This window comes from Sphaerodactylus townsendi, linkage group LG05 (assembly GCF_021028975.2).
Source record: "Sphaerodactylus townsendi isolate TG3544 linkage group LG05, MPM_Stown_v2.3, whole genome shotgun sequence".
NCBI lineage: Eukaryota > Metazoa > Chordata > Lepidosauria > Squamata > Sphaerodactylidae > Sphaerodactylus > Sphaerodactylus townsendi.
Genome location: NC_059429.1, coordinates 82,252,859 through 82,397,037, shown reverse-complemented (window position 1 = coordinate 82,397,037; position 144,179 = coordinate 82,252,859). Strand labels below are relative to the sequence as shown.

General features: G+C 43.6%; 2 protein-coding genes across 6 annotated transcripts; one reads left to right on the top strand and one right to left on the bottom strand.

Annotated features, from left to right (window-relative positions):
- The first annotated feature begins 28,749 nt into the window (after positions 1-28,749).
- On the top strand, positions 28,750-58,446 carry SPDEF (SAM pointed domain containing ETS transcription factor). Of its 2 annotated transcripts, XM_048495997.1 has the most exons (7): positions 28,750-29,123; positions 41,424-41,620; positions 50,308-50,799; positions 53,017-53,214; positions 54,504-54,551; positions 54,812-54,952; positions 55,565-58,446. In XM_048495997.1, exons 2-7 carry the CDS (start codon positions 41,602-41,604, stop codon positions 55,741-55,743), a joined length of 1,077 nt encoding a protein of 358 aa, XP_048351954.1. In that variant the 5' UTR covers positions 28,750-29,123; positions 41,424-41,601; the 3' UTR covers positions 55,744-58,446. The 2 variants fall into 2 exon arrangements, with proteins under 2 accessions (XP_048351954.1, XP_048351955.1); XM_048495998.1 differs by lacking the exon at positions 41,424-41,620.
- A 4,650-nt stretch (positions 58,447-63,096) lies between these two features.
- On the bottom strand, positions 63,097-141,130 carry PACSIN1 (protein kinase C and casein kinase substrate in neurons 1). 4 transcript variants are annotated; one of them, XM_048499002.1, is made up of 11 exons: positions 117,810-118,021; positions 96,975-97,064; positions 83,056-83,186; positions 80,788-80,944; positions 79,240-79,475; positions 78,428-78,583; positions 74,453-74,628; positions 71,791-71,911; positions 71,534-71,658; positions 71,154-71,347; positions 63,097-68,562 (listed from the first exon to the last, which is right to left on the bottom strand). In XM_048499002.1, the coding sequence occupies exons 3-11, from the start codon at positions 83,116-83,118 to the stop codon at positions 68,453-68,455; spliced, it is 1,338 nt and encodes a 445-aa protein (XP_048354959.1). In that variant the 5' UTR covers positions 83,119-83,186; positions 96,975-97,064; positions 117,810-118,021; the 3' UTR covers positions 63,097-68,452. The 4 variants fall into 4 exon arrangements, with proteins under 4 accessions (XP_048354959.1, XP_048354960.1, XP_048354961.1 ...); XM_048499003.1 differs by lacking the exons at positions 96,975-97,064; positions 117,810-118,021 and adding an exon at positions 140,957-141,130; XM_048499004.1 differs by lacking the exon at positions 96,975-97,064 and having other exon boundaries at positions 117,958-118,049.
- Positions 141,131-144,179: the final 3,049 nt, after the last annotated feature.

The window sequence follows — 144,179 nt, the reverse complement described above, 5'->3', positions numbered from 1 at the left end:
TATGATGGCTCCTTGACTTCTGCCTCCTCCGGGCAGTCAAAGACATCCCCAGAGGTGTTGAACAGCATTTCAGTCTACCTGCCCCATGCACCTGCCCGAGAGACAGCCGGGGGCCTCTGCCCAAGAGCCCTGGGTGGGCTCCAGCAGAGGTGGGGGTAGGGAAAGTTCCAGGGGCTCCTCTGTTGGGTTCTTTCCTCCTTTCTTTCTCTCTTGTTTTCTTTCTCCCCCCTCTTTCATGCTCTCCCCTTCTTCCTTCCTTCCTTCCTTCCTTCCTTCCATTCCTCCCTCCCCTCACATACATTTGCTGTGCAATCCTAGGCACATATGCTCAGCAGGGAAATTTCACAGTAGTAATAAAACATTTTGAAAGCATTTTAAGTCATATGACACTTAAAACACTTTAAAGTGTTATAACAATTGTTAAACATTTTGAAAGCATTTTGAAAATGTTGTCAATTTTTTTTATTTCCGCTGTGTGGCATGGACCATTGCTGTGTTCAGATTTGTGAGTTGGGACATGTTCTATAATGTAATGGTGACTCTGAGATGACCTGGTGCAAAAAATCGTTCTTTGGTCATAGTGGGGGAGGGCGACCTTTGGTCATGGTGGGGGAGGGCAGCCGCCCTCAGATTTTGGGCCCCCCTCAGATTTTGCCCCAGGCTCCATTTTCCCTAGCCACGCCTCCGCCTAAGAGTTCTGTGTACAGGTGGAAGATAACAATGATGGATCATTATGTGAGACAACAGGGTTGTACCCAAGTAACTGCCACAGAAGCCTTCTCAAAGGCATATCCTCCAGATGATACTTGGATGTCACTTTTAACAGTGAAAGGCTTGTTAGCTGGTGGAGCACTTAGGTTTCCTCATTTTTGTTAACTCTCAACTGTTAGCTCTGAGATTCCTGTGGGGAAAATTTAGCATGCTAATAGTATGTCATAGGCTGTTTCAGAATGATAACTGCCTTCCTTCCTAAAGTTTTGAATTGTTTCCTGATTTGCATATAAGGAACCAGACAGCAAATAACTGAACATACTTGTCATTATGGCCATATTCAGGCACTGGCAGAATAGAGGGGGGGAGCGACCCAGGCACCATAGGGTAGAAGTGAGGTTGATTCCCCACGGTCAATTTATCGCGTGATACTCATGTGAAAAAACATAGTTTAAGCAAGGACTCCCCACTGCTTAAGTGCCGAACATGGATTCATCCCGGTTCTGCCATGCATTTCCCCCTTATCTCACGTTTTTTCGGAACCTGCATTGAAGTGCACCTTTTTTTCTATCATGTTTGGTGGGGAGAAACAGGGGACAGACACAGCTTATTGTTCCCGCTCTTCGAACCTTTCAGCCAATCAGAGTGCAGTGGGCTGTGCGCTGGGTGTGGCTATGAAGAAATGTAAATACGAAGCTACAGTATAATGATTTTGATAAATTGTTTATGCGTGGCTACATTCGAACATTAAAACGAGGATAAGAATAACATAAATTTTCACATGGGCCGGAATAGTGCTCCCGCTCCAACACAATAGCCAATCAGAAGAAACCTGCTCAAACACAGAGGTGGGGAAATTCTGCCTACGCATCTATGTAGTGACGTAGCTGCATGCAAAAAAAAGTGTAAAAAAAGTTCCCGCCCCACCCCAACACAACAGCCAATCAGGACAAGGAAGACCCACCAAGCAGATTGCGTGTTCATGGGGAGTGTTACATTGTTTGAAACCGCGGTAGACATTGAGGTCTTCACTAGACATACGCTGCAGTGGGGAGGGAGAAACCGTGATGAAAAAGGTGCTGTTTCTTTTAGAACTGGGATGTATCCAGCTTAATTTTTTCAGTGGGGATTTGAGCTGAGTCATGTATAGAGATTGGTTGGAAGTGAGCTGTCTCCACCTTCCAGGCTTGCCCAATTCAATACAGAGTAAAGGCCATTGTATGAACTAGCACAACATTTGATGGGTTAACAGTGTCCACTGACAGGCCCAACCCCTCCTTCCTTTCCTTCTCACTTGCCCTGCAATTTACCACAGATAATGAAAACCTAGCCTAATTATTCAATTAGGCTTACCTACAGCCCACCTTACCCACCCCCCACACATACAGAGGCTCCCCTAACTTTGCAAACAAACTCTCCTTTCCCAAATCCGCCCCACCATACATACAGATGGATTCCCCTAACTTTGCAAACCGGCTCTTCTAGATCAGCTGTGGCTTGACAGAGCTTGTACTGTGTTCCTAGGTCGGAAGTTCTTCAAAGTTCACCACAGGGGCCTAGTCCTGGTAGGGAGAAGCAAACTGTGGGAGAGGGAGGGGATTATGGCTTCCTCCTGTACTTTCCCTTCCTTTCAAGGCTTGCTGCTGCCAAAGCAGAACCAGGCTTGGGAAGGGCAGCTGGGCAGGGGAGAGGAAAGGATTCCAACTACTGTACAAGCCCCGACCCCAATCTGAGAGTGTACGGCAATTGACTGGAAGTGGAAAGTGCCTGCAGCAGCATTCCCTACAGAGGCAGTGTTTGCAAGGGCTGCTGGAAAGTGTAGTCCTTGCCCCTCTGGGAGGAGAATCTAGAATCTGGGCCCTCCAAGATGGCCAAGGACTATACTTCCCAGCAGCTCTCGCTTTTTCTGATTCGTCATCAGGAACGCGCTGCTCAATTATATAGTAAGATGGGATTGTCCAAAGTAGGGACGTCATCTTCACATTACAAGCCAACAGCAGGTTTTCAATAAGATGCTGGCTTCAGGATGCAGCAAATTACTACAATTAATGTATGCTACTACTGGATGTGTTATCAGCTTGGCACCTGGGTTATTCACCCTGGGCAGAGACTTCTATGGCAGCTGCTGGAGCTCCTCGCATTGCTTCTCAGCCTCCTTTTTTGGCAGAGGAAACAACTCATGAATACACTGCAACTGTGGAAGAGCATATGTTAGCTCAGGGCGCACAATGAATGAAATGGGTGGAAAATATATTTGTTGAGGAGGGTACTTCTCTGTACACACAGGAACCATAGCAACACAGCAGGGTAGCCCTAGCATGAGGCTGCTCTCCGTCACAACTGCTTTATTTGCCTCTGGCATACACCTAAAGCCCTATAAACAACTTTAATGACAGCATATGGGAGATAGACGAGCAGGTCATAATAAATAGGAGGGACCTCTAATTTAGCTCTTGCAATTTCCACTGGCTAGCTGAAGAAAACATTTATTGGCATGCCTCTAGTTTCCTCTCTGGCAAAATGCCAAATGGATCAGTCATCATCAGCCATGCAGCCAGGTGTAACTGGGTGGAATTTCAAGCCTGTGTAATGAAGTGACTCAGACACCATAATGACTTGACTTTAAATTTAACAAATGTTTTAAGTGAATTTTTAAATTCCTTTTCTTTGCTATGCTTAGAGAAGCACATAGCTTTGAATAAGGCTCTCAATCCAGGGAGGACTTTGGTATTTTCCACACAGCCAAAGTAAGATGTCCTGGGGGCATCTAAAAAACCATCTCATCATTTTTTGTCAAACAGGACAAAAAATAAAGCATCAAAGGAAAAAGTGGCTTTTTTCTCCTGCCAAGTCTGCAAGCTCTTTTTTTCACTTTCTCCCTCTGACCATTTTCTGAGGCTTAAATAATCTATGCCTCCTGCCATTGCTGAAGATGTCCTGGGACATTTGCTCTTCAGGCATCACGGCTGGGCTTCTTTTCAGGGATGGATCAACTCAGTGTTTCCTGCTGATTCCGACAAATATAATTTTTGAGGAAGTGTCTTGGAAGCCACAAACATACAACATGAGAACCACAGCTGATTCTCATATCGTGTGTTCATGGCTCCGAAGACATCCCCCCCAAAATTAAAAGCAGGGACCAACTTTAAGTTGATTTTGGGGGAAAGATTGCTAGTTTAGCATTTCCAAAATATCCAGGTTGAGCTGAAATAAAATGTTCTGAGGACATTTTGGGGGGAAAGCTGTGCTGTCCTCCCCCAAAACTTTTTAAAAACTTGGAGCTGCATCCTCTGTTTGCTTAGAACAGTCCTGGTCAGAACTGATGGAAATATTGTGAAAAATTAGGGGGCATTTCTCTCTCTACTTCTCTAATTAACTATTGTAGAGTGTAACCCCAATAATGATGTAACTGCTACTGAAAAGCTGCATGTTGGGTCATAATAGCCCAGTTTTAATTCAACTGGACGGCAATAGTGGTGGTTACTCTGCTAAAATCATAAGTTCAACAGAAACTGCAAATGGCAACCTTGAACACCTAAAAGAATGCTCACGTGAATTTTTCACTCAAAAGAAAAGTCTTCGTTGTAACTCCTGTTACCCCATATGTGACATTTTGTATGGATGGACATGGTTGGTCACTGTAATGAGGGCCACTTAATTTCTATACTCACAGTAATGCGTGGGTTAAGTCTTTCGTCTTATCATAGGACAGGCAATGATGATGGCGGTTGAAGACGGTATAAGGTTCAGTGCTAAATAGTTTTCAGCAGAGGTGGGATCCAACCAGTTCTCACCACTTCTCTAGAAGTGGTTACTAATTTTTTCTGAGTGCCGAGAAGGGGTTACTAAAGCAACCTCCCTGCCCAATAGGGACTGGAGGTGTGTGTGTGTGGCGGCGCCACTGTTTGAATCCCACCACCATCGGAACCTGTTATTAAAATTTTTGGATCCCACCACTGGTTTTCGGTGAACAGGTGTTGAATAGCAGCTGTCCTCTGATGCATGGCAGTTTTTGATCAATGGCAATGGAACTGTGTTTGCTGTCTAAGTTTAGATGCAAAGTAGGAGTGCTGATTGATTGATAAAGAATTAAGTAAAATGTATCCTGACAATTGCTAGTGTGTGTTTCTTAGAATCTTAGGGATTAGCAGGAATTATGAAGTTAAAGAGGTCTTGAATGTAACCTCCATATGAAAAGGCTGGAAAGCCATTTGCTTGGGGATATTTGTGCCCTTTGGGCAATGTTTGCTGGTTTCTCAAAAATAGCTGGTTGGCCACAATAGAAAATAGAATGCTGGACTAGATGGGTACTATGGTCATAGTTTGCCTAAGAGTGCCAACCCCTCCCCCAACAATCCCAACCTCGGAATGGGTCACCATTCCAAGTAATAAATAAAAACAAAATAAATTTGGACTTGTGGGTCATCACACCAAATAGGTTGGAAACTTTTGTTCTAGACAGCAGTTCGCACTGAATTCTAGGAAAGCTTATATAGTTGAGGAACAAGAAAAATACCACACAAAAAGTGAATTTCCGGCTGACAGTGCCAGCTCAGAGTCATAATCAGATCTTGTGTCTGTATCATAGAAATAGCATTGTAAACCCAGGTGACTTTGCATAGGTTAATGCTTAGTGACTTGCCAAATAGCTTAAGAAATTCAAGGAATGGGCATGTGGCATTTACAAATTGCAACAGTGTGGAAATGATACCAATGAGACTCTAATCTTTGGCAGCCATGGAGCGCTGAATTTGTATAACTCTGTTTATAAAGCCTTGTCCTGCTCTAGTACCTTTTCCTTGTCATGGTGAAATACGTTCCTCTCCTATATAGTGCTCGCAAGACCCATCATTAAACACATAACCAATCAAGCCCTTCTCCTAGGCAGCAACCTGTTGTTCCACAAAGCAAGGGGTGGGAGATAGACCTTTTGTTTTGCTTTTGTATTTGGTTCATTTTAAAAAACTTGATTTGCATTCTTCATTGCTGCAGATGGTGAGACCTTTCTTCGCTCAATAATCACACAACAACGACAGGCTGGAAAAGGAATGGGCCGCAGCCCAGTTTATTGAATATATAATAACATAATCAAACCAGAACTATGTACATAAGAGCTGGGCGGCAAACGGGTCGCACATCACATCCCAATATCCATCGGGACTGAGATAGCACTCAGATAGCACTTAAAACACTTTAAAGTGTTATAACAATTGTTAAACATTTTGAAAGCATTTTGAAAATGTTGTCAATTTTTTTTTATTTCCGCTGTGTGGCATGGACCATTGCTGTGTTCAGATTTGTGAGTTGTGAGAGATAGCACTCTGGCTTCACCCTTCCCGCCCATGCTGAGGGAGTATGGCACCGACTAAGCTTTCAGAGGTCGCCTCTGAAACAGCCCGGCCTCCCTCCACGTGCTTTGCTGTTAAGGTGGTCGGCACCGGCTAAGCCCATGGCCGTCACTTCGTCGGCCCGGACTCCAACCCCTTAACTCCTGGTTGTCGGGCAGCGGCCCGGCCTGCCGGCCTGCCAGCCTGCCCGCCCCACCCCCGGCCCTTCACCAGGGCACAAGCCTGGGAGACCCAGCCGGAAGGCTCGTTTTCCCCCAGATGTGCGAAACCCATTGCAAACCCGCCACGAGCTGCCCCCCTTGCAGCTCCCCGCCCAAGCTCCTCAAGCCTGAGCCTGTCTGGACCCGGGGACTCCAAACAGTTAAGGGTGTAAAACCGGACCGATTGAATCCATTAAGTCCATGCTCCTACCGGGACAGGCGGATGCCATCCGGCTCAAAAAGTTCTTTGTTGTCCCGGGTGATTTCAGCGTGGTCCGCCTCCGCTCCCCCGAGGGAGAGCACCACCTTGGCGGCCGCCTTATTTACTTTCCTGCAAGCCCTGTCCACGGCGGTGGGGTCCACCGCTCCCCTCCAGTGGACCCGCTGAAGCAGCTCGGACCAAACCAAAGTGATGCCGGGCCGATGCCTGGCGAGGCTCCGAAGTGTGGTGGCCACTGCATGACAGAGCTCCAAGCCCGACCTGGCCGGGAGATCCTCCTCCCCCAGGTGGATGACCAGGAGATCCGGTGTGGTCAACTGGAAAATGTACTCGATGAGCTTGGGCTCCAGCTCATGCCAAAGCATGTGCCCTTGCCCCAGCCATGTAATTCTTACGTGAGCCCCAAGTCCGAGATGCTGGCCCCAGTCGGATGAGCAGGCGTAATCCCCGACTCAGTTGATTCGCAGGCTATTGCCAGCCCTACACGCACCCACACCTGTCAATAACAGTTTGGCATAAGGCCCCTGGAGGCAATCTCGTGAAGGGAATCTCAACAAGTCCAGATGCAGGGGCGGATGTAAGCCCGAAAGGGCTCCCCCGACCCGCCACCCCCCTCCCCAAGGTGCGCGGATGTCCCTCCCTGGGCCCTGGCCCTCCCTGCGCCCGCCAGACGTGAGCTGGCGCCCAATTCGGAAGGGGAGTGCAACCCGAAATCGGGCGGCTGGCAGTCCCATTGCCCAAGCCAAGCATGCCCCCCTGGAACACCGCTTGCCATCCTGGAATCTGGTGAGGGGGGGGAACCGGATCCTCATGTATCAGGAGCATGCCACCCACGCCAGTGCTCTGTGCCCAGAGCCACAAAGAGGATGAGGGAGGCGAGGGGCGGAAAAGGTGGCGTCGCCTGCAGGACCCGGGCATGGTGACTCCAGGCACCGCGGCCTTCTTGGTCGGTTTTGGGAATCGGGCAATGCCAATGCGCATAAACCATGTCCCCCTGACCAGGGACTAAGTGCTCCCTTTGTACAGCCAGCGGTGCTGGACGCCGGCGGTCCCTAGTGGGGGGGAGCAATCTAGCTCCCCCGGCCCGAAAGCCCCATGGTCGCCAGGGTGAAAAGCGGCTGGCGAAAAGCAACCGCTCATAGCGTCGAAGCTGCGACACCTGCCGCGAGCTCCCCGGTGAGCCGCCCTTAACACCTCCCTCCCCTGGTGACTGGGCGCCGGAGGTCCCTCTGACTGAGGGCCCACCGCTGGCCAGCCCACCACCAGTCCGTCCGAACAACAAACGCCTTGGTACCACATCACTGGGAAGCCCGAAACCCTGCAGTAAAAGGCGATGCTCGCCAAATGCACCCCCATGGAGCGTGGGTACATCCCCCGCTACCAATGGAGTTGTACCAAATACTCAAGTAGAAGGCCTGTGTCCACCCCCCCACGGACAGGGCAGCCCCTTAGACGCCCTTTGGGTGTAGTTCCGGAAGTGCCGCGCACTTTGGCTCTGTCTTATTGCCTACGCTGTGGCCGGTGCCAACGAAGTTCAAAACACCTGTGATGACGGGCTCGCCGTTGCCCAAGGGTCTCCCACAGGGACGCCCGGCACTGTCGCCGGGAACAGCTCCGCCCCGGGGGCCAGGCGCCGGAATTCGATCCACCTGCTGGCGGAAGATAAAAGCATCATCAGCGATTCTCATTTTGCAAACCTGGAACGAAAAGCAGCTTTAAAGGAAATGTTATAGGTGAGGCAGGTAAGAACAAGATTATGCGAGACCAAACGCGATGACCACGTGCAGATTTGCTAGACTGCCTGTTTCACCACACGCTGGACCACCGCCCTGGGTTGTCGCGTGATTCCAGAAAAGCACCTTTGTTGAGCCAGAGATGGAGTGCCAAATGCACCGCCACCAAAATGGGGAAAAGTTCTAGGAAAGGTGAGGTCCCTGGTGATGCCCCTAAGCGTGGTGCCATGCTCTGCTGGAGGCCAGAGGCCCTGGGTGCCCACTGGATCCTGGAAAATACACACTAATCTCAAAACCGTGAGCTCCCGGAGGCACTCAGAGTGCACCTGCAACTCCAGGCCGGGCTCCAGAGAGTGCTCTGCCACAAGGGAGATGCCGTTGAAGCCTTGAAGGAAGGACAGCCAGACCTGCAGGTCATCTCTCTTAGGGAAGCCCGGGAGACCCTGGATGTGGTGGTCAGGGGACTTGCAGCCAGACAACGATCTCTACCTCAGCCGGGAGCAGAAGGCCCTGCCCGGTGCAACCAACCCTTGCAGGCGGCAAATTGAGGTGGCTCCAGTAAGGACTGCACTCCAGGCGCGACTCTGCATTTGGCTTGCAGGGGAGAAGCGGACTGAAGCGCAGGTTGGTTAAAGGCGCAAAGAAGTTTATCACTCAGGGAGTGAAGACATGCCTAGTACCGTGTCCAGGGGTGGGATGCCCAAGTAGCTGGGAGGGGCCGGGGAGGGGCTCCTCCGGTCTTGTTGGGGGCCAGGGGACCCCCAGCCTCGACAGCCATGGTCTGGAAAGCCTGCAGGGGTGACCTCCTCGCACTCCCTGGTGCCCTGCCTGCCGGCATGCAACAAGAAGTCATCTTAAGTAGTATGGGTCACCAGCCCGGAGGGGCACCCGCTGCCTGGAAGGCCCATTCGAGGAAAGTGCTGAAAGCCTCAAAAGTGGCACAGGCAAAGGAGCAACCCATGGGCATGGCCTTGTCCACATACCACATGCCCTGGAAGTGGATGCCCCGCAGCTCGAAATCCAGCGGGGAGATGGGCAGGAGCCGGAAGGCCGACTGGATGTCACATTTTGCCAAGGAGGCACCCGTGCCGGCCTGTCTGATGAGGCAGACAGCCTCGTCCAGGGTGGTGTACCGGACTGTGAAAAGCTCAGGGTCGATGTAATCGTTCACCGAGTCGCCCCGGGGGTAGGAGATGTGTTGAATTAAACGAAACTCCCCCGGGGCCTTCTTAACAAGCCATGTTCCCCCTCCAGCCAAGGAAACTTGAAAATGTCCACATAGTACCCGTCAAGTGCCCGCTCCCGGAGTTTCCTGGGGAGATGGGACCCGGGAGGGTTGCCGCTGTCGTCAGGGGCCGGGCCAGGGGACGGCGCCTCAATCCCCCCCCCCAAGCGTCTCCGCTTCGCGAGCCAAGGGGGGAGGGCGGGCACCCTCTCCCCTTGGCACCAAAACTCCCCGCTAAGCTCTGCAGAGTCGTGCAGTCCTCGGTAGACTCACCCACGGCGATGAAGAGCTGGGAGACCGCCTGGAGGAACGAGGAACGCCTGATGACCGCTTCTTCCTCCGGCCCTCTCGCTTGGAGGGGAGCTGGCCCGACGGACGCTGGCCCACCGACGTGGGCACGCTACTGGGACTGGTGGGGGAGGGAAAGCTGGAGGTCCTCCTGCTGTTCCACCTCTGTGGTGCCCAAGCCTGCTTGCCAGCGCCAGCTGCCGCCCGGGCGCTGTGGGGATTCAGATTCCCCTGGCGCTCGCAGGGGTCCCCGAATCCCGCCCGGCCGCTCCGGGCGCCCGAGGAAAAGCTTGGGAAAATGTGCAGCAAGCGCATGTCTGCCAGGGTTCCGGACCAGGGCCGAGGAATCCGAGGGCCCAGCTTCCACAGGCAGAGCCCGGGCCGGGGACCGGATCCGGGCGCCATCGGCGGAAGTCCAAGGGAGAGCCTCCCCAGCCGGGGAGGGGACTGCACTCCCCAGTCCCACCCGGCCTGCCCCCCTGCCGGTCGAGGGACAGGCCCAACGCCGCGGCGGTGGAGCTGCCCCCTGCTGCCGCAAGCCGGGATGCGACTCCACCCACGTGGGCTCCCCGTCCTAAGTCCCCTGGGCCGGGATCTGGGCCTGGACCCTGTTGAAGAGGGCTCGGGCTCTGCCCGAAGGTGCCGGCCCCCCCGCGGGGAGCTCCTTGCTCTTGGCCCGCTTTGGCCCCATTCCGAACTTCGAGACCGGCTGTCGACCAAAGGAAAGCAAAGAAAAGGAGAGGAAACAAGGAAGGTGAGTAAGAATGGAAGCGAGAGAGAAAGAGAGTGAGCAAAGGCCGCAACCAGTCTCCTTCCAGGCCTTACACGAGACACTAACCAAAACTGCCACGCCTTGCGGGGTCTCGCCGCCGGGAAGGGCGCGGACTGAGAGAGGCGTCCTTATATACCCTGGCTCCTCCCGCCTTTACGGCTGGGAGCCAATCATTGCACCCGGTTCTGCAGCATGCCGCCAAAACCTTGCATGCCCATATTTTGCTCCGTTGCTCACCCCGGCAGCAATGGCTGCCCCCGGTTATTCGGGTGCATCTAATTTATTGCAATGAAAAATATTAACTACATTTTGTTTTTATTTTATTTCCCTTGTACACAATGGAAAACATAGAGTCCATTGACTCTATGCCTAATGCATCAACCAAATATCTATAGAGGTGGTTTTTTTTAATGTAAGGACCACCACATTTCCTCTTGGCTTTTAGATTTTTATGGGACTTGTACATTTCATTTGATCCTGGGGAGTAGCAGATCTAATGCAAAACACCACAGAGCTTGTGTGAACTAAAAGGCTACTTACAGGGAGAAAGCAGCACATCACAGGTTTACCCACACAATCCAGGATACAGTATAATGCAAGGTCTATTCTGAAAGGTAGCTACAGAGGAAAAATTGCCATCACATCTCAGTTGATTTATGGTAACCCCATGGGGTTTTCAAGGCAAGAGGCATTCAGATGTGATTTGCCTCTTGTCTGCCTTTGCTTCATGACTCTGGATTTCCTTTGCAGTCTCCCACCCAAATACTGACCAGATCTAACAAGATAGGGCTAGTCTGGGCAAGCCAGATCAGGGCATGGAGCAAAAAAAAATCAAGGCAACTCACATGAGCAGGTGAAACCACAGGACATAAACAAACCAACCACTGGCCCATCAGGTGACATGAACAGTAAATTTCTTTGCTCCACTAAACATGCCTGTCAGTTCAAACATCTCCTGAATTAAGCCATTAAGTCATCTTGAGGTGAGTTTAATTGGCTGTCCACTGTCTCTCAACTTCCATTTCCTGGTTGTGGAACAAGTATGCAGCAGGGAACGAGTATGCAGTAGGGAGAGAACATGAAGAACGTCTTGGAAGAGCACAGAAAATAATGGTTGACCAGCTGTTTTTGTAGATGGATGGAGGGAGAGAAGAAGAAGAAGAAGAGTTTGGATTTATATCCCCACTTTCTCTCCTGAAGGAGACTCAAAGGGGCTTACAATCTCCTTGCCCTTCCCCCCTCACAACAAACACCCTGTGAGGTGGGTGGGGCTGAGAGAGCTCCGAAAAGCTGTGACTAGCCCAAGGTCACCCAGCTGGCATGTGTGGGAGTGCCCAGGCTAATCTGAATTTCCCAGATAAGCCTCCACAACTCAAACGGCAGAGCTGGGAATCAAACCCGGTTCCTCCAGATCAGAGTGCACCTGCTCTTAGCCACTGCTCTTAGCCACTGCTGCTCCCCAGGGATGAGGAGAGAAAATAGAGATAAAGTTGAACTGAGGAACATTTAAGATTGTGGGTGTGGAAGACGGATAGGTTAACAGAGCATTGGAGAATCTGGACACGCACTGATTGTTATTTCTGCAGGGGAATCTTCCTATACACCAATCTGATCAGATTTTGATATCACCATTTTCAAAGTGGTAAACAAAAGCCAGACTTTCTCTTCTAGATGTCTTTCTCTTCTTGAATAAAAAAGCACTATAATTATGAAGTTTTTTTTAAAAAAACCTACCATGTTTCCATTATTAATTGATAGTTGTGGATCATGACTTGTTTTCTGGCCAGACTGTGGAATTTTTTCAAACTTCTTGTAACAGAGCCAGCTTAACTCTGAGACACTGAGGCAGCATCCTCAGGCTGTCCTGATTGTTCAGGGAAAGAAAGGGGGGACAGGAGAGAAGAAGAGGGGAAGAGAGAGAAGGAGGGGAAGAGAGAGCTTTGGCGGCAGAAGTGAGGGCTGGGTGGAATGTGGGCGCCCCTGCAAAAGCAATATTAAATCTTGTGCTTAAAGAAAAAGCTGCCTTCAACAGACAAGCAGCAAAAATGAAACCTGTTAAAATTTGATGCCGTTTGTATTTTTAATCTTGCCCTCTCTGTTTCAGATGTTGTGATGGTGGCTATAAAAAAGATAAACTCAAATAAACCTCAAGTTTAATACAAATGGAGCAGAAGATTTTAAAACAAGTCCAGGACAAAGCCCGCAGCAGTTATAGCTCTGTTGCTAATAAAACTGAACCTCAAAGTTGACCTCTTTGATTTTTCTTGAAAAAAAGGGGGAGAGAAGAGTCACAAAAGTCTTCCCCACACTTTGTCTGAGGACAGCAAAGTTTTCATAGGTAATGCTCAAGTTGCATTTTATGTGCCAAGCTTTCATTTGGTTCCTTTCCCCAGGATTATATACTTGATCTGTCAGTTTACCAGAAAGTGGCCTGAAATTTTTAAAACTAACCTTTCCAAAATACGTAAATGGAATGCTGATTATATATTCTAAAATAAATAAATTTCCTGTAAGAACCCATAGTAATGATGAATACTAACAGACTTTTAGCCTGTGATGTGAATTGCTCCACAGCAATTCAACACCAGGAAATTACATCTGATAGTGGAGACAAGTCATTATGATGATGTGTCTGTGGTTTATTTGAGGATATCAGTGACCCTCAATGGCTTTATTATATCAATAAATTACATGACAGCCCATCTACTAATCTTGTGGTTGAATCTGACATTAGTTGGAGCTGCAGGTAGATTCCTTTAAACCAATTCATTTCCTTTCTTACTTGTTGCTGTCTTGATTGCAAAGGCTTGACATGTGCCCCTGAATCTTACCCCATCAGTTTGCAGAAAGAACAAGAGGGAAAAGTCATGCTTTGTTTATTTTTCCTTTTATTGCTAATTTTTTTCCTGGTACTGTGCCCTGTTTTTTTAATTCCACTGTTTTGCCTGCGTAACCAGATCTGATTTAAACTGCAGTTGTGGCGAACATGATTATGAAATGTTGGACTTTCTCATCAGATTGCTTATGTGATGGTGACATCACTTCCGTAAGTGATATCAATGTGCTGATGGTGTCAAGGCCTAGACCTCAATTTGTTCCTGGTAAGTTGCCTGGCAACCCCTGCTAGTTGCCTGGCAACCCTGGAGAAAATGGATGCTTTGGAGACTGTATGGCGTGGGACCTACTGAGGCCCCTTCCTTCCCCAGGTTCCTTTCCCAAATTTCCAAGAGCTTCCCAATCCAGATCTGGCAGTCATATACCTCATCTCTCACTGATATCTGGGAGAGGAGGACCTGGCAATCCCAGGAGGAGGCCTCCAGCCTACTTGCAAGGAAATCTTGTAGGGAAATCTGCTTAGATTCAATGTCACTGTTTTTGTCAAGAGTTCACAAGAAACCTTGTGGGGGAAGTTCATACCATATATTTAAAAAAAACACCAAAAACACTTTACAGCCTGAGAAGTGAAGCATAAATCCAAGACCAAAAAGATCTATGGACTGCCCATGCTGGTTTCCACAAGCCATATCCTGTGGGAAATAGGCTTTATTAATACATCATTAGTCTCCACAATTCATAATCTTAGGGTTGTAAATTTCCAGGTCGGACCTAGAGATCTCCTGGAATTACAACTGTTCTCCAGACCACAGACATCAATTTCCCTGAAGAAAATGGCTACTTTAGTATATGGAATCAATCAGCCCCATCCCAAGGGGAGAGAATTTGCTGGTGGGAGTGGTGTGGGGTCACTCTGGTGGATTTGCTTCCCTCCCGGGATCTTGCCCTGGTGCAGTGGCAAATCTGCTGGTAGATGGCTGCTGCGCCCCCCCCCCCCAGTAGTGGAATGCCACTGCACCAGCGCCCCTGTGCCTGCGCTGCTCCCGCTGCTCCCGCTGGTGTAGTGGGGGCAATCTGGGGCTTTGGCCAAGGAAGCAGCTGACATTAGTCAGCTTCCTCCTGGCACTGCTGCCAGTAGCCAGGGCTTATGCCACCGAAAAGGTGGTCTATGTCCATTAAGCCCAATGGGGGCTTCCTGGGAGCAGGCATTTTTACGTTTTCAGCCTCCCCATGCCACTGAGAAGCCTTCTTAGGGGCTGCAGGCTGGCATGACTGCAGCACCGTGGACCCACTGTGCACCCACCTGTTGAATGGGGCTGAATGTCATATAGCCCACTGAGCCAGCATGATATGGTGGTTAAGAATGGTGGATTCTAATCTGTAAAACCAGGTTTGACTCCCTGCTCCTCCACATGAGCAGCAGACTCTAACCTGAAGAAACAGATTAAGTTCCCCACTCCTCCACACGCATCCTACCAGGTGACCTTGGGCTAGTTCTCTCAGAACTCTCTGTGTGTCACCTACCTCACAAACTGTCTGTTGTGTGTGTGTGTGGGGGGGGGAAGTGAGACTCCTGATGGTAGAGAAAATTGGGCTATAAATACCAACTCTTTTCTTTTGCCCTCCCCCAAACTCCACCCTTGAATCTCTAGGATGTTCCTAATCCAGGGCTGGCAACACTATACTGCAGTATATGGTTTACTATACGGTGTTATCAAGACAGATTGCTATATAGTATCCTTAGCTGGGCTGCATTTTCGAAGACAACAGGAACAAATGAAGTGAGTAAAATATTTCTAGAGTAAAATGTAACCAAATACCTTTAAATGGCTGTAATTTAAAATGTGAAAATCAACTCCCATATACATGGAACAATATCTGAAATAACAGCTATCAAAGCAATATTGTCTTGAAAATGATTTTTGGGACTAGTGTAATGCAGCTTGTTTGGGCCAGAGTGGCCTTGAGCAAGTCACTTTCTACTGGCTTAACCATCGGGGGTGTTTCATGGATGACCATTGTTGTTTCAGGTGATTTGTTCACTGAAACGTGCTGCAGGAAATATTCTGCTGGAATCTAGGCAGATATGTGGTGATGGAAATGAGTTTCAAGCACCAGGTCCAGATGCCGGGGCCCCTCCCCTTCCCTCCCTTGCATGGCACCCCTCCCTCCACTCCCCTCCCCTCCCTCTGCTAGGGTGGGTGGGCCAGGTCCAGATGCCAGGCCCCCTCCCCTCCCCTGTACTCCCTTGCATGCCACCCACCCACCCACCCACCCACTCCCTTCCTTCCTCCCTCACTCCCCTTCCTCCCTCACTCCCCTTCCCTTGCATGCCATCTCTCCCCTCCCCTCCCTCCCTCCCTCCCTCTCCCTCTGCTAAGGTGGGTGGGCCATGTCCAGATGCCAGGCCCCCTCTCTCTCCATCCTCCTTGCATGCCACCCCTTCCTCCCCATTCCTCCCCTCCCTTGCATGCCACCCTTCCCTCCCTACCTTGCATTGCTCCCTCTCCCTTCCTCCCTTCCTCCCCTCCCTCACTCCCCTTCCCTTGCATGCCACCCCTCCACATATAGATGCTCTCCATATGCAGCAAATGTGGTGTAACACCAGAGAATCTGGCTTAATTGTCAATTGCACCCATTCAGTGCTAGAAATCTCTTTAAAACAGGGGCTGAACACTGGGAAGGGTATTCGCTGACCGAGATCTGCAACAGGTCTAGATCAAAATAAAATGACCAGCAGAAATGTATTTTTAGTTAATCAAAGCCAAATTAACTGCATTATTTCCAAACAAACTTACAGGGAAACCTTTCAGTCTTGGAGTCATATATCCCAGAACCGTAGTTTGCATGAATAAAATGTTCCATACCTCACAGTACAGCTACAGGAGGCTGGCAGACTCTCAAAGCAGCATTTATATCGATGCGCAATAAACCCTTTTGCTGCAATTCCCCTTCAGGCAGAAAGAGAAAGTAAACAAATCCTTTGGGATTAACTAAATTGCAGTGGAACTGAATATTTTTAAAAACCTGGAAATGCATTGTGCATTTGTATTGTAACAAGCATTTGCTCTGTGTACTTTTCACACACACAGATTCTTCTACCTCTTTGCCTAGGTCAGAGGCATATGCAAAGACAGGTATTTTCATGGTACAGTTGATTGCTTGAGTTACTTTTGTTGGATTCATCTCATGGCCACAATTGTCTAGGCTACCTTGTTCCATTGGAGTGTTTAGGATGAGTAGTTGAATCTAATGAACAAGAGCTGTGGTGGAGGAAGCACCTTCTTGGTCACAGTGGCTCCCAAATGTGGTTGTTTTAATTTCATTTCCTGTTCAAATTCCACAGAAGTTGGCAGTGCCAAAGGGTGTGATCAGTTAAACACATTCAGTTCCTATTAATGTAAATTAGATCAATTCATTTGACTAATTGTTGCTGAAAACTGCCAAAAGACCATTTTACATGTGTTTCCTGGTTTCTGATCTGCTGATATTTCACTGTGAAAATGATGTTAGTATTGTTTTAATATATTTAATATATTTAACGTTTTTGATTTTTTGTTAACCTCGTATTATATATATATTTAAAAATGTAACCAAATACATTTTATACTTTGCATCATATGCCCTTCTGGATCCAGGAAAATCAAACAAATAACTAAAACAACAAAGGTGTATAGGTACATAGATTAATGTTGTGATCTGCATATTTATTGAGAAATGGCCTTTCACTTGAATGGCAGAAGGGAATCTTTGAAGAAGCTTGGAACTTTTACAGGAAAATCTGATTGTGTATTGACAGCTCTCAGATATTTTAAAAAATAAAAAAATATTTTTAGAAAGAGAACAATTGCTTACAATGAGTTAAGCAACTGGAAGGTACACGGAATGTTAAGGAAAATGTTGATAACCGTGAGAGACCTTTAGCAATGAAGAAAACTGCTGTAAGAGATAGAAGGTTTTTGTATTCATTTGTAGTTTAAAAAACTGGCTATGTATTTGTCAGGATGGTTTGTAAATTTGATATTATGGCAGGATGCTGGATTAAATGACTCAAACAAATAACTGTGCATGAAACTGGCCTACAAAGATTAACAGCCTCTCCTATTGCCCCAGTTGGTAGCTCCTACAGAGGTTGATTCCCCACGGTTGATTAATATCACGGATTATGGATGAACTCCCCACTGCCTTAGCAACTAACAAGGCTTCTTGCAGGTTCTGTTGCTCATTCTCCCCCTTGTTCTGTGCCTTTTGGTACCTGGTTGCAAGTAGAACTTTTAAAAAATTACATCACCGAACCTGTTTGGTGGGGAGGATCGGGGGACTAATCAGGTTTCCGAATTCCCGCCGTTGAGCGTGATGCAAATGACTTCCAGCCAATAGGCAAGCGGTGGGCTGGATTGATGCACATGCTGCCTCCTCTAGGTTTCAATTTCACTTTTTGAGTCTGTGCGCGTGTGTGCGAGGGAACGTGAGCCGGTGAACCATTTGAACGGGAGGACAGTGACCTGATTGAACCATAGTTGCCTTCTGATCAACCTTCACAGCACCTAGGCAGAGATAAGCAGTCTGTCCCTAGCCTTACAGAAATTTATTAAAAATCTAGCCGCTAACAGAAACATGTGGTGTCGATCTCGCGAGAACACGAGATCACAAGAAAACATTAACCAATCAGAAAGCAGGACATGCTCACATCATGACGTTATAACGTTTTCATAGGAAAAAATTGTCCTGCCCCAAAATGGCACTCCAGCCAATCAGGAGAGACCAGCCATTGCGATCGTGCGGTAGTGGGGAGTGTCACATTTCCTGAATGCAAGATAGGCCTAGATGTCTTCAATTGGAAACAGCTGTGGTGGGGAGGTTGAAACCTCGATGAAAAGGTGTAGTTTATTTCCAAATTTGGTTTGATCCAGATAGAATTTCCCTGTGGGAATTTGACCAGAGATAGAATCACAGGTATCAACCTGCCAGTGTCCCGTTACCATAACCTTGTTTCCAGATTAGTTTACATTAGTTACTTCAGGAAACATTCCAGCATCAGTTTACGCAGGCAGCCAGGAAGTTTATTTTATCTCCATCTTACCCTATCACAAGTTTCCACATTTGAAGATACACCTACATTTCTATTTGTGAACTATGATAAAGTTAGTTTTTGTTAGATAGTTTGCCAGTGGAAGCACTGAGAATTACACTCAAAACAGTGGTGCTACTTACCTGCTGAGTCCCATTAAGAATATCAGGATTATATGGGATTGCAGAGATAGTGCAGAGAACCTTAACATCAATGGGGGAGTGGTATTGAGATTCATATATAGCTGGATTTTGATGTGCTTCTTTGACAAACCTTGCACATACCTCTGCATACAATCAGTGCAGTCCTAAAGAGAGTTACATTTGGGATTAGATTGCATTGTTTATTGACTGGTCAGATACTGGCAATTGACCACCTATTATTTGGCCATGGTATTCACTGAAACCACTGCCTTGTGGTTTTATTGTTATGGCTGCTCAGCCCCTACCCCTTTGCAGACAGAAGGAGACACAGCAGCATAGCAAAGCTTCTCCAGCTGGTCATAACTGCAGGCACCTCTAGACAAGAACAGGATTACCAGCAGCCATCAGTGGCATTTAAAAAGTTAATGTCATTGTTTCACAATTACAAGTTAATGTATTTGTTTTTATAATTAGTTATGTCTCAAACCCATCAATGAATTCAATTTTTCTGTTGCTCTAATAAAAGTTAATGCTTAAAAATACTTGCTGTTATTTGACAACTTTTAATGAGTTGACTGATTAACTCATGTTTGGCCAGGCAAATGTCCTGTCCAAATTCTGCCACATCACTAGTTTGCTACACAGGCTACAGCCAAATGTTTGCACAGACAACTTGCTTGCTTAACTGGTCCTTTCTTCTCTTCAGTAGGAAAAAAAGTGTGTGTAAAAATAGGTTGCAGGACTAAAGATTAAAGTCTGATTATGAACTCCTTTTAAAAGAAAGGCATCTTCTTCCCAAACTGTAGGACTGAACCTGATTTGAAATATTCACATCCCATCATTTCAATTAAAATCCTTTCCAAGGCATTTAAGGGAGAGGTATAAAGAATGATTCAAGGAGCATTAGCATTCCAGCATTGTATTTCTGCCTTAAGCTAACTGTGCAAAAAAGCATACACAAATATACCCACCAAGGCAGAGGATATATTATGAATATGCAGACTGGCAAAAGATGTAGCCCTGAAAAATGCATAATCAAAATGTACTGGATATAACGTTTACATTAAATCAAACTAAGAAGCTGCCTTGAAAGTGCATTTCCTCTTACAGTGTACAGCAACTGGATATTTTCAGCTTGGCTGTTCAGTTTGAGAATTACTTTATGAATGGATTACAGGAACAAGAAGTCAACAAACAGGTTCTAGTGAGTACGTAAAAATGTTTTTGGAAACTATTAAAGAGCCTCATTTCTGGATGTTCATCCTCCTATATTTGAAGTAGAACTTTCATGAAGAATCCAATTTGAAATGGGCTAGTGGACCAGATCCATGGTGCAGAGTGGTAAACTGCAGTACTGCAGTCAAATCTTCTCACACCCTGAGCTTGATCCCAGTGGAAGGCAGTTTTAGGTAGCTGGCTCAAGGTTAACTCAGCCTTCCATTGTTCCCTGGTCAAAAGCTTGCTGGGAGTAAAGTGTAGATGACTAGAGAAGGCAATGACAAACCACCCCACAAACATAATCTGCCTAGTAAACATCAATATGTGACTGGTAGTGTTGGGTTTTCCGGGCTGTGTGGCCGTGGTCTGCTGGATCTTGTTCCTAACGTTTCGCCTGCATCTGTGACTGGCATCTTCAGAGGTGTATCACAGCGGGAAGTCTGTTACACACTGTGAATAGGTGCTTAATGTCTCTGAACAGGCATCACCGGACTTGAAATCATTGTATTTGAAATAATTGGATTGTCTTTTTATAATTCCATGATTCTTCAGTGATTTTTCATTTTGCCATGTGTTTAAACATGGTATTTAGATTCCTTGTAACTATATTCAACTTTCAGTTCTTCTCCATAAATGTCTATTATATATTATTTGTGCTCACATTGGTTGCAGAGGGTGCATTTCAGTGAGATATTTTTCTAACTCTGTGTGGGCTCTCCTCTTTTTTTTTTTTTTGGCTTCCTTGTTAGACTTTCTGTGAAGTTCACATCTTCCCTGCCAAAATTGATGGATGCATAGCTCTTATCTTCCCTTTTAAAAGGAGTTCCCATAGCTAATCCTTGATTACAGCCCTTATATTTCCTCTCCCCCTGCCCCTCAAATCAGCAGCAGCAGATTAAGGGAAAAGGATGTACACTCTGCCACCCTCCCATCTGTCCTGCATGGCACATTTTCTTTTCTGCCTAGGTAGTTCATTACTATATATCCTTACATCAAAGAAAATGAAAGACAACTACAAAGATGCAAACACATATAAAGGGATGCAGTGTGACACAGTCCTGTAACACCTGAGTTCCTAGTATGTGTAGTCCACAATCTGTACTGCTTGTTAATGAATCCTCTTGAATTCAGGTGAAACTTCAACTTGGGATTCCTTTGCCTTATAGGCCTGTCATAAATAAAACACATAACGAAGAATACAACCAGAGGTGGGATCCAACCAGTTCTCACCACTTCTCTAGAAGTGGTTACTAATTTTTTCTGAGTGCCGAGAAGGGGTTACTAAAGCAACCTCCCTGCCCAATAGGGACTGGAGGTGCGTGTGTGCGGCGGCACCACTGTTTCAATCCCACCACCATCGGAACCTGTTATTAAAATTTTTGGATCCCACCACTGAATACAACCACAATATAACTCCTTCAAATATTAAACTCAGAAAATTCCTTTTTACTTTGTGCTGAACCATATCAGTACAACCTATAAAATATCCTGAGATACAGTCAGCTGTCACAGAAGTTCTCCAGTTTTGCCTTGGCTGCCGTCTTCCACCAGTGGGTGCAGACTTTTTTGTTTCCTTTGGCATTCTTTCAATGATCCCTCTTTTCTAACCAATGCTTTATGTTTAATATGTATGTTAACTGTTTTTAAATTCTTTTAAAAGTTGTTTTAATATACATTTGGGAGGGGGGTTGATTTGAATGGCTGTATAATATACTTTTATCACACATCAGAATTCAGAATTCACTACGACTGAAAAATCTCATCTGATAGAACTGGAAGAACTGTGAACATTTGCTGAGGGTAGCAATTTGTACTAGCATCAGTATAAACAACTAGTCATGTATAATGATTCCTATTACATAAGTGAGAAGGCAACCCAGTTTTTTGGGTAATGAGTAAGGCTATTTATGCATGTACTGATTACCTCGTGGCTGTTTGTTTCACAGTGGGGTTTTCCTGTTTTTTTTTTTGTTTACACAAGCATTCTCCCCCTATGAAGTGGCCCTATCTGAACTGAGTCGCCATTTTGCCTGCTCCCTGTTTCCTGTCAATCTCACTGGATTTATCACTGGAATGATAGACCTTCAGTATGATTTTTTTTAAAAAAGAAAACTCTTCTAATCCTTCTGAAATGGTGGCTCCAAGAGTGGAAGGAACTGCTGTGGTGTGGATGGGAGAAGGCAGGGAGGAGCAAGAAAACTCAAAGAAAGCTAAATGCATGCTGATCTCCTTCATTTTCCCAGCAAAGGGAGAGGAAAAGTCGCACTTTCAGAGCTTTCTGAAACTGTAAGGATTCTCTTATTTGAAGGTGAAGTGACTGCCAAAGAGGGGGAAATGTGTGTATAACTGAGAATCAAACCCAAAGGGAATGTACACTCAATGCAAAGGAGACTATTTATTTATTTATTTATTTATACTTTGGGCTTCTATACTGCCCCGTCCCCGAAGGGCTCTGGGCGGTATACAGCATACAATAAATACAATCATAAAACCATCATAAATTGGCTAAAACTTATAAAAGCAGCGAAGACTAACTAAACATTAACACTTAGAGTAAAAGCATGAATATAAGCGTAGGTGGCGCCTGATAACCTGATATTAAATCCTTCCCCCAAGGGAGGAACGGCAGGTCTCATCAGATGTTATAGGCCCAAGTGTAGGAGCCAAAAAGTGGGGTACATAAACTGCCTAAGTCTGTGGCCCAATTTAACCCTCATATGTATTCCTTGTTCTTCTTTTCAAGGGGTGAAGTAGAACAAGAATTTTAACACAGATGGGCAGACTGGTTGTGTGTGAAGGTATGCTATTCCTCAGACAATAAGATGGTGGAAAAAGCAGCTTTATTTGTCATTTGTAAGCTCTTCATGGGTGACTGGGAGTTATCTCTATGGAGACAATAGGAAATATCTATGCCATTTAGCACACATGTTTTAGACCTGCTATTTTTGGTAGAACAGCTTGTTCCTTTTGAAAATAACAAAAATTTGTCTTCAGCTCTCAGAAGCCACATCTCTCACACACCTTTTGCCAGGCATATGAAACATGACTTGGGTTTATAAAGCACTTCTCAAAATGCAAAAAGAAAAAAGCCACCCGCAGTGACAAAAGAGGTAATTTAGGAAAAATTGTTCCTTTCTGATAAGATAACATTGATATATTTCAAAAGGGAAGCATAACCCCTTAAGTCATTGATAGCACGGGAATGTACATGAAGTGCTTGTGCCAATGCTTGTGAAATGTTAATGTGTAGGCTTCCTTTAATTTTACTAGTAAAACAGTGTTTTGATTGTGTGCTTATCTCTGTTGCGGGTTTCCATTGGAAAGAGACTAGTGAAGAAAATGGGGACCTTTCCCCTCTGGATCAACCAGATGAAGAGGGAGGCTTTTTTTTCTTGTAAGAGCCTTGGGCTGCTAAGTGGCACTTTAACATTCTAAAACAAACACAGCTTGCAATTTCCTCTTTGATAACCAATTCAGTATTACTTTGGCTTTCCAGGACTATATAATTCAGTACTACATAATTCAGTACTACGTTTGCTTTTCAATGGAATCCAGAGGCTTGCTCCATTTGGAAACTAGAGATGCTCTGTTGCTTTCCCATGAAATAAGAAGATAGATTTTGATTGGTCTTATTGACAATCTCTTATTAGAAGGGGTTCATTTTTACTTTGCTTTGGTAGGCCCATTTCACCATTGTAGAATACTACAGTAGAATACTACAGTTCTGAACAAACATAGACAAGAGGCAATAAGCACATAATGATTGCATACTGAATGAGACCAGCTATTTATGTAATTCATGTATTATATCTTTCAGCAGTTGCCAACCAAATTGATTGAGTTGCATTCATAAACAAGTGAAAATATTCATCTCCTATTGTTTGTTTTATAACTTGTAGCCAGAATCTCCAAATATGGAAGATGTGGTTCTGGAAATCATGGTTAATGGCCATTGACTTTCATTCAATTATATATCTAACTTCTTGTTGTTATTTTGTTTACTATCATGCCTGCCAGTTCTTTAGCTGGTTGTTGGCTTTTCATTACAATTCAAGCTTCCCCCAGAGGCCTAGGAAGTTATAATGTATCGGCGTAGTAGTATTTGTGTGGATCCCAGTAGGGCTGCATTCTGAATCTGACAGATGTTAATTTTGTCGATTTGAAGATGTTTCAAGTGCTGCCTCAGTGTTTTTGGAATCACCCAGCATGCCGATTACCACTGGGATGACCTCAGCTAGTTTGTGCCATAGAAACTGAAGCTCGATTTTCAAATCGTGGTATTTAGTGACCTCGTCAAAGGCTAAGTATCTATTTCCTGAAAAGGTATCTTCTTGGACTGAATGCTGCAGTCTATCCCTGTATATCTTCATGTATTTTTAAATTTTATTTTTACCTTCAAATTTTTTGAAAATTGATCATTTCCTTCCCCACTTTCTCCATTTATGGTCTTATAAACCACTCTTATTTTCCCCCCTACAGACACTTTTTTAACAAATGAAAAGTCCCAGTTGTTTAACTTTTCCTTTCTATAGAAGACTATAATTTTAATTGTCATCATTCTCAGGAAAACATATGAGCAGCTTATTGTAGAACCTTTATGTTTCCCTTCCCCCTTGTGCAGATTGCTTTTAATCCATTCTCACTTCTTGGTCCATACAGATGTCAAGATTCTCAGATGTGAAAGCAGTAAAGAATTTGGTCAAAAACTTTTTAAAAATCCACGTACAATCTAGTGATTGAATTTCAGTCTTTTTCAGGTGTTATAGTTTTGGTGCTCCAACCTTGTATAATGAGAGATAGTCAGTTGATGTCCTTTTAAAGACATCAAGAGTCGTTATGAAGGAGATGTGGCAGCAGGCAATCAAGGGAGCACAGGAAGAGGGAGAACAGCTAGTGCAAAAAGCAGACTGATGGGTTGGTGACCAGAAGAGGAAGCAGGGATGAAACTCACATGGATGTACGATTTAGGTGCAGTTCTTCTACTGGACTAAGGGATTGGGAACCATTGACTTCACTGAGGGACTGTAACAAATGGGCTGTTGGGAGTAGACACTGAAGGTGGGGGCAAACATGTATATATAGTTACTGTGTGATGATGCACTGAAGTGGCCTGGGAGAATCAGAATAGGATTATCTCTTCTGGATACTGCAAGGAGATCTTCTGCTCTAAAGTCATGGGGAACTTCACAGGTGGCAACCAATTCTTTTTGGATTCTCTATTCATCATTATACTAACCCCCTACTGAACAGCAGGTAGTAAGTTAAGGAGCGTGGTGAACTTAAGACCTAGAAAAAGATTTCTTTGTTGGATACCTTCTGTGAGTTCTGGAGGTGAGGCATTTTAATTTGGAGATTATCCAGTAAAAGATGGGCATGATACCCTTGCCCGCAATAGATGTCACAGAAAGTAGCACTTACACTAACTGGAAAGCACATGCATAAAGGCATGTTAGGTTTTCTATAAATTATATTCAGTATGCTGCCTATCCAGAATTGTGTAATACACGAGAATGCACAAATGTTGCAGAATGGTGTCTGTAAACCTGGTTTATCCAGGTCTTGCACAATGGCAGGAGTCCTCTGTGCAGTGGTTGGAATAGCCTAAAAAATGTCTAGAATTTGGAATAACACATCATAGTATTGGCAACTGAGGTGAGAGGTGGGTGATATGCAATAGCCTGGGACAAGAACAACACTCACCCAGATCTACAGGCATGAAACAATGGATGTCTGCTCAGTTTATTGTCACCAAATTGTTACTAAAAATCTTCTCTAATGCATCTCTTCTTGGATGGCCTTGGCAGCTCTTCCACCATCTGTAGATGCAGGCTTCTGGCTACATGCTTTGGCCTAATTCTTGCATCCCCTCTGAGTATGCAGTGGAACTCATTATAAAATGGGCAGGCCACCAGTGCATTACCAGATCAATTGTTATATGCAGCAACCTGCTTGTATTCCTGTTTATGACTTTTGTTTTAGTGCAGCCCTCTACCATAGAACACTTGTGCCCCCTGGCCGCCATTTGCTCAGAGTACATCTTGTACATCAATATTCTGGTGAGAAGTCCCAAGCACCTCCTGCATATTCAACTCATCCCACAACAACAGCAGATCCATTGTCTCATTGTTCCAGGAACTGCCATGTCCTTGCATTGTCCTGCCATATTGTCTTGAGTGCAACGTCTGCTAGAACCTACAGTGAAAAGATAAACCAAGAAGTAGCATTTCTCTGAAGATTGTAAAGCATTCTTCCTCTGCACTGCCCCCCCCCCCACAAAGTTTCTGCTCTCTACCAGAGTGGTTTTGATTGGATATTGAAATGTACACCCCACAATTGCCTTAATAGTCAATATAAGGCATTTTTTTCATCAATGGCAGGTTGTTCTAGGCTCATGTGCAAGAGCCTCTATTTTCCTCCAAAGCAGAATGTAAAGTAATGGAAACAAAATGGTTCCCTAAACAAAATGGTTCCCTCATTGTACTTCGGTGATGGGCAGGTAATAAGTATAGAGATAAATTTTTAAAAATACAGTGGTGGAACATTGAACTACACAAACACGTAGCTACATAGTGCATTAATGTAATGCTAAATCGATGAACAATAAAGGGTGGGGAGATGTTCAGGAAATTGTCCTTGAACACAACTCTTACAGTTTTCAGAGCAGACGTTGCATGGCCTAGAACTGTACAGAAGTTGTTATGACACTGCACAGCAATTGAATGATTGGCAAGGGATGGGGATTACTTGTTACATAACATCTTGTTACTGAAATCACTATACATGTGGTTGTCCCTTGGCACGCAAAGTTGTCCCTTTGTTAGTATGGAGCAAACACGTGCATTTGGATGTATTAAATATGCATTCCCCATCTTAACCCTGTCTACCAAGGTCCAAATTCAAACAATGTTTGAAAGAATGGAATAAATTTTCTTAATAAAAGAGATGTTTATTTAAATAGCAGAAAAGAAAAATAAATTTAAAAGTTCAAGCAGTTTGAAAGGTCAAATGGTGATGTACAGAAAAGAAAAACAACCAGAACTTTCCCTTAATAAGCTTCCTGCCTGCTGGGGGAAAACTAAAAGGGGAAAACCAAAACATACAAGCATAGTCTAGGAGAAGAGAGGGAAGAAGGGATTCCTTGGCAGAGATGAGGCAGCTCCAGGAGCTGAAATTGACCTGGTGGGAAGAAGGCATGACTGTAGAGTGATAGAAGGAGCAGAAAACCAAATCTGAAGTTACCTTTACTTGAGGGGTCCAAACTGGCTACAAAAACTGGGGCTTCACTTTTCTGCCAAGAGTGAATTGGGGAAGGAGTATTGGCACTAGAATGTGAGATTGAAGAAAATTCCACCAGCCTCTTCTGATGGCCCCACAGCCTCTGAGCCGCCAGAAGGTCCACCGCAGCAGCCGATCCTCCCTGTTGGGACCTTCTATGAGGTCTTGCCTTGTTGGGCGAGCAGCTTTCTTCGTCCTCCTCCTCCCCTCCAATCACTGATTTGGTCGGGAAAGGGTGGGTTAAAAATCTAACAAATAAAAAACAAAATCCTACTGGTTTTTTAAAAAAATGTCTTCAGAGACAACATCAATGGGAAGGGAGTGACAGATTAGAAAGGCTGCTCCCTGTTTTGGATACCACATGCTGGCTCCAAATAAGGGGGAAAATGGTGGCGTGCCCATACAGTGTGTGGAAGGAGAGGGAGGAGGGGGAGGGATCTGAGAGGTACAAGGGAGGTTGTGGATTGATAGTGGGTACTGGTGGGCAGCAATAAATAAATAAATGGAGCACTATGCAAAACAGAAAACCCAAGACTTATCACTAAGAGGATTGTCATAAACTCTTGTCAGTTGATTTTATTTCCGCTGATGATTCAGACATTTATTGTGTTCATTCTGCCTCAAGGTCTGTGATGCAAGGTCTGTAAATAATGCCCTAAAATGTTGACAGGTAGTATAAAAGGCATGGAGACTGGCTAGGAAGGAAAAAAATGTGGTTGCATGAGAAGTGGAGTGAGAGAGAGGGTGTGTGTGTGCTGAGTAGACAAGAGGTTGTAACTGAGAGCAGATGTATACTGGTGACTCAGGGCACAACTAAACATGATGTGGTCCCTGGATTCACCCCAGGGTGGCACACAGCTTTAATAAGCAATCAGACAACATATGCTTAATTTCAGTTTTACAGAAAATACTGTGTGGTTATCCCAAATTCCTTATGATGAGAAAGTACAATTTTGACACATTGCATTGGTTTCCCTTTCCCTGAGAGGTGCTATCAATGTTCAAATAGTCAACAGAAAATCTTAGTCACAACACATCTGAGTTATTGCCTGGATGTCTAGAGATTCACCCATCTAGATTTGCTCCTATTAAAATATGATGTGTAACAGAGCTAGTGGAATGGGATAGTGAAGTGCATGAGAATTATGAAACATGGATTTCCCATGTAATACTGAGTGGTCTGCATCAGTAGGACACAGAATTCCCTGTTCCCCAAGAAATAACTCATGATTCTCTCTTACTGGATTTCCAAACCTCTGCCTCAAGAGCTTTTGGGAGATTTTAGCAGCTACCACAACCAGGAAATCAAAGCCCCTCAAGATGATAGGAAAGGGAGTGGTTGGATTTGCCTCCAGTCATACTGCCTTAATGGGAGAGCTGAGACCTGCTTTATGGTGTGTGTATATACATGGAGTTGGTTCAAAAGCTAGACATCCTCACAAATTCTTTCTTGGTGGACAATGCTGGTGATACAGCTGGAATGATCAAAAGGTACACTGTGGTGTGGAGAACGGGCAAACTGCTGGGGCATGAGGGTTTGTTCGCTTGGTTTGTATTTTGGATTATCATTGAAAGGGTTAACTGCAGGCTGGGATATTCAAACACCTCCAACTGAGGTAAGCACACAGCGTGTTTGTTCAGGTAAATAAGGAAGGAATTAGATATAATGGGTCTTTAACGGAACACAGTGCATTCCTAGCTGCAAGGCTGTCCTGTTCATAACTAATGTTAGGATTCTGTTCACTTAATGCATTTCCTCACATATTCATTATCCTGAATCTAGGTGCTCTGAGCACTGTGGTGGCTTTTATGCATCCCACAGTCCATGGAACAAATTTTGGTGGCACCCCCTGCCCAAAGGTTTAGTGTATTTTTGATCACCTGGCCCTTTGCACACTGTTTTAGAGGCAGGGATATACCCCAGACCCAGCTGTCTTTTTCCATCAGCCACTTGGGTGCTCACGTCCTCATTTATCTGAGCTCTTTATGGCCAGTGGAAGCACTTAAGACTGGCAGGGACATTTCCTAACCACTTCACTGGATTGATGCTGCTGCCAACTGACACGTCTCTGCACACCTAAAGGGTAAGTGTAAATGATTTTAACTGGTACAGTTAATAATTCAGACTCTTCCACTAGTGTGCATTTCTGTTCTAGGAAGGCCAGGGCTTTTTTTGTGGTGATATTCACTAGTACTCAGTACTGGCAGATTCAGGGGGGAGGGGTCTCCCAGCCCTTTAGAGAAGAATGGGTGAAAATCAGTGCAATCTTATATATGAGTGCTGGCACCTCTTTTTAAAAAAGCAATGAGGAGGGCAATAACTTTTCATCTTTCCCACCTGTCATTTTCTTTCTGGGTCTATGAACAGCCTATTCACAGTCAGTGGGTGCCAGCTGGCTGCATACTTACAATTTTCCACCTGTGCAATCAGGGAAAAAAACCCTTCCTGGAGTGTCCAGGAGGCTTTTCAGCAACTTTTCCATATGGGTGATTCTCTCATGATTGTTACTTTGCTGGTGTGGCATGACGGTATCTTTGAAAATAATCCCTCTTAGCATTAGCACAAATGTACAAGTCAGCTTAAAGTGATGTATCTCCATTGGGAAGTATTGTTTTTAAGAAGATACCACGTGATATGGAAACCTTAGATCTGCTGTGGCTGTTTCAGAGATGTTTCAGACATCACTTGATCTTAAGTGACAAGCACACATGTGTGAACTCACTAAATGCTTCCTACATTCAGAGAATGAAAAAAAATAAAAGTGTGAAACACTATTGTGCAAGGAGAATGGGGTACCATAGGGGGACCATAGGGGGAAAGTAATATCCTACTGCTTGGAACTCTGTCATATGGACTCTGTAAGCTGCACTGACCGAGATTTCAACAGTCCATGTTATAGTAGAGGACTGGGGATCAGCACATTGGAGTCCTGAATCAAAGCAGCATAGACCTTATTTATGACCAACATATAACTGGGAGTGTGGGGACCAGTAAATATCTCTATATGACCATTCTGTATTTTCATTATTTTTTCCAGCAGACTAGTAGCCTGTTGCACTGAGCTTTATGCCCTCACTCCTAAGTGAAAGGCAAATTGGCACTAGGTCTGATAGTGTGTGTGTGTGTGTGTGTGTGTGTGTGTGTGTGTGTGTGTGTGTGTGTGTGTGTGTGTGTGTGTGTATGGTTATGCTTGGTTAGTGAAACACAAATGACACCTCACCTGCCAAATCCCTTCAGGACCATTTCTCATGGGCAGGATTCTCAGCAGGGAAAGCAACGTCCTGGGAGAGGGAAGAAGATTAATAAATAGGGGCTTCCCATCATTTTTAGGGGAACATCAAGCTCTACTGCTTGGCAGCCCTTGCCTGAGGCTGTACTTAACCACTGCTGAGACAACTCACTGTTCCCATCATAGTGGGGATTGATAGAGGGCAGGCTGACCATGAGCCATGTGGACCTGCATGCAAAGGGTTATGAACATCAAAGCTAGATTACCATAGGGGCATCATCACCCATGCATTTCAGCAAATATCCAGGTAAATGCATTGGTTTCTTCTTAATATTTAGAGGTAATCTTGCTGAAGCAGCATATATTAGGGCATTTCCTCAGAGATAGTAGCGGGAGTTGGTGATCAAGAAAAGACTGAAGAAGGAAGAGGGACAGAGAAGGATGTGAGTGTGTGCAAGGATGTTCCTACAACCTTCTAAATGTAACATCTCCCTAGATATATTCTCCACAGAGCATTATGTTCGCTTCTTTTCAGGTAACATTCCTTATATTTGAAACATGTTATACTGGGAATAATATATATGAGACATGCTTCTTTAATGAGGGGAACACAAAAAATGAGTCATTAAACAATTTTATGTGCTCCCCCAAAATCGTTTAGAGCCACTGAGAGCCAAATATGAAGTTTTTATCACAATGCTAGGGGGGATCTTCTTCTTGTGCAGGTCTGTATCATAGTCTGTGAGAGTCATAATGACTTTCTGATTTACTGTGCAATGCTGAGCAAGCTGGATAATATATGATGTATAACTGTAGTGGAATGGTATGGTGGGTTACTACACCTGCACTAGAAGCAATTACAGGGTGAGTAGCTGTTTGTTACTGGCAGCCTGTGAATAGCGATTGTATAATGAAAAAAAATCATCTCCGTTTATAGTGCTGGGACACTGAACAGAAGAAGCAACATTCATGCCCAGTGGTAGCCACATGCCAGAATGATTTTCCACTTAATGCTTTGCAGAGCTGGAAAAACATAAAGTTTAGATTTTGTAAAAAAAACAACAGCAAGAGTTATTTTATTCTTGTAAAAAGAACTATTTGGAATCTAAGCCTTTCCATTATTTCTCTTCTCCCTGAAAATATGGCTCTGCGTTCTCAGTTCCCTATCTGCAAAAGGGGAACAACACTGCCCCCTACCTATAAAGGAGGAGGGCGAGGGGGGGGGGAATGCTCCTGGCATGCCCCCCACTGGTTTGATGCTGCAAGTTTGCTGAGTTATTTCTCAAAAGTTCTTTTGGGAATTCTGAGCAAATGGAAGCCAAATCTGAAGCAACAACAAGGGCAAAGAGATAGATTAGACCTAGCAATTTAAAGTGGACCCTAATACTGGACCTTGATTTCTCAGGTGTTATGATAGCAATAGCCTGTATGCCTGCAAGCTGAGACAGGAACAGGCCAGATACTTCTTTATTTATTGCACTTACAGCCCACTCTGTCCTGTGAAGGCAGGCTTAGGGCAGCTCACAATATCAGTGTACAATATTAAAATCAAAACAAAATGTCTGCTATACAGCTCACTCTGATATTTAAAATTCTTCAGTTTTCTGATGCCCTAAAACCAATAATAGTCAATCAGAGGAGAGAAGATCTCAGGACAGGGTCATAAGGAAATTCTCAAAAAAGAAAAGAAAGGGAATAATAGGAAGGGAGGTTCTGGTAGAGGATAGCTGGAAATTTTTTGGACCAGGGACTACCAGTAAGTTCTTACTCTTTGAAGGGTATACTGGGACAGATGGTCCTGCAGATATAAAGGTCCAAGACCATTTAGGGCTTTAAAAGTTAATATCAAAACCTTGAACCTGATCTGGTATCACACTCAAACTCTTGACAATTGGCATTAATGTTAATTGTGCACTGTCCAGATTTGGGAGCTGGCATTCCATTTGTAAGAGTCTCTGGCAGAGCCAGAGGACCTCCATCTTCAGTTGATTGAATTTCAGCAGGCTCTGCTTCAGACATTTCACCGTGGCCTCAAACATCTGTCCAATAGAACCAGGTGGCATCCTCTTGGCTTCCCATCAGCAGATACAGCTGGATATCATCAGCATACTGATGGCAACCCAGCCTGAAACTCTGGAACAGCTAGGCAAGAGGGTGCATACAGATATTGAATAACATCGGGGAAAAGATTGCCCCCTGGTGGGACTCTACACCCCAATGGGTGGCATGGTAACATTCTTTCCCCTTGTGCTACTAGAAGAAGAAGAGTTTGGATTTATATCCCCCCTTTCTCTCCTGTAGGAGACTCAAAGGGGCTTACAATCTCCTTGCCCTTCCCCCCTCACAACAAACACCCTGTGAGGTAGATGGGGCTGAGAGAGCTCCGAGAAGCTGTGACTAGCCCAAGGTCACCCAGCTGGCGTGTGTGGGAGTATACAGGCTAATCTGAATTCCCCAGATAAGCCTCCATAGCTCAGGCGGCAGAGCTGGGAATCAAACCCGGTTCCTCCAGATTGGATACACAAGCTCTTAACCTCCTACGCCACTGCTGCTCCTGTCCCCAGTCCTGGAGAAATGAGGCCTCCAGGACAAAATTGCCCAATCACTGAACTCTATTCATACAGACTGAGCTTACTTCCACCCCCATGCCAAAGATCAAATCCAGTGTGCAGCCTGATTGATGTGCAGAACTTGATACAAATTGGAAGAGTCCCAGAGTCACCAAGGAAGACACCAGATCCATCACCTGTGTGGAGGTGGCCATATCAGAGGTGTGGAGGTGGCCATATCAGAATGGAGACTGGAATCCTCCAAACCTATCAGCCTGAGAACTCCAAAGTCTAGCTTGACACCGCCTCCAACAGGCTTGACAGAGTATCAGCCAGTGTGTAGGCAGTTGGTACACCAGGCAGATAGCCAAACTTTCTTCAGTGTCCCACACCAGACCAACTCAGTCAACACAGGGGCATAACGAGGCAGCCCTGGGCAAACTGTAGCCCTGGGCAAAACCTGAGTTGGATGCCCCCCCCCCACATGGGTGGCCACTCCACCACTCTAATACCTCAAATTTTTTTTTTTGCACCAGGACATTGGTGCCTGCAGGGGGTGCACTTTTAGACATATCAGCACCAAAATTTCAGCATATCATCAGGAGACTGTCCTTATGCTACTCTCCAAGTTTGGTGAGGTTTGGTTCAAGGAGTCCAAAGTTATGGACTCCCAAAGGGGGTGCCCCATTCCCCATTGTTTCCAATGGGAGCTAATAGGAGATGGGGGTACAGTTTTGAGGGTCCATAACTTTGGCCCCCCTGAACCAAACTGCACCAAACTTGGGGGGTGCCATCATCTCCAGATGATACCCTGAAATTTTGGTGCCGATACATCCAAAAATGCACCCCCTGCAGGAACATCCTAGAAATTTGCCCAAGAATCTTTGTTCTGCATTGAGTTTTCTGCATTGCTGTCAATGGGGGTTGCAGGCTGTGGGGGGCACATTTCTGAAGGCACAGTCTCAAAACTTTCAGGTTCTCATCAGGAGACTGCCCTAATGATACCCCCAAAGTTTGGTGCAGTTTGGGTCAGGGGGGCCAAAGTTATGGACCCTCAAAACTGTAGCCCCATCTCCTATTAGCTCCCATTGGAAACAATGGGGGATAGGGGCACCCCCTTTGGGAGTCCATAACTTTGGACTCCCTGAACCAAACCGCACCAAACTTGGGGGGTAGCATAAGGACAGTCTCCTGATGATACGCTGAAATTCTGGTGCTGCTATCCTAAAAACTGCGCCCCCTGCAGGCCAAAAATGGAAAACCACTAAAATACCCCAAAACGAACCCAGCATTTTGATGCCCCCCACAAGGTGATGCCCTGGGCAGCTGCCCACCTTGCCCAATGGACATTACGCCAGTGAGTCAACACTTGGGTTCTTTTGGAAATAGAGAGCCCTGTAGGAAAAAGATCCCCGAATGACTATCACCCTTTGTCCAGGACTTATGAAGGACCAAGAACTCTGGGCAGTTCTCAAAGGCTTCAATACCTCTGCCTTTGCAATATTCTGAGGAGACTGGATCAGGCAAACACTTTCTATTGTGTTAATCAACTGTGAGAGATTTTAAATATGGCATATATGATCCGCTGGTCACTCTAAAACATATGAACTCAAAGAGACAAAAACCCAAAACTTTTGTCTAATACTGCATTTGGATTTTATAGGGAAGTATTTTGTGTCGAACAAATATATATTGTGTATATTGGACTAAAAGATATTGAACTTGACCAATTTAATAGATCAGATTTTTAAAAATGGGATAAAAATTCTGTGTGCCTAAATTTTCACACACCATGGATACCAAAGAAGCGGTAGTTGTGATTTTATTTTGGAGGTGGGAAGGCCATCCAGGAATATTATCTTTGAAACATTCCTGTTATTAAATCTGTCTGACTCTCAAAACAATGTTTCCGATGAACACAAGTTCAAAACCATCCTAAAAAATTAGGTATGAGTCTTTTAAATTGACTGGTGGATTGATGTGAAACACCCAACCCTTAAACCCAAATTCTCAGTTTAGTCATATTAACATCCCCTTGCAGAAACATGGAAACAGGTAAAATAAACAGGCATACTGATAGTCTCACTTGCCTATCTCAAGTTCCAAGTTTCTTAGTTTTATTTGGTTACAATAACACCAAAGTATCTTTCCTGCCCAACCTGGCAGCCCCCAATAAAAAAGCACTGTATGCCTGCTCCTCCTCAACAGATGTTTGGCTGGCAAAGCAAACAGAGTTTCAGTTATTCTGTAGGCAACCTGCTGGACTTTGACAGTTTCTGTTTCAAAGTACTTAAGACAAAGGTTACTTTTCCACTTGGCTTGCATTAGCATCAGTAGCAACTAAGGTAGGAATGTTGGTGGGAGCCCAGGAGGCCCAATATCTATTATCACCCCCCCCACACACACACACACATTGTCAGAGAGAATTAGCAGATATTAGGCAGCAAGACCAGGCATATTGGTACATTAAATACAGTCCCATATTCTGATCACGTGAAGGGCGGGGCTGTGGCTCCATGGTAGAGCATCTGTTTCCAGGTGCAAACCACTTGCCCCCCACTAGACCCTTTGGGAAATGGCCTTGCTCGCTTTCCTCAAATTCTACATTGGGAAACAGCTATGGCTCAGTGGTAGAACCCTTGGTTTGCTTGCAGAACTTCCCAGGTTCAGTCTAGGCCTCTCTAGGTAAAGGGCCTCAAGAAGTGGGTGTTGAGAAAGAACCTTCTCTGCCTTTTTTGAATAGAAAGTACTGAGTGAGTTAGATCAATGGTCTCACTTCATATAAGGCACTTTATCTATGACATGATATGATGTAGTGGTCCAAGTGTCAGACCTGCATCTTGGAGAAACAGGTTCAAGGTCCCCATTCTGCTGTGGAAGCTAATTGGGTGAGTCATCCTCTCAATCTAATATACCCCAAAGAGTTTATCTATTTAAAACATGAATATCCTCCTTTTATCTCCTGGGACTCAAGTGGGTACAAAATGTAGCAGCCTAGTTGCAAAGCCATAACTCAACAAAATGAAAACAGGTTAAAATATACAATTTTCTAATTCAAAACATTCAGACCTAATCTACCCAACAGTGAAAAGGCACCATATCAGCAAACTCACAACCAGATCTGCTAGAAACATTTAGGGTTGTGAAGATACAATGGAAGAGGGACGACGTGTAAGCTGCCTTGAATACCCAATGAGGAGGGAAATGGGTAATATGTTCAGTTGTGTAAGAAGCAAAGGTCCAATCTGACCTTAAGGGTGTTAAAAGGTAAAATCTGTTCCCCGCAAGAAAACCAAAAACTCTTGAAAAGATGTAGTTAATTTTTGAGAGGAAAGCTTTGGTAATTGAGAGATCTGATGATTTCTCTACAGATAAATAACCTTTGCATGTGGGGAAAATATACCTATTCCATCTTTGCTTGTAAATACTAGGGTGTGCATTCTGTGGGACTATATAATTAAACAACACAGCAGTGAGATAATCTGAATAGGTATATGTGTGCTGTCAAGTCACACCTGACTTATAGTGACCCCTTAAGGTTTTTAAGACAACAGACATTTGGAGGTGGTTTGCCATTGCTTGTCATCGCGTCACAATCTTAGTAGTCCTTGAAGGTTGCCCATTCAAATTCTAATCAGGGTCAACACTACTTAGTTTGCAAGATCTGTTGAGATCTGGCCAGGGCTGGAGCGAGGGGGAACTGCGTCCGGGGCCCTGCCACGCCCCTGCCGACCCTGCCTGGAATGCCCCTGGAATGTCACACCCCCGCACTGGCCCACGCCCGCTGCATTGCGACCCCCCCCCCTGCCCCCTTGGTGATATGCCAGTGGATCAGGCTAGCCTTGGACTATCCAGGTCAGGGACAATCTGAATAGGTATAAAGTTGCATTTCTTTGTGTGCTTTTGTGGGAGTAAGCATCACTGGCTTTAGTGTATGGTTGCCAGCTTCCAAGTTGGAAAACTTCTGAAGATTTGGGCATGGAGCCTGGGGAGGACAAGAACCTCAGAGGAGTCCTGTGCCATAGAGTGTACCCTCCAAAGCATCCATTTCCTCCAGAGAAACAGATTTCTGTAATCTGGAGATGAGCTATAATTCTGTGGGATCCCCAGAGACTGGCATCCCTAGTTTAGCAGGAGGTACTTCTGAAAAAAAAACATGTGTAGAATAGCACTTTAAATCTTCTCTCCATTATTTGATCCTTCAAGGATCATACTTACAGTGCAATCCTACACAGAGTAACATATTTCTAAACCCGTTGTCTTAAGTGGATTTAGAAGAGTGTACCTTTGTTTAGAATTTCACTGACAACATTGTAATCCAACTTCGAAGATCCACAAAATTCGGCATTAGGTTAAGAATACAGAAAAAGGTTGCAAAAGATATCATTTTGTTTCCCGTTATTAACAGAATGGAAATCCAGATGTAGATTCCTCGAACTTCCCACTCCTTTGTTTTACATTCTGCTATCTGTTTGTGTATATTTACTTATAGATATTTACCATGCAATCCGTCCTAAGGCAATCTATTTGTCTGTGGAATTAAGTTTATTTAAAGGGCTCATTGTTCGAAGCAAGTTTTATTCTTTGCTTTCAGTGTTGCTGATCTGGACTCTATTTATGTCAGTAGCAAAGATGACAAAGCCAAAACTAGGCTTTAGGATGATATTTGCAAATGCATGCATCATGACAAATTGTTATTAATTGTAAAACTGGATGTGACTTCTAGACAAGCTGAAGATAGGCTGGTTGGGAAATCCCAGTGTTCTAGAAGAGACTTTGCAAACTGCAATAAATGGGGTACCAACTTTCACATGTGCCACAAGTTGGAAGATTAGAAACACCTGGACCTTGCTTTGCTCTTGGATAAGCAGAAACTAACAGAGTTGCTTTTTATTCTGCTCATCTCTGACCTTTTCTGGAGTGTCAAGGGAGGGACTTTGCCATTCTTATCTATGTTTTACAACCTCTAAAACTGACTACTGTAATACACATTGCAACTCAAAAATTGCAGCTGGTGTTGCTTGCTTCCTGAAGCAAGAACATATTCAACCAGTCTTGCTCCAATTGTACCTGCTGGTTGTGGCTTCCCAGTCCATCAAAAGGTGCTGGTTCTCATTGTTAAAGCCCTTCATGGCCTGTGGCTAGGGTTGCCAGCTCTGGACTGGGAAATACATGGAGATTTTGAGGGTGGAGCCTGGGGAGGGTGGGATTTGGCTAGAGGAGAGACCTCAGCAGTGCATAATACCATAGAGCCCATCCTCCCAAGCTACCAGTTTCTCCAAGGGAACTGATCCTGGTCATCTGGAGATCAATTGTAATAGTGGGAGATCTCTGGGTACCAACCGGAGATTAACAACCCTACTTGTGGCCTATACTCTACATTCTGTAGACGGGTCTTCTGTGATTTCAGATGGGAACAACGATCACAAGAAGCAGTGTCTTTAGTGTAACAGCCCCAAGTTTGTGGAATGATCTCCCTGAGGGGGAGACCGTCATTGCTCTTCTCACAGTTTTCTGAAAGAGGTTCATGTTTTCAGGAAAGCGTTTTCTCCAATAAGATTCTGATTTGGTCACGACTACTCTTGATGTTTTTATTTGTATTTTTATATGTGATTTTATTCTTCATATACACGCTTGTATGTGAACAGCCTTGAGTTTAGGAAAGGAGGCACGCAAATATTTAAATAAATATACAAACAAAAAGTATGAAGCAGAAGGGAACACCATGCTAGTTTCCTTCCACTTTCTTCTGCAAGCAAACCATGCTCCAGGTAAGTACTGCTTTAGTTCATTTTGACTTGACTGACTAGGATCCTGGGCCACATAAGCAGATGAGGATATTAGCACTTTTCTTTGGATGGCCATTTAAAGGAAAAGTCCAGGCAGTTTCCTGTTATTGGCCATGGAAATATGCAAGAAAAATTGCTGCAGTCTATATGGCATTGTGCAGTTAATTGGGTTTTTGCTTGTTTCTTCTGTGTGAATATAAATGTTTCAACATCTGTACAGATAATCTTGACAGAAGTCACACATTGCTCCATTTCCCAAACTCTATCCTACCACTCCTCAGAATTTCCTTAAAAACGAAAGAAAAGGAGAATCTGTGCCATTGTACTTGTGCATACATTCAACCAAAATATAGTTTTTGCTGATGAATCTACCTCCTTCACAGTCTTCAACCCCTGCTATTTTCACTACCATCTATATTTCCTGATTGGTGTGCAAACTGCACCAAATTTACTGGTGATGGGATAACAACCAATGAATATAAATGCCCAAATTTATCATTCATTAAACATCCTGACCTCTATCCCTGAGGTCAGTGGAGTAAGTATGCCATACCAGAAAAGCATGAAGATGAGTATCAAATCAGCACAGACAAAAGTAACTGAGATGTGACTGCTGTGGTGGTCTGGACTGCCATTCCCCTGTGGAATAGCCATTTATCAACGCCTCCAAGATGGCTCATGGCCTGAGCTACCGCTAGAGAAATTGATTGTGGGGGGCAATTCGTAGTGAGGAACACAGTGAGGCTTTGCATCTTTAGAGTCAGTAGCTGTTAAAGAGAAAATATTCTCTATCTAGGGATGCTAGAAATTCAATAGAGGTGCAGCCATGACAGATTGGAACTTGCACATCCACTCTGCTAGAAGTGACACGTCCCTCCAGCTCAAGGAGCCTTCCTCTGATATGAAAGGCTCTTTCATCAGGCGATGGCTGCTTGCACCAGAGGAAAATGCCACTGCTCACAGAATGGATCAGGGGGATCCAATTCATTGTATCGCCCCTACACATCTATAGTCCAGAGAATAAATATCTCTGCCACAGGGGGTTCAGAGTCTTTTCAACTCGGCTGATATGATTAATTTTATGAAGATTTGAAGGCCTCATTGATTTCCCCCCCATATTTACACCACATTCTTAGAAGCACCTACTTTCTCAGCACACACAAGCACAGACCATACATATGAGTATAGATTTGATCCTGACACTCCTCCATTCACAACCTCCCTGCAGTAAATAAAAATGCTCAAGGAGTTATTGTCAAATCCTGTGGAAAGGACTGGTAGAATAATTTAGCAGTTTGGTTTGGATATTACATGAACTCCTTCCACCACAGTTCTTTTATTGGCTGGCGGCTTTCACCAGTAGTAGAAAAAGCTCCTTTCTTTCTCTCTATTGCATTTGTATCCTGCCTTTCCTTTAGGACAGCACTCATGACCCCCACAATAATCCTGCGAGCAAGGTTAGGTGGAGAGAGTGATCTTGACCCAAAGTCACTCAGTGAGTTTCATGGCTGAGTGGAGATTTCTCAGATCCCTGTCGGACACTCTGACCACTATACTACACCGGCACAAACTTTATATGGGGCATATTTTGCCCAAGCTTGAAAGACTATCTTTTTAGCTCTTTCTTTGGTCACATCAGTTTTTGCATAAAGAATATGCTGGAACTATTTGTTAACAGGCATTAATTGCAATTGCATATGTTCCATTTGATAGACACTTGGGAATATATGAAACATTCATTGTTTATTGATTTATTGTATTGCCCCTTTATACTGACAACAAGGAATACTTTAATAATTAAAAACCCTGCTTGATCTCATTTCTCTTGTCATTCAAGTCATTGGTAAGGACTAATGCTAACTCTTGGTTGTTTGATTTATATTAGAATCTAATCAAAAACTGAATTAATAAAAAGCCATTTGTATGACTGAGATGTTCATTAATGACCAGTTTTAAAGTTGCATCAAAAATACAGATAATCTGTAGCACCTATACATAGAGTGAAAAGGTTTACTTCAGTGGTCGTAGGCAATTGAATGTTGTTCTGCCAGTTTTTAAAGAGCAGGACTGTTAATCTGTGCAAATAGAAGTGATATCCAGATTTTGCGTATTATAATAACATTAGTTACAATAGCTATATTTTTTTACTTTCTCTCTGCCTAACCTACCTCACAGGGTAGTTATGAGAGTAAAATAGGGGAAAGGAGACTAAGATGCGCCACCATAAACTTCATAGGGAAAGGACAGGATAAAAATATACTAAATAATAAATTTCTGCACCAAGAAAAGTTACATCGTATGGCCTGCATAAATTGTGCCAGCTGAAAAAAGGTGCATATTTTGTTATCTTACTTCATTTATTATGCCTTTGTTGCCTACTGGGGGAGGCCAAGAGCAATTTAGGGTGCTGAAGGACCACAGCCTCACCTTGGGAAACCCTTTGGGCCTTCTCTTCTGGCTTCTGAGATTTTATCAGTCATCATCCATATGCTTTCAAGCATATCTTCACTGTCCTAAGGGCCAGGAATTTTCTTTCTAACAAAATAAAATCTGAAATTCCCAAGACAAAAAAAGATTCTGAACCCAACCAACTTCCACAGCTGTACTATGCACTTGTGAAATAACTCATTCCCTTACAGATATCCGTACTGAAGAATGCAGCTTCAGTGTGTTGCTAGAGACAAGTACCTGGCAGGCCAATCCTGGCTTCACCAAGATAGCTTTAATGGGTCCTCCAGCTTCCCAGGAAGTGCAAGGCTACCCACAAATTGGGGTCAAAGATGGCCATCTGACTGGCATCTCAAACTCTCTCCAAGGTGCTGGGACTGATGACGAGGAAGCAGAAAAGCCACACCTGGGCCATGATCAACAATTGTTTGCTTAAGCCCTGATCAATTAATCTACCTCTGCAAGCGGCTGGCTTTTGAAAAATTAATAAAAGCAATAAGGGGAAGAAATGAAGATTTCCATGCTCTTCCGCAGCACACTTGGGGAATGGATGCTTCAACACCAGGTGATCTTTTGTTCCTCCTCAAACCATTTAAATTAATAGGATGCATATTATCATGAAGAATTAGTGTTCCTGGCTCCAAGTGTATGAGAACAAGAGACAGTAGAGAGAAAACATTGGCAGAGAACGGATGTATGAAAAGGAAACCAGTGGTTGAAAACTGTAATTTTGGGGGAAGGGGGAGTGAGTTTGTAAGTAGACAAGAATTTACAGGGAAACGAAAGTAAAAAGGCAGAATTAAACACATATATGAAGAACAGACCTATCAGTGACAGCTAAGAGAAAACATGTTTAATCAGAAACAGTATATTAGCTGAATATACTGTATATTCGCTGTATATTCGTTGAATATACTGTATATTTGCTGAAGGGCAGCAAAAAAAGAGGTTTTGGATTCTGTCCCTGGTTATAGGTGTTCCAAGGGCATCTGGTTGGCCCCTGTAGGAAGCTGGCTGCTGGACTTTTTAATGTGCTGATATACTGAGTCATCCATAAAAGCAGACAGAAGAATATGGTTTCTGGGTGCCTTTCCAGGCCTGAGGCTTAGCATCTTTAATATGTGAGCAGATGGAAAGCGGAGTTTGAGAAGGAATAACCATTTTATTTTCCTCAACCTGTTCTGGACAATTGTTCTCTCCTTGTCTTGCTGTGATTCTCCTCCTCATTTGGAGCAGCTTCCCCAAGTAAACAGTTCCCCACCTATCCTGTAAAGGCCGCAAGCACCCTGTGTGCCAAAGCCAGAGAAAACCAAACAAAGGTCTCCACCCTAAGAGTACAGCACATTTTGTCAGATTACTCAGGCTTGTCTCTCTCACAGATGAGAGGTTCTGCTCCTGGCCATGTTCTCTTTCCCAGACCACAAGCTGTTGGCTTCTCAAAATGAAATGCCACTGGTGAGAAAGGAAAGGGCAGGGATGGTAAATCCAGGCAGGTTGATTTATGAAGCTGCCTCGTAAAGCATCAGGCCACTGGTTCATTTAGCTCCACAGTGTCTCTTCTGACTGGGGGGTGACTCTCAGACAGAAAGGGTCTTGATGCCCTCCAACAAGCTCAGGGATGTGTACTCAAGAGTGCTCATGGGAAGAGCCCAAGGAGGAGGACCAGCAGAAGCTAAATGGCAGAGGTGCCAGATGACAGTGTGCCAAAATGTGACAGAGGCCAAAATGCTGAAGGCTTCAGGAGAGAAAGGTTTTTCTCACTACCTCCCCCTGCCTAAGATCTGGAGATACCAGAGACCAAACTAAGACCTCTGTATATATAAGCAGGTGCTTTTCTTCCTCCATGGTCTTCTTTCTACTATTACTATCAGATCCATGGAATCAACAGTTGCCCTTCAAGTCCCTTCAGTAACATTTCTACTGTTCTTTTGGTTCATGCATTTCAGTTACTTGGATATCGAGAACATAATGTGTGATATTTATTTTCCCCTACAATAGGCCTTTCTTCAAGAGGCAGTTCAGTAGAAATCATACTGGTACCATGATAGGTTTCGCTTCCGATCTAGCATGCTTATTGAAGGAGGAGAGAAGCTGGCAGGAAGTGCCATTCCAATGCTATTCTGTATCCTCACCAGAATGCCTTCTTGCTTCCAAAGTAGCACAGTTTCCTGTGGCCACTGGGATTTGAGGCACGTGTTATCCAGCACTGTCTTAGAGAGCTAAGGTTTATCCTTTACTCTTAATAGCAGAGTTTCCATAACCTGGTATTCTTTAATATCATCTTTCCCCCTGTTCTCATTGGTTGGGGTTGGATTATCTCATTTCCTAGTCAGTTATCACATTTTCACTATTCTGCAATGACAAAATGCCTGGCATAAATTATGCATAGTTATTTCTCAAAGCAGTGCAGATTATTGCAGAACTGAGTTCCCTAAGCAAAAAGTATGGTTGTTAGGAGAGCAGTCCTGTTGATGCTGCACCTCGCCCAAAATAGTTTAAACAAACAGAATGTTTTTATCTTCTGTGTCAGTGGGCACTGCTTATGGTTTTAATGTACAGATTGTGAATAATGTCCCTCTTTTCTGACCAGGATACGGAGGGCCTTGCAATTCTGAGTATGGTGGATGATAGGGAGAGGCAGTTGCAGCACTGTTGACAGAAGGCCCCCCAAATACCTGGCATTTTGTTTTGTTTATTATCTTCTTTGCTTGTGGTCAGGAGAGGAATAAGGTCTAATCCCACTTCCAAGTAACTCCCCCTGTCATAATTTGGCAAAGAGTTTTCTCAGGACTTTGGATGTGCAAGCTGTTACCAGATTCTCTTTTGTGCTAGAAGCCGCAAGGGGGCTGGATTTAGGGTTGGTTTGTTAAAGTCTTAATTTAATCCAGAACAAATAAACCAGAAGTTTGGAGCTGGGCAACATCTCTCTGGGAAACCCAGAGGCACAAGCTCCCCATGGGGGTTTTCTAGTATCTCAAGCGTTACAAAAACAACAGAGTTTCTGAACAGCTGGCACTGACCCCAGCCTGGAAAAAGCCTCCCTTCGCAGGCTTCTCACTGGAAAAGATGTGTGGTTTTTACAGAGCAGTTGAATTATGAACAACCCTGTATTTCAAAACACAGTAATCTACATCTCAACCATCTCCCTTGTGCAACCCACCTAATCAATTCTTGGATCAATCCACAGAATGTTTTAAAATGCAAACCAACAGAATGTAGTGTGGTGCTTTCAGTTGTGTTACAGATTTGTTTAGGTAAACTTACAAAAATATTTTTCTTGGGCAGACCATCCATGTAGCCTAGTATATAGTGTCCTCAGAGAGCCAGTGTGGCGTAGTGCTTAAGGTGTTGGACTAGGATCTGAGAAACCAGGTTCAATCTCTACTCTATCATGGGTTCAAATTCCCACTCTGTCACATACTGTCACTCTTAACCCTGGCAAGTATTTTGATGAGAGACCTCCAAGGAATACCAGGGATGGGAAGGGACCACCTTTGATCATGTCTTGCCTTGAAAACCCTATGGCCGTGGTGGCGAACCTTTGGCACTCCAGATGTTCATGGACTACAATTCCCATCAGCCCCTGCCAGCAAGGCTGATGGGAATTGTAGTCCATGAACATCTGGAGTGCCATAGGTTTGCCACCACTGCCCAATGTGGTTTACATAAATCAGCTATGACCTGATGGCTTAAACACACACACATAGACTACTGCCCATATATCTTCATATGGAGCACTAGGGGAGATTTTGAATTGATCTCCTTCAACCTCTAGTTTTAGATGTCTTGTGTGAGAAGCTGGTAGCTTATTGCTGTCATTTTCCATTATTCCAATAATATTCCATTATTGCTGTCATTTTCCAAAATCATTTTTTCTGATGGTCATTATTGCATGAATAGCTGAGCTTGTTTTTCTTATGAATATCTGAGCTTTTCTTTCCTCTTTGTGCCATGTCTGAACATCCTTAATGTCAGAAAGAATACAAATGCTTAACTGAATTTGAAATCCATGTACTGTTTTATACTAGTGTTAGAGGCAACTTTAAGTGCATATAACAGCCTGAGTTTATCTCAATATGTCTGCCTTTCCAGATTGATCTTGTCTACCAAGAAAACCTCAGTGGCATGCTATAGAATTCCTGCACATTGGGGAGGACCATGTGAACATTAATGGATTAAAAATGAATCAACTATGTATACCCCAGTTTAATATGGTCATTATAACAAATTGGAATTGAAAAAACTAAAGGCAATGGGTAATATTAAAACAAACTGAACGCAGTCATTATTTCTGTGCCTAGCTGTCTGGTTAAGGGTTCAAGAACATCAGAGATAAGTGGGAGTATGAGAAAACACACAACTGCTATGTAACATCCATTCAGCAGTCAGCAGTGCTGCAGTGTGGATCTAGCTACCCAGAAGACTCAAAAGTCGACTTTTTCAAACTGTTATACTATCCATCACATTACCGGCTCACTAGCTTGAAGAAACGGCTTTGGTTGGATTCTGTACATAAAGTAGTGGCTGCTGCTTGCTATTCTGTTCTCCCTGGGCACAGGGGGAAAATTTGCTCACCCACTGACATATAGGTAGGCTATGCTGCAGATTGGGGATGGGACGAGAAGGGCAAATTTTGTAGGCTGCTCTCTAGAGTATAAACTTAAGTAATGTAGGCTACTGGCCAGCAGCATCTAATTGTGCCTGGAACATACTTGACCCTCTCCTGTGGCTGTACATTGCCTGAGAAGATCATTTAGCCATGCATAAACTGGTGTCTGAGGAAGCTTGTCCATAACTGCTGTTATTGCTGTCAACCTCTCAGTGAGGAATTCTGATTAAGCTTCTGAAGAACCTCAGGATTCTTGAACACTATGGAAGCCATTGATCTAGTATTATGCAAAACACTAACCAAATTATTCTCCCAAACATAATTATAAATTGGTATCATTTGTTTTCATATCTGTCAGCATCATACTTACATTATGGGCATGTCAGTGACTTATACATGGACATTATATTGCAATATCCTTTCCTGGCAAACCCTAATATTTTGTCTACTTTTGATAGCAGCAACACCTTGTGATATTATTTTCAAGCAGCTGTTCAGTGACTCCATAGCAACTACTGAGCTGTAGTAACAAGATGAGAGCCTGATGGTTTACAAAGTCAATGAGTTTGATACTAAAGTTCTTTTGTTCTGAAGTTTATTTTTCCAAATAACAACCTTCTTCAGATGGCAATGAACTGGAATGTCTTAGCTGAAGTTCATAGGTATGCTAACTAGAATGCAGCAAGTCTTGGACTCAATGGGCATTAGATGTCTTAGAAAGCTATCCTAAGTAGGTTTACTAAGCTCTGTTTAATGGGACTTCCAAGAAAGCACTCTTAGGATTTACTTTGTTATTGGTGTACCACTCCTTCATGATATAAAGATTGAAATACATGAACATGCATGTGGTCTCCCTACAACCAAGTATTTTCTGAAAATCTTCTTTGATGTAATCTCTTCCTGGACACATTCCAGTCTTATGCCAGTATTCATGGTTTGCACATAATGTACTTCGAGATCGGTTCCTGGGATGGCTTGATGTCAAAGTTTGATGTTGCAGGTTTGTTTATAGCTGGTTGGACTTGATAGTTCTTTCTTCCATGATTTTAGCATTACTTATCAAAGAAACAGCTATACCCACACTTTGGTTATTTATCATCAGTTTGATTATGGATACTAAAATATATGTCAGTGCTTTGTAAGAATTTGGATGAAATCTACTGAAGTGCACATTTGTTTTGATATTTGCATATTTTTCTATCTGCATGTGTTACACTAATAGACTTAGAAGGGTTACCTCTGCTAAGGATGGCACTGTAAATGTGCACGGATGCCTCCCATCAGGTTTTAAATACAGAGATCTCTGATGTTGTTGTTTTCTAATATAACTGAATGGATTCAGTCCTGCATGTGAACAGTTGTATAGCCAGGTCATTTCATATGAACAGTCAACAGAGATGTCATTATTTTTAAACTGGTTTCAGTCCTTTCTGATGCCATCCTGAAGGAACAGATAGTAATTTGAACGTCAGGCACAAAGGGAATCTAAAGTATATCAGAGCCTTGTTGATGACATCAGACACCATTTTCTCCACAGACTTGGAGACACAGTATAGTCTATCTAGTTTGTATTTTCATTGGAAACTCTCCAAAGGTCACAGTCTTCAGTCTTAATGGGAGCTATTGAGTTGAACAGTTCCTTAAACATCCATTCTTGACTTGTGGATGTTGTTTGAAATACCTGGCTATTAAGAACTGTGTCAGCAGGTCTGCCTTGAAATCAGCTTGTTCTGCCTGTGCAAAGAAAGAACTGAATGCTTGCATTGCACAGGTTAAGCTGTTCTTGTTCACCTTTTTGCAAGAACAGCCAAATTTTCAAAGAACTGTGGCACCGATATGGCTTTTAAAATGTCAGAAACTCTGAAACTATATTTTGATGAGTGATGATTTCCAGATTTACAAATATCTATCAGATTTACAAATACATATAAGTTATAAGGGGTAATTTACTATTTTTAAACAATGGCATGTTACCAAGAAAGAAACTGCACTGCATAACTATCATAGCAAATGACTTACGTTTAGAATGTCTTCTGAATTCTCAAAGTGTTGAAGTGCATATGTGTGTGCTATGTCAAGTGAATCCATTTCCCCCATTTGTGCTCCATTTTCTAAATCTGTAACACTGGGAGCTACATCTTGACTTCAGCATGCAGATCTGCATGACTTTAAATGCAGTTTGACTACCCTTACTAAGGTAATTAGAAAACCTTTGTAAGAGCAAACTGAAGACACCAAACTGCTCTGCATGATTAGACAAGGAACGAGTGTTCCAGTTGTGTTTTAACAATTCTAAGGGTGTGATGCAAATCTTTCCATTGTCTTTCCTTGGCCAATCATGGATAAGAAGCTACTGGCTTGCAGCAATTAGTGACATTTAATTATCTCTTATTTACCATATATCATTCATGGTGGGAGGTAAATAAGGACCCAGCCCTTAGGCAGAAACCTGTGGGGAACAGCAGCAAGCACTTTTTCTTTTTTTGGCTCGTGGAAATGAGCAGAGTTAGTAATGTACTGTACAGAACACTTTGGTAAACAAAATCCCTCACAAATGACATATTTATTTGGTCAGAAGGGTTTGGGCAGACTCTGGAGGTTTGTTCACTGCTGTTCTTTGATGAAGGTGAAGATTCCTCATATATTGAGGATGCTAAAGGCCTGATGCTGCGAATTATGGCATGATCGTCGGGAACTGTGACCCTTGATAATAAGACCATTAAGTGGTATTGTAGCCATGAGAGACTTGCAGTGCAATCTTAATCAAAGCTACACCCTTCTAAGTCCATTGAAGGCAATAAGCTTAGAAGGGTGTAACTGTGTTTAGGTTTCCATTGTTGGAAGCAGAGGGTTTTTTAAAAGTAAATCTTCATCTTCATTTTCTCCCAGCATGCCTGCTGTGCTATTTCAAAAGTCTAGAACCTGGTAACTGTGTTTTGGAGTGTGCTGTATGCCTGAAACTCCAAATAAAATGAGTATTACATAATGCTGCAGACAAACACAGTATGCTTGTAATTGCTCAACTGATGTTATAAATGCAGTGATTACTAATTTGAAGCAAGCACATGAAGGAGGTCAGCAGGAAAATGTAGCAAGAGAATTATGTTAAACTATCAGTTAAAATACCATGATTAAAATGTCTAGCCTTTTAAAACAATTACACTATTGGGATGTTAAAATGTTGAGAAGTTAAAATAGCTAGCTTTTAGGAGAGAGACTGTGGCTCAGTAACTAAGTGCACACTTTGTACACTGACTCCCATTTTCAGTCCCTGCTCTCTTCAGTTAAAGGATCTCAGGTAGCCATTTTGGAAAAAGACATTTTCCTCCTAAGATCTTGGACAAGCACATGTTTACTGTCCTGGCTACTGCCGAATCACTGTGTGATTCATGTTTTCATAGTCTGATTTGATGATACCCTAAACTCTGAATCTTACATGCAGAGAGAGAAAAATATTAATTGAATTTTCGGTGGAAAGGGGACATACCCATAAAAAGAGCAGCCCACATGAGTGATAGTCTCCAAATTGCACACTGGGTGACCTGACCCCAACAACAGCCTTTTAACTGAACTCTCATTTCAGAAGGATTTATTTCCTTTAAAGCCTCAGGGAACATCAGGCTTTCTGTTTGGTTACTGACAGTTCAAAGGTTGCCATGGAAATTCATCAGGTTCTTCCCCTCCTCTATCGAGCCCAAGCTTCTCTGTACCCGAGCCAGATGGATGTGATATTTTAAAAAGCAGATTAAAAGCATACAAGTTGGAAAGTTCCTTCAAATCATTATTTCAGGGGTTAAAAAGGCTTAGGAGCAGGAATCTATTGGATTTCATCTGTCCTGCTGACTTCATAATGACTTAAAATGTGCAGCTCTTTGCAAAAGATGGCAAGCAAAGCATGGATACTGCAACAGCCTGGAAGTCTGGGGTTCTGGACAGGATACTCTGTTCTGCCATGAACTTCCTCTATGACTCTGGACCATTTTCCTAGCCTCCCACTCCTGCACTGCTCATTTTTGCCTTGCCAGAAGGGTTGTGAAATTAAATATTGCAAGACAGTAGCAGAAGTGGGAATGTAAGTGTCTCTGATAGGGCATTCTCAGCCTGTTACTTCCATTTTGTCTGGACTTTAGTACTCCAAGTCTAATCATGCTTTGGTGGAAATAAATCCTGCTGATGTTAATGAAACTTGCTTCCAAGTAGATGTGTTTAGAATCACAGCCCAAATGTGAATTCCCTGCTCACCTACTTTATATTTCTAAAAAAGTGAAACTTCCTATAAACATATGAAGCTGTGTTTTACCATATCAGGCCATTTGTCTGTGTATCTCTATTCTGGGTCTTCCATATTTGATTATCTCGTCGCTCTTAGTGACAGGATTCCTTCCCTTGCCCTCTTATTTCCCAGTGACCCAGAAAGGTTGAGTTGCCTGGGCCCATGAAGAGCTATTTAACCTATTTTCATTTAGGGGTCTCTTTGACCATGGAGTTACTCTTTGCCGGTTTCTTTTCCGTTAACAGGCTTAGCTTTCCTTCATTGTGCCTGATCACTGGGCAGAAATGCAGAAATCACTATCAAACCATCCTTTCTGACTGATGCATGTGTTTTTCTCCCCTTCCTTCCTTCTCCCTTCCTTTGATGACAGATCTGGAGTCAAACCTATGTGGAGTGATGGGCAGTGCTGGCCAAGGCCTGACTGCTCTGCCTTATAGCCGGGTAAGCCTTCAGGATACTGTGCTGCTTTCTGGGCTGGAGAAGCTGCCTATATCTCAAGATTCTGACAGCCAGAGTTGGAGGTCTCTTGACAGTCCTAGCCCACCTGCCACCCCTGAACAACCACTACCCACCTTCTACTTGCAGTACTTTGATATGCTTTACCCGGAAGACAACAATTGGGTCCCTAAGGCTCTAGGTGAGAGCCAGCAGATCAACAGCCAAGGGAACAGGACTGAAGTGCCCAAAGAACCCGAGCAGTGCCCTATTATTGACAGTCAGGGTTTGAGCCTCACACCTGATATGGATTACCAAGCCAGCCTTCATCTGGAAGAGCACTCCCTGGAACAGGTGCAGAGCATGGTAGTGGGTGAAGTGCTCAAGGACATTGAAACAGCTTGCAAACTTCTCAATATTGCATCAGGTGAGCACCGCAACTACTTTCTTCTTTCACTTTCCGGGAGGTATATCTCCCATTCTACAAAAAACATTTATGGTACAGGATAATGCTAGGATTGCTGAGTTGTGATGTCTGGTAAAATACAATGTCATTCATTGGCCACTGACAGATGTCTGGTCAGTATTCAAGTGGCCATAATGGTGTAAACTCAGACCTTTCTGTAGTCAGGGGTACAGATGTTCAAGGTATGCTCAGATCCTGGTCTACCTTCTTGCTTGCAGCCTGAGCATATTGAAAATTGCCTTAGAGAGGTCCATTTAGTGATATTACGGGGTTGATAAGTACATTGACAGGGCAGCATGTACGGCATCTACTTGACTGAATCATACACTTTAGGGTCAGCATTGAACTCTTATCAAAATACAATCCCATGTTGACTTAGTTGCCAGTCTTGCGCTTTGGCTCATGACATAAAGAACAGATCTGTGTGGCCGAAGCCACAAATTGAATTCAAATTCCCTTTATTAAAAGACCTGGTCTTGAGTTCCAAAAATATTTCTTAACCAAAAAAATCCAATTTATGTAATGAGTCCTAGATTCACTTGACTTGCATACTTTGATCTGATTCAAATCTCTTTTTTCCTCGCTTTTGCTGAATGGCAAAAAGGATGTTCACTGGATGAGTGTGAGATGCCATGTATGCATTTATAAAATCCATATGCTGCTTCAAAAAATACTCAAGGTGGTAGATACAGGAAAGTAAAAGGGCATAATTCATAAAAGCCCATTGAAATACATGGGATCTACAAAGGTGCACAGGGTTAATAATTGAAGACACACTACCCTGATTGCATAGCTTTCCCACTCCCCAATAATGAAAACACATTGATGATGTTGCTTCCTTAAAGAAAAACTGGTTTTCTACAAACCATGAATTGCTACTAATCTAGATGTAAATCCATCAGAACAGGGCCAGCATGTTTGTCACAAAGACCATTCATCTCTTTGATGCTCAAGTGGGAAGAAAGGGACAGAATAGGATTCTGTACTTTGTTATGAAATTGATACAGTGACTGCTATAGATGACAGGGTTTCAAGCTCTCAGATTCTGTGTACATGAGACAAGGGCTGCTCTAGCATTCTTGAGTGCAGTGCAGCCTTTTAAAAAAACATCTTAGATTCCTAGCTGGACTCATAGGTCACTTAATGGCAATGGACTCAAAGAAGTTTGGCCTGCAGAGAAAATCAGCTGATTCCCAATCAAATTGCTGTTTCTTCCTATTGTGGGCATTCTGGCTGTTTTAGTACATATTTAAAAGGATAATCACTGGGATGTTCTCGCAGATGTAGTTAGCATGCACTGGAAGAGTGGATTTATACTCCTTCCTCCCTTTCTCTCCAGTAAGGAGACTCAAAGGGGTTTATAAACTTCTTTCCCTTCCTCTCCCCACAACACACACCTTGTGAGGTAGGTGGGGCTGAGGGAGTTCCAAAGAACTGTGACTAGCCCAAGGTCACCCTCCAGGCTTCATGTGTAGGAGTGGGGAATCAAACCCAGTTCTCCAGATTAGAGTCCACCTGTTCTTAACCACTACACCATGTTAGCTCTCAGAAGTCAGGAACCAACTCTCTCTTCATGTGATATGGTGGGGGGGGGGGGTACAATCACCAAGGCTGACACCACGTTTGATGAAAGCAGCCACACAGGAGGATCAGAGAAATGTCTGGGAACAGACATGATAATATTTATCCAGAATATTGTACAAGAACTCTGAAACTGTTGTGTCTTTTTAGACTTGTAAGCTTCTGTTTCCACTCTCTTTGAAGTTAATTGTCTTAAGCTTGTATATCCCGAGAGATCTGCAGAAGCCTTTCTTGTTCTATGCTGTTTCAGGGCGTTAAACTGCTGCAGCTGTTTAAAGTGGCTCTCTGGGTCCTCATCTGGTGACCAAAAGTGCTATGCAGAGAATGGTGGTTGCCTGGATCATACCGTGGCATCAAAGAGAGTGCCTGGAGCTATGCAAATCATGTCCAAAGATACAATGGAGGGCATCTCACTATCTATGCATCAGTTAATGAGCCAAAGTACTAGGCACAGAGCTTCATTCTGCTGATAGCAAAAGAAAGAGAAATTCTCATGCTGGTTGCCCAGAATGTTTCCTTGCAACATTTTTTTAAAAGCTGAATTATGTTTGAGACATCATACACCACATTTGGAATACATTTGTGTCTATCTTGTAGACCCAGCAGATTGGAGTCCAGGGAATGTCCAAAAGTGGATCTTATGGACTGAGCACCAATACCGCCTACCCCAGATTGGGAAATCATTTCAGGATCTTTCTGGAAAAGATGTGTGTGCCATGTCTGAGGAGCAGTTCCGACAGCGTTCTCCAGCATGCGGTGATGTCTTACATGCTCACCTGGACATTTGGAAATCAGGTATCTTTACTGATACAGTTGGGAGATGACCACAGCTAAAATACTTGCCTTCAAAGAAGTACCTGCATCCTGGGCAGCAGCAGAGTACTGTTATTGCTTTTCTGTAGCACCCAGGCACCTTTTAAATATCCTCGAGAACCAGGATTATCTTCTGTAAGTTACATAGAGAAGGAAATAATTTTTGCTAAGGCCTAAGGGACCTGTTTGCAACTATTGGTTTCTTGTTTTGTTTGGTGGCTTTATGCATCCAATTATCTTGTTGGTACAACCAGTTGGGTCATGGATGTTTAAGTGTGTCTGTGCGCTTTTTCACACCAGGTTTTTGCTCCAGCCTGACTTCTTAAGAGCATCAGATTTCCCTCTGTATTATACACAATATAATTTGATTGTTGCTCTCATGAGTTTTTTCCCTGAGATTTCCCTTTTTTTCAGTTAATCACAAAAATGGTCTGAAAAAAACACAGGCAAAACTTAAAAATTGGGAGAGCAACAACTGACAAACAAAACTGGAGCCAACCTGGAGCAAATCTGGTGCAGAAAAGCTTTATGATGTAAAGGATGGTTGGGTAAACAGCCCTCCCCTGCCTCACCACAGGATATTAGACTAAATGGCCAATTGTGTGAGAGACTTTCCTGAGGCTCTATGCACGGCGAACCTATGGCACTCAGAGCCTTCTCTGTGGGCACGCGCAAACAGAGTTCATCATGTGGGGGGGGAAATCGCCCCCTCCCCCCACATCTAGGCTGGCCTGGGCCACTGGGCTTGATTATTAGCATTAAACCTAAGACCTAGTTTTGGGGAAGCAGTGTAGGTAACCCCATTAAGCGCTGTTAAACCCCACTGATTTGCAAAGAACTAATGCAAAGAACATGCAAAGAACTAAAGCGTGATCCTTTACCTGGGAGTAAGCTCGGTTGCTAGCAATGGGGTTTGCTTCTGAGTAAACCCTCCTAGGGTCATGATTCACCCCCTTGGAAGAGTTGCACTGTTGCTTCAAAGCAAAGCCACTGACTACCACCAAACTTACTCCCAAGTAACGCACACCTCAGAGCCAACCATTTTTTCTAAACTAAAACCTCAGTATTCAGGTTAAATTGCTGTGTTGGCACTTTGCAATAAATAAGTGGGTTTTGGGTTGCAATTTGGGCACTCGGTCTTGAAAAGGTTTGCTATCACTGCTCTACAGTCTCAGAATATATGTGGGGTGTATATTGAGAGGGGAAACTGGGCCCAAGATGGAATTGCTTGACCACTGCACTATTCTTTGACATTTGTGCTTGCTTTCCAGCTGCCTGGATGAAAGAGAAGACTGCCCCTGGAGAGATGCATTATTGTGGTGAGCTTCCTGTTGCCATTAATAACCAAACGACAAGAAAGGGAGAGAGTAGAAGCAGATGGGAAGTAATCATTGGGAGTACACAAAGTGATCCAATAAACCAAATGGTGCTTTTACCTGTAGTAGTAGCCATTTTTAGTTCTACTTTTTAAAAATAATAGTATCAGATTAATAAAGAGCAGTATAAGAACTATGTGTGGGCATTCAAGCCTTCATAAAATTGTCTGATAATGAAGGGGTCTTGCCTTTTCTTCCTGTAGGGAGTGAAGAGAATTGGACAGAAAATGAGGTGGATTCATCCTGCTCAGGCCAGCCCATTCACCTCTGGCAATTTCTGAAAGAACTTCTGCTGAAGCCACATAACTATGGACGCTTCATTCGTTGGCTCAATAAAGAGAAAGGTGAGCATCATTTCTGGGAAAGAGTCTTTTTGTCTGCACTAAAAGGTTCTGTTGTTCAAATGCTCAATCAACAGTAATTCTGTGCTCTTAGTATGTACTGCCAGTGGGTAAGCTCCTTAGCCTACTTTGCTGCCCTGGCCTCAGAGCTCAGTGACTTCACTGATGATGCTTCTGACGCCATTCTGGGCTGCTAACTTTCACTGTTGTAATCAGAACGCAGCCTGCCTCTTGAAGCACTACTGGAATGTTTAGTTTTGATGTCTCTTTGAAAACCTTTCTTCTTTTTAATTAAACAAGCTTATTTGGTATAGTGATCCAAGGCATTGTAATAGTACCGATAAATAGACTATTACAGTGGTTCTCAACCTGGGGGTCGGGACCCCTTTGGGGGTCAAACAACCCTTTCACAGGGGTCGCCTAAGACTCTCTGCATCAGTGTTCTCCATCTGCAAAATGGATAAATGTTAGGGTTGGGGGTCACCATAACATGAGGAACTGTATTAAAGGGTCGCAGCATTAGGAAGGTTGAGAACCACTGGACTATTAGGTTGTCTGTAATGTGTGGTTAAAACACATGGTATTGATGCTTTACTTCTCATGTTCACTTCCTAGGTATATTCAAAATTGAAGATTCTGCTCAAGTGGCTCGGCTGTGGGGAATCCGCAAGAACCGTCCCGCCATGAACTATGACAAGCTGAGTCGCTCTATTCGGCAATATTATAAGAAAGGAATAATTCGGAAACCAGACATCTCTCAGCGGCTGGTCTACCAGTTTGTACACCCTGTGTGAATGCAGACAGAGCAAGTTCTGAAAAACTGTGGGCTTGGGGACTTTTTGGAACCATAGCACCCCTTACCCCCTGCAGTATGAACTTTAAGAAATGTGAAGTCAAGAGTTGGACAAGAGGCTGAGAACATGAGGAACTGTATTAAAGGGTCGCAGCATTAGGAAGGACTTGCTTGCAGAACTTCTGAGATTTCTCTATTTCCTGATTCTATACAGGAAATAATGAAGCAAACAAACATTTATGGCCCAGGTAAAATAGCAAATAGGAAGGAACTATTGCTAAATGAAGTATATACATTTCATTTGGTGGGGTTCCACTTTTTTTGAGTTTAGGACATTTTCCGGTCTGTGTGCATTCAGATGTATGCTATGATAAACCAAGAAAAGGTGGGAGATTGAAGAGAAGAAAGGGAGAATGGAGGTGGAGTATAGAGTCTAACTAGCTGATATTGATTCTTTTTTTAGTGAAATCACTATAAGAATATTATAGCATATTAGATTTTGTTTTGCTTGCAACTTTGCTCAATCTAAGCCATAGGACAAATCACTTATGGCACTGGGAGATGTTTCACTCACGAGAGCCAGGTCTCACCATAAATTTGTTTGGGAAGGATTTGGTGGCCAAAGCAGTGTCATGCCATGCTAAACTATCTGAATACCCCTGCACCCCCAGCAATCATTTGCTTTTCATTTAACAGGCAGAAAGTTTAGAGAGCAGGCTGTGAAATGGTTTTGGTGAACTTACCTTGACAGCCTGCAGTCAGAGTAATCCAGTGATTCCTTCAATATACTTGGCTCAATTTTTAGTAGCACAGGATTAGGGGTTCATATGGGGTTCATATGGGGTACTGGATTTTGTGAAAGTCAGTTCTTGGGGTTTCAATGCACTGGTGTAAAAGTAGAGGATCTGATTGACAATACAATGTTAGCTTCATGATACGTAGAATAGGATAGAGTCATAAGTAATCCTAGGAGAACTGGCCAGAAAGTCTATCCAGGTTTGGTATTATTAAATTGGCTACTACCTTCTCATATATGCATGACTGCAAGAAGCAACTGTTTTTCGGTATTGTTAGCGGAAGGACAGAGTCACCCATTCTCAGTATGTGCACAGTGAGTGAATGAGCTTCACCTGAGAGGAAAGACAATAGGATCACGAGTAGTTTTCTGCCAGGGCTCATGTTGACCCAAGGCTAGAACACTGTGGCACCTGTCTGCCTGCTGGGGCCAGTTGGCTGAAAGTCTGTGCTAAAACAAGTAGAACCATTAGATTTCATGGGACATAGTGCTGGTTGTTGTAATGTGGTAACATTACTGGAGTTCATGAGCTGATTACATGAACAAACACAACAGCAATGTCCTTTCTCCTGTCTTTCTGAAAATATGATGTGGATTATTGTTGTCTACCAGAAGACAATCCTGGGAATTTCAGGCTACCTCCTAGCTTCACAGGGTGACTTTTATTAATAATCCACTGTTGCTTGGATGCTTTTAGTTCCTGGATTTTAAAACAGCTAGTCCCACATTAGGCCAACTGTATTTGCATTTTTGTAAGCCAGTGATACTGATTTATGGCAAAGATTAAGGTGAACATCATGGACATTCCATGCATTATTACTCAGGCAAAAAACAGTTGATTGTGTGTAGTCCTTTCTCTGTCCTATGCCAAGTTTTCCTGTTTTGTTTGCAGACTTCCGGGCTAGTGTTGCCAGCAGCCTGGGGGAAAATGCCCTGCCCCTTTAACGGAGGTTTAATGGGCTGTTATTTACCAGGTTACATTATTTACCCTGTGCCATGAAAAACTTCAGCTATCCATTTCCACACATTAATAAGTCTGTCTTAAAGGGGCAGGACATTTTTCTCTAGACCTGTTGGTAATTCTGTTCCTGACAAAATCACTAGAATCTTTTGAAACACTTATAAGAGCTACTATAAGGTAGTGGCTGCTTCTAATAAGTGGCAATACAGCTGCTTTTAACAGCGCTGAGCAAGCATAACATCAAGAAAGCAAATAGTCAGGAGCTTGGGGATTTTGCATAGGGAAAGTTGTATTTACTTAATTTATAATTAATTCTCACTCTCTCTGTATTGGTGAGCATGCTTAGAATATAAATAGTGTTGTTCACAATAGTTAAACCTAGTACGAACATTTTCTGGATCTGAAGTAGGTGAGTTCTCATGGTACTTGTCACATTATGTACCAGATGTTATTTGAAATCGTTAGCAGACATTATGCCGTGGCTGGAGTTGCTGGTCGCAGGGCTCCCTTGCCTTCAAGAGCTGCACGATAGATAAAGCCCCAAAAGGTGAAGGGAAATTGTTCACACTCTCAGTTTGTGATAAATTTCTACTTTTGATCCCACAGATAGTTCTTTAATTCTGGGTCTGAAGCATCAATGGAATATGAGACACAGCTAATTCATCTTAGCTTTGTAGGCTGGTGTGGATAAGGATATAGCTTTAATTTCAGCAGAGGACTGTTACAAACTCTCAAACTTTGTTATCCAGATTTGGAGGGTTGGGAGGGGGGTTGATTCAATTCACTGTGGAGTAGAGGTCAAACATCTGGGGCAAACCTGATCAGTGGGTGTTCTCAATTCATTGCCAGCTCCCAAGTCAAAAGAATGGTGTGGATCATGGACGTAGGTAAGGGGGGGTTCTTGGGTTTGAACCCCCCCATTCATGTCCGAAGCTCCGCCCCTCAGTTTGTGGGTTTTTAAAACATTTTAGTGCTTTTTCGGTTTTATGCCTGCAGGGGGCGCATTGTTTGGGCTAGCAGCACCAAACTTTCAGGGTTTATTTGGGGGACTCTCCTGATGATACTACCCAGGTTTGGTTAGGTTTGGTCCAGGGGGGTCCAAAGTTATGGACTCCCAAAGCGGGTGCCCCATCCTCCATTGTTTCCAGTGGGAGCTAATAGAAGATGGGGGCTACACCTTTGAGGGTCCATAACTTTGGACACCTTGAACCAAACTTCTCCAAACCTGGGATGTATTATTAGGAGAGTCTCTTATTGATACCACCCAGGTTTTGTGAAGTTTGGTCCAGGGGGTCCAAAGCTATGGACTCCCAAAGGGAGTGCCCCATCCTCCATTGTTTTCAATGAAAGCTAATAGAAGATGAAGGCTACATCTTTGAGGGTCCATAACTTTGGATATCCTGAACCAAACTTCACCAAACCTGAGAAGTACTATCTGGAGAGTCTCTTATAGATACCACCCAGGTTTTGTGAAGTTTGGTTCAGAGGGTCCAAAGCTATGGACTCCCAAAGGGGGTCCCCATCCCCCATTGTTTTCTATGGGAGATAATAGGAGATGGGGGCTACACCTTTGAGGGTCCATAACTTTGGACACCCTGAACCAAACTTCACCAAATCTGGGTGGTATTATTCAGAGAGACTCCTAAAGATACCCTGAAAGTTTGGTGCTTCTAGCTTAACAATTCCACCCCTGACAGCAGGCACCCCCCAAATTTCCCCAGATTCTCCTTTTAAATCCACCCCCTTCGGCATGGATTTAAAGGGAGAATCTGAGGTCCTCAGTTTAGAAGAAGAAGAAGAGTTTGGATTTATATCCCCTCTTTCTCTCCTGTACGAGACTCAAAGGAGCTTACAATCTCCTTGCCCTTGCTCCCTCACACCAAACACCGTGTGAGCTGGGTGGGGCTGAGAGAGCTCCGAAAAGCTGTGACTAGCCCAAGGTCACCCAGCCGGCATGTGTGGGAGTTCACAGGCTAATCTGAATTCCCCAGATAAGCCTCCACAGCTCAAGTGGCAGAGCAGGGAATCAAACCCGGTTCCTCCAGATTAGAATGCACCTGCTCTTAACCACTACGCCACATTGAAAGTGATGCTGTTTCAGGGTGGGGGATAATCCACCCCAAAACAGCATCACTTTCAATGTTGTTTAACTAGGGACCCCAGATTCTCCCTTTAAGGTGGATTTAAAAGGAGAATTTGGGCTCTCTAGTTTAAACACCATTGAAAGTGATGCTGTTTGGGGGTGGATTCCAGCATCACAGCGGCTGCCCGGCGGGGTGGGGGCGGGCAAAATTCAGATTTTGCACCAGGCTCCATTTTCCCTCTATGCCTCTGCCCAGAGGGGAGGGGCAGGGAAGGGCAGGGCAGGGGAGTTTGCCATCCCCGACCTTGGAGAGCTGCTTTTATAAGCACTAGGCCAGGGGCAGGGCTTGGGGAGGTGTAGCCATGCCCTAGGGGTGGGTGAGGGTGTGGCCCCACCCAGTGGTGGGATTCAAATAATTTAACAACCGGTTCCGGTGGTGGGGTTCAAATAATTTGACAACTGATTGCATACAAGTACCATTTTAACAACCGGTTCTGCCGAAGTGGTGCGAACCTGCTGAATCTCACCACTGGCCCCACCCCCGAACCCCCCTCATAAAAAATCTTTACCTACGTCCCTGGTGTGGATAAACAATGGGTCCTGGCAATGGACAACTTACTGGTGGGGTAAGGGATCATGGCTGCCACCCTGCTCCTGACACTTGCCAGACCAAGTGGCTATCCAGCAAACCTAGATGCTATTTGAGGGCAATAGAGAGTAGAGCCACTTTGCAACATTCACTTCACTTGGATCCATGATACTGCTACACCTTCCTTCTACTGGCCTGTGTTTAATTTCTACACGATTTGGCCTTTTTGCTAAAACCCCCAATACCAGTTAGAGCAGCAAGTGTGACACCTGCCCAAGAGCTGCAGAGGCATTCCCTTTTAGGGGTTTTCTGGGCTGTGTGGCCATGGTCTGGTAGTTTTTTCTCCTATTGTTTCACCCGCATTTGTGGCTGGCGTCTTCAGAAGCATGTCATGGTAATATGTGTTTCTCTCTGTGGCACGCTTCTGAAGATGCCAGCCATCAATGCAGGCAAAATGTTAAGAGCAAAAACGACTAGATCAAAACAATACAGCCCAGGAAACCCAAAACAGTTATTGTCGAAGGCTTTCACGACCGGATTCAACACTGTGTTACAGACTTCCCTCTGTGACACACCTCTGAAGATGCCAGCCACAGATGCAGGCGAAACATTAGGAACAAGATCCACCAGACCACGGCCACACAGCCCAGAAAACCCACCAGAACCAACCAAAACAGTTAGTTGATTCCAGCTGTGAAAGCCTTAATTTAAATTTCCTGATTTATAGTCTGCTCTCCCCCAATAGTGGGGCTAGAGCGGTGTACAACGAATTCATACAGAATGACATTGTTCCCTTTTTAACTGTAAGGGTGGAGTTAATGACAAATATAAAATCAATAAGAGCATGAAATATAAAAGAACATCAAAAATATGTAAAAACGTAAAAAGAGGAGAGGCACCAAGCATGGGCCTGGTGGAACAACTCTATCTCACAGGCCCTGTGGAACTGTGATGGATCCTGTACAGCCCTGGTTTCCTTCCACCATGCACTTCCCTTTCTTGAGTGTTTTTTTTAAAAACAGCATGTTTATTTTTAGTAGCGCCACAGTTCTAGTCAGATGAAAACCAAACAGGTAGTTTCAGACATAAACTGCACAATGAGGAGGCTGTGCTCTGAAATATTTTTCTTGTACATTTCTTGTACATTGATGCCTCATGGATTCAATGGAGAATTTAGAGACAAGGGTACTTGTGAAATTTCCAATCTTTCTAAAGGAAAATACATATTTTAGAATCCCAGTAGCTGCCTGTATTGGTGTGTGCATTTTCCTTGCTTTATGGGAAAACATAGTTTTAAGCACTAGGGAGAATATTTTGCTGTGGAAGAAAAATATTGCAAAATTCTTCCCCTTGGGATAATTTTATGTTCCCCCTCCATGTAACAGGGATGTTAAAAATGGCATTGCTCTGGCTTGTAAAATAGAGGTGTCCAGATGGGAGGGTCAATCATGGTTCTGTAATGGGAGGCGAGTAAGCCTCAGGCACAAAATGTAGCTGCAGCCAAATGTAATAAATGCTGAAACAAAATTGCACCGTATGGGTCTTATGTGCCTCTACAACCCATTTTCCCTTCCTTTTTCTATTGCCATAAATAACAAAGCCTCCAGCAGACCAAGTCTGTTGATGGTGAAAGACTGACTGGGGTTACTAGTTACTGTTTAATATGTGCCTGCTTAATATGTGCAGACATTATGGATGTACATAATGACAGCATCAATCCCTGACTATAGTATGGCCCTGAGAAAAGTGAAATTGTACAAGTTTGTTACTGTTCACTGAAGATACTTGTTCCTTGCATAAAATATGGAAGTAGATCTTCTAATATGCTTTACATCATTATTGCAGCTGTGAAAACTTGGTGGGGGACCAAAATACTGTGATACCATTCAATATTTTCCAATGCGCTCAACAGTTAACAAACTTAATTAAACTATAAGGAGAGAAGCCACCAAATCAGCTAATGTGTGTGTCAAGTGCCATCAAGTTACTTTCAACATATGGCAACCCTATGTATTAATGACTTTCAAAACATTATATCATTAACAGCCTTGTTTAGGTTTTACAAACTGAGATCTATGACTTCCTTGACTGAATCAGTCCATCTCACGTTGGGTCTTCCTCTTTTCCAACTGCCTTCAGCTTTTCCTAGCGTTACTGTCTTGTCCAGTCAGGCCTGTCCTCTCATGATGTGATCAAAGCACAATAGCCTCAGTTTAATCATTTTAGTTTCTATGGAGAGCTTGTGCTTGATTTGATCTAGTAGAACCACTTCTTTGTACCTTTGGCACTCCATGGTATCGGTGAAACTCTCCCACAACACTGTTTCACTAAGGCCTGTGTATTGTGTGCCCAAGAGGCCTATGTTCAGTTCTAGAACACATGTATTATGTACAGAAGGTCCCAGATTCAGTTCATAACATATCCAGTTCAAGGATCTCAAGAGGCAGTTATTGGGAAAGACCTTGCTCTGTGGACAGCCACTAGCCACTACAGTAGGCAAGACTGGGTTAGATGAATCTACTGAATAGTCTAGGCCAGTAAAAGATCCTACCCATGTCCTAAAAAGAACCTAGGCAAGTTATTGCAAGTGGGAATATGCAAAATCCCATTGGGATTGCCAGTGGGAATATGCAAAATCCCATTGTTTACACAAACAGACCTCCTCCTGTTCAGTTGTGATTTACTGTGTCTGCTCTCCTGAGGTGTAAGACAAGGTGCAAGAGGTCTTCTGTGCCTCTCCAGCCAGTGCAGAAGAACATCTGCCTGATGCAACTACTTATACCTCTCTAGCTCTTGTGATATCAGCCTGAACTGCTGAAGTACCTTCACTTGGCTAAGCACTGTTTTTTGTTGCCACCCAACCCACCTTTCTTGTTTCATAATAGAAGGAGAACTCTCACCATGAACAAGGGTAAACACACTGTGCATGAATAAAATAATCCTTTTATTATTGTATTTCTTAAGTATAGTTTTTGCTTTTTATGGAAGAGGCAGACTGGCATGACACAAATACATTAATCTCCATCTGCTAGTATGTAGCTTTGCTGAATGTAGCAATACTCTTTAGCATAGGCCCTCCACCCCCAATGTGACACATAACTTTTAATCAGAACAAGTGGGGAAATGGGCCACAGCTCCCCCCCCCCCTCCCCAGCATTCACTATGTGGACCATGGGCCATGCAAACAAAAACAGCAGACTCAGGGCTGATTCTTGTGACCACTTGCAGTATGGTAACCACTGCGCACATTGAGGGCCAAACTACATGTTCCAGTTTCTATCAAGTTAGGACTGGGTTCTTCATCTTGGGTTCTTGGCAGCGACACAGCAGTTGGCTGGAATAGCTTTGAAAAAATAGAGCCCAATCGGGCTTGGGATGCTGCCAAGAGGGAGTCTCCCAGTTTCTTTCCAAAGCTGTTTTCCAGCACCAAAAATAGCATAAATAAATAAATAACTCCAAGTGCTGATTTGACACCAGAAAACAGTTTGAAAGGGAGGAAGACAGGACCCCTTCCTCCTCACACAGCAGCATTCTGAGCCCATCCAGACTTCCTTCATTTTTAAAAAGTCATTCCCTGCAGCTGTTGAAGAGCTGCAATGACCCTGGACCAAAATCATTAAATAACAGAATGTGTAGTTTGGCCCTCAGTTTCAGGCCATGGGTGGTAACCACTATGCATGCTGCATTTCAGGTTCCAGGTGTCATACATGGAAGCAGTCATGTGAAGGCTGAGCGTTCACCTGGAATGATGTGTGCGTTGATTCTCAGCATGCTGTTGCAAGTGCTCAAAAGGTTATTATGAAAGCAGCAAGCTAAATGTCAATGCACACAGATTTCTGCAAGTGTCAGCCTCTCCATCATGGCCTCTGTGTTTGCCACTGACATCATGGAACTCGGTACTTGCAACGAGTAGCATTCCAGAAAAGGGAGTGAGAGGTAGCCCTTCTAAATAAACTCTGCTTCCTTCTGCCTAACAACCTGGGAGCGGGGGACACCAGACCCATTTTGGTAGGAAATTCTCTTTTGTTAAGATAAAGGCTTTAAATAAAACCTGCTACCATCTCTACCTTTAACAAAATATACATGCCATCAATTTCAATTTGTATCTCTGTTCTATATCTTGTTCCCATCTTGATCCCTACCATGCAGATCAGAAAAACTAAATCCAGCGCTTTCTATGCAGAACAAGATGGTACCTAACAAGAAAGTTCACCATACCCAAAAGTATATTCTCTGCATTCAAACGAAGCAGAAGTCCATTAGAAACAGTCTGAATACAACAAAAACAGAGCAGAACTGTGTGTGAGGTCTGTTCTTTGGATTAGGTGAGGACTGGAGGTCAAATTAAGCCTGAGGTTTGGATTGAGAGAAATCAAATTCAGGAGGGAAAGTTCAGTACTGGATTGCCACCACTCTGGCAGTCAAAACGACCCTTTCGTTCACTTTCCACACCAATGGCCTGATCAAGCCCAGCATGAAGCTCACCTTGTAAACATGACAGCTACATCTACATCAGGAGATATTAAGAGTACGAAAATCAAACAAGAATTAAAATCCATGTAACATTTACATAGATCAGTCATCTTTTTGTATACACAGTAATACAGTCACAATATATATATATGTATATATATACCTTTTTGTTTTAAATTACACAGTCAATATACAAAAACAGGTGCATTGCTGAGACAACAGCATTCCTCAAAGTTTTTTAATCTAACAAAAAAAAAGTAGTTGAAGGTCGAAGAATTCTTGTCTATTTAATCCAGTATGCTGCTTGTTTCATTCATTCACGGACAACACTTGGTCACTGGGTCCAATAATTCATAAAATAAATAGATCGCAGTAACAGACTGCAATGGAGGAGGAGTGATGGTCAGCATTTACAAAAATCCAAGAGATTGTTGTGGAAGGGGATGACAGAAAGACTGGGGAATCCTTATTTCATGAAAACAAGAAAATATACTAGCTACTTTACACTACACTAGCCATAAGCCCCCATAAGTCAGCTGGAGGTTGAATCAGATGTGAAATGGTACCCTTAACAAGAGAATGTTAATAAAGAGGTACACTAACCACACACAGAAAAATTAGTCCTGGAAAACAGGAGTAAATGTCATGTGAATTCTCTGAGGTGGGATATGTGAAAAGAGCACAAGTTAGTGAGTGGGAGGTGGCTGGAAGATTGAATCATCTGATGCCACTGGTCCAAAATATGTGTTGACTGAAGATGAGACCATTCCAGTTGATGTGCACCATCATGTCAGGACATTGTGCCCTAATGGAGAAAAGACCTCATGACAAATTATTTCACAGTTAGCTATTCCGGTTCCTCCAGAGAAGAGATGACTCAAAAATCTTGATGAAATGTCTTCTGAGATAACAAAATATGAGACGACAAAAGGTATACGGAGAAATACATGGTATTTTATCCAGCTTCCTTGTTTGAAGAAGGGACAAGTTCTTAAAGGACTGAAACATTATTATTATTTAAAAGACTGATGAATGAACAGAATTGGATAAAGGCTTCCCTTTTGATGATATGCTCCATTACTGTTGATATGCTCATTCACTATTTATACTGGTTTCTCTTTCCTTATAGTTTCATGTTGGGAATACCTAACACAGACAGCATTCAATTGGTAAAGAAACATAAAGAATACTGTTATAATGGGGTGCGGGGGGGGGGGGGGGGGGGATAAAGAACTTGTAACCAGCTATTTGTGTACAGGAAATGAAGTTAATTATACTGACTGGAGACATTTGCATTACATGTTGAAATGCTGACTTTTATTGCATGATTTCCCCATAATAACTAACTTAACAGCAAATCACCTCTACAGCAGAGTTGATCCCTCTCCAATGTAGTGGAGAAGCTTTGGGCTGGCATTTCCCATCTCAATATCTTGGCATTACTAGGTACAATCATATGAAGACAGGTATGATTTACAGTCATCTTAGAATACAATCCACTAATACGTTATCTTTCACCAACTCCACCAAAATTAACAGGAACTATGCTCAGTGGGGTAGGTACAGCAGAAGTTTGCCACAATTGTGCTTTGGACTGTTTAGGTAATATAACGAATTGATTTGTTATTTGTTTACCTTTTCAGATATAAATCTCTTGTCCAGCTCCCAGTCAGAAATGGGAACTTGCTGAAAGATCTAACTTATTAAAAGGGTACTGAATTAGAACCCAGTTTAAAAGTCAAAGATGTCTTTGGCCAAATATGGAGATGAACTGTCATCCATACTTTTCATATAATAGCTTCTTCCACTGCAGACAGGAGTTTCTCTGGATAGTGAAAGCCAGGTCCATTTGGTCTGGGAGCACACAAAACTCTCAGCAGATTCTCAGTTATGAGGTCCATGCTATTCCACAGAACCAGCTTCTTCACTCCAATGGCAAAAAGCCGGTCATATTTCCTTATACTGACATTAAGTGTTTGCATTTAACAATCTATTCTGAAAGCTGGGCATCATAAATCCCCAACTGAATTCAAGCTTCTATAGATGATGTCCTCATTCTCTTTATTAAAGCTCACTCAAGACCCAAGAATTCTTAACTTCAGCAAACATCTGCTGGTCCTCAAGCTCCTTCCTTGCATTTTTGAGCTCAGATCCTAGGATGCTACTACACACCTCAAAATGAATGATATAGTACTTTATTCAGCATTCTATTACAAAAACTTTTCTCAGAAGTATATGTGTTATACTTGGAAATGGGACAGTATCTAAGTCTCAGATTCTGTGTATAGGTTCAGATAAGCCTCTGTATATTTCTGCTATCGCCTGGATGTATCCCCTCCCTTTGGAACTTTATTCAGAATCTCTGCACAGTCATGGCAACTGCTGTTCACGTGGGTACAGAAATCTAACCAGGTTCTTTTTTTGACTACTTTAAGAATACTTTTGAGTGGGACTACTTTTGGCATTTACTGCAAGCTGATGCCATCCAATTAATCACTTCTATGTCATAATTATATTGAATTACCAGCTGCATCCCTTTATTATGTACTGAACTGGTACAGAGATATGACTTCCCTCCTAGGATTTGGGCCAAATCCTTGGTTTCTTCACCAGTACACTGTATGACTCTCAATCAGCCTCTAGGTGGTTGAGGGACTACTTTCTTTGCCTGAAGGTTTGGGTTCCATTTAAAGATTTGCTTCTAGTAGAATTCTGATTATCTTCAGCATCTTACCAGGAAATCTTCGTTAAGAATGAGAAACTGTCAAAAATCATCAACAAGTTTCTAGTGAAGTTTTCTGGGACTATACAGATACCTCTTCCATTCATAGTTCCTTTGTTGAGCTGGGTAGACAGCCATTAGCTTTCCTAGACCAGCCTTTCATCTAGTTGGAGGTCTTTTCCAGACCAGAAATAGAAGAAAATTTTTTACTAGGTTTCTGTAGAAGAATGAATCTGATTAGCCATCAAAATAATTCCTGGGAATGCAGCCCAGTTCAAAAAAGAGAAGCTGGGAGAAAGAAGCCAGTGAGATATGGTTTGATGATTTGCACAGGATGTTCATGTTTGAACTTGGAGCCCAAGCCTGATGAGAAACTACAGCATGCTCTGATCTCATGAAAGGTGAAAACAGCACCAGAGGGCTCGAGAGTCACTGCATGTGCATACAATTCTTCAGTTCAAGCAATAGCTTGGGGTGATCAGTTGGAGGCTTGAATATTGCACCACAATGATATTGGTTGGGGCTTGGCAGTGAAGGAAAAGAGTATCTGTTGTTTTCTCTTTGAAGCAGGAAAAAGCAGACAAAAACTATATAGAAAGGGGATGAGAGAAATAAACTCAAAGAGGATATACCCAGCTTCCTCCTTATTTTACTGGCTTCGGTCTATTCAAAGAGGGTGAATTGGATTGGCCCCAGTAACTTAAGTGCCAGACATTTTGAAACAGTTCAAGCCAATTGGAAGGCGGCTCATTAATATAGTATCCTTAAAAACCAACCAATCAGAAGCCTTGTTGGTTAGACTTTAAGGGCTTGAGGTATTGACTTTCATTTACAAAATAACCTCCCACCACCACAGTATCGACCTTTCATATCACATTATCTAAAAAAAAGTTAAAGCGACTGCAAAATACTCTTCAGAGATGGCTCTTAAAAAATAAGATTGATTGGAAAATATGTTTGGATCTCTAACTGTGCTGAGTGAATGAACGGACGGCAAGATGGCTACTTGGCTGGCATAGAGAGATGGGAGATGACAGAGGGTCGGTTTTTTTTTTTTGTGACAGCAGTGAGGAGAACACAACAAAACTAGATGGCTTCCACATAGTTAGCTGGATAGAGACCAAGCTGCCCATTGTCCAGACGACCTTTGCACCACCCTTGTTCATCCTCTTCACCTAATTTGGTTAATTCATCACCTACAACACAGTAACAAGTCATTAGTGTCAATCAGTGTGTGATTCTATCCTACAAAACCCCTTCCCCCACCATTACTCCATTTAAATTAGCACTCTCTTGAGGTGGTTTTACATTTGGAGAGGGGCTGGTGTTCAATGGTAAGAAGAAGAGTTCGGTGTATTGTCGAAGGCTTTCACGGTCAGATTCAACTGGTTGTGGTGGGTTTTCTGGGCTGTGTGGCCGTGGTCTGGTGGCCGTGGTCTAACAGACTTCCCTCTGTGATACACCTCTGAAGACGCCAGCCACAGATGCAGGTGAAACGTTAGGAACAAAATCCACCAGACCACGGCCACACAGCCCGGAAAACCCACCAGAACCAGAAGAGTTTGAATTTATACCCCCCACCTCAGCTCTTGGAAGAAGACTCAAAGGGGCTTACAGACTTCTTTCCCTTTCTCTCCCCACAAAGACACCTTGTGAGGTAGGTGAGGCTGAGAGAGTTGTGGACGAACTATGACCAGCCCAAGGCCAAGGTCACTTAGCAGGAATGTAGGACTGTGGAAGCAAATCTGGTTCACCAGAAAAGACTCTGCTGTAAAGCACACTCTTTGTATGCAGAAGATCCCAGGTTCAGTCCTCAGATATCCAGTAAAAAGATCAAGTAGTAACTGATCTGAAAGTGACTCTGGAGAACTGCTGAGACTCTGGAGAACTACTGCCAAAAAGCAATAATGAGAATTATTGAGAGACTAGCCCGGAAACCACACAGCACCCAAATAATGAGAATGACAGACTAGAGATCTAACCATTCATGTGCTCAAAGTTTGGGGCTTTGTAACATGCAATTGCATGTAATGGTGTTTACTTCTAGTGGCTCGTATATTAACAAAATTCACATAGTGGAGAAATGGCCAGAAATAAGAATGGAGTTCCATGCTGGGAACTTAATTTCTAGGTGCACGGGGACCTATTTAGATTAGGGTTGTAGCTATAGCTGTTTTCCTCTGCATCATGCTCGCAACCTAGAATGGCCATGGGGGTACTATTTTTTTCACTGTGGAAACTTACATGGACATTCCCCCAACAAGGCAAATAGCAGCTTGCAGGACCATTTCAAGTGAGGAAATGGTGTAGGACAGGAGGATCCTTAGCTCCTTTCTTCCCACATGCTGTGATCACCATGGGGCTCACAACTGTCAGGGGTGTGCAAATGAAAAAAACTTCAGACAATTTGGATTCTTGTACCTTGGATCCTAAAAATTGGGGGGTTCTTGGATTTTCTTGAGTATCCATACCAGTATGGGCTTTTATGGACCCTAATTTTTCCTCCATTTGGAGACCCATAAAATTAACCTCCACCCGACCCAATCTTTACCTAGCTTGAGGGTTTGTGTAAGGAGAGTCACCAGCAGGTATGCTGAAAATCTGGTACTTCAGTCTTAAAAAAACAGTCCCTAGAGCCCCAGAAAGAGTCCACATAAACAACTGAAAAGAAGGGATGAAGGATTTAAACTTTAAAGTGTTCAGTACAAATGTGCCAAAGCAATTTGGCCTTCCTTTTAATTGAGGTTGTTGCTGATGATCCTGAAACTATCATGAAAATGTGAGGAGTTGGTTTTTTTCCATCTTTTCAGGATTGGGATTTGCCAGTTACTGTTTCAAGGTGCCATTTTTTTTCCAGTTTGGTTTTGCTGAATGCACACCCCGAGATCTAAGTTCCCAGCATGAAACTCCAGGGAAATATCTATTGACAGTCCATGTGGATTTTGTAATGTGCAATTTGATCCTAAGTAAAATACCAGCGCTGGAGTTATTTGATATAATTAAAATAATGACAGTACATCTCTGCTCATGATAGTTATGTGAATGCTGCAGTAAGTTGTTACTTTGTAAATCCTTTTCTGTATCTAAATCTCAGACACAATTTACAAATGGTAAATGGCTATCATGGGCCGGTAACACATGTAAAGCAGAAGGGCATGGGGTCCTGGAATATGATTCAGGATCATGCCTATTTCTGTTAATTACAATCATACCCTTCCTAGCTCCACATAACACATGTTAAGTTTTTACTGAGATGAGCTTTCTCAGCCACCTCTGTGTATGAACTCAGGCAACATTTAAGCTGCGACGGTGTGAGAATCGGTTGCAACAGCTTCCATGATTCTGGGAGCACCCATTCTTTAGAAGCACAGGAATTATAGTGGCCAACACCTGTGAGAGAAGCACTAGGAGCAGAAGCAGAAGCAACCGCTCATCCTTTTAAGGGGGCCTTGCAAGCATTTTTATTGAAATTAGGAGATAATTTCTTTAAATATTCTCCAGTGGAGGAACAAGAAATTAATAAGTAAGTAAGCTAATCCTTTGAAAGCAGAAATAAATGATTTCTTTGCTGTCCTTTAATTCTGCTGTAGAACTACCAATGTATTATTTTTAGAACTGGTAGGTCACATGTTAGTTGAAAGCCCTACTGAAAGGCATCCGTTCCCTGAAGAGAAGCTCTTTGAAAACAGGACACTTTGTTAGTAATGTCCAGATTTTTCCTCTGCACCGCAACTGGTGGAGTCTTTATCTTCCTCCTCTTGGCTACTCAGCCCATCTCATGTCTTACCTGCTTTGAAACTCAGTTCATCCTGCTCCTGCCCATCATAATCATACAGAGCTCGCACACGCACGCCTTTCCCAGCAGTCTCCTCCTCAAAGGGGTTGGCACCACCATTAGCTTCACTGGAGTTGTAGGTGTTGCCACCCTCATCATCCGACCACTCTGTAGTGTAGGCTTGCCCTCGATCATAGCTGCTCACACTGAGAATGCAAAGTGGTAGAGGACATCATGAAAAATCCTGCCATAACCAAGTTCTCTGATACCTCCAGCACTGGGGGTCATTGCCCATAATGGCTTATGTAGCCACTAAGCATTATGCCCACAGAGTTCTACACCTTCTCATTTGAACACTGCACCTCATAAGGTTCAAACTTCATTATATTCACCTGCCACGGTCCCCAGACTGTGCTGCTGACTCCCCAGCTCTACTAGCATTGGGTGTGTTGCCTCCTTCATTCTTCTTGGGCTTCTCTCTCCTTGTTACTGTTTGTGTGGCATCTGGATTCCATTCCTGAAGGGAAAGAAATGTGTCTCTGAACTGTGTCTCCTCTGAACTCTGAAATGTGTCTCCTCTTTCTAAACCCCACCTACAGTATGGTCCTGCAGTCATCCATGTAGGTAGTACACTGGGACAGCTCCTTACCTCAACTTGAGGCCAGTTCATAGGCATCCCTGGGCCACAGTTGTTGCGGAACCATCGGAGGTCCTCCTGAGCATCTGCTATGCGGATGGTCTGCTCCAGATCGCGATAGACTTTAGCATAGCTGCAGTAACAAATACAGAGCCATATAAACAAAGTCATAACTCTTAAAACTGGACTTAACGAAAGCTGAACCCTACTAGACAGGGGAGTTGAATTAATCCATAAACCAAGACAACTGCAAAGTTAGATTTCTCTAACCAAACACAAGGGGCACCAGAAGCATAATTTGGTCAGCAATCTCTCTCACATGTTTAAATGTACAATGAAGAAGTGCATCAATAATAGGTACTGCTCTCTAGGCATCCTGACCAAAGTTCTGTCCCTGTAAGACAGATGCCTAAGCACTGTTCCTTCCTTCCACAATAGCGGTTCACAGATGACTGCAAGGGAATGGGGAAGGCCTCAGAACAACATTTGTCAGCAACTCTTTTGTTTCGCCTCCAACAAAACAGATGCTAAGGAATAGGTAACCCCGCATCTCACAGATTATTTCCATGGGACATGCAAGGGACAATGAGATCAAGCTCTTCATATCACTACATCTGCTATTAAGTAAAGGTAGATTGTAACAATCATGAAAGCAGCAAAACCAGGCCACACTCAGACAATGCAGGCAGCTCCTTGAGATATGCAGAAAAACATGACTTTGAAATTAACCAGTCTCCACTCCCTGAGGAAGGCTATGCATGTGTCAGAATGCACTGAATTTTTAAGTCAGTTAAAGTGGTGAAAGGGAACCCCCCCTCAGAAAAATTGGCCTGCACAAGAGCTTATAGAACTCTGTAAGAGAAGATTTGAATGATTTCAAAATACATCCCCCCCTCCTCCAGCCCGCTTTCATTCCTCCTGGGTTGGTGGCTGTTATTAATGAAAATTCAGAAGGGGAAGATAATTTTGATTTATGAGCTGCCATTTATTTTGAGGCTTATTTGTGTGCTCCTTTAGGGAGTTCTTTAAGAGGTATGGTTCACTGGATGCTGAAAATCTTCTGATGTACTCCTGATCTTCAGTGCTTTGATAGTTTCAGAAATTCTCAGTCCAGGCCTACTTTCTTTCTTTAATGGTTTTATGGCTGACTTACTGGGAACATTTGAACTGCTAGACACTAGCAGTTTTGAGATAAGTATATCTTCATGAGTGGATTCCACACAGCATACGTATTGCAGGTTGCAGATTGCAGTGATTATAAAGGAACCCGTTTTCCCATTCACATGTGTGCTCTTCACCTGTTCAGGCAGCAATTGGAGCCCATGGAAACCATCTGGGTTGCTTTGGTGCCTTTGCACAGAGATACTTCTGTTCGTTTTTTTTTAATTTCCTGCAACACATACATTGCTGCACAGGCATACAGAAATAAACCCCCACAGCTATGCTGATTGTCCCATGATCCAATCAGCTGCACCTGTGTAGCGACACATGTGTAACACACAAATAGTAAAAAAAACCAAAAAGGGATCTCGCTGCAACGGTTGGGCAATAATGAAAATGTTGCTGTAGATCCATATGGCTGTCATACTTGCTGCTATGGAGAGAAAACGTGTTTGGGGGACTTTGCACACTGTCAAGCACTCAAAGAGTCTGCTGGGAGACCTGCACACAATGGTGAGATGGATGGATTCTCCCTGATAATGGATGGTGCGGAATCTAAAGGGAGCAGGTGGAAGGGAGGGGAATATAGCATTTCCAACACGGGATTCTGCGAAAGAATTGCTGGTTTAGCAATTTTTGAAAATCCCAGGTTGAGGGGAATAAAATGGGCCAAACTCGTTTTGGGAATGGGATCTGTGCAAAGTATCCCCCCCCCCCCCCCCCATGGTTTATATGATGTCCTGCACCCATTATATTTGGTTCGTGTGTAATCCACCATTGGCCACTTTTTTGATGCTATTTTAAGAATTCAGTCTTTAGAAGCCACACATAACTTTGAGCTGAGCCTGTGCCAATCCTTTAGTTGCTATACAGATATTAGAATGGGACTAGTGCAGCCTAGTCATGACTCAACATGCCATGTCAAAATAGAGTTATTCTACATTACACTGTGGTTGCTTTTACACTAACTGTGCAGTTTGGATTTGCCATCATTCATTCATTCAGTTTTAGAGGAAAATATAATACTATTGGTATCCAACTGCACTCCATTTTTCTCTTTGATGGTCTCCAGACTTGATTTGCAGCAATTTTTAATACTTAAAAAGTAGGTGTAGTGATAGGCTTTCCAGAGCGGACAATCAAATGTTTATGTTACTGTCCCTTTAATTTTTCTTCCTTCTCTTCTGCTTCTCACTTAATTATTTCCTCTTCTCATGGAGTTGTGGCATTCCTAAATTAATAACATGCTATTAGTTCTCAGACAGGTGATGATGGTGGTTTAACAGTGTAATCCTAAACAATTAACCCATTTTAAGCCAACTGACTTCAGTGGTCTTAAAAAGGTATGTATATATATTTAGGATTATACTGCATGTACTACTTTTCACCTTGGAAGGGGAGACGACAGGGTTGGGAGAAGGCTGCCAGTGCTCACTAAAGGAGCACATCTGTCACACAAATAATCAGAGCTGCTTCCATTCTGCTGTCACTGTGTTTCAGAGGAAAGTGATACCTGCTGTTCTCTGCCAGATTCAGGTGCCTCTTAATATCCAATAGCACCTCCTTCAGGAAGCTGAGTCTCTTCTCTTCAAACTGCTGGCACTGCTCAAAGACTTGCTCCATGCTCTCCATGTACTGGGGGGTGCACTTGCTTATCTCTTCCACCACCTTTTCATATTTCTCCAGGGTCTGCAAGCGCAACAATGATTAAGATTGAAATTCCTGGGGAAACATTTATAGTAGGACTTAGACTATTGGGCAAAGGCATGTGTTTCAGTGTGCCTGGTTCCACTGGCCTACTGCATTTAAGAACTTGTCTACATCACTTCTCAGAAGACATATCTGGGTATACTCAATGCATGAACAGGGGCAACAGGATCATGCAGATATATAGCAGTTGCCTTGTGTGAATTTGCCTTTTCCTCTGCTATACTGGTCAATTCGTCTTTGCAACAAAGATGGTAAGATGTACACAGGTCCTCATATGTCATCTGCTGTTGAGGTTATTAATCATTTATTTACAGTCAATGACCAGTACAACAGAACAAAAGTACATCAATTTCAGAAGTTGTTTTCTGTAAGTCTACCTTTCAAAAGTGAATTTGGAAAATAATATTCCTTACAAGACTAGGAATGGCTCCAATATGGAACAGCTATTAGAGGACTAGATGGGTGCATGTAAAGGAAGACCATGTACATTTGCACTTATGATTGTCAGAGCCCACCACTGCATGAACAGTCCTGGAGCGCTAGGACATCATGGAAATATTATTTTCTCTATGCTGCATAAGGATTTGCCTCTACCTCCTGCTTCCTGGAGAAGGCAGCATACCAAATCCACCCCTTAACAGTCAGAAGAGGTCAAAAGGTAATTGCAGTACAGGGGCAGGAGACATTATCCACACATAAATTCTCAAGGTCCTACAACAATAAAAACAATAGCTACTTTCTCTAAGACAGAACACAGTGACTATTTTCGCTGCAGGGAAGATGACAGATCTTAGTCACTGCTGCTTCTTAGTTGTGTTCAGATCACCTTCACAACTTTGAGTTTTTGTAGACTGACATTTACTACTGAAGAAGTAAGAGCTGAAAGCAGTGAGGATAAGGCAAGCAAATGGAAATATTTTCTAAAGGGTAAGAAGTCAGCAGTCTAAAGAAAAAGTAGGAATTTCTACCACCTCACAGACATTTTTCTAGTGTGGTTGAAAATTAGATCACATCAACAGTGCCAGCTACCAAGAATACACCTGGAGAAAAATGCCCTGCTTCTTTGTTAGAGAGGCTCAATGTGTAGAAATGGGCAGGAGAAGCTTTTCATGGCATGGAGATAAATATCATCACCTGCTAAATAACATTCCATTAAGCCTCTGTTAAAGGGACAGAATGTTTTGCTCCAGGTAGTTGGAAACATAAAACCATAGAGTTGGATGCGGTCATACAGGCCATCTAGCCCAATCTCCAGCTCAATGCAAGATCAAAGCATCTCAAACAAGAGGTCATCCAGCCACTGTTTGAAGACTGCCAGTGAGGGAGAGCTCACCACCTCCCTATGCAGCCAGTTTAATTGCTGAACTACTATTAAACATGCTTTCCCTGATGCCCAGCTGGTACCTTTCTGCCTGTAATTTATACTCATTATTGCAAGTCCTATCCTTTGCTGCTAACAGGAACAGCTCCCTGTCCTCCTACCCACCAATGATGTACACATGATAGGCGTTTCCCCACTTCAGAATTAAAGTGGAGGCAGACCGGGCTCATAAGAACCAGGTGTTTTTGAGCGCAAGTTAATGTTCCCCACTGCAGTTTGTCCATTAGGGGAACTCACCTTTCTGCTGTGGTTTTTTAGAAGCAGCACTCCCCACGGCCCCGCTGTCTGCAGAGATCGGCAGGGCGGGTCTCTGCTACAATTAGCTGGAGTCCCATTAGCTGGCTGAACCTTTCCTTATTTTTTTTAATTTCTCCTTCCTGGAATCAACGTTGAACCATCCCCACATGCACACGTAATCACAAAGCTGCCCAATCCAAGTTCCCTGCTTTTGGTGCTGGCTTTTGATTGGCTAGCACGTTGCGGTGCAAAAATTTGCTGAACTTCCTGGTTGTTCGTTTGTGGCTTCATGATAACGCTGGGGACAGAAACTGTGGGGATTCATTGTGCTGTGTTTTGAGTGAACCTAAATAACAGTGGGACTGGTGTATCAGAATCCCGCTGCTTTCAGCCCAAAGAGAAAAACCTTGTCCTTTTAAAAAATCAGCCCGAATTCCTTCGTAGATGATTTTTTTCTTAAGAAAAAAAATTAGTTGTCCCTGGTAGGATTAGAACTCACAAGCTTTCACATTGTGGCACATGCAGACAAAGCACTGTATTAGCTAGGTAAGCCACAGCAACTCTAGTGGAAGATATGGGTAATTACTAGGCTTTCAGTGAGTGCTCCCTTTCATTGCTATGTAAATACAAAACAAATACACGACGATCTCTTCTCCCTGAAATAAAAAAGACAGCCCACTGCTTCCTTATTGGGCAAAAGGCTACACGTCACTAACAGGGGCGAGAAACTCAAACCCCGAATTCACCACTCAGACTTCCCCACTGCCCCACGCTCTGCCCGGGGTTTTCCTAAAGGTGCTCTTCCATCCAGGATCTTAAATGATGCACGCTGAGGGGGTAGGAGAGTGGCAGAATTGGGGTGGCTGCGTTGTTGCCGTTGGTGTAGTAGGGAGTGCAGCCAGACCCCGGGTTATTTGCCGCCAGTAACCCGCAACAAATGGTGAGTGGGGAAACGACCTATGAGAGCAACCCTAAGAAGATCTACTTCTAATCCTACTCAGGTCTATTCAGTGGAGTTTACTCCCAGGAAGTAAAGATCCCACAGGCAGGATCTTTAGTTCTTAGAATTCATGTATATGCCCTAGAAAGGGTAATCATGTTGTCTGGGGATTATGCCCCTGGACTCCAGTCCCAACTAGGAGAGAACCAGAAAGCTCAGGAAAAGGACTTAGACAGGCTCCATGGGTGCACAGGACAGCAGGCAGTGGTGGACAGACTCTGTGGGGCAAGGCAGTTTGCAGGGAAGAGCCCTGCCCTGGACTCCAAAGGCCACACAGCAGCAGAAGAGGCCTGGAAGACAGGCCAGGCCCAGGCATGGCCCAACACTGTACCAGGAACCCTGGCCCTCAACAAGGGGCTGGGAGCAGGCCCAGAAACCCAACTGAGGCCTCTGACCCAGGAGGGGCCCATTCTGGCTAGGAAGGAAGGAGAGGATCAAGTGGATCAAGTCTCTGATGGAAGAGTCAGAGGAATGGGCTGGGAGTGGAATTCAGATTGGGGGAAGGGAATAAAAAATGTGAGGGCCAGGAAGGATGCTCTCATGTAACTATGGCCCAACTCAGGACCTGGTAGCCTTGGAAAAGAGAAACTGAAGTGCAGCTGCACCCAGACGCTCTGTCTGAGGCTGGAGGAAGGGCTCCTCAGACCATGGGCAGAAGCCCTGGGCAGTGCTGGGGCTTAGGGGCTTGACACACATATTTGAACAGCTATGTGGGTATAAAGAAATCTGAGTGCATAATGGTAGGATGAGTAAGGTGCATATGAGTGAGGGCACAAAGATATGTAAGGATGTATATGTAAGCACAGGATAAGCAAGAATAAATGGCAAAATGGAAGATGAGAATCACTGTGTGTATCCAAGAGGTATTTGTGTGTGTCCATCTGTTCGAAAATGTTGCAAAGGACCTTTTATATAAAAATGGCTAAGTGTCAGGGAGAATATTTTAAATAAAGCATGCATACAGTGTTAATTTGAAAAGATAAGAATGCATATTTTCCTTATCTTGTAAGCAGCTTTGAATCCACATTTAGCGGGGGGAAAAGGAGGGTAAAAGTATCCAAATAAATTAAATAAATGCATGTACAATGGCTAAATTTCTCATGTGTAGAAAAATGCTTGGGTATGAATACGTCTGTTCCCTTGAAGGAAGTCACTTGCACCTTTTGCACATCCTGCTTGCACTTGTCCACCTTGTCCTGCAGTTTCTTCTGCTGGTCTGGGGTGATGGACTGCTCAGACTTGCTGTTGGCTTCCCGGGTCATAGCCAGTTTCTCCTCTTTGCAGGCCAGGTGATAGGCTTTCTTGGCTGCTTCCAGCTGGTTTGAATTCATAGAGATGGAAAGGAAGCCAAATAGATGAGATCAGTGCCAAAATCCAAACCCCCTATCTCTTTCTGAACCCTTTGCGCAGGAAATGAGGTTTAAAAAATTTCCACCCAAGACCCCAGAAAAATACATCCTTCCCCCTCACATACACTCCACTCAGTGAGACCTGTATCCAAAGATTTATCCTACCTGGTTTCTGAAATAAATTACATAAGTTGGGAATAATGTATCCATATCTGCATATTTTACTGCTCACTCTGAAATAAAACTTTTTGAACAATAAACACTTTGATTTTCAGGATTCTGGAAAGGCCATGACCATGACCAAAATATGTGCTTCAAAGCAAAATCTGTGGATTTCTACAAAACCAGAGAATACTTTGAGCACGGAATGTTCCCTGGATACAGCGGGGTCCATCAAGTAGGGAGAGTTGTGCCATGAAACGATGCATGCAGGGCTTTACAGTTTCTGTGGACACAGTGCACAGTGTTCTCCTTCTGTGCTACATCTGGCTTGGTTCTCTTAAGAGATCTTTGCTCAAGGTTCTGCAGGAGCAATGGGAATTACTGTATAAAGAATGTGTCCTGATTTTTTCCTCCCTGAAAAAAACTCTCCCCTTCTCCACCCTTGCTCCAGCCCTTCATACCTCCTTCATCTTCTTGGCCCAAGGTTTCTGCGCTTTCCGAAAACCATCCTCTGCTTCCTTAGCCTCCTTGAAGCCTCCCATGATTTGTTTGTGGAAGGCATCTTTCTGCCAGTTCTTCACCTTCTCGAAGTCATCATTCAACAAGCTATTCTTCACTTCCTGGTGCAGTTCGCTCACCTTGTCCGCCTCTGTCATTATACCCATCCATGCTTTCTCCAGACTGCCATACTGTGGGCCTGTGCACCAAGAGTACCAGCAAGACTAGGGTGATCACTGGACAGCCTGAAATAAAATCCTGTTCTTCCCTCACAGAACTATCTATTGTCAAAATGTCCCCACAATGTGAGATAGGAAACAGCTGGGAAACAGGAGCTTTGCAGTGGACAGAATCTCAAAGATACCCTCACCCTTAGATACCCTCTAATTCGTAGGTGTCAAACTCGCGGCCCTCCAGATGTTATGGACTACAGTTCTCATCATCCCCTGCCATGCTGGCAGGGAATGATGGGAACTGTAGTCCGTAACATCTGGAGGGCCGCGAGTTTGACACCTGTGCTCTAGTTATTTCCTGCGAGATAATGTTGCCCTTGTTTATTCTTGAAGGGATCCAGTCATTTTATCAGCAAAACCTGTTCTCTCTCAGACATGTCCCACCACTCTGTGGATATTTCTGCTCTTTCTACATGTGTCCTCTTCAGCAAACCTGGAGTGCAAACCTAGCCTCATCATTTTCAGACAGTAACCCAGGAGTGAATCCCAGGAGAGAAGGCAACTGTCCCTCTCCACTTCCCATTTTATAGGGACAGAACAGACTTCTAGCACTGGATCTGCAGTAGCACACTAAGGCTGTAACTGTATACACAGTGGGGAGTAAGTCCCATCAAATGCAGCAGGACTTGCTTCTCAATAAATTGTTCATTGAGATATAACAGAAAAGTGAGGCTTTTATACTTTCAGTGGCTCAGGAGATTTTCCTGGTGTTCTGTCTCATTTTTAAGAATGGTTCAATATTTTAGATTTGAAAATTATTATTCATTATTATTATTCAATTTAATATCCTGTTCTCCCGTCAGAACAGGCTCAGAGCAGCTAACAATATAAGTAAAATACAATTTATGTAAAATATAAAATACAAATTATAAAATCATATTAAGATAGTAGTAAAAAAATCAAGAGTGGGCTAATACTGTTGATAAGATTATTATTTTAATGTACATATCGGCTTACTGTTAATTGTATTGGGAAATATTTATCTGGAAAGAGAGATGATAATTTGCAAACTACATAAATAAATGTCTTGGAAGGTTAACATTCCCATCTCTGTGAGGATTGCACATTTCCATTTCCTCTGGTAGAGGGCAGTAGTATGTTCACAGATTCACCCAACATTCCTTTCACAGTAAAAGAACAGAACTAATCTTAAGAAGCTCTTGTGTGTGTAGGGTTATTCCTCTTTTGCATCACACACTTTGAATGCAGACTTTGTAAACCCGCTCTTCCCTCCTCCACCCAAGTCCTGTAAAGGCATGGCCAGAAACAAAGTGATACCTTTCTCTATTAGCTGCCTCCACCGCTTGGACCAATCAATCAGCTGCTGGCCATATGCCTTCTCAATCTTGGCCCGCTCGTGGACACAGTTCATCAGGTCATTGCACAACCGATATCCATCATCAATCCGTTTCACAGTCCGTTTGTAGTTCCCCACCTGCAAACACATGGAATGCTGCCTTCATCCTGACAAGATGAAGCTCCAGGCATAGTCCTGGAGTCCAGAGGGACTTACCACAATCTGAAGAGAGGAAAGAACAGCTGTTCCCCAATTGGAGGGCGGGAGGGGAGGGGGGCAGGAGGGCAGGAAGCAAGGAGTTTTGATTTAAAGTGGGGAACAGGGCATGCAGTGCCATTTTTGTGTCTCCTTGTGACTGAGTCTGAAGTACTCTAGCTTAGCAGTACCAGTTATGTCCCTGCAGAGGTGTTCCTCCCATTGGGCAAAGTGGGCAGTTGCCCAGGGCGCAGCCCTGTGGGGGGCGCAAAAACTGCAGGTTGTGGGTTTTTTGTATTTTCAGTGTTTTTCCATTTTTGGCCTGCAGAGGGCGCGGTTTTTAAGGCTAGCAACACCAAAATTTCAGGGATGTTTCGGGAGACTCTCCTGATGCTATCACCCAGGTTTGGTGATGTTTGGTTCAGGGAGTCCAAAGTTATTCTCTCCCAAAGCGGCTGCCCCATCCCCCATTGTTTCCAATGGGAGCTAATAGGAGATGAGGCTACACCTTTGAGGGTCCATAACTTTGGACCCCCTAAACCAAACTTCACCAAACCTGGGAGGTATCATCAGGAGAGTCTCCCAAAGATACCCTGAAAGTTTGGTGCTGCTAGCTTAACAATTGCACCCTGACAGCAGGCACCCCCCAAATTTCCCCAGATTTTCCTTTTAACCCCCCCTTTGACATGGATTTAAATGGAGAATCTGAGGTCCCCAGTTTAAACATTGAAAGTGATGCTGTTTGAGGGTGGGGGAGAATCAACCCCAAAATAGCATCACTTTCAATGTTGTTTAAACTGGGAACCCCAGTTTCTCCCTTTAAGGTGGATTTAAAAGGAGAATCTGGGCTCCCTAGTTTAAACACCACTGAAAATGATGCTGTCTGGGGGTGGATTCCAGCATCACTTGTTTAAACTAGGGAGCCCAGATTCTCCTTTTAAATCCACCTTAAAGGGAGTATCTGGGGCTCCCAGTTTAAATAACATTGAAAGTGATGTTGTTTCCCCCAATTGGGGGGACTGGATGCAACACCATAAAATGCTTTCATAGCAGTAATAAAACATTTTGAAAGCATTTTGAAAATGTTTTCAAAAATTATTTCTGCTGTGTGGCATGGCTTATTGCTGTGTTCAGATTTTGTGAGTTGGGGCATGTTCTATAATGTGATGGTGACTTTGAAACGACCTGGTGAAAAAAATCATTGCTTGGTCACAGGGGGGGGGGGGGGCTGCCCAGGGGGGGGGGGCGCCAAACTCCAGTTTGCCTAGATATGCCACTGGCTGTGAAGGCCACTTGTGGGGGTGTGTGCGTTGCTACTGGGCACGCCACCAAAGAATTTCAACCTGTGGTTTTGCCTTAGGCTCCAGTCACTTGGGGTTATGCCACTCAAGGCCCCAAGCTATACATTTAACAAAAAAAAAAATGGGTAAAATGCAATGTGCAATAGCAACATGGGAAGTTTCACAAAGCCATGAGATTCTTGAATGTGGTACATTTTCACAATACCAAGGCAGAATTTGTGCCAGAAATGACTAAGACCACCAAATCTATTTCCAGACTTAGCCTTGAGACATATTAATATTAAAAAGAAAACATTAAAAGATAGCATTATTTTCTTATAAATATTATATTTATAATGCAAGGACATTTGCAAACAGGGCTACACTGAATGCTTGCCCATTTAAATTTTCAGATGTTTTTAAGAAAAGAGGACAAAATGTTACTTGAAAATCTAAAAAAACACCCCACCCTTCCCCTTGTTTGTTCTTTTTCTCATTGTTATTGTTGCTTTAATTTGCTGCTTGTTTGGCATTTTCTTATTACTTAGATGTGTACCCCATCCTACCCCCCAAAAGCTCTTCCCTTGGTTGGGCTTTTCTCTCATTCACAGAGCAATCCCAACTAATCAGGGATCAATAAACACCTCCCATCAGAAATCTCTTTTGCATCAGGCTAACAAGGAAAATTTTGGATTACATTGACAACCTGCTTTGCTAGAGCTGCTTCAGAAAATGTGTGTGTCTGGGAAGGGGAGAGCCAGGGAGGGCTCTTACCTCCCAAAAGCTGTCAGTTATTTCTTCAGCAGATGCCGCAGTTTCATCATAGGAACCAGACATGGTTTGTGGCCCTTGTTATTAACTGCCAAATGTTCAGCCCCTCTGTCAGCAGCACCAGACCTCATGCACTGCAAGAAAGGAATATGCAAAGATAAGGAGTCAGGTAATCTGGCCTATGACATGCAGGTGGATGACTTTCCAGCCATGAAGCCACCACTCTTCCACTTTGATCCTGTTCAGATCTCAAAGTAGTCAAACCTGAATTTCCCCATCCCAATACCTTTACTGATGGTTTCCAAATTTATCCTCCTGCCTTTGATCAAACATGGTGGGTGTGGGTATAAAGTACAATTAAGTCACATATATGCCATTAAAGGTTAAATTGAATTGACTATTAAGTCACAGCTGACTTATGGCAACCCAGTAGGGTTTTCAGACAAGAGACTTACACAGGTGGTTTGCCATTGGCTTCCTCTGCATGGTGACTCTGGAATTCCTTCGTGGTCTTCCACCCAAATACTTACCAGGGCCAACCCTGCTTAGCTTCTAAAATCTGATGAGATTGGGCTAGCCTTGGCCATTTAGGTCAGGGCCCCAAACTTCATAGTAATCAGCATTTCCATGATTATCCACAACTGGACATTGAACTCTGTTAGCAGACAAGCAATTTGTCTATGGTAATATGTATATATTGCCCATTATTACAAGGTAAGAGAAGGGTGTTTTGCTCCAAATAGAAACATGCTTCATTTTAATCTAATGTGGAAAGCTGACATATGTTAAGAAAACTTTCACTTCCCTCACCTGAGAACTGTCTCCATATTCATCAGTTTGTCACACAGTGGGAAGGGCACACAGATTTCTCAAATTCTGTCTTCATTCATAATGTATGAGTAGTTGTCCAGTTTTGCCTTTTCACCCCCAAGAAACATTTATATTAGGATGTAACAAGACAGTCACATGAGTTGCCTTATCTCTTTCTGGAACAGGCATTTGACTTGACAAGGTCTTTCTGTTTATCAGCTACTCTGGACTGAAGAGAAGATAAATAACAGAATGTCTATCTTAAAGTAATACCTGAACCTTAACAGGAAAACTAAGAGTTGTTTCTGATTTTCTGAATACAACTACTGAAGAACAAAATTTGTTAAAGAAACATGAGGACCATTACTCATGGAAAGCTAGTACCTGTCATGAGAAAGTGCCTGTTATGAGCCAGCCCCTGGGTACTTACCAGGATACAGCGGACTCTGAGGAAGAATCTGACAACATGGTGCAGCCAGAGTTGGTTGCTCCTGAGGAAGACCAGACAGCAGAGCCAACTTCCAGCCCTTCCCTGCCTGATGACAAGCAGGTAGAGGAGCCTGCAGATCCTCCTAGGAGGCAGAAGCAGCTGCTGCAGCAGCAAAGGAGAAGTGCTCATATTGCAGCAAGATATAGGAAGATAGAAGTGTCTGCATCTGATGAAGATTAACTCCTTGCAGAATCTCAACCCCTGGGACAAAGCTCTCTATAAAAGCCTTGCTGTGAGCTTGCTTCTGCCTGGGTGCAACAAGTGTGCTTCCTGTTGCCTCCATGTGCCTAGTCTACTGCTGATTCCCAGCCTGTTAACCTGATCTCCTGTGCTGTGATCTGTTGAACTGCCCTGTGACTACGTCTTCGCCTGCTGCCTGCCTTGACCCATTGGACCGTCATCTGACTATGCTCTTGTCTTCCACCTGTTCTGTCCGACAAGAATGGACCTGACCACACCCAGCCTGCCTGCCGCACAGTGCCTTTCTTTTGTTTACATGCAGGTTGTTCATGCCTACTCAGAATAAACCAGATCTCCTCTGCATTTGTGGTGGCGGCGGTGGTGGCGGCAGCGGCGACGACGACCAAGAACACAGAAGGTTTGCCTGATACCCTACTAACAACTTCTCTCCTGCACTGCAAGTACTAACAGTACTAAGAACTAAGATGGGTCCCGGAGCAGTTCGTTAGTTAGGAAGCTCCGTGAATGACCAGCTATGTGTGCAATTTACACCAAGTAGCCAATGGAAGGAGCGGTACCTGGTGACCCATGGACCATGGCAAAGCGGCCCTTGCTGTACCAATCAATGAGGGTCAGGGACCCGCATGGGGCAATGAGTGAGAGGGAACACCCCACCAGCAGCTGCAGGGACAGCGGCGGCGATGGTGCTGGTGCTGGCAGCAATGGCTGAGAGTGTCTGGGGAAAACTGCACTGGGCAGAGAGCTGGAGGCCAGTGGCAGGGGCCTCTATGCAGCACCAACTGGTGCCCAGGAGCACCGAGGCAAACATCAAAGGCAGAACAGAACAGAGCCATATTAGGCAGTGGAGGCCGGTGGCAGAGGCCTCTGCAGAACAGCAAGAGTCAGCGCTGCAAGTGAGAGAGGTGGTGCCGACAGAGCTGGATGTGCCTGGAAGGGGGTTGACTTCTGCTGAGCTTTGTCGAGCCCTCCTGGACTATGCCATGCCCTTTCAGTTCAGGCTGCGGAGGCCAGCGGCAGGGGCCTCTGAAGATGTTTGTGAACTTATCCTGTGAGCGGTAGCTCTGGTGCTGGCTGGCGGTTTTGGGGCAGAAGGACCAGAAGAAACATCGCTGGACTTTATCTTACAGCCCCATTTATGGCTTATTCCCATAGGGAGGGGATTCTATGGCATCAAAAGGTTGAGGATAGTGGTCTGTAGTTTTTTAGTTCCTGTAGTTAATCTCCTTTGCAGTTTATTCTCCTTTGTAGTTGTGGTTTGCAGCTTTTATAGTCGAACGCTGTAATCTATCACTTTTGAAAAAGTTGTACTTTTTTCTAGCTTTGATAGTAGTCAGTTTGTAGGCTTAGAGTAGGTGTTTGATTTTTGTAGCCTTTAGTAGTTAGCTGCTGCTAGATGATCTATTGTGGATCCCATAGGACATAGTGTTATTTTTTGCTTGAGCTAGTAAATGAGTTAGTGGGAATAGGTGGGGAGGGGTGGTTGTTTATCATGTTATATTGTTATGTTATTATGTTTAAGATGTTATGATCTGTTATTTCTGATATTTGATATTTATGTTTATTGATGCTGTTTGATATTTGCTGTTGACATTTTATTTGTTTTTGATGTTATTTACTTGTTGTTCGCCGCCCTGAACCTCAGGGGGGAGGGCAGGGTATAAATTAAATCTCACGTCTTCGTTAAAACTGCACATTGGGATTTTTTTAAATGTGCAAATGTCAATTCCTTATTAGAAAGCTCATTTTAGTGCATTTTTATTCTGTTCTTTCTCCAAGGGGAAGAGTAGGTGATTTTCCTTTCCTGATCCTCCTAACAACCCTGTTAGGTAAAAAGAGTGTAACTGGTTAAAGCTAGTCAGTAACCTTCATAGCACAGTTTGCATGGGAACCCAGGTCCTGTAAATCCTACTCCAGCAGGCTAACAACTACACCACTCTGACTTTCAGAGACACTAACATTTTAGGCTACTAGCATTCCCACAATGTCCCTCATCATTCCAGACACATTTTCCTGAGTCTTGAATAGCTGTGCTATCAGATCACAGACTGACAAAACCAGACCCATAGGATGGGAGTGGAGGGAACTGCCTCTCTTTATCTGGGTTATAAAGATTTCAGAGTTTTAGACAAGAAGAACATTTTACAGAATTATTCTGGTGGGTTTTCCGGGCTGTGTGGCTGTGGTCTGGTGGATCTTGTTCCTAACGTTTCGCCTGCATCTGTGGCTGGCAGGCGAAACGTTAGGAACAAGATCCACCAGACCACAGCCACACAGCCCGGAAAACCCACCAGAACCAATTTAATCGGGCCATGAAAGCCTTCGATAATACATTTTACAGAATGCATTCCAGTGAGCCAAGCCTCCAGGGCTTTTGCCCCCACACAACATGTTTAGGTAAAGAAGAAGTTTATTTCCCCTCTACCCAAAGTAGCAGTTATTCCTCCACAATGCAATTTATAATAATCCTGAGAATGTGATCAAGGTAACAAAATAGCCTTTAATTATTTTGAAACTATATGTGGCTGTAACCTTGACTCTCTAAGGAGGGTAGCAGGTACTAAGACATTGTTATTTCAGGCTAGGTAGATGATTTTGTAAAAGAAGCTATTTGAAGTAGTTTTCATATGAGCCAATCACATCCAGGTCAGGGTCACATGTTTCTAGCTGCTGCTGTCATGTAAACCCACCTCCACCCGCACCAGTAAATCATGGATGCCAGATCTACAGATTCTGGCTGGGGGAAGGAATGAAGCAAGCGGGCACACAAATAAGTAACAATTCCAAAGCCAAGCTGCTTAGCCCTTCAGCATCATCTGAAGGAGTAGACACTTCCTTTCAGAAAAAGAAGCATAGGCAAGGATAACAAGAGGGAGTAGGGAAGGGAGAAGAAGTTCACTGTTGAAACTCCTAAGCCAGACAGATGCCAAGAGAGGACAAGGCCTGTGTTGTTGTAACAGAATTTGAACATATGCATTCTTTTCTCACTTCTTCCACATTAAGATGTGGCAGCCTCTAGCTGTCAAATTTCTTCTTCTGTACAACTTCTAATGGTGCAGGAACCCCACTGCAGCTGTTGATGTGAAGTCTGGATTAACATGACTTTTATAGATATGGTGGACACTGGGTTGACTTTTTGAGGTGCATGCTGTTCACAGATGGGTCTAAGGATTATTCTAACATGCTCCTGATCCCACCCATGATGAAGTCCAGACCTGGAAAAATTATGTAATGCCAGGGAAGCCACCTGAAACTTCTGAAGGCTGCATCCTATATCTTATCTGGTCCATCTATAAACCGGACACAAGAGTCCCTTTTTAAAAGCAGAAGAAGCTTCTTTGATGCGATAATACTGTTATTGCTATAAAAATTATTTTATTTATTTATTACTTAGATTTTTATACCGCCCTAACCCCGAAGGGCTCCGGGCGATGTACAACAAAACAGTACTATAACAAACAGGGGAGCAAACTATACAAATATACAAGAATACATTACATAGGCTCCATCCAAAATAGACATTAAAACTTACTATATTTTCAACGTTTTTTTATTATGTAATCACAACTAGATATTGTATTTTTTCGGTATATTTTTTCTTTTTTTGTTTACTGTACACTGTGATTAAATTCAATAAAGGTGTAAATTTAAAAAAAACTTACTAAAATTCCATTTAAAACAGTGATTAATACAGTAAAAGGCGTCCAGTGAACCCATATTTAAAACCCTCCCCAGAAAAGGGGAACAGCTAACACCCTCCATAGGAGGGCTGCAGAGAGCAAAGAGGAGAGAGAGGGCACCATACTCAGCGGCTGGTCACTCCAAAGGCCCGGTGGAACAACTCAGTTGCAGGCCCTGCAGAACTCACCAAGGTCCCGCAGGGCCCAGACAGCTGGAGGAAGAGTGTTCCACCAGGCCGGGGCCAGAGCTGTAAAGGCCCTGGCCTGCGTGGAGGCCAGCCGCATCATTGAGGAGATGGGGACTACCAGCAAATTGGCCTCTGCTGAGTAAGGACATATGGGGTAATGCGGTCCCGAAGGTACGAGGGTCCCAGGCCGCGTAAGGCCTTAAAGGTCAGAACCCACACCTTGAAGATGATTCGGAATTCAACAGGAAGCCAATGCAGCTGGCTCAAGTCAGATATCAAGATAGAATTGCAAGATAGAATTGTACAACGTGATCCTACGAGGTGAACAAATGAGGCCCATGTTGGATAAAAGCAGTGCTTGGAAGCTAAATCCCAAACCACGCAGCTTCCAGAGCACTGGCAATCAGCCATGGCACTGATTGCTGGCTGCAGGCTTGGAACTCTTCTAAGGTACTCTGCGGCTTGGAGGTGAGAAGGAGATCACTTTCCAAGCTAATGTCCTGCAATGAAAAACTGACACAGCATCTTCCAGCCAAGCAGAGATCTTAGAAAGTGCTAGCTCTCAGCTAGAATGGAATATCATCCGATAACGCACCAGACTTCTTTTCCTGGAGCTTTGGAACAGGAGATCTGTGAGTATGCACATCTGCAGGCATGTTTGGTACAACATTTGACTGACACATGGCTCCAGTATTGTGGATTTATGCTGAAATGGGTTACTGGCTTTTCTGAGCTAGTTGCGGAAGCTGACTTACAGAGCTCACTGCAGTTGAACTAATAGTGCCTTGAAGGGATTTAGTGATATAACTCAGGCATCCACCAATCCAAGCTTGTCTTATAAATAAATGCCAGACTTTATTCCTCACAAGAAGACACAGAGACAAAGCTGTGCCAATTGCATGCATGTGCACAGAAACTCACTAGGCAATACATGTGCCCATGCACAGACACTGCAAACCACACTCAATGTACAAACACACAGTAACACCAAATGTATGTACATTGCGGGCACCCTATAAAGCAACATGCACAGCTATACAAATCCAGCAACGCAAACTCGGTATCTCACAGAGCTATGCACAACGTGGGTGCGCACAAATCTGCACCCACACATGTCTATATGGGCAGGGATTGAGCCCAGTGAGAACGCACAGGTTCACATCATTTCTACAGTTTTATTAATACCAAGTGAAAACAGAATTCTGATGTTACGTGAGTGATCAGGCATGAAAGGTACTGGCAGTGCTGTAGAAATCATCTGACCATAGTTTTGAAATGAAAACATGAAAACTACAGTACACACACACATTGTAGTTTCCATGTTTGCATTTAAAAACTATGGTAAAGTGTGTGTGTGTATATGTAGTATGCCCAGCAAAGCATAGTATACACACACACACAAAAAAAACACCCACACAGCCATTATACTATGCTTTGCTGGGCATACTACACACATTGCTGGGCATACTGTACACTGCACATACACCAACACCTGACAGAGCTGCGAATCTTTTGACCCAATCCTCTCCTCTTTCTTGCGACAGCAAAGGTTATCCAGCCCTCTGCAATTTCCTGACTGCCACTGCCCAAGAACGTTATTGGACACAGGTGCCTGTGACACCGTCTGCGGTACATGAACAGGTTCGTCTTGGCTTCTCAGCTGCTCCTCAACAGTAGCGGCCACTGAAACTAGACAAGGAACAAAGCTAGGCTGGATCTCTAGATGTCTAATTTTATTTGAAATTTGTTTCCCTCCTTGAGTTTCTACTAACCTGGAGGGTGGGGGTGGGTAACCAAACAACCTGAGGTTGCCTATGTTTATACTACAATCCTGGATTGCATTACCAGTCCCTTCTTGGCAGCATCTACACTGGCATCTGTGGGTCATCCGTGAGAGGAACACCATCTTGAAGATAGTTTCAGATGGTTGCTGTGTTGGTTTACAGTAAAACAGTTAGGCTCATTCCACACACGCAGAATAATGCACTTTCAAGCTGCTTTCAGGGCTCTTTGAAGGTGTGCGGAATGGCAAAAACAGTTGTGAAAGCAGCTTGAAAGTGCATTATTTTGCGTGTGCGGAATGAGCCTCAGATTCAGTTCTAGTAGCATCTTAGAGACCAACAAGATTTTGGGGGTATACGCTTCAAAGGGGTAGGAGCTTGACCATACAGCAAGCTAGTCTCACCTTGGGCAATAGCAGTTTGGGTCAAGTTACTTGAATGGTATGCAGTACAGTTTAGGTTACAATAGGTTATAGGTTGCTAATGATGCATGGAACCAGTTGAGCCAAACGGATACCATGGGATAACCTGCTGCAAGACAGATCCAAATGAAACAACAGAACACCACTGTTGGTCACATACTGATCTAAGTTCAAACTGTTTCAAACATCATTAACGGCCTACACCTATGCTGGACAATTATACTCTTCTCTCACATGCATTGTGAGGCAACCTTTTCTAGCCCACAGACAGCCTCTGAACCTTAAACAACATCTTATCCACAGCAATGCCCATCCAAACATGGATACAGATTTTGGGACCAGGGACTGCAACAAACCAGCTCTGCCCCGATATCCACTCTGGCAATGCAATAACCAGGCCTAACAACACCAGTCATAACCTCAGGTTTATTCACTCATTGATCTTCCAATGTTATATAAACCACCAAGAGTCAGCAATGCCCTTCCACTCTGTACAGCAGACAAACCTACACAAAAGGATAAATGGATATAAATCTGAGACAGATTCTGCAAGGGCCAAAAACAGTGGTGTGAAAATGGTGTAAAATGGTTTAAAACGACATAAAAGGGTTTACACCATTCTCACACCACTGTTTTTGGCCCATGCGGAATCTGCCTGACATTAAAGCCTCGACACTCAAAAACCAGTGGGAGAACACTGTAATGTTCTAGGTCATTCCATTGCTAACCTAAGAGTGGCAGCCCTCAAACCAAGAAAATTCAAGAGAAACTGCCATTTGAAATTGCTGAATTTGACCTAATTCACAGGTTCAAAACAATGGACTCTCCAGGTTTGAATAAGGACATAGGATTATCATCTCACTGAAGATGCTAATTCCAACCCCCACCCCTGCCCCATTTCCCCTCTGCTCTAATCAAGATGCTTAACAAGCGTTCTTTACGACACTACTCCACCCTCCTGACTAGGATAAAAGGACTTCGCTCTCCATTTCTTGTGTCTGACAAAAGAGCTTTGACTTTCAGTTCCTTTTGCAGAAGAGCTGCCATCACCCATCCAGCCTTTGATCCTCCTCCTACCCCAACAGATGATCCTTTAAACTGCTGGCAGAACTATTTGCTTCACAGTTTAAATGTTTGTTTGGCAAATATTAATGAAGTCTGGAAGGGTCTATGATAGCTCAGAGGCACATTTCTGTTTCTTTCCTGGAATTCTTCACTTCACACATGATTTTGGGAATTGAATTTGGAATCCCAATGTCCTGTATACCTGAGTTTAATGTGATGTTTCCAAGGCCAGAGGGAGGGGGCTGGTAGAAAGACTGGCTATGTAGTACTGCTTAATAAACAATAACAGAGCAATGTATTGTCGAAGGCTTTCACGGCTTAGGATGTTCACCCACTGAGTGGGTTTTTTCACTGAGGTTGTGGTCTGATGGATCTTGTTCCTAACGATTCGCCTGCATCTGTGGCCGGCATCTACCCTCTGAAGATGACAACTACAGATGCAGGCGAAACGTTAGGAACGTAGATCCACCAGACCACGGCCACACAGCCCAGAAAACCCACCACAACCAGTAACAGAGCATTTTACAAAGTAAAATCCAGGGTCACAGAATTTATTGTGCTCCCTCCCTGACTCTCCTTGAGAATCCTGCAAAATTCAGTTCTCATTGCAGGCAAAATTAAGAAATTCTCAAGGGACAAATTTGAAAACACAAAGGAATCATCAGTAGCTATTAGGATAAAACAATTGGCAAGAAGGAGATATGAAGTACTCTCAAAAATATGGCACAGCCACAGGAGTATTCTCTGGATTTGTATATGAAAGATCAAGTGATTGTGATTTGATAAACAGATTATAAGGTGCCTGTACTTTTATAAAAGATAAAAGCATTTTATCAGAGACAGCTCTTCTTGCCTCTGCTTTTCTCTGAAATGATAAGCTCCCCCTGCTGAGTGCCCGTCACCTATACAAGGAATAAAGGCAAAGAAGCCCTGTCCTCCTTTGGGTTAATCATGCTACTTATCTATACTTTTCCTCAACTCTCTCCTAATCAACATCTCCAGTCCTGTTTGTGTTAAAATGTCCCTTCTAAACAAAGGTGCAGTACAGACCAGCCCTCTGCAGATTTTGTTCCTGAATGTACCCACACTGTATTTGCAATAGACAGTTGAAGAATGGGTATGGGACATAGTAGAGAAGAGGAAGATTTGACATGGATTTGTTCTAAAGATGCTTCAAAGCAAAAAGGCTTTGGAGTATCAGTTGCAGTGACTCAGCACACAATACCTGTGAGTCATACAAAGATGGTGCCATTCCTGCCAATAATTACTTCTGGCCCAAAGAGTAGACTGCAAGACAGTAACTTCACTGCAGGTAACGTGGTCCAAAATCTCCATACTAGTTCGTATATTCTGATGTGCAGTCTGTTTGCTCTCTCACTAGAGACTTAGCAAAACAAACCCCTCAGCATTCAGATAGGCAATCAGGAGACATGACAAGACCTTCTCTGGTGATCCTCCTGTGCTGCAGCATAGCCACAAATTCCAGGGACCTTCTTTCCTAGAAATGCCCTTTCTCTGACTGATTCCATGTGGGCCAAAAACAGCAGTGTGAAAACAGTGTGAAAACAGTATAAACCCTTTGACATCGTTTTAAATCCTTTTACACCATTTTCACACCGTTTTCACACTGCTGTTTTCGGCCCATGCGGAATCAGCCCCTACTTATTGAAAGGTACTATTTGCTTGAGTCTTGGCTTGTTCAGGGGATATAAGGGGAGAATCCTGACAATTCTAGAGACCATCTATCCCACCAAAAGATAAAAATGCAGTTCTGTGCTGTTTAGAAGAAATGAAAGTAGTGGGCTTCCGCTGTAGAAAAAGTTCCTAGTATTAAAATGGCCACTGCAGATAAAACCACTCGTATCTCTGGAATCCCTTGGGCTTTCACAGCAGTTTTAATTGCATTCTGCTACATGACCCCTAAGGATCCTGCCCCACTAATTTTTTTTAATTCAGCTCCCTGATTTTTCTACAGTGGACTTCTACTGTAGGAGAAAAGTCCCAATATTAAAATGACCAGGTCAGGTAAAAACACCTGTATCTCTGGAATCTCTTGCATCATCAAAGCAATTTTAACTGCATTCTGCTTGGGGTCATCTAGGGATTTTTCTCCACCCATCTGTTTTTCAAAACACAAACCTCCCAATTTCATCATTTTTTTCCTGGTCCTCTAAGATGGCTACCACCTACTTTTAATACAAAGAAGGTCCAGGAAGTGGCTGTAGATTAATTCAACATTCAACATTGAGGTCCTTTCTTTCTGTGAGACAAGGTATAGAAACAAAGATTCCTTAGCCTTTGTCTTAGTTAATACTGCTGGCTATTGTAGAACTCAAAATCTGACACCGGCTAAAAATTGTTAGCCAGAACAATTGGATTTTTTCCAGCCATTGAAAGGTTATTATTTCCCCTTCCCATATCCTTCACCTGTCTAATCCTAAAAGCTAAATGGTAAAAAAACACAAATAATTTCAGGAACCGTAATATGCTTTGAACTCCTAAATTAAGGTAGAATTAAGATCAATGTTTAAATTTCTGTGATGTGTGTGTGTGTGTGTGTGTTTTTTAATACATTATCTATTTACTTAAAATTGATGTGATAGTTTTGCTGTTAAAAATTCCCAAACAACCACCACTCAACCATTCCAGAACAGGCAGCCCAATTCAAAGCCCCGGGGCAGACAGGAATGGTACCATTGTGGCACCGCTCTGCCACCTCCAGAGAGCTTTTTGGTGGGGTGGGGAAGCTAAAAAACAAAAAAAATCTCCCTGCCACCAAAAAGCCTTTCACTGGGCTTTATGGGCTTACCCCACCCAAAAGCTTGGCATAAGTCTGAGCTCTGGGCTCCAGTATCCCAGGAAGCAAAGCTGGGATGGAAGCTGACATCGGCTCCACACCCCCAGCCACACCTCTGGAACACCCCTGCTATTCTATCAGGGGTGCAGAAGTACTGGTCATTGTGATTTGCCCCTCTGCTGGGGTAAGAGCCCTGGGAAGGGCAAATTCATTGGCATAGGGCTGACCCCCTCCACAATTTCCTTTGTCCCCCCGCCCGTCACATTGGGCTGTAAATGGCATAGATATTGATGATTTATTGCCTAGCTTTCTCATAACATCTGTGTCATTCTTACTGAGTTTCAGCATTTAGTTGGTAAGCAAACAACTCATGAAAGTGAGAATGAACAATCAATGTTCTCAATAGATTTCATAATTTGTATACGTTAATCAATGCATGATAGCATTGCAGTAGGGCCAGTCAAGCTCTGACTGCATTCTTAAGCACAAGATGTCCAGCAATATTTCCTTGGGGGGAGTTATTTTGTTGCACACATTGCAAAAAAACAAGTATGTGATTTGGCTGCATTTTAGCACAAAACTTTATCCAGCAGCCAGACAAGGGAGGCTGCTTCTGGACTTCCAGAGGAGTCCACTAATCAATAAACCATTGCTGAGACAGCAAACGGCTTGCCCAGGATAGGTAGCATTTCAGTCTGTGAAAATGTGGCTTTTGTCATTGTCAGCAGAGAGGCAGAAACCAAGGAGAAGGGTAGCTGAAGGACAGAAAGGCCTCTAGCTTCTTTTTGCTTCTTAAACTGGTGTGTTCCCCCACTCTAATATGAATCTCATCTATCATGCCCTGTAGTAACCTTAAGTTTGCCCTGCAAATAGGGTTGCCAGGTCCCTCTGGTCCACTGGAGGGGGTTGGGGCAGTACCAGATAGGGTTGGGAAACTCCCAGGGATGTGGGGGTAGACCGTGGGGAGGACAGGGACTTCTGTGCAGCACAATGACATGCAGCCCACCCTCCAAAATCAGCTTTCTCCAGGGGAACAGATCTCTACAGCCTGGAGATTAGCCGCAATTCTATGCCACCTTTCTACCCAACTCAAGGTCCCCAGAATGACAGGCATTAAAACCTTTCAACATTAAAGGGCGTTTAAAATACAAATATATGTATAAAATATTTACAACAATTGCATATCAACACATAATCATGGAAGATATGGTTGTCTGGCCCAGTTTGGCCACAAACGTGAGATTGCATAGGGTGGGGATAGGGGGAGGGGTCAGAGACAAAGTGATGCTGTCAGTGATAGCAATTTTAGAATATTTTCTTCTCTCCAACACCCTTTGCTGTCATACGGTACAGGTGATCTGCCATGCAAATATGTGAGAAGAGTACTCATGATCTGTAAGTACCCTGGCCCCTACCTGGTGGAATAAACTCCCCAATGAGATCAGGGTCCTGTGGGGCCTGAATGAGTTCCGCAGGGCCTGTAAGACGGAGCTTTTCTACCAGGCATTTCCATCTTGCTCGCTGGCCTGACCGCTGTCATCACTAGCCTCCCATGGGTGTAATTGTGGGGTTTTAGTGCTGTCTGTTAGTTGCTAGTTGTTTTAATGTTTTAATACTGAGTGTTGCTTTATAGCTGTTTTAATCCATATTTATTGATGTTCGCCGCCCTGAGCCCAGTTGGGAAGGACGGGGTATAAATATGAATATAAATAAACAAATAAAAATAATTATATTAACACATGAATGTCCAGTTTCTTAGCTCTACTAGTAGACAGTTTCTATGGGAACTGTGTTTAACTGGAGCAAAACAGGAGATAGTGTGCTAGTAGACAAGAATGTTGTAAAGATCATACATGCTCAATGATCATGAACATATGGGGAAGAAGAAATTAGCTGATTATCTTAAAATCCAGCATTTGTCTGGAAATTTTCTCTTTCAAAAACCTCCCATCTAAACATACATTTTCCTAAAGCAAGCAGCAGGAAGGGTGTCCCTTGACTTCCAGATTCCCCTGGAAAAAGTTATCTTAAATTCTCTTGCCTCTTAAGCCAAGGAGATTTGCCTTGAGGAGTATAAACCAAAATATGTCAATCATAGCAGCTTTGCCTCCTGTGAAATTTGGGGTTATACCCTGCTGATTTAACAATATTTCTAGGAATAAAATTCTAATCTGGAGAACTGGGTTTGATTCCCCACTCTCCACCTGAGTGGCGGAGGATTATCTGGTCAACCATATGCGTTTCCACACTCCTAAATTCCTGCTGGGTGGCCTTGGGCTAGTCACAGTTCTTTGGAACTCTCTCAGCCCCACCTACCTTACAAGGTGTCTGTTGTGGGGAAAGGAAGGGAAAGGAGCTTGTAAGCCACCTTGAGTCTCCTTCAGGAGAGAAAGGTGGGGTATAAATCCAAACTCTTTTTCTTCTAAAACTAATTCTAGTCTGGAACATTTTTAAATACAACTTCTTAACTGTAGACACCGGGAAAAACTACCTGTGCATTCTGGAGATCCCAGGAGTGAAAGGAAGACGGTACATAGTGTTGGTTAGAAATTGGGTGAAGTGCTGCTTCCAGTTTTCTGATCTGAAAGACATAGTTCTAGTAAGAAACATAAGCTGCTTTCACCCCTGAGGTTATCTGGCAGTCCGCTGAGATGAAACAATGGTGTAGAGTCATACCCATCTGCTGTTTTCATCCTATTTGTTTTGTTGTTTTTGTTAGACTGCTGTTGAGTGACCCAGCAGACAATCTAAAAATGATGGCTAAGTGGCATGCAAAACCCATCTCTTTTCAGGAGTTGGTTGACTACAAACCTGCAAATTTGCCATCCTGACTTCCCAAGACATTTGTGTAACTAAAAATAGATGCCATTTGGCCAACAATGAATAACTTCCAACATTTGGTACTGATAGCAGAGAAGAGTCTTTCTTCATGGAGGAGCACTTGCAAATATAGCAAGATAGCCCTCTAGGACAGAAATCTGCTTAAAATGCTGGGACACAGGTTTTTTTAGATAGAAAAACTCAGATCTTTTGATGTTCTGTTAACACATGAAAGCTTGAGGTAAGATTCCATATAATTCCTCTTGCTATAGGTGTTAAGATGTTGAACAGAACAAAGTAAGAGTAAATAATTTTTCTTTTTTCTTGTTATTTGGTCTACCTCTACCCCTTATTTTTTCAAAACTACTTGAATAATTTATTCATTTCATGTGGAACTCCTCTGGCACTTGCAGTAGTCCTAATATAAAGTCCTTTCAAACCACTCCATACCAGCTTGTTGCACCACTTCTACTGCCACTGCTTATTAACAAAAGGGTGAAATCAGGAGCTGTACTCTTGTCTTTTCAACTTAGTGGTGGTGGAGTACTGTGAGTAAAGAAAACTAGAGAAGCATTGGCTGCAGTATTATCATATGATCAAGGAACTATTTTTCTCAACTTCTCAGAAAAACAAGAAACAGAATAATAATTTCATTTGGGAACCCATCTCAATTGGTCATCAGATTTCAGACTATTTAATATAAAGGATTAAATGAAGAACTAGCCCTTCTGGCATTAACAGATTACAAGCGGTGAGGTTGCCTAGCTCATCTGGCAAAATGTTTTCAGAATAGTTTTTTTTTTAAATTCATATGGTAATGCTAAGTTGAATGCCTCTCTCTCTTGTAGCTGTATCTGATACGTAATAGTTTACAGACATTTTGTGGTTTTCTTAAAGCAATCACATTAATATACTAATAGTAATAATTAACATGCAGAGAAGAATATACATGTAGCATTGCCAAGAGGTCTGGAGAAAAATGACGCTTTCAAATAGAGGCTTAACTTGTAGAAACTGACAGCTGAATTTTTTCAGGGCATAGAAGGAAATAGCATCCCAGGAAGCCTCTGTTCAATAGACAGGACACTTTTAGGCAAGCCTACATATATAGTGTTAGAAGCTGAGGGTCATACTAAATGTGACAATGGGAGATCTGTGACTAAGAGGCAATACTAAGCAGAGTTACACTCTTCTAAGCCAGTTGATTGCATTACTTGTCCTTCTGCTTGTTACTATAACCTCTGTTATCTTCAGTACAGAACTCTGAGTGAGCTGAGAGGGTCCTTGATGGTCTACACAATCAGGCTCCAGCACGAAGGAGCTCTCTTGATCATGGCTGATGTATACTAAAGCTCAGTACTGACCTGGATAGTTCAGGTTAGCCTGATCTTGGGTCTAAGCAGGATCAGCCCTGGTCCCACTAAGGAAAACCAGAGTTGCCATGCAGAAGGCGGCAATGGCAAACTACCTCTGAAAGTTTCTTGCCTTGAAAATCCCATGGGGATCAAGTCACAAGTTGGCTGTGACTTGATGGCAAAAACAAATAAATAGTAGAAAGATAAAATAAACCACACAGGCTACACAATGGAGAGGAGATATGGGTGAATAATGTTGACAGTGTAATTAACACAGCAAAGGTGCACAATGTAATAAAAGTTTAGATTAAGGTGTATTAAGGAACTAACACACTTGATAGTAAAGGACAGAGACAGTACTAACTACATATCTAGCTGAGAGAGTGCAGAGTGAGAGAGACTTCTGAAAAGGGGAGGATATTTCCTTAAGAATAGCAATCTGGAGATAGACAAGGAATTACATTTAAAAGGAGAGAAAGTCATACCCTCACTGTCCTATCTGCTTGCTTTCTGCCCTTTGCAGGCTCTTCTTTTCATGTCTGTACCCCAGACATTACAACAAATAACAGGCAGAAATAACAATTGTCATCAGCACAGCAGAGGCATGCTTAGGTTTCCATGTAGTGGAGAGTAGTGTATTTTTCTTGATCTCTTCCCTTGTTCTATTTTGATTATATGGTAGCAGGGACACATCAGGGAGATGCTGGCATGACCATATGCATTGGCTGCTTACATGCATGGCTAACACAAAGATGACACTGGATTACCAGTCTGTGATTGGTGGGTGTTGGTGTTGCTATGAGCTTGCATGCAGCTGCTATAGTCTTCGCTTCTTAGAACTGGGTCATTGTGGCCATCATTTTCTCTGCTGAAAGAGCAGAGGATATTAACTAGCTTCATCAGTAACACACTGAGATTTGGGACTCAAGCTTGCTCTGCCCATATACTTACTGGAGAGAGATTGTTCCCTTGATGTAGGGATACATGACCCTTGTGACTTCTCTGTTTTTGTATCATTTTCTTCATGGTTTCAGCATTTTTAACCACACACATTTTCAGAATTCTTTACTTGTTCAGGAGGCAGGAAATATTACTATGGCCTTAAAAAGTACGCAGGGTATGCTCCTTGAATCCTATGAAAAATGGCAGAATGACTAAAAAATATGGAACTGTGAATATTTGTAAAGTTCATTAAATCTTCGGCATGTTTGGTAGCAACATCTTCTTTTGTAAATTACTGCGTCCTGCTCAGGTAAAGAACACTGAAATCCTGTCCAGAGTTAATCCATTGAGGACAATGGGCTTAGAAAGGTAAAACTTTGCTTAAATTTGCAAATGTTTTGAGAAGGATTTAGGTGGAGAGACGGGGTGGGGGTGGGGGAAAAGAAGAAAAGAAAAAAAGGTAAATACGGTAAGTTATCAAACATCACACTGCTTTAGGGGCACAGCAGAGATATTTATCCTTGATTGAAGGGTGAGCACATTGAAATGCTTCTTAAGACAGAAACCCAGAGTGGTAGGAAGGGATTCTTAGATTGAGAAGGTTGTTGAACTGGATAGCTGCTGTGGGACGCTGGTTCTTCAGTTCCAAGGGATTGGAAACCAAGAGACTATTTATTCACAGGCGGCAGGAGGTGCAAACAGTTGATTTTATTTGACTTGATGGCCTATGTTTCTGAGGCTGATGTGATGTTGCAGGCTGTGGTGTTCATCAGTTGATCCTTGAGGGGAACATGACCCAGGCTCTGACAAGTTGTAGCGCGGCAGGAGATGCTGCCTGAGGAGAGCTGTTGGATTCCTCTGCAGAGAAGCAACAGCAATTGTTTGCAGTCTATACAAAGCAGGCAGACTAGCAGTGTGGATGAGAAATGTGTGGCATTCAGACACTAATGGGCTGCAGATAATGAAGACCCTCAAGAACAAAGCCCATATCCATCAATTCTGGAAATGCAGGCAAGGACTGTGTTCTAACTTTTTAAAAAAAGTGATTATTTGAGGTACCATGATTAGAAGTATGCCCATTAGTAGGCACTGAAAACTGTGCAGAGGAAAACCATCTTGATCTCGTCCAAGGTGTTTTACAAACAAGGATGGGCACATGTAATTTCTCTACTGCTATGCCTGTCAATGTAGCACAGTTGCAACAGGCCCTCGCCCCCGGCCTCCAGGGATTTACAGGGTGTTTTGTAAGACAACTGAATATCCTTAGGTTGCTATAACACTAAAAATAATACATGTAAAAGCTTCCCTAAATTCCCAGCTTTTATTTGGAAAAAAGAAGTCTCTAGCCCCTTTTGTTGGAGGAGATATGCGTCCACCTTATATTTCCATAACAAAATGTGCTACACAGTTTGTTTTAAAATGAAAGCTGGAAATTTGGAATGCCATACTCAAGCATTTCTAACAATAAAAACCCCTTGTTTTAAATATCCAACAACACAAGATACTTTGTGTTAATGCTTATCCATACCCTTGACAGTTCAACACCAAAAATGAGTTCACAGATACTTGTTCTCCCCTCAAAAAGCACAACATAAGTATTTTCAATTTAGGATAACTGCCATCATAGATCAAGTATCTGACCAAACACCACAGATGGCAAGTTGGATCTTTTGAACCACAAACAGAAGGTGTTTTTACTGAGGGAGCTTTTTCCTGCCTTTCCCCAGCAGCCTGACTCCTTAAAATCCATGCTGGGAGTTGGGAGAGCATTGTGGACAAAATACCATGAGGTATGGGACTGGGGGGGAGAGGGGCCTGCTGCAAGCAGGGGCAACTGCCACTACCTGCCTCTTGTGGTAGTGGAGTATTTTGAGTTAGCAGAAATAGTTAAAGAAAAAGGGAAATGGGGGCAATTTGGCTCAATTCACTCTGAAGGCCATAGTCCCCCAAGACCGTTTGTCACTGTGGCTCTTCCAACAGGATAGCTGGGTTTGACCAAGATTTTCAGCAGATACCATCGGGGTGTCTGTGCAGAGGCGTTCCTCCCATTGGGCAAAGTGGGCAGCTGCCCAGGGCGCCACCTTGTGGTGGGCGACAAAATTGCCCGTTCATTTATGGGGGATTTTGTATTTTCAGTGTTTTTTTCCATTTTTGGCCTGCCGGGGGGAGAGGGGTGCAGATTTTAGGCTGGGTTTGTTTTTGGGTATTTTAGTGGTTTTCCATTTTTGGCCTGCAGGGGGCGCAGTTTTTAGGATAGCTGCACCAAAATTTCAGGGATGTTTTGGGAGACTCTCCTGATGATATGACCCAGGTTTGGTGAGGTTTGTCTTAGGGAGTCCAAAGTTATGGGCTCCCAAATGGAGTGCCCCCATCCCCCATTGTTTCCAATGGGAGCTAATAGGAGATGGGGGCTACACCTTTGAGGGTCCATAACTTTGGACCCCCTGAATCAAACTTCACCAAACCTGGGTGGTATCATCAGTAGGGTCTCATGAAGATACTCTGAAATTTCCCCATCTATGTCTTGCAGCTCTTAGCATGGTGAGCTAACCTGAAGTTTATGGCACACTTACACAATGGCTTGAGTCCTCTCCTGCTTAGGAATCCTATCTCCTGCAGACATGCAATTGGTACAAACAAAAATTAGCAACTGAATTACTTGTAGTGTGAAGAAGCAGGCTTGGGTGCTTCTCATGAGTCATTCTGCTGAGATGGAAGCACTCTTAACTTTCCTTTTGGAATGGCAGTCAAAAGCCCTTGCAGAAGGAAGTGGGCAATGTTTTGTGTGATGATGCACACAATGTGGTGAGGAGGGTTATTTGCTCTTGGGAGAAAATCTTGTATGAATGCTCTTTCTTATATGGCAAGATAGTGGACCAAGGGTAGCTATGAAAGGGGAGGGAAAATAGGACTCAATGCAGTGTATCTTTGCTGATAGCCACACTGTTTTATGAAGGGGTGGGAGAAAGGGGAACCTTTCCATATTTAAGAACAATAAATCTCTATATATTCAGTTCATTAAGTAAGAAGACTGTGGGAAACGGGGAGAAGTGCCAATTTGACAGCAGCTTTAATTAGCCTAACTTCTGTCAGGCACTGAAAATAGCTTCTGATGTTCTGGGTTTTGCAATATCGTTATTCAATGTGCAAGTGACTAGAAGTACAAGGAATAACCAGGCACAGTGAATTATCCCCTTGAAAGGCCCAAGAGCAAAAGGCCCTACTACTGCCCTATAATGAAGTTTTGGTGGACAGACAAACTCAACAACAAGTAAACCCAGCCTTAGTCTTTCTTGTTTATCAAATGTTTTGGAATAGCAAACAGCCTTTAACAACCATTTTCTGATACTCGACTTGTCCCTCTTGAAGCTCTCCTTCATATGCAGACCAAGCCAACCTATGAGGAAGAAACAAGCCCCTGATTCTCCCTGCGCTTGAGGAAACATGAGATAATGCAGCTGATAATACAGCTGTGCTGAAATGATGCAACGATCTGCCTCCTGCTGCCCCTCCTGCTGCCCCGTCTCTTCTCACCCATTATGGATCAGAAGCACTTTATCAAGCACACGCCCATCTGCCATTAAGGAAAGGACGCCTGGGGTTTTGGTTAAATATAGGGTAAGATGCATAGATATACACCTCCCTCCATATCCTGAGAGGATTGATGCAATTGGAACTGATGTATGGGTAGACTGCTGTCCTGAAGACAGAGGCTTTCCCTTAGCCACAGACAAAATACGAGTAGTAGCAGAACAAGCACATCCACCATATGTACAGCCCAACAAACATGACTGTTCTCAAGAGACAGGAGTTTGGACTGAACTGCATTTAAGTAACCTGGCACATTTTCTGTGCAACCCTATACAGTTATGCCTACTGACTCTGATTTAGACTGGAGTAATTCTGAACAGGACTGCACTGTTTATCACTTTTCATTAAACTACCACTAATTTTGATGCCGAAACATTTTCCTACTCTTAAGAGTATATAACACCACAGACTAAAACTAATTTTAAACCTGTTCCACCCTCAGGAAAGTCTAAGGGGTTGGGCAATGGGACAAATAAGGGTAACTGCATTTGTGTTCTCTACTGTTTGGCATCCTCACAAGATGATATTCCCTAGGATTCCTTGTGGGAAGTCATGACCATCAAATTAATATAAAGGGGAAATATATAGTATAAACATGTCTTTGGAATTTACCTGTTTAACTGAAAGTGAAATTGTGTCATTTGTCTATAATCCAACCAATGTCATTAGCCTATACAATTGATTTTACCCAGATGTCAGTTTCATATGGTTCCCACGGTACAGGGAAAGCCAAGAGGGAAAGGACGACGGCTCAGTGGTAGAACATCTGCTTGACGTGCAGAAGGCCCCAGGTTCAATCCCGATCAGATAGCAGGTGATCTGAAGGACCTCAGCCTGGACCCTAGACAGCACATGCCAGTCAGTGGACAATACTGACCTTTTCACCGACTAAGGATCTGATTTAGTATAAGACAGCCACATGGGATGTCCCAGCACAGAATGGGAAGCTGGTCCTGTGGACTGCTCATCCAAAGTGATCTGATTTTAGATGCTGCCGTCTTGATCAGGAAGAGATCAGCACAGGCTGCATCTGCACAAAGTTATTGTGTTTGCTGGGATCCTGCAAGAGGGCTTCACAGCACACAAGCAATGGGAATTTGTGCCTTCTGGGTGCATACCAGTTCTTTTCTGTTTGTGACCATAGAATAGAGGGAGAAGTGCCTGTGACCCCCATCCTGTGCTGTTTTTGTGGCCTCAAACCTTTGTGCTGCTGTTTTCTGAGCATGGAGGTGCCAACTCCTTTAGATCTCAATCATGTTAAAGCTCACACTATCTTCTAGCCTGTAAGTACAGCTGGGCTTCTGATTGTAGTACAGTGTGAAGGGGGCAATTCCCCTGTCAAGAGATGTTCTGACTGCAGGCCCTTGTGCATAGAATGATTCACTCTTTCATGGAGTTTTACACCATATGAGAGATATAGGATAAAAGTGTTTTGTGAGAGGGAAGCCTAGAAAGGGGGGGGGGGATCTCTGGCACTTAGTCATACCAGGTGCTGACTTGCATTTCCTAAGGCAGTTGCAAAGGCTGCACAGGAAGACATTTTTTTTCTGACACAATGTGACTCTGTCTTCTCTCAACAAGGGCTTCTTTTTGTGAGTGGGTGAACCTTGTGGGAAAAGATACATTATGAAGGCAGGAAAGAAAGTGAGGCTTTCTAGGGTAGATTGTAGTCAAATGTTGTATTAGCAACTATAACTTAGACAAGACCTCAATCACTAGTAAGGAAAGTATTTCTGAATTCTATCTTTTTGGGGAGACCTTAATATTTTTTTTTAATCCTCAATTATTCATTTGAGGATGAAACCTCATATTTGTACATATATTCATTGATCTTAACAAACTGAGGCTGATGAAATAACAATGGGTAACATACAAAACATTTAAAATTATTTTGCTTCCCGATTTGCATGTATAACACCATAGAGATAGGATTTAAGCTGTCCTTAAGATATTGGGACCAGATATAACAACTATCTGAAAAATGAAACTGGATGGTCTTGTGTTATTCCAATAATGAAGAGTGAATTAACTAGCTAATGAATGGCCCCTACTTCTTAAACATGTTTTATAGCTTGGTCTGAATTGCTGTATTTTATATTTTAAATTATTGCACTTTATGGGGTATATTTTAATCATTTATATCACTGAGGAAGGCCTATTAACCGAAACTTGTCTGATTTTAATGGGAATTTTTCATATGTAATGATGACTGGGGAAGGCAATGGCAAAGGCACATGTAAACATAGGCCGTTTCTGCACAGCCAATTACAGTGTTGTGCCGTCGGTGTTATTGACAACACTGCAGCAACAGAGTGTTCGCATGGGCAGGCGCTCTGTAGGCAGGTAGCGCATCAGCTGAACCCTGGCACTTTGCACGGCTGTGCTTTGCAAACGGTGTTCTTTTTTCCCCAGGGTAGATGTCATAGGCATTCAGTGCCAGGATTGGCCAGTGTGGGCTGCCATTGTGGGGGGGAGGCTCTGCGGCACAGATTCCTGGCAGGTGCTTCGCATGACGCTGACTGCGGAGCACCGTTGTTGAAAAGACACGCCTGGTGAATGATTTTTGAATAAACCGTTGTGGGCCCACTGGAGCATTGCCGCATCGCTGCAGTGTCACTTCTACAGCGACAGCCATGCGAACTCCCTGCCTGTTTTTACCCTCCTTTTGCCGGCTTTTTTGGCCCATGCAGAAACGGCCATAGAGTGCCTAGTAAACGTGATGTGATGTCACCCCATGGGTCATTAATGACCTTTACCTTCACCTTTAACCCATTGTTCCTCTGTCTATTATTATGTTTTTTATCAGTCTTCTTGGTTATCTTCTATTTTGGGGTTAGAGTTCTTTCTTTCCCATTCTGTTTGGGTCTTAATGAATGGAGGAGGAGGAGGAGGAGGAAGAAGAGGAAGAAGAAGAAGAGGAGGAAGAGTTTGGATTTATATCCCCCCTTTCTCTCCTGTAGGAGACTCAAAGGGGCTTACAATCTCCTTGCCCTTCCCCCTCACAACAAACACCCAGTGAGGTGGGTGGGGCTGAGAGAGCTCGGAGAAGCTGTGACTAGCCCAAGGTCACCCAGCTGGCGTGTGTGGGAGTGCACAGGCTAATCTGAATTCCCCAGTAAGCCTCTACAACTCAAGCGGCAGAGCTGGGAATCAAACCCGGTTCCTCTAGATCAGAGTGCCCCTGCTCTTAGCCACTACGCCACTGCTGCGCCATTCAGGGTCTCAGATCTTCAACTACAAGGCTCACAAAGCTTACCACTGTGTGCCTTCAAACTGCTAAACTAACAAATACAGTAGAAGACATGGGGAGGGTCTGTGGCTCAGTGGTAGTGCTTGGTATACAGAAGGTCCCAGGTTCAAAGCCTGACATCTCCACCTAAAAAAACAGGATCAGGTAGTAGGTGATGTGAAAGATCTTTGCTTGAGATTCTGGACAGCCACTGTTAGTCTGATTAAATAATACTGACCCTGAGGGACCAAGGGCTGATTCAGCAGAAGACAATTCCTGCTTTGGTTTTTTAATTTTTTTTAATTAAAAATGTTTTTCACTGTTTCTAATTTCACAAACTCTGTATAGATATGATGACTGAAACACCACATCAAATCACAGTTTACAGCAATCTGGATTTAGAACATTTGGAAGTACTTTGAAAGTATAGAAAAAGCTTATGCTCTTTCATTTTCCATATGTTTGAAAGTCCAGTTTCCAGCTGCAGTAATTTATGGAGCAAGGGCCATGACTATAACTTGCCAGTTCAGACATTTCACCAATCCATAATTATCTAGAGCAGCTTAGATGCACCGAAGGACTACAAGCAAGGAAGATTCTCTTAAAAGAGCCTTCTTCACTGTGTTGGCATAATGACAGCGTCATGACTTCTAGATTCATGTTCAAGAGGAACAAGATCATCATGTTCAACTGTTATTAAAGAACATAGCACTTAAAGGTCGATTTATAAGAAACCAAACAAAGGTACAGTGGGCAGGATGAGTGTTGATTAAGGTGACTGCAGATGAAATTTCACAAAACTAAACTATAAAGCTGTCCCATTTGAATCATAAACTTTAACCCTTACTCCCTAGTGCTCACTAGCAGAACAAGATATACCTAATTTTAAAACAGTAAGATTGTCTCCATGGTCTCAGTAATGTGTAAACCTTTTTGGGAGAGTTTTACTAACTCAGTTTTTAATTTTTTCCAAGCCATTCTTAAATCCAGTTACCCCCATGACCAAGTGGTATTGCCTTCTCCTTCTCCTATAAAAACAGCATTCATACATCATGGCAAAGGTTTGTTCATAACAGACACAACAGCAGCTCATTCTTACGTTAGTGTATTCTCTTCCTCGCAGTATGAGTGAGTCATGGTTGAAGATTTATAGATTGGGGGACCTTGAATCAAGTTTCAGTTCATTGTGACATCCCTATGCAGGCACCCAGGCAAATTGTAATGGCCTACCTCAACAGAAAAGAAAACTTAAATTGAGGGATCTTGCTAAGATCATCCACTGATTTAAATTTGGTTTCCTTCATCCAATAGGTTACCGGTACATCAGCTGAGTTAAATGGAATTACTAGGATGTTGTGGGTTTTCCGGGCTTTATGGTCGTGTTCCAGTAGTATTTTCTCCTGACATTTTGCCTGCATCTGTGGCTGGCATCTTCAGAGGAAATGGAAATGTTTCTACCACAGAAAAAACTAATGCAAAACCACTCTGGAGATGAAGGAGTTGGGGATTCCATTGTCCTAGCTGTGGATGCAAATGTTATGATTCAGGCAGTTCTGAAAAAGTCTGGATTAGTGGCTTGCATTTTTTGTATGGACTCTTTGATCATTTGACATTTAAAGGTCTTTTCCACACAGAAGAAATATAACATCTTGAGCACATTATAAAAAGTATTTTGGGAAAGAAGTTCACACAGCTCTTTCCCCCCCAAAAAGTCTTCAGGATGTTTTATTTCTCTAAACCACGGTATCGCTAAACTAGCAATCTTTTTTTCCTGAAGATGGGTTGAAGAGGTCTCCTGCTTGCCTATGGGAACAAAAGCTGGCAGGAAATGCTTTATTTCTCCCGCCTTCCAGCTCTTACTTTCATTTTTGCTGCAGTTATACCCACCATTTTCTGCCCTCTTCAGCAGGAGCCTCTTGCTTCCATCATTTGTGAAGGTTTCCCATAGAAATTTCCTCTGCTTGTAGCTCATCTGCGCATGATTTCACTGTTAAAAGTACATGAGTAAAAAAAATGTTGCTTGGTGATCCTGTGCATGTGCTGTTTTTCCTTTTTTTCCTTTTTTTGAGGGAGAGGTCTGCGAAGCTATAACAACACAACATAAGAATCTGTAATGTGCACATATGTTAAGTTGTCATAGTTTCTCAGATCTCTCCCTCAAAACAACAACAAAAAAGGAAAAATGACACACGCGCAGGATCATCAGGCAAAACAAACTTTATTCATGTATTTTTTACAGTGAAATCACAAGCGGGTGAGCTGCAAGCAGAGGAGAACTCTGTGGGAAACCTTCACCAAAAGGTGGTGGAACAGAGAATTTCTGCAGCAGCACAAAAAATGGCGGGCACAGCTAAGGAACTGACAAAAGCATCATCGGGGGGCAGGTGGGAAAAAAAAGACCCATTTGGGCTGACAATTTTTTGTCCACTAAGAGCAAACACAAAAAGCCAAAATGGATCTTTTCAAACCATCTGCAGGACGTTTTATTCCTGCTTTGCAGAAAAGACCAGTCTCTATTTGGATTCTCTTCCCTGCAAAATTATGGCACTCCTCTTCCCTTCTTCTCTCTTGATTTTAGCCAATTTAGAATACACATTTGTATTACTGCACCTGACTATGCCATGACATATCAGGACTGCTAAGAATTCATTTGAAAACAAATCACTTTGGCTAAGTACTTTGTTAACCACTCAGGATGAACCCAATACTGTTTCCAGTAGTCAAACAATTTTCGATTTCTTTCTTGTATAACACATCTTCTTTCATTTATCAGTTATCCCTTTATATCTCCGAACATGAATTTCAACATGTTTAAAGGAAGCCTGTCAGAAACCCACAGGTGGGTTATCACAAGAAGATACTTCCCAAAGAAGCTTGGGTTTTAACATGCACGTATATGGCATGAACTGTCACAGATCCATAATGTTTTCTCTCTAGATAACATGACAAATGGAAAGATGTTTGGAGGATGGCTCATGGGCACTTCACTTTAAAGATGGAATAGAACTCCAGGCCTTTTCACAAGCTAAGGATTTCTGCTGCAGATGAGGCAAATAGGATGTGTGTGGGGTAACAATCTCTATTCATAATGAATCCTTGCAAGTTTCGAGGGTGGATGCTCACTTTATTAAATGCTCTCCCTGTTGCTTGTACTTCTAATCTTTCTCTTCTTCAGCTAAAAATAGATAGCATTTCTGCAAACAGCATATTATTGACCTAAACATTTTATTCCCTTTCTGTGGTTGCCTAGAAGAAGGGGCTGAGATAATTAAACTAGAAAAGGTGGGCTATTTGAACAGCCTTTTGAAGCAAATATATTTAAGATTATCACAATGATTTATAAAAAGACACTATCACAGACAGCAAGGTTCAGATAATGCATGTGAGATCTTTCCTACTCTCTTGCTTTGTGTATGGACTTGTTTGTGAAAAAGAGCAAGAGGGTGCTTGGCTGCAAAAAAAATTAATATTTTTTAAACAAAAGAGCCCTAGAAAAAATATACAATGTGGTGACAAGGTAGATGGTACTAGAAGGGACTCTAGCCAGTTAGTGGACCCCAAATCAACATTTCACAGACAGCATACTCCGTTTTGGAACTCTACAGTCATATGATATGCAGCATCAGCAAAAAACCTCACCTAGGTCTGAAATTTTCCCAGTGATTCTAGGCGCTGATAACAATACCAAGAACTTTGCATACTTTGTCTTTCCAATTTTTGGTGGACAAACACTGTTGTTAACAGGTGCTTAACAATACAATCCTAGAGCCACTTGCCTGGGAGGCAGCAAGCCCCACTGGACACACCTGACTAGGATTCTAAGTAGAGCTGCTAAAGAATGCTCTCTCCTGAATTATTCTAGTCTACAGATACAGTCAACCTAATATGGGTGACCTGTTCTTGTTATTCTTAACTTAGCTACAATGAAAAATGTAAATATAATTAAACTAAAAGCTAAAAAGTCTCAAATATAGTCTATCTAGGTATGGCAGAGTGACAAAGCAGAATGTGAGCAGCATAGAAAGGGAGATTTTTCAACTCAGCTAGCAAAAACAAAGAACTTAAGACAAGTTACAACCCCCCCCCCCCCGAAAACATAAAGATCCCTTGTACCTTGTCCATCCAGCCCAATATTGTCTGCTTTAATTGGCAGCAGTTCCCCAGAATCCCAGATCTTTCATATCACCTACTATCTGATCCTACTATCTGATCCTACTAAATGGAGATGCTAGGAATTGAGTCTGGAGCTTTGTGTAGGCAAAATGGATGATCTATGACTGAAACACAGCCCCACCTCCAGAAACAATCTCGGGGGGATAATTTGCATTGGATTTTTTTAAAAAAAACTTTAAAAAAAACTCTTTTATAGAATGAGAAGTGCTGGAAACATCCATTATAGTAGTTGGGTCACCAACTGGGCCACTAAAAATGCTTCCATCTGAAGTGGAAAAAATGGTCCTTGTGAACTATTTGCTCCCATGCTACTTGCCTCTGGGGCCATTCATACATCCACTTAGCACTTATGGGTAATTCATCCAACTATTTTATGCAATAATTATGTGGCAACTGATGGAGTTCAGTTTCCATGTTTGTTTTTAAAACTGACATAATTGCTACATTCCATCATGGTATAAATAGTCTTACAGGCAAGGATAAGAGATTTATACATAACTTCTGCCCAATGGTAACTCAAAACCAGTGTTAAGAAAAATATGCACCAACAAAACATATAAATGTAAACATACATACTTAATGGAGATTTTTTTTTCAGGGGTCATGGAAAGGATGAAAAAACTATACAGGCTAAATGATACTAGCCCCGCCTCCAAAATATTAGTAAGTGCATCAAGCTTCTGAGATTTCACCTATCATTGCCTGTACACCTACTTGATTCTTTTTTTAATCTAACTCACCATAAAGGTTATATTTGTTCAGAAAGAGAAACAGAGTCCCTGGATGTGGGAAGATGTACCTAACACCAAATTCTGCCCTAGCATTTATATAACATTTTGAAATAAAAAAAAAGTCCTGGCCTTTTTGCATTTATTTCATTTACATTTGCATCACTGTCAAATAAGTTATATTTTATTTACTTATTTATTTGTTCCACTTTTATACCGCCCTCCCCCGGATGGTATAGTCCACATTTCAGAAAACCATTAAAGCACTTGGGCTAAATCTGGGGGGTTAGAAACATAGCACTTGTTTGCAAACCTGATCTCTAGAAGCAACATGCTTCAGCTTCACAGTGGGATATGGAGGCCCTTGGCCAACAAAAGCCAGGTGCCCAGTTCTGACTCAGTGTTGGTATTTGGCAGTGTCTATCTTTGACAAATACTCCCCTTGAGAAATACTCTCTTTAAGGCTGCATTTTAATTTTTTAAAAACTCATCTTTTTCTAAATTTGCAGTGCATACATTTTTTAAAAAAATTCCTCCTTGTTGAGATAATGTGATTTTTTTAAAGACTCATAATTCAACCCCTTGCTCCCTCTACTCATATGCCTATTTTCCTGATACAGCAAGGAATGAAGAACTGAATTCCGTAAAAATTGAAGGCTTATGCAAATACATATGGTTTGCATAATTCTGAGCATAGAATTTGATATATTTTCATTTTCCTTATTTAGAAGAAAACTGAGCAGTCCTAAGTACTGTCTTGGAATCTCTTATAAAGGCAACTAAACCTTACACTAGTGTTAAATCTCAATATATACTAACATAAAGAGATTAACTCACATATCTGAAGACTTGGTCGTGCCATGCAAATACAATCCCTTCGCTGGCATGGAAATAGGCAGTATCAAGGCAGTGCTGAAGAGGAATGGGGTCTAGTTGGTATCTTAAGTCTCTCAAGCCTTCTCCATGCTTTCAGTGTAATATCACACCAGTGACAACCCTGGTGCAATTCTAAATCTTCCCCCAGAACTTATGGAGAGTGAAAATATTACACATACCCAGCCATCCCCCCACAAATCCAAGCCAAGGTGCAACATTTTATTTAGGGTGTCAAGTAAGCCTGCAGAAATCACAGCTCTCCCAAACACTATATAAAACTCAACAAGAACACCTGTCTCTGATAGCAGGGTGCACAGTGTGATGAGCACACAAAGAAAACACATGGGGGTTGATAATTGGAATCTCAGAGAAAAGACTGTTTGTATGAAAAAATCAGTGCTTTGCACAAGCAACCAAGGAACGAAACAAATGTAGGGTATTTCTAATATTGCTAGACATAGAGTCCTTACAGGTGTTCTACCTCGTGATACAAACATGAAATGGAAACCAACTAGGGAGGCAAAATAAGTAAACCAAGTGGAATCCGAGTTCACTGCAAATATCCCACACACAATATATGCAAACATGCGCCAACTGCATATTGGCTCAATAATCCTTCCCTCAGCAGTTGCTAGCAGTGGGTCCCACAAAAGTGGCACATTGCAAGTATGCACAATATACGTAGAGCTTGAACTGGGGACCTTGTATATATTATACCCAGCCATTTTTACTGTGTTATGTATTTTCTTGCCTTATGATATAGATGGCTGGTGTCAGCATCAGAGTTCCTGAGGGTTTTCTAATGCCCCCTGCTGTGTCTGTCAGCTGGGTTCCTAGTTTGGTATTAGGGGATGATTCCAGAATGCCTGCGTTCTGGCTTCTAGGCCAGCCTTTTCCTTCTGCTTTGCTGCAGATTGGCTTGTTGTTGGCCAAAAGGGGAGCTCTACATTCTTGCCAGTATCTCCCTTGTTGGGATATGAATCCATGCCTATTTGCCACAAGTGTGTCCCTTCCAGTGAGCTATTAAGGAGACAAGAGGAATGCCTTCTGTGAATATCTGTTTGGTGCCTGGTGTCCACATCCCCTTTGTCTGGAAAAAGGCTGGTACTTCTTGCCTGTGCCCCATCTCATTACCTAAGCCGTAGTGAGGAAGACATCTCACGCACTGAGGTTGCCTGTGCTAGGTGAACTATAGAGACATGTGGGTGATGTGTTCAGATTGGCCATAATTCCTTCCCTGTGTGGTCACCAGGCAAAAAGCAACATGGGTGCAGGAGACAAACTAAACCCATACCCGCAGAGCTCCCTGAGGTATGTTCATTCCAAGCCTCCTACATGGTCTACCTTATACTGGGGATGTGTACTGCATTTGTTATTTTGTTCTCCCCCATGCTGTGCTCTGCCATGAACTGTGACATCATGATATTCAGGAGATGTTTTGGCATCAGAGTGGGTTAGCTGGCAGCTTCTGCCTATAGTTGCCATAGGGATGTTGCCAGTATGCCTCTCCCATAACTGGTGGGCTGAGGTAAGGTTGCTATGGAATCTGGTGCAGTTGGTATGCACTCTACACTTTAGAGTTAAATCTTGTTTGTACATATTTTCTCTCTGCTAAGTAAGCACAAGATACCAACTAGTGGTGCTGGTACCAGGTGCTTAGGTTTGTGCTGCCTTATAGCCTAAGGAATAAGTGTCATTCTGGGAAACCAGTAATGTCATCCAAAACAAGTACATAACTGACATACTCATATCAGCAACTAAACCATGTTATTCTGGCAGGGGCTATCAGGGCTTCATAGCATCTGTGTTCTAGGTGACTGCTTCTCTGATGTCAGGTCCTGTTTGATACATACAAGGCCTCAGGCTGAATCCTCCTCTGAAACACTTTGGCCTCTAACTTGTTTTTTTAATCGCCTTTAAAATCAAAATGCTCTAGATGCAGGTGAGAACACTGGTGATCTCACTAGAGTCTGTACTTGCACACACACTTGCTGCAGCGCTTGGAAGGATGCCAGCAGCAGAAGGCAGCAAATGCAACTGAAAGCAGGCTTGCAAATTCCTCATTAGAAAGGCAGTCTGTATGAATCCAATAATTCTCCCTGGTTTTGCAGACTGGGGAGCAGGGTGCAGCTTTGCGAGACTGGCGATGGCCACACTATTAGCTAGGAAATCTAGAAAAATCTTCAAACATTAACAATCTTCATATTCCATAGGGTTCCCCAAATGTATATGGCGGCAGCAGTGGAAAGTACCATCAAGTCACATCCAACAGTATGGTAACCCCATAGGGTTTTCAAGGCAAGAAACGTTAAGAGGTGGTTTGCCATTGCTGCCACGGCATAGCAACCCTGGATTTCTTTGGTCATCTCTCATCCAAGCATTAACCAGGGCTGACCCTTCTTAGCTCCTGAGATCTGATGAGATTGGGCTAATCTGGGTCATCCACGTCAGGGCAATGTATATGGCGATCCACACATACATGAGAGCTATCAAGTCTCTGCCTAACATAGCTTTCACTTGTGCTGGAGACAAGATATCTAAGATATCTGGATGTCTCCAGGCAACTGAAAAGAAATAGTGACAAAATGATGACACAGATTTATGCCACCTTTATTTAAATATAGGACCAAAAGAAGAACTCGAGTCAAGTGGTCCCGCAGCTGTCATTTTCACCAACAAAGCCTTCTGTTCTGATTTGTACCTGTGTCACTTTAAACCACATGGATATAAGGAAAAATAATACCATGGAGGAACAAGGTAACTGGTAGAACATACCTAGATAATGCACAAAACAAAGGTCTGTGAGAACCTATGGAGGACAAATGAGCAATATTGACCCCAGGCTTGGGGGAGGGCTTAGGCAAGATGGAGTGAACCCCTCCTTTTGCAGTGATTCTCCTGCTCATTGTTGCCTTTGTAATCTGTTTGCTCATTGAAACAGCTTGCAGGTATGTAAAAAAGAGAAACAGTGAAGTCACAAGAGGAGGAGTAACAGCTGCCACTGCCACTACCACAAAAATGGTAATGGTAGTGGGAAGCAGTTTCCAGGAGTTTCATGTGGCAGCATGGTCTTCAAATGTCCTGGGTTCTGAGCATCTAACTAGGGATGCTCCATCCTAATAACAAATTGGTCAATGCAGTAGTTGAGACAATTGCATGTTTTTGTAAACAGCCAGGAATTTAGTGGTATAAAGTTAGGTAATTTTAAACACTGGATTTAATGGCCTCATGTTTCCCTTCAAATGGAAGCCCCAGATGAATTCATGAGGCAGGGCTTTGGACTTTACACCTCACAGTCTGGTCCTGATGGCACCACTGCTTCTTTGTCTGCTTTAATGTGATGGTGTGTAATAGTGGATGAAGAATATAGAGAGATGCTACAACTGAAACAGGCTGAAGACAACTAAGATTGGGCACCCCTGAATCTATCTGGTTTCGTGGGTTTGTTTGTGCAGATGGAAACTGGATATTGCTGCCAACTACCCTTGAAGAGCAGGTCATTTACAAGCACAATCACACTGAAGCTCACACTTTGAATGTGCTACCCTCTAACCCAACACTGAGATTCATGTAGACAAGCAAAACCCTGATAGTGTGTGTAGTTAAGGCTTCAGATGGGTAATGCCTGAACAATTTCAAGAAGCCACTCTACCTAATGGTTATGTGAATCAGTCCTGTAAGAAAACACTAACACAGACAGAATATGTTTGTTCCTAGACCATGTTGCTATGAACAGAACCTGAGTCCTACTCTATCTGCATCACTTTTGATTTTTCTCTTGGTCTTTCTCCAAACCTGCAGAAGGGCTACAGAAGTGAAATTACCTGCATTCCTATCCATTTTGACCATATAATTCTTCCTCTCCTCCCACAAAAGTAGAACAATGAATTACCCCATGGAGTTCCAGGGCAGGGTATATGGCTTGGGCCATTTCCACACAGGTTATCTGTCCTGGGTTGTTAGGAAACACCCCCCCCCCCAACACACACACCTGAGAATACTGTGATGCATTTGTGCACCTTCCAGTGTTTCCCTGGCTTTTCTCTAACCTTTCTTGCACCAGTTGTGCTGTAAAGTGTGATGAAAGATCACCATAAAGTGTGGATGGCTGCCATGCTGATGGGAAAGTTTGGATGTTCCCACTTTCATTATAGTCATTTTCCCTGACTGTCCCATAGCATCCATTTTTCACCAGTCACTGGAGTGGGTTTTAAAAATCACCAACGATATAACATTATAACAATCTGTGTACCATGATTTCTGAATGCTAAGCTTTCATATTTAAAAAGTATCTAGTTCCTTTCATTGTGGAGATATAATGCATATCTCCATAACAAAAGGGACTAGAAATTTACTTTCTAAAAATGAAAACTGGGGAATCAGTGAACCTGATATACAGACTATATAGCATTATATAACAGTTTTTAACAACTAATTAAAAAAGAGAAATGAAAAGCCTAGTGGCCTGGGGGAGAGGGGATGGCTGCTGTTGTAGGACCAAGGCAGGGAAACTGTGGGTAAACTTAGTAAATGGAAATCCTGCTGTACAGCATTAGCAGGGGAAACCTGTCGAGTCAAAACTACCTAGGTGTGGGAGAATTAATATTGCTAAAAGGAGGAACTTAACAAGTGCCAGGTCCTAGGTCTCTGTCCACCTAGTTTGTTATTCTTTCTTGATCCAGCTTTTCCTTTCCTGGGTTAATAAGGAATACTAAAAGTATTGCGGGCACACAGAAACACAATGAACCCAATACAGAGCTCTGGCCTGCTTCACTGCCAGTGTCTACTCACTCTTCCAAAAAAGCTGGAGACCAGAGATCTGGAGGGGATAAGGGAAGGAGGTGGGGGGATGGCTCTTTCCTTCCTCAAAATGGTTCCAGTGTTCCTTCTCCGAAGAGAAAAAGAAGGCAAAGAGGTCAAGGACCTTTTGGCATCACAAATAGATATTGCAATTTTACCACTAAGAACATGCACAAACACAGCAATCCCCTGGTAAAGAGGAGAGTGATGCAGACAAGTCTAGGCTCCAAAGGTCAGCATCACTGCAGAGTGCGCACATCATCATCAACCAACAGAAAAGGGAAGGATCCGGCTTCACCTCTTCGCCCCAAAACAGGCTAATCCTGTAAGGGGGGGAGGGCGGTAACCTCCTGTCAGGTCAGCTAAGTGCCTTTTCAAACGCCTATCAATATTAAATGACCTGTTCACCAGGTGCCTACAGAGCTGCCGGCTATTTGGCAAAAATTCAGCCCCAGCACCGGTTGCGGCCACAGTAGTGCACACGAGCCCCTTTCCTGCATGCAATGTCGGCTGCGATGCCAGTGGGAACTGGGCAAACTGTTTGGAACGTGTAGCAGGAGAACAACGAAGGGCAGGAGAAGATCCGGGGGCGAGCCCCAGCGCTTGTCCCATCGAGGCATCCTCCCCCAAAGGGGAACCAAGAGGCTATGGAACGATATGCCGGCGCAACCCTCCCTATCCGCAGCTGCATCCAAAAATGCATTTGCTTCAAATATCATCATTCCCTTTCACGGCGGGGAGGGGGGGTCGGGGGATGCAGAAGTGGCGTGCTAAACCATTTTTTATTTTTAACAGGCGGCCGGGGGGCTTACCTGCGCAGCTCTGGGTGGTGCTTAGAGCAGGAGACACTGCAGCCCGTCCCTGAAGGCGCCGAGACACCCCCCCGCCCCCCCGGAGAGCACGCGGAGCCAGACGGGAGGGTTGTTCCTCCCCCCTGCCCGAACCGCGCCAAGCGAGCACCTGCAAACGTCCGCTTCTTCTGGCGAAGCAAGGAATAAACCAGCAGCTTCGCGAGGACTGCGGGCAAATCGCTTCCCCCACCCCCTTCGCCGTCCGGCCGCCCACCGCCTTCTGCTGGTTTCTATGGCAACTGGGTAATGCTCAACGCAGCCTGCCGCCCGCCTGCCTTCACCGGCGCCCCCCCCCCCCCACTTCCAGCCGCGCTCTGGCTTGCCCCCCATCCCTCGCCAACTCCCCCGTTTGTGTGATGCGCGCGCACTGGCGCGGAAAACTCCCCAAGCGCACTGGGCCGCGGCTGCCTCGGGAGTGCGTTCCCGCGCGCGGGTGGCAGAGGCAGCCCCAGTTCACCATCTTGCCCCCACGTCTTCCGGCACGCGAGTGCGCACGTGACTACAGGCAAACGGGCAACACGTGTGCTGTGCACCCGAGTGACATGTGAGGACACGAGCCTGGTTTGGAGAAGTCTGCGCCAGGCTGAAGGAAGACGGTGTCAAGCTGGCTTGGAAGTTTTGGCCCCGGTCTCGCGCAGCCTGGGAGATGCAATGTCGCAGGGGTGGCCGGGGCTGGACTTTTGGGAGGTGTTTCCTCCTCAAGAGTGCCTAAGAGTGCCCACTGGGGGCCCTGAATCTATCTGGTTTCGTGGGTTTGTTTGTGCAGACGGATACTTTGTAAACCAGTAGCGTGGCCTCTCACCAACTCACAGCCCTCTAAAGAAAGCAGTTGCAATGGAACTGGTGAGGCTCTCTCTGTGGAACTGGTGGGGCTTTCTCTGTGCTGGCCCCGGATTGTGGAATGGTGGCCTGTTATATTCAAGATGTGTATTCATAGTCTTGTGTCTTTGGATTGGTTTTTACAGTGGTGTTCATTTACTGTTCCTGTAGTTTTCCTTTTCATCTTATCTAGCAATTTTTCTAATTGTTTCTTGGTTTTTGGCTTTGTGTTTTGTTTTCTTATGTTGTGAGGCACCTTGAGCATTAATGTAGAGGCAGCCAGTAAACATTCTGTCTGTTGGTCGATCTCTCTGTTAATCCTTTCTCCATTTTAGAAAGTGAGATCCAAATTGAGTATATTCTAATGGCTCTAGAAGAGTGCTTTGTCCCAAATGTGCCTCTTGCATATCCACCAGACAGGGCATTCTTGTTGGTGCTTCAATAAAGTCTTGGTGTGCACTTCAAAAACACCATCCACCCCATGGAGTCTATTGCTGCAATACTTTTCTCATTGTTCTTAGATAAAAGCTCTCATTAAGGTTATCAGTTGCTCTTGATACAATTTTCGTCCAGGAATTTCATTCTCCATTAAAACGAGTCATTCCATGCCAGAAGGACTGGGGCATAAACTGCAGTGGGATTGGGAGCTGGGGTACAGAACAGCCCTGTCCCTGCTGTAGGAGGGAACACTGGATGAAGTGCTTCTTAAAGTGCTCCCCAGAGCAAGACAAGATGAAGCAATTTATCAGGTGGATCCACTGCAGGCTCATCATAGCAGATCATCTGCATTCATATATGCTAACAAATTCAAGAAACAGCATCCCCTCTTGCAGGGGAAAAAAATCTCATATTCGTGAGAAGATTTTGCAGTAGTTTCTGTCCTTGGAGGACCTGTTACTGAAAGGGGCTATGGGATGGAAGGATATAGGCTGGAGATAATTTCATCTCTTTATTGAAATTCTGGCAGCTGGTAACCGAGGGTAGATGGCACAGTCATGTGATCTTTGTGGAAAATATGTGTTGTGACTTTTTCTTACATTTTGAAAATAAATTCTTACTCATTTTACTGAAGAATGAGAATTCTTTTCTGCAAAGAATCAAGGGGCTGCATGGATAAACTTTTCTTCCCTGTGCAGGACTTCCTACAATCTTCTGTACATAGAGATACAGACAATGTATTATGGAATCCAAATCTTTCTGTTGCTAGGATTTTACATCTCATGGCAATTGTTTTCTCTTCATCTGGAAAAATGTGACTTTTCTCCCAATTAGTGCACTTACTGCTGTTATGAGTGCAATGTGGAAAGTAGATGCATGAGGCCCAGCTAGATAGTGCCTGACCCATTACTAGAGATGAGACATACATCTCTGCTCTACATCCCTGTGTATCTGGTGAGTTTAAAAACTGATTTAGAGGCTGTGTACCATTAAGTTGTATAGTCTAGTGGAATACTGCTTAATTCAGCCCTTTAAAAAGGTAATTATAGATAAGGCTATTTACCATTCTTCACCTGGCATGTTGTTATGGCTTTCCTACAGATATGAAAAGGCATTATTTTCACTGTATACACCCAAGATTATGAAAAGTCCATCTGTTCCAGAAATTTGCATTACTGCACATCATAGTGGGAGGCAATTCCAATAACATAGCCTGGCCCAACAGATTAAAAGTCTACCTCTCTCCAAATTCACCCTACTTCCATTCTGTGGCACTGGGATATAGTACTAAGAGGACTTGTGATCCATCCTATGAGGCTAAAATATGGCTTGTAGGTGCTTTTACTGTTTGCAAAAGTTTTATAGTCAATCTGTATAATAACAAAAATGTATTACATATAACCCTGCTCCCAGGGTAGTGTAATGGTTAAGAGTAGCGGACTGTAATCTGGAGAACTGGATTTGATTCGTTGCTCCTCCACATGACCAGTGGACTCAAATCTGGTGAATCTGTTGGGTGACCTTGGGCTAGTCCAGTTCTCTCAGAACTATGTCAGTCCCACCTAACTTACAAGATCCGTGTTGTGAGGGGGAAGAGAAAGCTATTCTAAGCCACTTTAAGTCTCCTTGTAGTAAAGAAAAGCATGGTATAATAACCAGAGGCATAGCAAGGGGGAAAAGTGCCCGGTGCACTGGTGTATCCTCCGCCCCGCCACACCCCCACAGGGGCGCGTGCCCAGTGCGTCGTGTACCCCCCTGTCTCCTTGGAGCTATGCCTCTGATCATTACCAACTGTTCTTCTTCCCCAATCTGTTGTTGGACGGAAAGTTTAAGCTATATGATGAACATAGATGCAGGGGTTTTGGGAAGCTTGTAATGTTTTGTTGGTACATTGTCTGTTCCTGCCTACTGTATTTGTTCCCTAAAGCAAAGAGCTAAGTAAATGTTTATTCCAGCAAACCTGTGAAGTGATCAGGCAGCTGTGACATGATTTGCCAAAGCATCATGGCAAAATGGAGATGTGGACCTGGATTTCCCACACCCAAGCCCAGTAAGATGTACAGTTGATAGGTCTTCACTGTTGAAGCATTCCTCTCTTCCCTGGAAGAGCCAATAAAGTGAAAAAGAATAATGGGGTGGGGATCTTCATGACTGAATGCCTTTTTAAAAACCCTGTGACTATTATCTGAGTCCATCACAAGTCCAAATTTGCCCATGCAGTGCTATGTAAGACAGAGAAGTTTTGTTGGTATAATTTCTGGAATATGTAACTAAGATTAACAAAAACCCTAATTAAACCCATCTGCTTTATCAAATTCAAATCAATCAATAATACTAGAGATTAAAAAATGTAAATATTTACTTGAGCCATATTAGAAAAGAAACAGACAAAAACAAACTATTTCAATGCAATAAATGCAATAAATTTCTAAAAGAAAACAAACAAAATACAGTCATTATCTAACAAATAAAAGTTTCCCCCAGCCATTATCTAAGGAATTTACCTAACATCCTTCTTTCTTGCTGTAAAAAACAAGAAGGCACAAATACAGCTTATTGGCTATTTGTCCCAGCAAGAATAAAAAAAATCTCTTGCCAAAGACCAAATCCCATTGCATCTTGTTACAGGCTGGAGAACCCCAGCCCCAAGAGTCCAATGGCATCTGGTAATCTGACTAAATTTATTTATTTATTATTTATTTGTTCCACTTTTATACCGCCCTCCCCCGGAGGGCTCAGGGCGGTTTACAACACAAATACAAACAATAAATAAGATAAAAATACTAAAAGTTAATATCAGTTAAAATGCAGCGCTACAGACCATAATCATTTAAAACAGATGGCGTTCAACCCATAACTCCTCTAGTTTCTCTAGGAGGGGAACAGCGGATCTCAGTTGTTAATGGGCACCTATCAGCAGCCGGCCTCCCCAAAAGCCCGGCGGAATAACTCAGTCTTGCAGGCCCTCGCCGAGAACTCATGTAGGTCCCAAGCTTGGGGTGCCGGACAGCTGGAGGAAGAGCATTCCACCAGGCAGGGGCCAGGGCCGTAAAAGCCCTGGCCCTCGTGGAGGCCAGCCGCATCATAGAGGGGGTGGGGATCTCCAGTAAATTGGCCTCTGCCGAGCGCAGAGACCGACGTGGGACATATGGGGCCAGACTACCAGATTACAGGCGCCCAGTGGCATTTTTCCTGGCTGAGTGTCAGGCTGGAAGGAAGCATTGAGTGAACTAAAACTCCTGTTTTTATACAATTTTCAGTATTAGTCATCTGAGGTAATCTTAAACCAATCTCCTGTATTAGCTGTTTGTCATTCTAGATAACTCTAGATCATTCAGCTAACAGACAAAACTGACAGGAACTACTTGATTAGAAAATCACATACGCTTGTTATAGCTTTGAAGTATATGATGTCACTCTCATAGAGCAAAGCAAACTCCCCTATAATAGCCTCTACATTTAAAGATGAACCAGAGTCACATCATTAAACTCCATTGAATGTTATTAGTTAGAATACTGGCTTTCTTATACAAAAGAACATTTATGAACATAACTTCTCAATCTAGAGAACAAAGTCCAGTTTTTGCATTCTATTAGCTTGTATCTTTTCTGGAACATTTATATTTAAACATTTAGAACATTTCTACCTTCTACTTATAAAGCTATATTTATACAAAACGTAAGGCACTTAATATTTTTTTTTCAGAATGCTATTTCTGCTGCTATATGACTAAGAGGTAGTCCTATAACTGTTTTGATATGGAGGACATGGTTTGAAGTTTAGATGGGGTGATCGTTTGTGAATATTATGTCTTTAGATTCCTCCCCACTTCCATCTGGAAAAAAAATCCAGTATGTGTCGTGCCAGAAGGAAGCAGTGAGACACAGTTCTAACACAAATGAAGACATATGAGTATATTTGTAGTTTCATCTTAAAAAATCATATCTTGGATTGTTCTCCATGGAACCACATCAAAATGACTGTAGGACTTAGTTCCATGGGATTTATTTAGGGCCAAACACAAATATAAGCAATTTGCAACAATAGAATCCTAAGCCTACAGCGAAAGAAGTATTGGACTGTCCTGGCCCCGCTGTCGTGGAAGAGCAAATTTAGATACTGGTATTTTTGAGATCAAAACAAGGGCAATGTTATCTCTGTTCTGAGGATGCTTTAATCAAATCTTCAATGCTTCTATATACTGTAATTTCATCAGGAGATGAGATCCACGACTGCCAGGACAAGATTGTTTCCTGTAATGATCATATTTATTTATTTATTTATTTATTTATTAGTTCCACTTTTATACCGCCCTCCCCCAAAGGGCTCAGGGCGGTTTACATCACAATAAAAAGCGGATAACAGAATAAAATACTAAAAGTTCATATCAGTTAAAAGCAGCGCTCCTAATTCATAATCAGTTAAAACAGATGGCTTCAGCTATTAACTCCTCAACTCCCCTGAGAGGGGAACAGCGGATCTTAGTTGTTAATGGGCACCTATCAGCAGCCGGCCTCCCCAAAGGCCCGGCGGAATAACTCAGTCTTACAGGCCCTGCGGAACTCATGTAGGTCCCGCAGGGCCCGGACAGTTGGTGGAAGAGCATTCCACCAGGCAGGGGCCAGGGCCGTAAAAGCCCTGGCCCTGGTGGAGGCCAGCCGCATCATAGAGGGGGCGGGGATCTCCAGTAAATTGGCCTCTGCCGAGCCTTGTAGAGACCGGCGTGGGACATATGGGGCCAGGCGGTCCCTAAGGTGCGAAGGGTCCCAGACGTAAGGCCTTAAAAGGTTAACACCAATACCTTGAAGGCGATTCCGAATTCAACTGGGAGCCAGTGCAAGGCCGGTGCAACACGGGCGTGATGTGATCTCTAGAGGCACCGCCCGTGAGCAAAGCGAGCGCGCCGCATGCTGGACCAGTTTCAGTTTCCGGATCAGCCTCAAGGCCAGGCCAGCGTAAACCGAGTTGCAATAGTCTAACCTGGAGGTGACCGTTGCCTCGACCACTGTGGCCACATCCGCCGGGGAAAGGAAGGGGAGGAGGCGCCGGGCCTGGCGAAGATGGAAAAACGCAACCCGGGTTACATGGGCCACCTGGGTCTCCATAGAAAGAGACGAATCCAGGTGGACCCCCAGGCTGCGAACCGAGGGGGCCGGTGCCAATGAGACCCCCTCCCACACCGGCGGCTGGAAGCCCTCCCCGGCGACCTAGCCAGAGGATTTCCGTCTTTGCTGGATTCAGTTTTAACCTGCTCTGCGTCAACCAACCAGCAACCGCCTCCAAACAATGCCGTAGAGCTGCAGGGGCGGCGTCTGCTCCCCCCTCCATCGACAGAATGAGCTGGGTATCATCAGTGTACTGATGGCACTCCAGCCCAAAGCTCCGTACCAGCTGAGCAAGGGGTCGCATATAGATGTTAAATAACAGCGGGGACAATAGCGCTCCCTGAGGCACACCGCAGTGAAGCGGGCACCTCAGTGAAGCGGGCACCTCCGGGAAGCTTGGTCCCCGCACCACACTTGCTGACTCCGGTCCCGGAGAAATGAGGCAATCCATTGAAGGACAGTACCCCGCACCCCGGAAACGGCCAGGCGGTGGGTCAAAAGATCGTGGTCGACCACATCAAACGCTGCTGTGAGATCTAACAACACCAGCAGCGCCGATCCGCCTCGGTCAAGCTGCATACGGTACATATGTCTATGTACTGTCAGTTGTCTATGTACTGTCAGTTGAAGAGCTGCCTCTTTCTTTTTCTTGAGAATAAGAGGTAGGCTTTTTTCTGCCCATGTTTTAATTGTTCTGTTGAAAGATGTTTTCATTATTGTATTAATATGTCAGGTTCCAATGTGGTATAGTGGTAAGGAGTGGTGGACTCTAATCTGGAGAACTGGGCTTGATTCCCTACTCCTCCACTTGAGCAGTGTAATCTGGTGAACCAGGTTTGTTTCCCTGTTCTTATTCATGAAGTCTGCTGGATGACATTGGGCTAGTCACAGCTCTCAGAACTCTCATGGTCCCACCTATCTTACAAGGTGTCTGTTGTGGGGAGAGGAAGGGAAGGAGTTTGTAAGCCACTTTGAGACTCCTTACAGTTGAGAAAAGTAAGGTATAAATCCAGACTGCTTTAAGCAATAAGTAAAACAAAGCTGCTTTAAGCAATAAGTAAAAATGATGTACAAGAATATCCATAATCACAGAAAATTGGAAATCTAAAACTACTAAAGCCATTTTCTGCATGGGTTATCTGCCCTGAGTTCAAGGTGTGTGTTTTTCCTATTTACTCACAACATTGTGATGCATTCATGCACGGCCAGGATTTTTGTTACTTTTCTTTGGTCTTTTCCACACTTGCATGGCTCAGAAGTTTTGAGAAAGATTGCAGTAAAACTTGGATGCCTGCTGTGAGGGGCAGAAAAATTCAGGATTTCTTGCCAATATGACAGCCATTTTCCCTAATGCTGTCCCTGTGGCAATGAGGGCTTTTCATTTTTTTAAAAAAAACATCACAGCTAGAATATTGTTATATTGATATACCATTGCAAAAATAGATATGGTAAGTCTCTATCCTCTTCCCTTGAAGAGATATAAGGGAAAATGCATATCTTCCTAAGGGAAGGAATTAGCTGGACTGTTACTTAAAAAAGAAAAGAAAAGAGAGAACTTTCTAAAACTATATTTAGAACAGTATATTGATATAAAAAGTTCTAGTGCTGATTTTTTTAAAAATCGCAGAAGCCCTGGTGGCCTGGGGAGGAAGATAGCCTCATCTGGGGGATTGGAGCAGGGAAACCTGTCATGTGGCAGCCTTGCTACAGCCTTGTGCTTTATCTGCAGCCACATCAGCAGTGGGGAAACCACTATAAAATCCCATCCCTGTGTGGAAGTACATAAGAAGCTTGAGCAATAGTCTGCCTTCAGAAGCAGTTGCATGGCGTGTTTTATCATAGGAAGGTTGTTCTGTTGCTCAGGATGGCTAAGATCAAGTTGCTCTGAGAATGTAAACCAGATCCCTGGTGGCGCTCTCTCTCTCTCTCTCTGTCTTAGGGACAGTCTCATCTTTCTTCTAAAGAGCACATTTGACTTCCTAATGAAGCACACTGGGGCACTCTGTCTTCAGCACCCTTCATCTGGCTTATTGTTTCCCATATTCCCTATTATAACAGGAGAGTAAATATAGGCACAGACAATAATTCGTTTACAGCTTGGGAATAAGGCAGAGAAATAACAATAGCTTTACTCAGGTTGTTCCTGACTCTACCTTCCTTCGGTACCTTGCTAAATTCTCTCTTTTGATGCTTCTTTCTTTTCCTTCATTTCTGTGCCATTCGTTTCCTTCTTTCTTTCAGCAATCCTCCTATTAGACATAGCTGAAGATCTTACAAGCAGTGGTTCTCTCAGTGGACTTGAGATAGGCCAGCCATATGGATCATGAAATTTTACTTGAAAGGAGAAGCCAACTCATGAAGGAAAAATTAGATAACTTTCCACCAGTATAGAAGGGTGACAAGAAAGCCCTTTCTTGGTTCTACAAAAGATCAGAGCAATAAAGGCAATAGTATAAGTGCTGTGTGCACACACTAGGCTGATTCCCTTGTGATATAAAACAAAAGTCCAGTCACGCTTTAACAGCATGTGAAGGAAAATCATACTGGAAATTCTTTTCATGGGTAAGATTATTGGGATGTGGGAAGACAGAGCAGCTTGGTGTGATTTTCCTTCATATATCTGTCAGAAGAAGTGAGTTCAATAAAACTCATATTGAAATAAGTGTTAGTCTTTAAGATACTACTAGACTTTTATTTTGCCAAGACAAACTGACCGATTAGGTACAAGGCATCTGCTATGTGAGGGGGCAAATGTGTGTCCCCACAAGATTTCTTGTATTTCCTCAAGCCCCGCTTTCACTTTTGTTCTCCCCATGGCAAGTGAGACCACTTCTAGCATGAATTTAATTTTGCTTTACAACCAGAGCAGGCAGAGTTGCCAGTGAGCATGGCTTTGGCCTGGACCTCTTTCCTCGGCCTACAGACAGCCCACCTAGTTTCCCCTTTATATTGCAACTACGAGTGCGATGAGAGTTAAGAGAACCAGGGAAAGCTGCAGAGGCCCATTGAGATCAGCAAGCTAGCTCCGGGGAAGGCAGAGAATGGTTCCTCATCTGTAAACAAGCCCATTGCACACTAAAGAGCCCCTGAAGAACCCTGAGGTAAGCGTTATATGCGTAATGGGCCACTAACTTGGTTACCCATTTGATTCTCTTGTGCCAATTTAAGTTACAGGTGAATAACCTAGTATAAGAGAGAGCAGTGCTTCACAGTGTTCAAAAAAACTGTTAACTTGATTTTAAGGAATTTTTAAAATTGGCTTTATTATCTGCCTTTTACTAGACAACTTTTTTACTTACACATGCTATACCCTTTTCAGGCTAAAGATGACAGAAGATTTGTGAATTCATTCACCAGTTCCTGGACCATTTTTGTTCTTGAATGCTCCGTTTGGGTCCTAGTGCCTTGGGGATAGCACTAGGTAGGTAGTAGGACCCAAGTGGAGCATTCTAGAGCAAAGACAGTCCAGGATATGGCTGATTAATTCACAGATCTCTTGAACAGGGTATGGTTTGAGTTTCCAGTCAAGTTTCCAATAAGGTGATTTTTACATATGTAAAACAAGCACATTCGTGGCAAACATTCACTAGATGGACTGGGTGATTTGACATTATATCTGGGCAAATGTAGCATTGGCAGACTTAGATAAGAGCCCCATTGTTCAGGTGCTGTATAGATATGATAATGAAAGCAGCCTTTGCATTGCACTGCTAAGCCTTATTGAGAAATGACTCTGCAAATCTAACAATATACGGCTTCATGTTCATTCACACTTGACACCTTCAGTCTAAGCCCAAATGTTGTGTGTGAAACAGGATTTAAAAATAGCGGTGTTATATTTGATAGCTATTTATCTAACATCGATCTACAAGACTCTCAGCACCATCCAAAAATGGTGGGTGTTCAGACATGGTGCTGCAGCCATGCCGGCTTGCCATTCCCAAGAAGGATTTCCAGCAGTGTGGGGAGGCGAAAAAACACAGAAAAGCTTCCCTGCTGCTGGAAAGCCTCCATTGGGCTTCATGGACTTATGCCACCAAAAAGGTGGTATAAGTCCCAAACCTTGGCTGCTGGCACAACGACCGGGTGGAAGCCGACTTGTCCTGGCTCCTCCCCTTGATCATGTCGATGGCAGGGGCGCAGGGATGCACTTAGCCCTTGAACTTTCCTCCAACAGTGGGGAGACATTCATCAGGTTTGAGAGCGATGCCAAAGCAGAGCCAGCTGACAGCTACTGCAGCTTGGAAGAAGAGGAGGAGGAGACAGCTGTCAGCAGGGAAGCTTCAGGCCACTAAGATCCACCTATGGAAGACCAGCCAGCTGTGCAAGTGCACACCATCAGCACCCAGGGCAAGCCCCTCCCCCTCCAGCCCTCCTTCCCTATTGGAGCAACACCACCCAAGAATCCTCTCCAACCTGGCCAAGTGCCAAAAGGCAGCCAGATTGTCAGTTTGTTGGTTGTAAGTAGCTCACAAGAACTGGACCAAAGGACAAGGCATGATAATGCAATCTTCCTCCCCTGGCCAATAAAGAAGAGACTGCAGACGGCTGACTGTCCACAGAAGGCAATATGTTGCCATGTCTCTGCTGCTCTGCCCCGGACCTGTGTCCTGCTCCTGAACCCCTGTAACTCTGCTTGTCTTTCTGGACTTTCTGAGCCTCAGACCTACCCTGAACCTTCTCTTCTGGACTATGCTGAATCATTTGCTGGCCAGGCCGGACTTCCATTTCTGCCTCATGTTTTGGACTGTGCTTGCTTCTACTGTGCGAAGACCTTGGACTATTGCTGAGCTACTCTTGACTCTCATGGCTCTCCATGCTTGCCTGGCAGCCAGACTGCTTCCAGCAGCAGATTTGCCTCCTCCACCACCTAAGGATGGAGCCATCTATAATTCAGTCCATCTTGGTTTGAAAAGTTCTTTCTTGTGTTTTTGAATATTGGGCCTTGGTTTGTAGCTAAAAGTGAAAGGGAGAGAGAAATGGACTTTCAAGACCAAATTGTGCGTGGCTTGCACATGTATGCATCTTTCCCTCTGATCCCCCCCCCCTCCTAAAACAAAGCATGTTCATTAAGCCACAAGTCTGAATGGAGGAACCACAGGGAGAGGAGCTGATTCACTTTTTTCTTTAAGTGTTTTCTATTGAGAATCCTTTCTCAGCTGAATTAAAAATAAAGGATAGGTGATTTTGTCTGGGAGAAGGTCATCCTCCAATTATTCTGCTCAAACTTGCAGCCTTTTAAGACTCTGTTTTGTTTTATGGAGGAAGTGTGTGGCGTAGTGGTTAAGTGCTTGCACTGCCACTCACATGGTCAGAGGTTCGAGCCCCCTGTGGGTCAGATATCCTAGCAGCTGGCTCATGGTCAACTCAGCCATCCATCCATTCCTTGGTCGGTAAACGAGTACCTAGCACAAAGCTAGAGGGTAAAGAATAGCCGAAGAAAGCAATGACAAACTACCCCACAAAAACGGCTTGCCTATGAAATCACTGTTTGCAGTGGTACCCCAGGGTTGGACACGACTGAAGGGGAAACTTTACCTTTTACTTTTTGTTTTATGAAGTAATGTTGAAGGAATAGGGGTGCAATTCTTTTGGACCTACAGTTTTTGCATTTTTTTTAACTGATGGAAATTTTCCACTGAACATATGTAGCTGCCACGCTAATCAGACCATTTATTTATTTAATTTGTACTCTGCCTTTCTCCTTGTTGGGGACCCAAAACAGCTTACATGGCTCTCTTCTCCATTTTACAACAACTCTGTGAGGAAGATTAGGCTGACGTCTAAGGTCACCCAGCGGTTCCATTGTCTCAGTATGATCTACTCTGGTTGGCAGCTGTTCTCTATGATCTCATGCAGATCAAAGTCTATCTCAGCACCTGCTGTGATCCTTCATACTAGGATCCTACATTACCTTTCATGTTTCTAAGTACCAGGGAATCTGTGTTTCTGCTTCCTGCCATGTAGAAGCATCTGGAAGCTCTTTACTCTTGGCTCTGTTCTTTTCATAGCTCTTTCCACCTTTTGTCGAAGAATGTGCTCAGCAAGCTTACAATCCCAGCCACCCTTTCCCACTTCCTGGGAGAATGCAGACGCTAAGCTATTTGTGTCTTTAATTAGAAGCACAGAATAATTGGGCCCTCTGCAGTTGCTTGCTCAGAAAGCAAATCATTGTGAAAGGCTGTGGTATTGTGCAGGTGCCACCAGAAATGCATCATCGTTTCACAAAAAAACAATCTGCCCTTTGTTTGCTAATTTCTGGCCCTTCAGGCATCCTCCGGAACTCTTTCCAGGGAAGAGGCATGGTCTTGGAAATAAAGGGCTCAATTTTTCTGGCAAGCTGCATGATCCTTTGTGGAAGCTGCTGTTTTTGAGGGCGGGAAAAGGGACTTTCAACTTTCCCAAGATCCCAGTCCTGTTATTAATTCAGAAGGGGTCCAGTTCTGGTGACCTGTGGTATGTACAGTTAATTGTGTCACCATGGCTAAATTTTATAGCCAGTTGACATTATGGAAGAGACAGTGCAAAATACAGACAATGATTAGTTGACAGTTAATCAGAAAGCTCCATGTTTTTTAAACTGGTAGGTTTTTTAAAAAAGCAGTCTCATTAGAGAATCTTTTCCTGATGTCCTGATGAGGAAAATATTGTTCATATCCTACAGTTGTAATAAAAATTATGATTTAACTACGTTTACCCCTTCTGTATGGCGTTCATGCAGTATCTGTCCTACTGTATAATTTTTGTGTTTCTCATTTTTACTGGCCTTTGGAATTGGAGTCCAGTGGCACTTCAAAGACTAACAGTGTTTTTCTAGCATAAACCTTTGTGAGTCAGAGCTTTCTTCATCAGATTCTTTTTATTTGTGCAGTCAACCACAAATAAGCACTTTGGTCTACCACGGGCAATGTGGAATTTACTCAGCTGGTATAGGTGTTAAGCTGCTAGATTGCAATAAAAAGTTCCTCTCTCCAGATTTATTCCATCCCCAGCACATTCAAGTTTGGGTTTTTTTGCCACCAAGAAGTTGGACACGAGAAGTATTCTTGTCTAGTTATGTGCAATCCAGACCGTTTATTTTGTGTTGCTAAGGGTGAAGTTATATGTATTATCGAAGGCTTTCACAGCCGAAATCAACAGGCTGTTGTGGATTTTCCAGGCTGTGTGGCTGTGGTCTGGTAGTTTTTGCCCATATCTATGACTGGCATCTTCAGAAGCATGTCACAGTAAGATGTCATTCTCTCCAGTTCCAGGTGACACTATATATGACATGTGACACAAGCAGTAGCGTATCTAGGGGGACCAGAGAGGGCAGACGACCCAGGCGCCTCTTTAAAAAGTCACATGGGTGCATTCTGCTGGTCCCCCCGCCTTTCCCCTAGGACAGGGGTAGGGAACCTGCGGCTCTCCAGATGTTCAGGAACTACAATTCCCATCAGCCCCTGCCAGCATGGCCAATTGGCCTGAACAGCTGGAGAGCCGCAGGTTCCCTACCCCTGCCCTAGGAGCAAGCAGGGCTTGGCAGGGGTGGGACAATGGCGGAAACAAACTGTCTGCTGCATTGTTTCCCATCCACCAAACCACTCCTGCCCACGGTCCTGCTCGCCCTCTCTGCTCATCCAGCCTGCCCCTCTTCCATCTCCACCCCAGCAGCTTCAAGGCACCCCTTGTGCAACTGGATACCTAGACCAGCCTGGTGGGTTACTGAGGGCAGAGCAGGGGCGCAGTTGGGGTGGAAAGTGCTGCCCGGGTTAACCTTAGGCACCATTTCAAGTAGGTATGCCCCTAGACACAAGTCTGATTACAAGTCTGACTCACAATTTCATGGTCATTGGAAGACTCACTTTAAAAACTACATCATCATTTAGTGACTGCCCCCCACCCAGCTTGTGTCATATTCACTTGAACCATAAGAGACTTTTCTTCAAATCAAGCATCATCTCCTACTCTATCAAGGATGTAGAATAAAACCTTGGAAATATGACTTGTTAAAGTTGTTCAAGCCCACGTAGGCATCTTCCTTTTATCTTGATAAACAAGAGTCAAATTAGGGTTTTTTAAGTGAAAACGGAGACTAACTACATAATACCAATTTCAGGAAAAGAACAATGTACCTTTTATAAACAGTCATTGGTTATAAGAGAAAAAGTATACAACTGGGCAACAGTTGGAAAAGATCTTGAGCAAAGTTGGAAAAGATCTTGATATATGGGGCTGGGGATCCCAGTGTTGATGGGACGGGGTAAATATGACGGTAGGCAGCAGCCTTATGATAGAAGAAGGACGAGATATGGATATGCTCGTTCGCCTTCTGACCTCCGTCCTATCCCAAGGAACGAGAGTGGTTGGGTTCAGAGATACCCTGCTTTGTCACTGGTGTTGATAAATGCCAGGTCCATCAATAACAAGACCGCAGTTCTCCATGATGTTCTCGGAGACCAGCAGATGGACCTGGCTTGTATCACCGAAACCTGGCTGCGTGAAGGTGAGACCATCGCTTTGGGTGAGATTACACCGCCAGGTTTTGCGTGCCTCCACCAGTCTCGAACCCAGGGCCGGGGTGGCGGGGTGGCAATGTTCATCAATGATTCTATCCCCTTTAGGACTGTCCCTGCTCCGGAGATCACTGGCATGGAATGTGTCAGCCTAGAGTGGTTGGCCGTGGAGAGGTTGGCGGTCCTTTTGGTGTACCGGTCGCCTAGCGCACCTGGGGACGGCCTACCACGGCTGCTGGAAGTGGTGGCTGACTGGGCGTTGTGGTTCCCCAGGCTCATTGTCTTGGGTGACTTCAATGTCCATGTTGACACCACTTCATGTACAGTGGCTGTGGACCTAGTGTCATCCATGGCGACGCTAGGCCTCTCCTTAATAAACTCTGGCCCCACTCATGAGGCCGGTCACACGCTGGATCTGGTCTTCGGACTGGGGGTTGATCTGGTTGTATCCTCTGTTGACAGAGTGCCATGGTCCGACCATTATGCCCTGAAGGTCCGGATGGACTTGCCACGCCATCCCTGTCTAGGCGACGGGCTGATTTATGCCCGCCCGCAGAGACTTATGGATCCAATTGGTTTCCTGAATGCTCTGCGGGATCCTGAACCTGCCGGCACACTCGATGAGCAGGTGGAGGACTGGAACTCCTGGCTCTCTGATGCCATCGAGGTTGTTGCCCCTCGGCATCCTCTGCGTCCCCGTTCTCGGCGGGCCTCTTGGTATACTGTGGAGCTCCGCCATATGAAACGAGGACTCAGATGTCTAGAGCAAGTATGGAGGAAATCTCGTGACGAAGCTGCGCGAACATCTTATAGGACGTTTATGAAAGCCTATGAGATGGCGACGAAGGAGGCGAAGAGGGTTTTCTTCTCCTCTTCTCTGGCGTTTGCTAGCTCCCACCCAGCACAATTATTTCGTGTGATTCGGTCTTTAACCTCTGTATCGGAGGGCTCAGTAAATTCTCAATTGGCTATTAGCTGCAAGGCATTCATGAGCTTCTTGGCAGATAAAGTCACATCACTTCGCCAGGACCTCCCCCCCCCCATTTTGTCTACAATTAGTGAACTGGAGGCTCCTTGCCATCTTCAGGCCCTTGTTTGGCCCAGTTTTCCCTGCTCTCCGAAGCCGCTGTTGACAGGGCCCTGGCTCCTGTTAGACCTACTACTTGTCCTCTGGATCCATGCCCCTCCTGGCTCATTAAAACTTGCTGGGAGGAGTTACGACCCCACCTGTTGAATATCATCAATGGCTCCCTTGAGCAAGGAGTCTTTCCGGGTGGGTTGAAGGAGGCAGTGGTCCGCCCATTCTTGAAAAGACCATCGTTAGATCCCAGAGATCTGGCCAATTACCACCCCGTTTCGAATCTTTCATTCCTGGGGAAGGTAATTGAGAGAGTGGTGCTGGAGCAGCTTCAGGGGTTCCTGGATGACACATCGGCTTTCGATCCCTTCCAGTCCAGCTTCCGTGCTGGGCATGGGACGGAGACAGTTCTTGTCGCTGTCACAGATACACTCCGTATGCAACTTGACCGAGGTGGATTGGCACTGCTAGTATTGTTAGATCTGACTGCAGCGTTTGATGTGGTCGACCAGGACCTTTTGGCCCACCGCCTGGTCGTTTCCGGGGTGCGAGGCAGTGTCCTTCAATGGATTGTCTCGTTTCTCCGGGATCGGAGTCAGCAAGTGTGGTGCGGGAACCAGGTCTCCTGGAAGTGCGCGCTTCATTGCGGTGTGCCTCAGGGAGCGCTATTGTCCCCGCTATTATTTAACATCTACATGCAACCCCTTGCTCACTTGGTACGGAGTTTTGGGCTGATGACACTCAGCTAATTCTGTTGATGGAGGGGGGAACGGTTGCTGCCCCTGCAGCTCTACAGCATTGTTTGGAGGCGGTCGCTGGTTGGTTGCAGCAGAGCAGGTTAAAACTTAATCCATCAAAGACGGAGATCCTTTGGCTTGGCTGCAGGGGTAAGGTTGGGAATTTCCAACCGCCGGTGTGGGAAGGGGACACATTGACGCCGACCTCCTCCATCCGCAGCCTGGGGGTCCACCTGGATTTGTCTCTTTCAATGGAGACCCAGGTGGCCCATACAACCCAGGCTGAATTTTCCCATCTTTGTCAGGCCCGGCGGCTGGCTCCCTTCCTCTCCCACGCAGACCTAGCCACTGTAATCCATGCAACGGTCACCTCCAGGCTGGACTATTGTAACTCGCTGTACGCGGGCCTACCTTGCGTTTGATCCGGAAGTTACAGCTGATCCAACATGTGGCAGCTTGTTTGCTCACGGGGGGTGCCTTTCGTGACCATATTCAACCGGTGCTGCGCCGCCTGCATTGGCTCCCAGTTGAGTTCCGAATCATCTTCAAGATATGGGTGCTGACCTTTAAGGCCTTACGCGGCCTGGGACACTCGTACCTTCGGGACCGCATTACCCCATATGTCCCTACTAGGCCTCTGTGTTCAGCAGAGGCCAATCTGCTGGTGGTTCCTGGCCCTTCAGTGATGCGGCTGGCCTCCACTCGGGCCAGGACCTTTTCGGCCCTGGCCGCTGCCTGGTGGAACACTCTTCCTCCAGCTGTCTGGGCCCTGCTGAATCTTTTGTGAGTTTGTGAGGATTTTATTGCTGACGCTGTTTTAGTATATTTATTGCTGTGTTTATTTTAATGGTCTTAACTGAATATGTTTTAACTCTATGTTGTTCACCGCCCAGAGCCCTTCGGGGGTAGGGCGGTATATAAAACTTAGAAATAAATGAATGAATGAATGAATGAATGAATGAATGAATACAAAATGAGTAGTACGTGCATCTTCTCATCCTAAAACTTCCCACCATCACCCCCCTTGGTGATTGGGACAGGCCTTGACAATTCCAGACACTAAGTTATCATTGTAACTGAAGTTTTCTTGTGGCACCTAAATCTCTGCTAGTACTCAGGATTACTATGATGTTGTGTAGAGATAAGAGATAATGACTTGTGGAACTGGATTGCTGTGAGGAATTCAAGAGCCAGCTGTCTCTGCTGCACTGAGGATGAAATCTACATTTGTTGTTTCCATGGTAGGGACAATTCCATATGACTTATTTGCTCAAGCTTGGATGCTGTTTGGAAGCAAATTACCTTTGCCCATGAAGATCCTTCCTGTCCTCTATATCTTTAAGGGGGGAGGGGGAAGCAGTGCAAACTTACCTACAGTGAAACTAAGAATGAGGCTGTCACCACCTAAGTGACAGTAACGAAGGAGGCATCTAAGGTGAGACAAGTTCCCATTTGCCATAACCTAGCAAGTTAGTCATCCTTCCTTGAAATTTTGGCATGCTCTTAAAAGCCCCAGTACTCACTCAGGATGGACCCTGTTTCTGTAGGCACAAGATTAGTGCTCAGGTATTACAATAGTATATTGCTGGTGTATTATAATTAATTATAGTGTTCATTGTTCTTCTAATACTAAATAAGATGGGAGGACAAAGGGACAAGAGTCCCCTGGCATCCATCTGCTGTCAGAGTCTTTGGGAGAGCTGCAGTGGAAATGCTTGAATTAGCATTTCCACAGAAGACACAAAAGCAGCCAAGAGGAGTTACAGTGAGAGCAGACAAGGCGCCCTTTAATCCAGTTACTAAAGCATTTACTGCTACAGTTTGCAAGAGCAGTAGATACTGAGCAAAAGAATTAATCTGCGGTTCCTAGCTGGAACTGAAGATACATATTGCTAGGTGATGGCATGAGGAAGGCCAGCCATTTTTGTATGACTGGTATATAACCAGACTGAGTGTTTCTCTGCAAAAGATATCTAAAATCAACAGATCAAATTGCTATAATATTAAAAAATAACATAAGTAACAAATAAATAAATAATGTACATTACAGCAAAACTGTATGGAAACGTCAATTAATAGGGCTCATATAACTCAGTCCAGCCTCCTCCCAAAATAATAATCTTCATAAATCCAGACAACAGCAAAATTTCCCATAGAAAGATACTATGGTTTCCTGCCTTGGAAGGGCAAAAGTTCTCTAGGAACAACTTTTTTTGTCTAGGCTATTAATTTCAATAAGATCACAATGCTCCAAACTGGTATAATGTTTTTAAATAAAAGACCCTCCTGCCTCCTCCAGCCCTCTTCTGAGAAACAACAGAATTTCTGCTTTTCCATATTTCTCCTGCTGCTACTGCAGAGCTAAACCAATGGTTGCAGCAGGGAAGAGGGATGTTTTTCTCCCTCAGGAGTTGAAAGCGAAAGTCCTATCCCTCCATATTTTCTGAGTCCTGTTTCTTCAGTCTCCCCTTAATAAAAAGATCTGATAGGTATATGAAGCAGGAGGATGCAAAAACCCCAGACAGGGTGGTTACATTCTAGCTTAAAGTTCATTGTACAAGGGTGAATCTTGCAAATCCCATGTTCACACTGACCCACTTGGAACTTGCTCATTAAGAGGTGGCATTGGAGGAATCTCCTAAATTTACAGTTCTAAATTACTAGTGGGTTTTTGAAAATGTCTTCCTGTTTAGTCTGTCACTGTTTTTAATGAATATCAAAAATTGCTATTAAGGACTTGGAGGCAATGCATCCAGGCTGGATGTTTGTTGAAGAATTCTGCCTGAAATGAAATATTAATGTAGAATGAAATATCTAATTCAAGTTACAAACAGAGCCTTGGCTACCCCCAGAGGGCATATCAAGGCAACAAAAATTAGTGCTGAAAGACTAGTTTTCAAATTCTCACCGGGTTTAGTTGCCCCCAGGGTTCCTTCCTTGCAGTTTATTCAGTAGCATCATACCCATTTTGGTATCATTGGGAGTACTAAATCAGGCTAGCTCATGAGAATTGCCTTGTATATCTAGATGAAGGAAAAGTAAAGCTTTTAGATACTGCAGAGACCAGTTTTCACATCCATGCCTGTTGGTGCTACACAAAGAGACCTTGTAACTTCCTTAAAGCTCCTGCTGTACACAACTAGATCAGGTAAAATGCTTCAGCACTGCTGGTGTGAAAAGGGGTAATTGCCCTCCAGGCATAGGTATAAATAGGTTCTCAACAGCTTTCTCTCAGCATATTGTGTAGAAGGATGCTAGTAAAAGCTGCAACTAGATCCTGGGAATATGTTATCCGTTTGTGATATATTAGCAGATGACAGGCCTAGAGACAGCATGGAAATATTAAATACTAGGAAATAATGCCCTTCGGGTTCAGTTGAACATTAATATACAATGGTGTACCAAACTAAGGTTACAGGCAGAGCCTTGACCAAATAGGAGATGTAAGGAAACAGGAGATGTAAGGAAACAGCAAAGTCTAGACAACAGATGTTTGTGAGTGTGAGAGAATATGAAAGTACTGATATCATCCTGAATTCCAATTAGGGATTTCAGTAAGTTCCATTACCTTATGGTAACCCAAACTGAACATGCCTTTTATTGCCACCGCTTCAAGGGGTGACAGTATAATGCTCGTTGATCATTTTTTGGCCTCTCCAAGCTAGAAAAGGGGCAGGAATGACATTTTTTTTACTGAAACAGCTTAATTGCTAATTGCTTTATGTTTTGTGAGTCCAGGCAGCAGAGTATTTTCTGATTCTGAGCCCAGAATTCTAACCTCACCACTGCTGTTATCCTCTGCTTTACCAAACTATTTTTGATTTGATAGAAAGGAAGTGAATGCGCTTCCTGAAGTGAAGTAGCTTTTCAGCTGTGCCAGAGCAGAAAGAGTGAAAGTATGACCTAAAACAGAATGAAACTGACAAAGATTCACCAATTTAATTTTGACACCTCAAACCACAAAAGGCCACTGAAAAATATTTTTTCTCAAATTACCACCACGTGGTCTAATTACCACAAATTAGGATCTGACTGAAAGGCTAGTTTGCAACAAATCCAGTTTCTCAGTACACAACATGTTTGGTTCCTAAAGACTCACAGAGCTATACCTCATAGGCATATAGCAAGGCATTTTAGCTACAAATTGAGTTTTAGGCAAAATTACACTTTTAAACTGTCACAGAGAAAAACATGTTTTTCTGAATTTAAAATTTACTTTTATTCAGACAGAACCAAGTGAACAGTAAAAATCAAACTACCTGGAAATGAAGATGAAATCACATAGCTAATACATATCTGCGCTTTCTAAAGGTTGAAACAATAATCCATTGTCCGCATCAAAAGCGAACAAGACCACAGACAGACGGACAACAAAACCCCCACAAACCATAGTGTAAACGTTTCTTCATAATGCCAGGAAAACTACTGGTAGAATCAGTCACATGGCTAGTTGGAGAATAATTGAGGTCCTTCAAGTCGTAGTGACCTGATAAGATCTCCTGGCCTTTAAGTAGATTAATGTTCTGATGGGTTCTTACCAGGAGCAAGATGAAAGGAAAGGAATCCAAAGATACACCAATTAAAACATTTGCTATTAGAAAAGCATTTTTCCCCCAGTAGGTATGTGGACAACTTTTGATATATATATATAGTGTACATATTGTGTACACATATATTGTGTACATATATCTCACTTAACACTAATATTTGAAGTGGGCTTGACTGAAAAACACATCTTGGCAAATAGAAGTCTATGGTAAATAGGAATTCCATTGCACATTTGTTTTGTTTAAGAAGGCTTACGCCTTCAGCAGCTGAGATTACCAAGATGGTTCTTATTTCGCCACTGTACTTTCAGCACCTGCCTTCCTGCCTCAGCAAGGTGCAAGGGATTCATTTATAAGATAGTCTAAAAGACTAAAAACATTTTATCCCAGCATAAAATCTTGTGGAATAGAGCCCATGTCTTCAGATGCTATGAGATGATTTCCATTTATTTTATTTAGAGGTTTTTAGGGGGCAGAACTCCTTTTCCAGACCTTTTCAAAATTAATGCAGGCAGGAGTCACTCAAGCATCTGAAGAAGTGGATTCTTGGTAAATGTAGAACTAAATTTTATAGAGTGTTCTGTTTTGATGTTGTCCTTACAAATTGTACCATATCAGTACATTATAAGTGAGCTTCTTTATGCCTTTTCAATTAATGTTCAGAAGTAAAAGTTTTTCATTACATTACATTAGTGACTAAAATATACATTGGGTATACAATTAGAATTACACAATCCACTTTAGAAGACAGTGCTAATGGAGATTGGGAAAAACACCCTCTCAGACTTTCCATTTCCCTGTTATCTGTTTCCCATCATCTATGTGGCTGTCTTAGAAACAACTAACATTGTACAGGGATTTAAACGTAAACCAAGAAGACCCAAACAGATTCTGGAAAGCTTTTCAGCTTCCAAATAACTGATTTTAGGATGCTGCTAGCTTTCTGTTTCTGTGCCCAGCTAGAGACAGCAAAACCTCACTGCATCCAGGATGGTATGCTAAAGACTGTGAAGGTGTTGGGAATTATGGTGATAGAGTTTCTAATCCTTGATTATAGACCTGATGGGTAGGCTTCAGCTGAGATGAGATTTACAGTTGTTACAGATATAACATCTAACACATTTCTTGTTGATTACAGAATACTTCCATAACATGTTCTGAATATACTCTGTTTATTTATGCAGTACCACTGATGCATTGCTATCCATGTTGCAGTTGACACAAGAAATGTATTAGATGTTATATTTGTAACAACTGTATATCTCATCTCAGCTGAAGACTACCCAGCAGGTCACAGACACAACACATCCATCAACCTCAGCTTGAAAGCTTTTGCATTAAATGAAGTTTCTCTATCTGCATAGCATATAATGAATCCCTTGCACCTTGCTGGAGCTGGGAGGCAGGTGTTGAAAGTAAAGTGGTGAAATAAGAACCATCTTTGTAATCTGAGCTGCAGAAGTGTAAGCCTTCTTAAACAAAGCAAATGTGCAATGGAAACCAAAGGCTGTTCTTTTTAATGAAACGGTCCTGTCCTTGTAAGAGTGCCCCATGAATGTCTGTGCTTTCCAAGAGCATGAATGAAATGATGGCAGAGAGGACAGTTGGAAACAGAACCTTATGCTCTATTATGAATCTTAGCAGTCATCTGATGGGGAAATGGCAGAGTTAATACTTATACCTTAAAATCCACAAAACTGAACAGATAGAGTGACAGCATGCTAAAGCTACACATCACAATTCCTGCCCTAACACATTCTGTCCCAAGTCATGTAGTGAGATGCCCTGGACCACCAAGATGATTGATCAGACTGGCTTAATGTGAATGTAAGCCACATATGACAAAAGATGATACTCCGAAAGAGTCAAAGAACTGCCCACCACATACCTTTCAGGAGTTGTTGTAGAGACCATCAGATGCTGTAGGCAAGGCAAGGTCTCAGCACTTGTCAGCTGGATGGCAGAGTGGCCGGCCTGCCTCACTTATAATTTAGGGTGCTCTGCAAGGACCTATACTGCATTCTTTTTTTCTTTCTCAGCCTCAGCCTGTGCATGTTGGAAGAAAGGTCACAGCAGATGGGGAGGGGGGTAAAGATCAGCGCAGAGATTACAGAGGCATTTTTAGCCAACCAATCCTTGGCCAGGCTCTGAGTAATGACTCGCTGACAGCACAAGGTGAAAACATTATTGCAGAGAAAGCAGAAAATAAGCCAAGGGCTGTTTATGTTCTGCATTTACTGGGACCCTCCCCACTTTTTCTTGCTTATGCCAGAGTGTCATTTGTCTATCCTTTTGCCTGGGGCCTTGTCTTTGTCCCCCTCTTCCTCTCCCATACCATCTATTTCCCCCTTCCCTTTATTTTATTTCATTCTGTCTTCCTCACAGCTTCATCAGTTTACTTATCCTGCCATCAGATGATCATGCCTGAGATCATGTGATGCTCTGTTATCTGCTGACTTTAAAGAAAATCCCAAGGCAAGCTTTTCCAAGAAAGCAGATAAAGATTTGGGAATTACAGATTAGTTTGGTGTATGTCACAGACTTCTAGCATGCACCTGGACAAGTCGTGTTGTTTTGTTCTCTCTGCCCATCCTCTGAGACATCACTGTTGTTGTTCATAAAAATGGTGCAAAGATGAGAGTACCGGTAACTCTGCAAAGAATACTGCTGTTCAGTGGATAGGTTTTATATCAGGAGTGGAGAATAGTAGGAAATTATTGTCTAGTTACCTGGCCTGGATGTATAATCTGGTCAATGGACAAACATGCCAAGATGGATACCACAGTAAGCAGTTTCAGAAAGCACAAAAGAAACTGATTCCCATTGATGAAAACCTGCTGTGAGAGAATCAGGCCACCAATATGCCCTCTTGTGGTGATTTGTTGTACTCACTACAGAAAATGCCTGAATGGTTAACACAATTCAAAAATAATATCAAAAAGCCTTCTATTTTAACCAATTTAATATCCAAAGCAGTTCTTTTGCAGTTGGTTAATAAAGATGTTATAGGACTCGTTCTTGACTGCGCTGCTTCCTTCTTTACTTTGTTGACACAGTAACCCAGAAAGACCCTAAACTGAGAAGTTTAGGCATTTAGGCCCTTTTCCCACTCACCTTTGTCCAAGGGTTGCCGCTAAGTAGTACTTCCAAGGCGGCCAAGACAATTCCTGGCGTATGCTCAAGGCCCGGCTTCCCGACCCCGCACTCTGCGTCAAGTGGTTATCAAAAAAACCGCCATTTCAAAAGGCTGTTAGGAATAGCGCCCAGGGGGCGCAAGAGAGGCAGCATCAGGGCGGCTGTGTTCTCGCCGCCCCTGAAGTGGGGAGGGCAGCTGGACCCCGCGCTACTTGAGGAGAGTAGCGTGGGGCTTAAGATAAGTGGGGAAAGGGCCTTAGTCTCATGTATACTCCATCTTTCTCCCTGGGACTCAAGGCAGATTACAATACAACTATTCGGTCAATCAGCAAGCAGATTACAAAATATGGTGATATTTGAGTCTAATGGCAAAGATTCCTAGAGTGGGACTGGAAATAAAACACATCATCCCTAAGAGAGGTGTTTCATAATGTGGGAACCACCACAGAGAATGCTCTGATGAGCAAAGCTGCTACAATAGAGCACAGCAAGAGAAGTGATCTTGCAAGTATGTGGGTTCAATGTTATCATCCCTTTGTAAGTAATAGTTAGAATCTTGAATTGAGCTGATAACTGACTGGTAACCAATGGTGTGTCTGCAGAGTGGGAGTTTCTGGGTTGTCATTAAGGGCAGACCTGTGAAGAGTGCATTACAGTAATCTAGCCTTGAGTTGATCATAAGATGGATTCTCATGGACAGGCCAATTGACTCAAGCCATCTTTCAAGGTAGAGTATTTGGTAGAACACTTTTTCCCCCAGATCTACCCCACCCTTGTGCTTTCTCCAGCTACCATCCACCCTTGGCATTCCACTCAACCCCACCTTTGCAGCTCTCCCTGTCTAGCTGCCTCCTCCCTTGCTGCTTTCCCAATCTACCTTCCAGTAGGCTTACTGGCTCAGCAAGGGGGATGGCGAGGGCTTCCTTCCTGACTCAGTGAAGGGGTGTGTTTGACTCGTAGGAAAGGGAATGCCCTCCCTTCCCTCCACACTCTTACTGGATCTGTCATGGCTCCAGTGGGCCCAGTGCAACTCTTGGGCTGTGCTGCCACTGCAGGGCCAGTGTAGCCTCTGGCTATGTTGTAGCATATATCTAATGCTGCTCTGCTTAAACCCCTTACAGATGCTCTACCCTGGGACCTAAACACCGAATGTGTGACTTAATTCCTCTGAGAATGCACAGATGATGCACCCCACACACAAGAGGGGGGTGTCTCAAGTTGTGATTGATCCAACTGATTCTTTACACAGAAACACATGGGGCATATTGTCATGGCAACCCACCTTCCTCAACTGTTGCTAGCAGTTAGTATGTGCAGTTGTAACCTCTAACTGTGGGTTCTGTGGGGCAGTACTTGGAATGAATTGCAACAACAATTTTTAAACAACAAAATGGTTTACTTTTCTTTACAATTAACACTTTTAAAACATCAACATTTAACGTTACAATTCAAGGTCCTGTTCAGGTTGCATTTCAAGTCCTTCTATTTACAGTCTACTGATATTGCCAAGTCCAAATTCTTCTTTGCAAGTTGGCTGGCTCCTGAAGACTCCAAGGGCTTGATGAACAGGTTGCAACATGATGAAGGTCTCCAGGAGAACTCTCACCCATTACAACCACAAAAGAAAACCCTTAACAAGGTGTTAAGGGCTTATAGAAATCAAGGTCCGAGTCTGGTAGCCTTGTCTTCTGCAAAACAGCTCTTGCAGCCTTTCTGCTGCTCTGAGTCTCCACCCCCTTACTGGGTCAACCCATTCTGGGCCAACCCATTCTGGGCATGGGGGTTACACAGTGAAGAACAGGCACCCTTTGCAGATATGCCAGCAGCACAATGAGATGTCATGCTAATGTTAATACCCCTCTCTCACAACTGGGGGACGCAGGGAGCACAACCATGGACTTGGGGGTCTACAAGTCAGCTCTGAATGTTGCTACTGTTAGTCAAATGTTTGTTTTGCAGACTCATCCACAGTGAGC

Coding starts and splice junctions, on each gene's coding strand:
- SPDEF (XM_048495997.1), top strand. Junction 50,800..53,016: donor ACTTCTCAATATTGCATCAG/GTGAGCACCGCA, acceptor TCTATCTTGTAG/ACCCAGCAGATTGGAGTCCA. Junction 53,215..54,503: donor CCTGGACATTTGGAAATCAG/GTATCTTTACTG, acceptor CTTGCTTTCCAG/CTGCCTGGATGAAAGAGAAG.
- PACSIN1 (XM_048499003.1), bottom strand. CDS start 83,118: ATGTCTGGTTCCTATGATGAAACTGCGGCATCTGCTGAAGAAATAACT. Junction 78,584..79,239: donor GGGCCAAGAAGATGAAGGAG/GTATGAAGGGCT, acceptor AATTCAAACCAG/CTGGAAGCAGCCAAGAAAGC. Junction 71,348..71,533: donor CAGTCTGGGGACCGTGGCAG/GTGAATATAATG, acceptor TTGCATTCTCAG/TGTGAGCAGCTATGATCGAG.